Source organism: Erythrolamprus reginae, chromosome 1 (assembly GCF_031021105.1).
Source record: "Erythrolamprus reginae isolate rEryReg1 chromosome 1, rEryReg1.hap1, whole genome shotgun sequence".
Lineage (NCBI taxonomy): Eukaryota > Metazoa > Chordata > Lepidosauria > Squamata > Dipsadidae > Erythrolamprus > Erythrolamprus reginae.
The window spans coordinates 357,253,884-357,398,062 of record NC_091950.1 but is presented as its reverse complement, the minus strand read 5'-3'; the positions used below and the strand labels follow the sequence as shown (position 1 = coordinate 357,398,062).

At 40.3% G+C, this 144,179-nt stretch overlaps 2 protein-coding genes and 1 long non-coding RNA gene across 4 annotated transcripts; 1 reads left to right on the top strand and 2 right to left on the bottom strand.

Moving 5' to 3' along the window:
- The first annotated feature begins 55,916 nt into the window (after window positions 1–55,916).
- On the top strand, window positions 55,917–130,262 carry XDH (xanthine dehydrogenase). Its single transcript, XM_070734311.1, has 37 exons — window positions 55,917–56,065; window positions 61,056–61,113; window positions 64,323–64,419; window positions 65,474–65,582; window positions 65,819–65,945; window positions 66,276–66,337; window positions 67,277–67,345; window positions 71,554–71,622; window positions 73,116–73,202; window positions 76,328–76,466; window positions 77,616–77,708; window positions 79,241–79,392; window positions 81,511–81,604; window positions 84,548–84,657; window positions 88,249–88,433; window positions 90,984–91,158; window positions 97,721–97,810; window positions 98,165–98,334; window positions 99,186–99,309; window positions 100,548–100,667; window positions 101,455–101,551; window positions 102,196–102,320; window positions 104,061–104,194; window positions 106,594–106,681; window positions 108,050–108,136; window positions 108,793–108,984; window positions 110,703–110,848; window positions 112,516–112,597; window positions 114,044–114,139; window positions 114,450–114,578; window positions 115,479–115,553; window positions 120,125–120,177; window positions 121,037–121,151; window positions 121,976–122,041; window positions 124,963–125,151; window positions 127,428–127,595; window positions 128,301–130,262. The coding sequence occupies exons 1-37, from the start codon at window positions 56,018–56,020 to the stop codon at window positions 128,349–128,351; spliced, it is 4,071 nt and encodes a 1,356-aa protein (XP_070590412.1). The 5' UTR covers window positions 55,917–56,017; the 3' UTR covers window positions 128,352–130,262.
- On the bottom strand, window positions 124,313–127,698 carry LOC139157498 (uncharacterized). The gene is made up of 3 exons (XR_011557496.1): window positions 127,368–127,698; window positions 126,903–127,188; window positions 124,313–124,392 (listed from the first exon to the last, which is right to left on the bottom strand). It is a non-coding gene; the product is annotated as an uncharacterized lncRNA (long non-coding RNA).
- Window positions 130,263–133,165: 2,903 nt separating the features above from the next.
- LOC139161621 (carbohydrate sulfotransferase 14-like) lies at window positions 133,166–137,976 on the bottom strand. 2 transcript variants are annotated; one of them, XR_011558140.1, is made up of 3 exons: window positions 137,793–137,976; window positions 135,330–136,261; window positions 133,166–133,182 (listed from the first exon to the last, which is right to left on the bottom strand). XR_011558140.1 is itself a non-coding variant. In XM_070741011.1 (2 exons), the coding sequence occupies exons 1-2, from the start codon at window positions 137,884–137,886 to the stop codon at window positions 135,450–135,452; spliced, it is 906 nt and encodes a 301-aa protein (XP_070597112.1). In that variant the 5' UTR covers window positions 137,887–137,976; the 3' UTR covers window positions 133,261–135,449. The 2 variants fall into 2 exon arrangements, 1 of the variants encoding a protein (XP_070597112.1); XM_070741011.1 differs by lacking the exon at window positions 133,166–133,182 and having other exon boundaries at window positions 133,261–136,261.
- Window positions 137,977–144,179: the final 6,203 nt, after the last annotated feature.

Below are 144,179 nucleotides of genomic sequence, written 5' to 3'. Positions count from 1 at the left end.
CTTATCATAGTGTCCTTTACTATCATTTTCCTAAGAACAAAGAACAATATGGGCGTTTCAACAGTGTCCACAAATCATGATCTTTGTATTCATGAATATCCAGGTATTAAGAAAAGGAAGGTATCTTATTTGTTGAATATTGTATTTGTAAATGAGGACCCGGATTGTGGGGGCAGTAGGCTGGCTCTGTTAAAAAGTGCTATTGCTAACATGTTGTAAGCTGCCCTGAGTCTAAGGAGAAGGGCGGCATAAAAAAATCGAATAAATAAATAAATAAATTTATTTCTGTGTCTCCTTTTTTCTCTCTCTGTTTAACAAAGTAATGTAATAGTGCTGATTGAATTGAAAACTTGTATCATTATATCATCAACTAATTGTGCCTTTGAATAATAAAGGGGACGATTTTGAATAAGTCAGCAATGTTCTTGGGATTCTAACCTCTTCCTAGTTGTAGTATAAGTTCATGGGGAACAGTGACCCTGTTTAATATGTTTGTTTATCTGAGTGCAAGTAAATCTCATTAATTTTATTTTGGCTTCTTATGAATGCAGGATATTGGAGAGAAATTGCAAACGCAAAGCATGGCTAATTATACATTGGATTATGTGTTGTACATGGAAGGAATTAGGAGACTACAGCTTTGCCTGAAGTAGCCTTCTGTCCTAATTCACAAAAACCTCTAAGTACTGTGGATAATTTGTTGAAAAGATAATGTAACAAAACAGTATCCACACAAATTTCATAATTCCCCATGTCTGAATTATGAAATATAAACTATTTCAGGATAAATAATTTTTATCTGTTTGAAACTCCTTGTTAAAACATATTATAAATACTAACAACCATTTTTATTCTAAAATACATACAAAAATGAGCATACCATTGACTTGATTTAATGAATTACAGTTACCTCTACCTAAGAACACCTCTAGATAAGAACCGGGTGTTCAGGTTTTTTTTGCCTTTTCTCAAGAACCATTTTCCACTTACAACTGTAACCGGAAAAGGCAGGGAGAAGCCTCTGTGGGGCCTCTCTAGGAATCTCCTGGGCAGAAACAGGGCTGGAAAAGGCAGGGAGAAGCCTCTGTGGGGCCTCTCTAGGAATCTCCTGGGCAGAAACAGGGCTGGAAAAGGCAGGGAGAAGCCTCTGTGGGGCCTCTCTAGGAATCTCCTGGGCGGAAACAATGCCGGAAAAGGCAGGGAGAAATCTCTGTGGGGCCTCTCTAGGAATCTCCTGGGAGAAAATAGGGCTGGAAAAGGTGGGGAGAAGCCTCCGTGGGACCTCTCTAGTAATCTCCTGAGAGGAAACAGGGCCTCCACTCTCCCTAATCGCACACATTATTTGCTTTTACATTGATTCCTGTGGCAAAAATTGCTTCTTCTTACAAACTTTTCTACTTAAGAACCTGGTCCCGGAACAAATTAAGTTTGTAAGTATAGGTACCACTGTACTATGTTTGTTTGCTTTTTAGATTTTCTAATCTGCTTTTATTGCATTATAAATAATTCAAGGTGGTGAACACACCTAATATCCCTTCCTCCTATTTTCCACATAACAACAGTGCTGTGGATTGGGCTGAGAGAGAGTGACTGACTCAAAGTTACCCACCTGACTTAAGGTGAGACTAGAACTCACGGTCTCCTGGTTTCAAGCCTGGTGCCTTAAACCATTAGACTAAACTAAGTAAACAAGATAGACAACAATATTAAATACTTATAATCACATATTTAACTCTCACATTGACTTTTAAATACATGTTAACTCTGACACTTAAAAGTGTTTTTTGTGAGATCAGATTGTATTAAAATTGCTGCATATGTTATGGCTCAATAGCCATTGGGAGTGCCAGAGGGCTTGGCCCTTTTTATGTACTGTGCTCTCAAATACTAATTTGTTTTTAAAAGATCAGAGAATTTATATTTTTGGAGGGAGAGGGGAGTTACTTACAGCCCGGTCTGATAACAGAGTGTCATTTTGACATTTATTTATTTATTTCATTTATTTATTCATTGGATTTGTACGCCGCCCCTCTCTGGAGACTCGGAGCGGCTAACAGCAATAATAAGACAGCGTACAATAATAATCCAATACTAAAAACGATTAAAAACCCATTAATATAAAAACCAAACATACATACAGACATACCATGCATAAAATTGTAAAGGCCTAGGGGGAAAGAGTATCTCAATTCCCCCATGCCTGGCGGCAGAGGTGGGTTTTAAGTAGCTTATGAAAGGCAAGGAGAATGGGGGCAATTCTAATTTCTGGGGGGAGTTGGTTCCAGAGGGCTGGGGCCGCCACAGAGAAGGCTCTTCCCCTGGGTCCCGCTAAGTGGCATTGTTTAGTTGACAGGACCCGGAGAAGACCCACTCTGTGGGACCTAACTGGTTGCTGGGATTCGTGCAGCAGAAGGCGGTCCCTGAGATAATCTGGTCCGGTGCCATGAAGGGCTTTATAGGTCATAACCAACACTTTGAATTGTGACCGGAAACTGATCGGCAACCAATGCAGACTGCAGAGTATTGGTGTAACATGAGCATGTAGAATTGTGATTGTACTATGAATTGATACAGAACAGATTCTGAATCAGCATTACCGTGTTTTTCAGAGTATAAGACGCACCTTACTTTTGGGGGAGGAAAATAGGTGGTGGTGGTGGGAAATCTACCTACCAGATATTAATCTGGGTAGTGTCCTTAGGTTTGTTCAGCTTAAGCACGTTATTTTATCCCTTGGCTAGGGCTGAAAAAACCTTTTTTAGAGAGAGTAGGAATGAAAACAAGCCTGCAAAGACTTAGGGCAGAAAAACCTGCTTCCGAAGGAGTAGGAATTTTTTAAAAATCCTGCAAGCCAGGAAAATCGTTACCACTATGTTAGGGCTTAAACAGCCTTTTTTCAGAGGGAGTAGGAATGAAAGCAAGCCGGCAAAGATTTAGGGCTGAAAAAAACCTTCTTCGGAGGGAGTAGGAAGCAGGGAAGATCGTTATCACTTACTTAGGGCTGGGGAAAAAAGCTTTGAAAAAGCTACATTCGGAGTATAAGACACGACCAAATTTTCAGCCTCTTTTAGGGAGGAAAAAGGCGTGTTTTATAATATGAAAAATACAGTAATCTGCATTGCTAAAGTACTGTCATATGTTTAATTCTGGATCATATTCTTCTCTTTATTTAATGTACAATTAATTCATTCTGATCCAAAATATATTATCCTTCCTCGCTTTAATGATGTATGTTAATTGTGTTATGTTATTTCCTGTATTTATCCTCAGACCTTGTCATTATGGAAAGTGGTGTTTTGGAGCATAACAACACCTTTTTTTCTTGGCTCAACACAATAATTTTACTGCCTTCCTTACCTGTAAACATTGTTTTCACCCTCTTGGCAAATGCAGCATGTGGTATAATTATCCCCAGTGTATTCATGTTTTAGATATAGCCAGCTCTCTACCCAACATGTTCAGGTGGTTGCAGCGTTGGGTTGCTCCTGGTTCGGACCAGTTCTTAGAACTGGTAGTGCTGGGGGCGGGAGGCTCCACCCACCCACCCAGGACACAATGCCCACCCACCTGGGACGCTTCTGTGCATGTGCAGAAGCATTGCACGCTTGTGTGTGCAAGCGTGAACTGGTAGTAAAGGGTTTTAGAACCCCCTAGCTTTCTCACATAGTTTGTGTGTGTGTGTCAGAGGTAGGTTGCTATTGGATTGGACTGGTTCTTTAGATCTAGTAGCAGAAATTTGGTGCCGCTTGCTGACCTGCCAGTGATACCCGGCAGTTCATGCTCCTGAATCGGTCCTCCAGTCACTGTGGATTGAAAAAACTCTCTGCACATTTATTTACTTATTTACTTATTTACTTATTTACTTATTTACTTATTTACTTATTTACTTATTTACTTATTTACTTATTTATTTACTTACTTACTTACTTACTTACTTACTTACTTACTTATTTACTTATTTACTTATTTACTTATTTACTTATTTACTTACTTACTTACTTACTTACTTATTTACTTATTTACTTATTTACTTATTTACTTATTTACTTATTTACTTATTTACTTACTTACTTACTTACTTATTTACTTATTTACTTATTTACTTATTTACTTATTTACTTATTTACTTATTTAATTTGTATGCCGCCCCTCTCTGTAGACTCGGGGCGGCTCACAACAGTAATAGAAATACAATATATAATACAAATCTAATAAAAACTAAAAACCCATAATTTAAAAAACATGCACACAACATACCATACATAAACAGTATAGGCCTGGGGAAGTTATCTCCGAGGGTCAGGTCCAGGAAATGACATGCATGTGCAAAAACGTGCATTGCTGTTGCAATATGAACCGATGGGAAAGGTAAGTAGAACCCACCTCTGGTGTGTGTGTGTGTCCATGTGTGTGTGCATGGTTTCAAACTTACAGAACTTATGAATTCCAAACATGACCAAAACTAATAAATGTATAAAATAAATTAGAGAATCAGAACAAATAGACTGTAGCTGGGATTGGACAGAACTTATATTTGAATTATAGTACAGTGGTGCCTCTACTTAAGAACTTAATTCGTTCTGTAAGGCCGGGTGCCTTCGCTAGTCCTTGATTTTCCATGGTAGTGGAATGTGGATAAGACCTCCTCCATCGCCAGTGAAATAAATTGGGTTGAAACACTTTAAGCTTAATAGACGTTTATTGTCTTAACAAAGTATCACTGTATCAGTAGTCAAGTACTTGAGAGTACGGAATGAATGAAACGGCTCCGCGTCTCCTCTTTTATACTGTTACTTTTTTCCCGCTTGAACAAATTGACATTCAAATGAATTTCCTGCTCACCCAACAACCAATCAAACACAAGTATTTAAATTCAAACTATTTACAACAAATAATGAATATTTAACAACCAGGTTCTTAAGTAGAAAAGTTTGTAAGTAGAAGCAATTTTTCCCATAGAAATCAATGTAAAAGCAAATAATGCGTGCAAACCCATTAGGAAAGAAATAAAAGCTTAGAATTTGGGTGGGAGGAGAAGGAGGAAGAAGAGGAGGAGGCCAGTCGCTGCCGAAGGAAGAAGGTGAGGTGAGGGGAATCAAAAAATCCAAAACTTTAAGACTTTTTAAAAAAAAGTGGGACTCTGAAGCGGCGAGGAAGGGCACGCACCTCCCATACACCCGGTGCGAGGCTTCCTCCCATACACTGCGTCAGAGAGAGAAACCCAGGGGGAATGGCAGGAAACTGGCTGAGCCTTCGTGCCACTCTCAAATTTCCTGGGAAATTTTTCTGTGCTTGGGTTCTTAAATAAAAAATGGTTCTTAAGAAGAGGCAAAAAATCTTGAACACCCGCTTCTTATCTAGAAAAGTTCTTAAGTAGGGGCATTCTTAGGTAGAGGTACCACTGTAGATTATATAGTAGATTATAGTACATCTGTGATAATTTGGACGGACTTCTGACTTCTACTTTTTTTTTTTTTTAGCAAAAACAGCAACAGAATTGCTCTCGTCCCCCACATGCTAGATTTGTACTGCTGAAACAAAGAGAGCTTGAGGACTGAATTTATGCAGTGGAAGTGTTGTGGGCCCTATATAGTGGCAAGTACTAACAAGTAGCTCAGGATTGTCTAAATGTACAACTTTTGCATTGGTTGATCTCAGAGAGCTAGAAATAAACTAAGCCAGTCCTGCTAATTTGGAGTCTGGCTATCCTTGCTGTTATGAAGGAAAGTTTATGTTATAGTAAACATATTATTACAGGTTTCTGTAAAGTCCACTGTCACGCTCTCGTCAAATGGGATGAGCTCCACATCAAAGGACTACGTTTCCATCAGATAATTGGTACTACGCAATTTTAGGTAAGTAAATTTAGACTGAGTAAAAGGTGCTGTCGGCAGTTTTCTTTTCATGGAAAGATTTCTACCCTAACTAGTTTTCCAGAAACGAAATGCTATAAATTGTTAGTGGTATTTTTCAAATCTCTGAAACAGTCTGACCACAACAACTAAAGTTTACAGACCTTTATTTGAGCAATTAATGTAGATACATTTCTGAATTAAATCCTAATAACAATGTTGTCTCAGTAACAACAACATAAAAGTCTATTATTATGAGGGAAAATAAATGTATAAAGATATGTTAAAAGGTTATTGTCTTCTTTTTTTTACTTTTAAAATAGCCCAGCTATTACCCAATTCTTAATGATGTACAAATATTAATTTTCACAAAGAAGGAAAAAGTTCTTAAAGTTTATGAAAACACTTCCCTTAAGTGATGAATGATAAATTTGGAATTTTAAAATAATGTACGAAAGTATTGAATTCTTTAAAACATAAGACTACTTACGGGACCGCCTTCTCCCGCATGAGTTCCAGTGGCCAGTTAGGTTCCCACAGAATCGGCCTTCTACAAGTCCTGTCAACTAGACAATGTCACGTGGTGGGGCATAGGGGAAGAGCCTTCTTTGTGGTGGGCCCAGCCCGGCCCTCTGAAATCAGCTCCCCTCGGAGATTCGCATTGCCCCCACCCTCCTCACCGTTCCCAAGAATCTTAAAACTCACCTATGCTGCCAGGCTTGGGATGATTAGATCTCAGCCCCCTGGTCAACAAATGTTTGTAGGATTGTTGTTTGAATGGGTATGACTGATTTTTAACACAGCTGGGGTTTTTAGATTGTTTGTTTAATTTTAATTTAATTGGATTTAGCTATTGTAATTGTTGTTTTTATATGTTGTAGGCTGCCCCAAGTCCTCGGAGAGGGGCGGCATATAAATACAACAAACAAACAAATAAATAAACAAGGCTTTTTAGACAGATTAAAGATTGTATATTAAGATAGAAGCCACAGACCAATGAGAAACACCCATTTACAGTCAAGAAGAAAACAGTACACTAAAACATCTATGATAAAATAAATCAACAGTTTAAATCCAAAGTTTTCAGTTCCATAAACAAACCAATAAATTGATGGCATAACTTTACTGTAAACACTCTTCAAAATAATTCAGTTGGTATAATTTGTAGAAAATCAACAGCATAGGAATTATGATTCTTCTTTTTTATCAGGATTAACTGACTGCACTGACTCAAAAAGCAGCTGCTTTAACTTTTTCAATTTTCTGTTTGAACTGGAAGAAACCAGTAAGACAAACATTTTATTTTGGAGGTGGTGGTGTCATAAGCGTATCTAATGGTACGCCTCTAACCCACAAAAGTGTACTGTATGTCATAATTTGAACCCATTCAATTCTAATTCTAAACCTCATCAAATTCTTATCTCTGGCACAGAGCAACACTAAGATAGCTGCTTGAGAAAAAAATGTTTTGACATGTATATAAAACCCCATGCTGGGGAAGAAAGGGAGGAGAAAGTATAGGTTTAGTGAACATAGACTCTAGGTAATAATTTGTAATCACGATAAGTTTGGAAAAGACTTGATGGTCCACAGCTGCTATTGCTAATTGTAGGCCTGGATGTGATCTTCGCTAGGATATAGTGTTGGGTCCACTTCTGGCTTTTCATCACTATTGCTCTGTCTTTCATGCTTAATTTTCTCCAGATCCTTGATAAAATAAGGAGTTGCTTGGGAATGGTAACTGGGCAGAGGCCTCACAGGAACATTTTCATTCATTATTTTGGTTATCTCATTTTTTCACAGATTATCCAGGTGCAAGATGGAATTGTCTCTCAGGCTCAGCTACAAACACCAATCTGGGAACACTTAATAATATCTGACAGAGCCAGTCTACCAACCTTTCATAGTCCAGGGTGACTGTGATTTGCTATTTGATCTTGCAACTGAGAAGTGCTAATGTCCTTCATTTTCATATATGTTTTATGCACTCCAGTGAAGTGCATAAGACTATATCAAGGATATGGATGTCCATGTGCTGCCTCTATGTTGGTTGAGGCAGTCAGGATTCCCTTGAGTACCATTTGTTGGGGTCAAGGGAAATGGAGGGTCTTGCCTTCTCTTTCTGCTCAAGATCCCCATGTACAATTGGTGGGTCACTGGGTAACACAGAATGCTGGACTTGATGGGCTTTGGCCTGATTCAGCATGGCTCTTCTTATGTTCTTATATGCTCACACACAAATGTGAATGGAAGTGTGTGAAGTGAAGACTATATCAAAAACATGCTCACATACAAATGTCAAGGTTCTAATACCTGTGACAGCCATATGGTTGCTATAAAAGCTATGAACTCTTGAGCTAGACTGCAGCCATTCACCAAGGCATGGAAGTCACTAAAACCCAGAGATTTTGAGAAATCCAACACCAGTCCCAGGATAAATTCCAGGACCATTTGGAGAAAGCTAGATGGTTCATAAAGGCCTAATCACTTCTGGGGCAGAGGTCACCACAAGGGAATCATGAACAATCAGAAAAACCCTTCCTCCCCAACCTTGGCATCGTGGCAATTATAATAGTTGAAATCCAGGTGGCTAGATTTGCAACAAGGCTACAATCACTTCCAACCAAGTATTGATAATAGACGTCAGGTCTACAAATTATCAAGCAATGACTGTAACTACCTTTTGAGCAATCTAATAATTAAAAATTGGCTTTACTAAATGGGGATAGATAGCTATTAGTTCCTTGTCAACCAGCACTTCAACTAGCAGCAAGCTAATAAAAACAACCACACTTAAAACTAATCCACCCCAATTACCATAGAGACATAGAAACATAGAAGATTGACGGCAGAAAAAGACTTCATGGTCCATCTAGTCTGCCCTTATACTATTTCTTTTATTTTATCTAAGGATGGATATATGTTTATCCCAGGCATGTTTAAATTCAGTTACTGTGGATTTACCAACCACGTTGGCTGGAAGTTTGTTCCAAGCATCTACTACTCTTTCAGTAAAATAATATTTTCTCATACTGCTTCTGATCTTTCACCCAACTGACCTCAGATTGTGCCCCCTTATTCTTGTGTTCACTTTCCAATTAAAACCACTCCCTTCCTGAACCTTATTTAACCCTTTAACATATTTAATTTTATACTTTACAATGATATGTCATAGTTGTTAGCTTTTGTCTTTATAATATTGGCTCCCAATTTGCCTCATTTAAGCTATTCATATGTGATTTAAGTTCTATTGATTTCAAAGCAAGAATTCAATTGTCCTCACAGCTCCACTCCGCCCACTGTCCTCTCTAAACTCTGCCATTAGCTTTTCATCCTTGCCCTACCACTGAATTAAATAACTTAAATAACTATTGACTATAATAAAAATAAACCACTAAACCTGTTAATGTTTTGCTTCTTTTTCCTCTCAGAATTAAAATATGCCACTTGGGAAGCTTTCTGAGCTACAGCTTAACATTTTTCCATCTGGAAATTAGGGATTATTACCATGGGTAAGAACAATAAACAAGGATTCTAATTATGCCTTATTCTTAAAGATATGTAGTGAACTAATAAAAATATACTTCAAGAGCTTCTTGTGGTAGTGCTCTTTAAAACATATTATGACAAATCTCAATTGTCTCTGGGGGATTCCCTTTTTGTTGAGAGGTTTTCCTAAAGGCCAGACAACGTATAGTCATTTTTCTGATGGTAAATTTAAATGAATGCTTTGAGCAAACATTTAAATGTGTGTGGTCTTGAGTAACAAAATGCATCTTACATGTACTGTGTTATTTTGATGTGGAGAAAGAAGAGCTAAATTATGAGCCTTAATTTGCATGTCATTATTATGCCAATATTGGGATAATGTGAATTTGGGGTTCATAAACAGTCAAGATAATTCATTGCCCCCAACTGTAGGCTAAATAGGGATCTGGTGGTTTGGTTTGTCACTAATGCCTATCATCTGAGATCATAACAAGTACAACAAGCATAATACAAACTTGATTATATACCTCAAACAAAGCAGTGACTTGGACCTGAGCCCAATCTGTCAAATGAGTGACAGATTTGTTGCAGCTTTGAAAAACTTGTGCAACTCTGCGATATTGATACAGCAGGAATTAAAAGGGAAACATGGGGAATGAGATTGATTGTTGGGCCTCGAACCAAGAACGACAGGTAGCAATTCTTTCCAAGCTGATTTCTTTATTGTCTTCATACTTATAAAGAAAGTTATAATAAAAACTCTGCATGTGCAGTACACTCTGTGAACTATTAGACAGAAGCTGTCTTCACCATTTTTCTCTCCTACATAACATAAATAAAAACATAACATACATAAAAACCCTACGACACTAGACTTTCAATCCTGGGCCTAGAAAGCCTAGAACTAAGACGCCTTAAACAAGATCTAAGTATTGCCCACAAGATCATATGCTGCAATGTCCTGCCTGTCGACGATTACTTCAGCTTCAACCACAACAACACAAGAGCACACAACAGATTTAAACTTAATATTAACCGCTCCAAACTTGACGGTAAAAAATATGATTTCAGTAACCGAGTTGTCGAAGCGTGGAACCCATTACCGGACTCCATAGTGTCATCCCCAAACCCCCAACAATTTACCCTTAGATTATCTATGGTTGACCTATCCAGATTCCTAAGAGGTCAGTAAGGGGCGAGTGCAAGTTCACTAGAGTGCCTTCCGTCCCCTGTCCTATTGCTCTCCTATATCTCCTATACCTTTCTTCTATTCCTATATCTCTTCTTCTATTCTTTCATTGATATGTTCTATTCCTATAACTTCTCTTCTATTATTTCTTAGATATATTTTACTATGAGTATCTCCTCTATAACCTTCATCATGTATTTTACTATGTGTGTATATATTTATATATACAGTATATATATATATATATACCCACTAAAACCCTCATTGTGTATTGGACAAAATAAATAAATAAATAAAATAAAATAAATAAATATCTGGGCCAAGTTGCCTCTCGCGTCTCTGAAATGCACACCTACTTTCCTGGGATCCACTCCCATTCCACTTCATCCATGCTAATTATTTGGCTGGCAAGATGGAGCCTATGTGGGCTTGCTCTGGTTAGAAGCAGCAAGTGTAATGAGGACAGGAATATTCAATGAAGTAAGACATCTTACATAAGCACACTGGACAGGATTGATTGATTGATTGATTGATTGATTGATTGGAATCTCTATGCCACCCTTCTCCGAGGACCCGATGCTTTTGATTATTATAAATGTTTCAGCTTCTTCATTGTCTTAACAACAAAGAAAACTAAATACATTTAGTGTTTCCTTATTGATGGCAAGTGGGTATCAATATGGTTTATAAATTAATCTGGATTAAAGATCCTAATTTGCATAGAATAAGTTAAAACCCCAATTATTGTTTTTCATTATGTTTGTGGCATACTCACCAAAATATGTCAAAATGCACAGACATTAGCTATGCTCCTATCAAGGGATGCTACAGGTGGCTTGGCTGTGACTAAGACTGGTAAGCACCCTTTGTATCTTATCAAAGGATTATGCAAAAGCTTCAATTAACCAAAATCTTGATGGGTGGCCAGGGCCAAAATCTATGTGAATTATCACAGTGTAAAGAATATTGGAACATAAGAGGAATAACTATTAAAGAAGGAAAGGAAATGACATATACTGCTCAAAAAATAAAGGGAACACTCAAATAACACATCCTAGATCTGAATAAATGAATATTCTCATTGAATATTTCATTTGCACAACTATTCCATTTACACAACAGCTTGTGAAATTGATTGTCAATCAGTGTTGCTTCCTAAATGGACAGTTTGATTTCACAGAAGTTTGATTTACTTGGAGTTATACAGTATTCTGTTGTTTAAGTGTTCCCTTTATTTTTTTTAGCAGTGTATGTTGTGTGTTTGTAAAATTAAGATTATTTTTCTGCTAGTATCTATAGCAGTGACGGCAAACATTTTTTTGATTATGTGCAAGGGTGCGCGTGTGCAAGATAGTATGTGAACATGTGCCCACACCCATAATGCAATGCCCTCCCCCACAATCCCCCCATGCTCCCCCGCGCACATGCTCACAGGCCTCACTGAAGCCTCTGGACTTCAAGTAGGCCGCTTGGGCTGTTTTTTGCTCTTCCCAGGGAGAAATGAACTTCCTGTTGAGCCATTGGGCCGTTTTTCACCCTCTCCAGACTTCAGGAGGCTTTCCTGAACCCTGAGGATGGTGAAAAACAGACAGAAAGAAGGCCAAAAATCAGCCGGCCAACACCCACATGTATGCTGGAGCTGTCATAAGGCAATGTCTTGAGTGCCCTCAGATATGGCCCATGTATCTTCTGTGGTACACGTGACATAGGTTCACAACCATTGCTCTATGGCATACAAGTCAAATGGATAAACAAATTATTGCAACGCTCTCTACATGGGGCTACCTTTGAAAAGTGTTCGGAAACTTCAGATCATGCAGAACGCAGCCGCGAGAGCTGTCGAGGGGCTTCCAAGATTCGCCCACGTTTCCACAACACTCTGTGGCTTGCATTGGCTGCCGATCAGTTTCCGGTCACAATTCAAAGTGTTGGTCATGACCTTTAAAGCCCTACATGGCATTGGACCAGATTACCTCCGGAACTGCCTGCTTCCGCACGAATCCCAGCGACCGATAAGGTCCCACAGAGTTGGCCTTCTCCAGGTCCCGTCGACTAAACAATGTCGTTTGGCGGGCCCCAGGGAAAGAGCCTTCTCTGTGGCAGCCCCGGCCCTCTGGAGCCAACTCCCCCCGGAGATTAGAACTGCCCCCACCCTCCCTGTCTTTCGCAAACTACTCAAGACTCACTTATGCCGCCAGGCATGGGGGAGTTAAGATATTCCTTCCCCCTAGGCCATTACAAGTTATGTATGGTATGTTTGTGTGTATGTTTGGTTTTATAATAAGGGTTTTTAGTTGTTTTATTAATTGGATTGTTACATGCTGTTTTTATCATTGTTGTTAGCTGCCCTGAGTCTACGGAGAGGGGCGGCATACAAATCCAATAAATGAATAAATAATAAATAAATATCACTAACCAATCATGCATGGGATAGAAAAGGTGGATAGAGAAAAATTATTTTCTCTATCACACAATACTAGGACGAGTGGGCACTCCCTAAAGCTCATAGGTAAGAAAGCGAGGACAAATGAAGGGAAATATTTCTTCACCCAGAGGGTCGTTGGTTTATGGAATTCACTTCCAGAAGAGGCCGTGACAGCTGTCAGCCTTGATAGATTCAAGGCAGGATTAGACAGATTTGTGGATGCCAAGTGTATTGGTGGTTATTGAAACGGATGTCCATGTGCCGTCTCTATGTTGGTTGAGGTAGGCAGGATTCCTTGGAATACCATTTGTTGGGGGTCAAGGGAAAGGGAGGGTCTTGCCTTCTCTTTCTGCTCAAGATCTCCATGGACAATTGGTGGGCCACTGGGTGAAACAGAATGCTGGACTCGATGGGCTTTGACCTGATTCAGCATGGCTCTTCTTATGTTCTTAATTATATAATGCCTGTCCTCATTATTGATATTTTTGCACAACTGTGGCAAGATTACTTTAAAAATCACCATAAGCCACTAATAGGAAAATGAAGAAAAGGGAAGGATATTATTATCTGAATGAAGGTAGTTGATCTTGTGGGGTGCAGTTGAAGAATACATCTAGGGAAATAAAAGTAAAAGTATAATTATGTTATGGAATGCCACAAACATTAAGAAGTAACACAAATGGGATGAATGAAAAACTGGATAAGGGGAAAATATATGTAAGGAAATAATTGCTGCAAAAAAAGAAGATGAGATGTGTTGTACAGGAATATAAAGAAAAATATAATTGAAATAATTAAAAGCAACTGAATATGCAGAGCAATTTTGGCAAAAGTAGAGTTATCGTTCCAGAGGGTTTGAAAAAGGCTAAGCAAGGAGCCCCTACAAGTATGAATGATATGAAAAGTGATAAGATGATGTGAAATTAATTAATGTGAACAAAGTTTATTTATTTATTTATATTTATTTATTTATTTTGTCCAATACACAATGAGGGGTTTAGTGGGTATATATCTATATACACATAGTAAAATACATGCTGAAGGTTATAGAGGAGATACTCATAGTAAAATATATCTAAGAAATAATAGAAAAGAACATATAGTAATAGAACATATCAGTGAAAGAATAGAAGAAGAGATATAGGAATAGAAGAAAGGTATAGGAGATATAGGAGAGCAATAGGACAGGGGATGGAAGGCACTCTAGTGCACTTGTACTCGCAAAAAAGTAATTTACTTTTAAAAAGTAGAACTGAAATTACTGGTATAGATACTAATGGTTATTATGAAGTCTACCATCTGTGATCAAATGTTCACAGAAGTGACAGCCAAATGGGTTTTAGAAAGGCATTTTTAATAATAGTCAAGGATAAAAATATATTCTTGAAAACTGTAAGAATAAATTTCCACATGGACTTAAAACAAGCCAATTAATCTAGTCTTTTTGAAATGTTCCTTTCCCATAGCCACTTCAGATTTTGTCTCCTTTTGTCAATTCAACCAAACTCCTCTTCCATCCTACCTTCCACCTCATAGTATAAGTCAATCATTTGATAATTGCCTTTATCTTATTTTTGGGAAGAGGTGGAAGTTTATTTAGCTCTTATGAATGCCTCTATCTGACTTGGTGCAATCTATAACAATTCTAAAGACCTCCCAGGAGAAAATCACATCTCTTGCCATTGGTGCCCTCATGATATGGGGAAAGCAGGTATGTACAGATACCTACCTAGTTCTCCTCATTGTCTGCCTCTTGTCCTAATCTCCAGTACCTGATGAAGTAGTAAAAGTAGAAAGCAAATTAAAGCAAAATACTAGTTTGTGCTTGTTTGGCAATGAATTTGATGTCATCTGGCTTCAAGGGAGGAAATAATGACTGAGAAGAATTTAACGAAGAGCTCTGAGAACATATCAGCAGAACATAAGATTAGGAATTGCCATAATTGGCTGGGCTCTTGGCAAGAAAATGCCTTTCTCTTCCACAGAAATGTCTAACCACGAAAAATCTTCCAAATTCCCACGAGCACTTAGTATTCACAATATCATCCATGGAAGTCAGAGATGACTTGGCCACGTGGGCTTGAATCATAAATCTTTCATAATGACTATTAAATGATACCAGGAGCCCCTAATCCAGTGGTTCTCAACCTGGGGGTTGGGACACCTTTGGGGTTCGAATGACCGTTTCAAGGGGTCACCTAGGATCATGGGGAAAGACAAATTTCCCATGGTGTTAGGAACTAAAGTTTCTATTCTGGCGCTTTGGAACATATTTTTACCATCCGACCAATCAGGTGGGGGTATCCCTCTGACCTTCCTGCCAATCAGTTTAAAGCTCTGTCGCTAGACTTATGGTTGGGGGTCACCACAACATGAAGAACTGTATTAGCAAGGTTGACAACCACTGCCCTAGCAGAGCAGATCGATTACAACAGGCTTTTCAATTCCTTCAAAAACCTAAAGAGTCAACTGCCCTCTTCATTAATCCTTCATATCATTCATGCTGTACATTTTATTCCATAAAGCCAAGGCCCAGCCATCTATAATTCTAATTCCAATCTGGAAACTTATTGTGCAGAGCTCTGCATCAACTGAATTCAGGTCTTTATTATTAACAGATGGACAGACATTAATGCTGCCAAGTGAACTCCTGGCTGTTTAGGAAAGGCTAGTACTGACATAGATAAGTATCAATGTTGATATGGCTGCATTGGAAGCATGGAGAGCATCTCATGTATGCAACCAAGATGGTTTATATAAATAGATATAGTTAAAATACCAGATGGGTGAAACAACTGATGGAAAAATGTTTGCCAATATTTAGATTCCAGCTGAGACAAAAAACAAAAACAAAACTCTAGTAAAAATAGTACTTCTATGGAGCCACTGCAGGGACTTGTGAAACACTGCAAACCATATGGAAAGCACATCGTTGAACTTGGCTACTATGAATTTGCATACTACATTGGGCTGCAATAGGTCACAGTTGGTACATAACTTCCACGAACATTATAGATGTCCAGAAATATTTATGGCGTGTTGCACTTGATCCATTATATGCACATTCTCAAACTATTTACTAGCAAACCACCATCACCCTCCAGTTTTAGATTTTCTGACTATGATGTGTGTGTGTATTGTTGCCAAGTTAACATTAAATAACACAGCAGAAACACAACCACTTTAAAAGAGTTTTTTTTAAAAAAAAGAACATAAGATTTCAGTGACTGTACTAAAGTATGAATAAATTTAAATCCAACCTGTCATAGTCATTTATTAGTTTATTGCTGGTAATTTAAGAATATATAAACTTAAGACAAACTTTTCTAGATCATATCCAAACTCGTATTTAATTGAGGCTAAATTGTTTGATGAATTGCTAAGGGAACTAGGTATGATTAACCTCACAAAGAGAAGGTTTAGGAGAGGCATGATGGCAACCTTCCAATAACTGAAGAGCTATCACAGGGAAGGAGGGCATTGGTTTATTCTCCATATTAGCACCTAAGGGCAGGGCAAGAAGCAATAAAGAAGCCGCCCTGAGTCTACGGAGAGGGGCAGCATACAAATCTAATAAATAATAATAATAATAATAATAATAATAATAATAATAATAATAATAATAATAATAATTAGCAAAAACTTCAGAAGAGAAGGATTTAGGAGTAGGTGATTTCTGACAGTCTCAAAATGGGTGAGCGGTAGGAAAAGCAAGTAGGATGCTTGGCTGCATAGCTAGAGGTATAACAAGCAGGAAGAGGGAGATTATGATCTCGCTGTAAAGAGCGCTGGTGAGACCACATTTGGAATACTGTGTTCAGTTCTGGAGACCTCACCTACAAAAAGATATTGACAAAATTGAACGGGTCCAAAGATGGGCTACAAGAATGGTGGAAGGTCTTAAGCATAAAACGTATCAGGAAAGACTTAATGAACTCAATCTGTATAGTCTGGAGGACAGAAGGAAAAGGGGGGACATGATCGAAACATTTAAATATGTCAAAGGGTTAAATAAGGTCCAGGAGGAAAGTGTTTTTAATAGGAAAGTGAACACAAGAACAAGGGGACACAATCTGAAGTTAGTTGGGGGAAAGATGAAAAGCAACGTGAGAAAATATTATTTTACTGAAAGAGTAGTAGATCCTTGGAACAAACTTCCAGCAGACATGGTTGGTACATCCACAGTAACTGAATTTAAACATGCCTGGGATAAACATATATACATTGTAAGATAAAATACAGGAAATAGTATAAGGGCAGACTAGATGGACCATGAGGTCTTTTTATGCCGTCAGTCTTCTATGTTTCTATGTTTCAATAATAATAATAATAATAATAATAATAATAATAATAATAATAATAATAATAATAAATGGAAGCTCATCAGGAGAGCCAACCTGAAAATAACAGTGAGAACGATTAATCAATGGAACAGCTTGCCCTCCAGAGATGTGGGCGTTCCATTGCTAGAGATTTTCAAGAAACAATTGGATAACCATTTATCTGGGATGGTATAAGGCAGTGATGGCGAACCTATGGCATGGGTGCCACAGGTTGCATGTAAAGCCATATCTGCTCCAAAATGTATATATGTATGGCCAGCTGATTTTTGGCATGCACAGAGGCTTTGGGAGGGCGGTTTTGGCTTTCAGAGATCAATCAGAAGGATACGGGAGGGCATTGTTACCTTCCTCCAGCTCCAGCGATGCCTTTGGAGCCTGGGGAGGGCGAAACACAAGCCTACTGGGACCGCCAGAAATTGGGAAACAGGCCATTTCCAGCCTGAAGAGGGCCTCCGGGAGGCAGGGGAAGCTATTTTCACCCTCCATAGGCATTGAATTATGGGTGTAGGTACTCGCACAAGCGCGATAGCGCACGCCCATGCTCTTTTGGCAGCTGAGGAAGAATCACGAATCCCAGTGGCAGATTAGGTCCCACAGAGTTGGCCTTCTCTGGGTCCCGTAGACTAAACAATGTCGTCTGGCGGAACTCAGGGGAAAAGCCTTCTCTGTGGCAGCCCCTGCCCTCTGGAACCAACTCCTCCCAGAGATTAGGATTGCCCCCACCCTCCTCGCCTTTTGTAAGTTATTAAAAACTCATCTTTGCCGCCAGGCATGGGGAAATTAACACACACGCCCAATTGTCAAGGTTGGTGTATGGTTTGATTGGATTGTGTGATTATTTTATTATAAGGGTTTTAAATTGTATTTTTTAAAATTGGATTTGTACACTGTTTATGTTGTTGTGAGCCGCCCCGAGTCTTTGGAGAGGGGTGGCATACAAATCTAATTATTATTATTATCACTGGTATAAGGACTCCTGCCTTGGGCAGAGGGTTGAACTGGAAGACCTCCAAGGTTCCTTCAAGCCCGATGATTCTGTGATAACCCATGTGATTCATTTTATTATTTATTTATTTGTTTCCCATTTTTATTATTTTTACAAATAACTCAAGGCAGTGAACATATCCAACACACCTCCCTTCTCTTATTTTCCCCACAACAACAGCCCTGTGAGATACGTAATTGAAAGTAACAGTTAAGACAGAGTGAGAGTAATTACTTTCTCTCTTATTGAGAGAGAGTACGATCATCCAGTTGAGTTCATTGGCTATAAGGGGGACTTGAATTCACAGTATCCTGCTTTCTAGTCTGGTGCCTTAATCACTAGACCAGTGATGGTGCGTGCGTATAGGCGATGCCCATACCCATAGTGCAATGCTATCCCGCTCCCATGCATGTGCATACAACTGCACCCTCTCCCGCGCATGCACGCAGACCTCACTGAAGACTCCGGATTTCCGCTAAGACGGTTGGGCTGGTTTTTTTGCCCTACCCAGACTTTAGGAAAGCCTCCTGAGGATGGCAAAAAATGGGCCCAATGGGCCTACCAGACTTCATGAAGCCTGACGAGGATGAAAAATGGCCCAATGTGTCTAACTTCAGTAGGCCCATTGGGCCCATTTTTCCGCCCTCCACAGGCTCCAGATGCTTTCCTGAAGCCCGGGGAGAGCAAAAATGGCCTCCCCCTTCTCTCCGGAAGGCAGAGAATCAAATGGCCAGTGCGTTAGAGCTGACATAGGGCAACTACTCATGTGCTCTCAGATATGGCTCCATGTGCCAACTGTGGCACAGGTGCCATAGGTTCATCATCACGGCACTAGACTAATCTGTTTTGTCAAACTGTCTTGTGTAGACCAAAATATATGTTGATGCTGATGGTGTTGTCCAGTAGTATCAATATCATCTATGACATGGTTACTCAAAACGATGCTATTGAATGTGTTAGAGCCACAAAGAAACATTATTCATATGATGAAGATTCTCAGCCATCCAGTATTCATATGATGTTTATGTAAAGACAATGACGAAGACTCCTGTTTGTGGGAGATTTGTGGAATGTAGTGTTACACTTGAACATCTGAAAGAGCTAAAACACTACTTCAAATGAATTTAAAAAAGGGAATGAGAAAATACGTGTCTATCTCCCATGCAACAGAAGACCTAGTTTTAGAAATGACTGGGGCAAATTTAGAGGGTCTAAGAAGTAGCTGAGCTAAATCATGCAACAATAGTCATACCAACCAGCGGTTATAAAATGGTCCTGGTGTTCAGTAATTACAAGCTGCATAGTTAAAGAACCCAGAATATATGTAGAATAAATGGATGCATTCCAAACATAGTCACGTTTTAATTCTTTTGAAAGCATTTGAGAGGAAAGGAAAGATCCTCATGGCAAATGGTCATGCTGTAAGCAGTGGGGAGAAGCAAAGTCTGGTATGCTTACTGCTGCTTATGCATTCGGTTTTACAGGTGAGCAAGCTATTATTAAAAGATTTTATGCCAAATGCAGGAATATTTCTTTTTACAAATTACGAGTGAACTTTGCTGAAGGCAGTGGAGCTATTCATCCAGGGCTGAGAGCAAAGCAAAGCTCAGTTCCATAAAATATACCGACTTTATATTGGTACCACTTTTTTATTTTTATTTTTATTTTTATTTTTATTTTTATTTTTATTTTTATTTTTATTTTTATTTTTATTTTTTTTTATTTTTATTTTTTTTTTATTTTTTTTATTTTTATTTTTATTTTTATTTTTATTTTTATTTTTATTTTTTATTTTTTTTAGACTTGTATGCTGCCCCTCGCCGGAGGTATTGTAAGGCCTGAGGTATGTCGTTTGGCGGGACCCAGGAGAAGAGCCTTCTCTGTGGCGGCCCCGACCCTCTGGAACCAGCTCCCCCCCGGAGATTAGAACTGCCCCCACCCTCCTTGCCTTTCGTAAAGTTCTTAAGACCCATCTCTGTCGTCAGGCATGGGGGAACTGAGACATCTCCCCCGGACCTATACAGTTTATACATGGTATGTTTGTGTGTATGTTTGCTTTTAATAATGGGTTTTTAAGCGTTTTTTAAATTATTAGATTTGTTCTTACATTGTTCTTGTTATTGTTGTGAACCGCCCCGAGTATAAATAAATAAATAAATAAATAAATTGTAAGGCCACACATGGAATATCGCATCCAATTTTGGTTGCCACGACGTAAAAAAGATGTTGATACTCTAGAAAGAGTGACAAAAATGATTAGGAGACAGGAGACTAAACCATATTAAAAAACGGTTGGTGGAATTGGGTATGTCTAGTTTGATGAAAAGAAGGACTAGGAGTGACATGATAGCAATGTCCCAATATCTAAGGGCTGCCATATAAAAGAGGCGGGGGGGGGGCGCGCACCTATTCTCCAAAACATTTGAAGGCAGGGAAAGAATCAACGGATGGAAACCAATCCAGGAAAGAAGCAAGTAGAACTAAGGAGAAATTTCCTGGCAGTTAGAACAATTGGAACAACTTGCCTTCAGAAGTTGTGGATGCTCTAACAACGGAAGTTTTAAAGAAAAGATTGGATCAGACAGTTATCTGATATAGCATAGGGCCATGATGGCGAACCTATGGCGTGTGTGCCACAAGTGGCACGTGGATCCATATCAGTGGGCACATGAGCTCACGTTTGGCACGCATGTGTACACTGGCCAGCTAATTTTTAGGCCTTCTCAGCCTGTTTTCAGCTTCCAAGGGGATGGGGAAGGCGGTTTTCGTCCTTCCCGGGTCCCTAGAAAGGCTCTGAAGTTTTGGGAGAGTGAAAAATGGTGCAACATTGCATGCAGGGAGTGGGAGGGGGGTTATGCATGCATGCGTGGGGTCTCATGAAATTATGTATGTGACCCCCCAATCACTCCCCTCCTTTGGCACGCAAACGAATAAAAGTTCACCATCTCTGTCATAGGTTTTCCTGCTTGAGCAGGGGGTTGGACTAGAAGACCTCCAGGGTCCCTTCCAATTCTGTTACTGTGTAGCTGGCTGCCATAAGGCCAGCAAGTTAATGCAGTTCAGAAAACACTGCACACCTGCTCAAAATGAGAGACTAGATGAGAAAGAGGCAAAGAAAATGCTAAAATTAAGGATTTTGCTTGATCACCAGCTTTCCTCCATCGATAAGAATCTGCAAATGTCCTGTGGACACTCTGATTTGAAAGCAGGCGTGTTGATCACAAAACTCTCCCTGCCACTCCTCACCTTGGCATTTTACCCAAACAATGAATTTTGTTTTTCCTTTGTGTTGGCTGCCCTTATTCTTCATAGCTTAGTTCACACACCCATCTATACCATGCTGGCAAAACAATAATAATAATAAAAAATCTATTCCAAATCACTCCACTTCACAATCTGGGTTTATTTTATTTTATTTTATTTTATTTTATTTTATTTTATTTTGTTTTATTTTACTTTACTTTACTTTACTTTATTTTATTTTATTTTATTTATTTTATTTTATTATTTATTATTTATTTATTATTTATTTGTTTGTTTGTTTGTTTGTTTGTTTATTTATTTATTTATTTATTTATTTATTTATTTATTTATTGGATTTATATGCTGCCCTTCTCTGAGGACTTAGGTTGGCTTACAACCTATATAAGAAACAGTAGGATACAATAAGCTAAATCCAATTAATTAAAACTACATAAACTATCTAAAATCCCCAGTTATACTAAAATCAATCATAGTAGTGATTAATAGTACGATATTGTGATGGTTTAAGTAATAAATATACTGATTTATATTTAAATGAATGTTAACCTATCTCTAACCTACCCCGTTGATTTTGTTTTTTGTAAACTCAATAAAGTATTTTTTAAAAAAAATCAATCATACCCATTCAAACAACAACCATACAATCATTTGTTGGCCAGGGGCTAAGATCTAATTGCCCCAAGCCTGGTGGCATAGATGAGTCTTAAGACTCTTGTGGAAGGCAAGGAGGGTGGGGCAGTGGGAATCTCTGGGGGGAGATATATGTTACCTCCAATTACAATGGTTACAATATTCTTTTATGAGATGTGAGGGAGCAGCAGTAGAATGTTTTTGCCATCCTACTGTGCTTATAGGCCTCAGACCTCTGGGTAGATCTGTGGGAAACAGCATACAATGGTACCTCTACCTACAAATGCCTCTATTTACGAACTTTTCTAGATAAGAACCGGGTGTTCAAGATTTTTTTGCCTTTTCTCAAGAATCATTTTCCACTTACAAACCCAAGCCTCCGGAAAAGGCAGGGAGAAGCCTCCGTGGGGCCTCTCTAGGAATTTCCTGGGAGGAAACAGGGCTGGAAAAGCCGGGAGAAGCCTCTGTGGGATCTCTCTAAGAATCTCCTGGAAAGGAAACAGAGCCTCCACCCTCACTGTGGTTTCCCCAATCGCATGCATTATTTGCTTTTACATTGATTCCTATGGGAAAAATTGCTTCTTCTTACAAACTTTTCTACTTTTAGAACCTGGTCACGGAACGAATTACGTTCGTAAGTAGAGGTACCACTGTACCTGTATAGAGATAAAGTCCCACTTCCTGAGGTCCAGCGGAGTTCTGCTCAAGCAGCCTTTTGCAGCCTGGATGACTTCTACAGATGTGTGAATTGTGATTGTCAGAATTAACAAGCAATTGAAATGTGACCTGTAGATTTCTGGGAATTGAAGTCCAGATACCTAGAAGAGAAAACGGATGGAAATATGTTTCGTTACATATTTCGCATATGAAATTTCATCCTATTACACTGGACAGGAGATAACAAAGAAGTGGGAGGGCTGACTAACTGAATAAAAGAACAGTAAAAAGAACCAGATTAGTTCCCACATAATAACCTGTCTTCCATTTTGCTTGTCAGGGCATTAACATTCAGTTAAAGAATGGGAAAATCAAGGGGCATTGAAAAAAATGAGGGGGATGGAAAGTTAGAGAAACTTGGTTTTACAAGTAAAAACAATTAATTATGCTGCAACGTCCTGCCTGTCAACGACTACTTCAGCTTCAACCACAACAACACAAGAGCACACACTCAGATACAAGCTTAATGTTAACCACTCCAAATTGGAGTGTAAAAAATACAACTTTAGTAACAGAGTTATCAAAGCGTGGAACTCATTACGGACTCTGTAGGATCTTCCCCCAACCCACAACATTTTACCCTTAGACTATCCATGGTTGACCCCTCCAGATTCCCAAGAGGTCAGTAGGGGGTGTGCATAAGTGCCCTAGCGTGCCTCCCGACCCCTGTCCTATTGTCTCTCCTATATCTCATATATCGTATCTACTAACCCTATATCTTTCCCCCTATTATCTTACTGATATACAGTATTTTATTCCTATATTTTCACTTCTATTCTTTATCTAATATATTTACTCAAGTATATCCTCTATAACCTTCATTGTGTATTATTGTGCATTGGACAAAATTAAAAAAACACCCCCCCCCCGCAATAATTTAAGGCCATTTAACCAATCGATTACTTCCCTACCACTAGGTGGCAGACCAAAACTAGACAATCCATGGCCAGTTTGATCATAAACCCCACCAAATGATAGAAACTTCAAATCAAATTGTTGTTAATAGAGAGCAAAAACTCTGGAGAAAGCCTTTGGTAATGGCAGTTCTGTGATATGCATACGATTGCTATCCCCAAGCAGATTTCTGAGTGGGGAGGCGAGGAGGGAGAGAAACGGATAGTGGCAGTTGTGGTCAAAGAACGAATAACTCCACCCAACCCAGGCACGCAGCCCCTGACAGACTATATCCAAAGGAATGCAACCATTGATGGGGGAAAAAATCCCTGCTATAAATATAGCATCTCTCTCTCTTTCTCTCTCTCTCCTCTGTATATGATTGCAGATTTAAATTTTTCCTTCTGTTCTGGCAGCCCAGTCATGTATTTGAACTGTGTGAGAACAAACTTTGGGGGATCAATTTTGTGTGTGTGTGTGTGTGTTTGTGTGTGCGACATGTCCTGTTTTCTTCTCAATGGCATCTGAATAAAGCAAGCTGCAGAAGGAGCTTCATTCTTCCTTGCCCTGAACCACCCTCTCTCTCTCCTTTATTACTCATACACTTATGTGGTTAGCAATGTGAAGAATGTGCCAACGGCTGTGGTAGCCTTCAATATTTACATAAGCTAAGAACAGCTTCCCTTGGCCTCTTTTGGTCATCTCCCTCCTCCATAACCAAATTCTGGACATTGTTCCCATATGAAATAGTCCTCCGGGAGTCTGACACTACTGCTGATGCTGATATATCATCCCTCTGCTCGCCAGAAGATGGTGAATAATTACTGCTATGCATTGGCTGAGGCAGTTTTATTTTAATACAAAACATGCTTTTAATTAAGTTAGGAGACTGGGTTATAGATGTTATTTGCCCGAGTCAGCTACAGTAATGCAAATGTCTCAAGTAAAGGGCGCCACCAAGTGGTTTTTAAATGGACTGCAACCAAGATTCCAAATAAATCAAGCATCTATGTACAGTGGTACCTCTACCTAAGAACGCTTCTACTTAAGAACAAGATTTTTTGCCTCTTCTTAAGAACCATTTTCTACTTAAGAACCCTAGCCCAGAAAAAATTTCCAGGAAATTTGAGAGCGGCACAAAGGTCCTGCAAGTTTCCTGCCATTCCCGCTGGCGCAGTGTATGGGAAGCAGCCTCGCGTGGGTGTATGGGAGGTGCGTGCTCCTCCTCGCTGCCTCAGAGTCCCTCTTTTTTTTAAGCCTTAAAGTTTTGGATTTTTTGATTCCCCTCACCTCACCTTCTTCCTTCGGCAGCGACTGTCCTCCTCTTCTTCCTTCTCCTCCTCCCAACCAAATTCCGAGCTTTTATTTCTTTCCTAATGGGTTTGCATGCATTATTTGCTTTTAAATCGATTCCTATGGGAAAAATTGCTTCTACTTACAAACTTTTCTACTTAAGAACCTGGTCACGGAACGAATTAAGTTCTTAAGTAGAGGTACCACTGTACTCCCCTATATCCTTTTCTTGGTGATTTAAAAATTGCGCATAACAATGGATTTGAACTAACTAAGGGATCACCACGTGAGCTGTGCATTTCTGACTCAACTGCCAATGCCAACCAGTTTTCTGAAATCAGAATTTTTGATGTGCTCAACAGAAATTTTGGGACTACAAAGTTCAGAGTTCTCATCAATAATTCCCTTTGATATTATTCTTTTGGCTTTTCCTGACATTGTAATCATGTATATCTAAAAGACATCTAGCTGTTGAAGGTTGACATATGCACATTTTTTTACTTTAAGCTGTCATTTTTAAAATAAATTTTGATGTGTTTATTGTTTTATATATTGTTGATCTATACCAGTGACAACGAATCTTTTTCCTTCGGGTGCTGAAAGCGCAGGCACGCATACGAGTGCCCATACCCATAATTCAATGCCTGGTGATGGTGAAATGCCCTGCCCCACAGAGGCCCTCTGGAGGCTGGAAATGGCTTCTGGTGGGCTTGTTTTTCACCCTCCCCAAGCTGCAGATGCTTCCCCCCCCCCGAGGCCCTCTGGAAACATAAAATGCCCTCCAAGAGCCTCCTCATGAGCTGAAAATCAGCTGGCCAGCACGCACATGCATGCTGGAGATGAGCTAGAGCAATGGCTTGTGTGCCCCACAGATATGGCTCCGCTTGCCACCTATGGCATGTGTGCCATAGTTTCACTATCACTGATCCATACCATCCAGAATCACTTCTTGTCTGATGGGTGGCCCCATAGACAACAAATAATTGGAATCACTATTCCCAATGTGTTCATTGGCTCAATAGAATAGAATAGAATAGAATAGAATAGAATAGAATAGAATAGAATAGAATAGAATAGAATTTTATTGGCCATGTGTGACTGGACACACAAGGAATTTGTCTTGGTGCAGATGCTCTCAGTGTACATAAAAGAGAAAAGATACATTTATCAAGAACCATGTGGTACAACACTTAATGATTGTCATAGGGGTCAAATAAGCAATGAAAAAACAATCAATATTAATAAAAATCTTAAGGATACAAGCAACAAGTTACAGTCATACAGTCCTAAGTGGGAGGAAATGGGTGATAGGAATGATGAGAAAAATCTAGTAGAAACAAAAGTGCCGATTTAGTAAAAAATCTGACAGTGTTGAGGGTATTATTAGTTTAGTAGAGTGATGGCATTTGGGAAAAAACTGTTCTTGTGTCTAGTCTTGGTGTGCAGTGCTTGGTAGCGACATTTTGAGGGTAGGAGTTGAAACAGTTTGTATTGTTTGAAGTTATTCTTATATGTATGGAATATTCCTGTAAATCTTGTGGGTGTTTTTTTTTTTGGATGGGAACTTATTCTTAACCATTCAAATGTTTCCAGGATGCTCAAGGGAGGAGTGATATTGTCCCTTTGAGTCCTTCCGCTAGCTGAAGACTGGCTGCAGGCTCGATTAAAGAGAATTACAAAAGAAGTTGGCTGAGAGGTCTTGTGGAAACTAGCTTTTCAAACTCTCTGGCAAGTTTCTGTTTTAAATAACTATTATATTTGCTTTTGGTAGACAGGTATAACAAGGTGAGCTGTGTTTAAAATTAAGGCAGCTACAATACTTTGAGACAGGGATGTAAACCAGTTCAGCTTGTTTTCTGTCAACGTCTTCCCTCATTTACTCGTTTACGCTTTATTATATTTCCCCTAACTGAAAAAACAAGGGAGTTAAATGTTTATCTTGCTTGAGCGTTGTTGTGAAACAATGCACCTTCTTAAGTTTTGTTATTGAAAGAATGTAATGCATTGATTCTGCAGACCAAATCGATGACCTCACAAATATATGAGTTAGTTGACTATCGTTCAATACATCAAGTAGAACCATTAAGGCATCAAATGAAATGATATTATTGCGTACCATATTTTTGCTGAATTAAAAATCTCTTTGAGAACTCTTGGGAAGAATATACAGTGATACCTCGTCTTACAAACGCCTCGTCACACAAACTTTTCGAGATACAAACCCGGGCTTTAAGATTTTTTTTGCCTCTTCTTACAAACTATTTTCACCTTACAAACCCACCGCCGCCACCAGGATGCCCCGCCTCCGGACTTCCATTGCCAGTGAAGCACCTGTTTTTGCGCTGCTGGGATTCCTGTGAGACTCCCCTCCATGGGAAACCCCACCTCCGGACTTCTGTGTTCCGTGTTTTTGTGATGTTGCAACAGAAGTCCCGAGGTTGGGTTTCCCAGCGAGGGGAGCCTCCGGGGAATCCCAGCATCGCAAAAACACAGGTCCAGAGGTGGGGTTTCGAGGACTTCAATATTTTTGCGATGCTGCGATTTCACTGATGCTCCCATCGCTGGGAAACCCCACCTCCGGATTTCTGTTGCCAGCGAGCTTGTTTTTGTGATGCTGGGATTCCCCTGCAGCATCGCAAAAACACAGAAGCCCAGAGGTGGGGTTTCCCATGGAGGGGAGCCTCAGGGGATTTCCCAGCAGTGCAAAAACGGGCGCTTCGGCTGGCAAAAGGGGTGAATTTTGGATTTGCACGCATTAATCGCTTTTCCATTGATTCCTATGGGAAACATTGTTTCGTCTTACAAACTTTTCACCTTAAGAACCTCGTCCCAGAACCAATTAAGTTTGTAAGACAAGGTATCACTGTATGTGTCTTTTTACATTTTGATGTGATATGGAGTTTCAGAAACTCAGAACCTTTGTGGTAAGGATCAGGGAAGTCTAGAAGTTCTGGAGTGCCAAAGTAATGAAGCTGAAACCACTGCAACTCCTCTGTTTAGGAAATTTGTGGCTTTAGGTAATGAACACAGTGAAATTCAATTTTTTCCCTTACTGGCTCTGTGGGTGTGGCTTGGTGGGCGGGTCATGTGACTGAATGGGTGTGGCCAACTCAATGTCAGTAATGGGAAGGTGGGGTGGCACCTTGCTGTGGGTGATATTGAGTTGGCCACGCCCACTCAGCCACATGACGCCCATCAAGCCGTGCCCACCAAGCCACACTCCCTTTCTCTCTCTCTTTCTCTTTCCCCCCTCCTCCTTCTTTCTCTTTCCCTCCTACTCTCCCCTCTTTCTCTATCACTTTTTTTCCCTTGGCTCTTTCTCTCTTCCCTCCCTCTCCCCCTCCCTCCTCCTCTCTCTTTCCCTCCCTCCCTCCCCACCTCTCTTTTGCTTTTTCTTTCTCTTTCCCCTTCCTCCCTCTTTCTCTTTCCCTCCCTCTCCTCCCCTCTTTCTCTCTCTTTCTCTTCCCCACTCTTTTCCTCTCTTCTCGCCTTTCCCCTCTTTTCCCTCTTTCTTCCCCCTCCCTCCCTCTTTCTCTCTTTCCCTTCCCCTTCCCCCTCTCCCTCTTCCCCCTCTCCTTCTCTCTTTTCCCCTCCTCCCTTTTGTCCCATCTTTCCCTTCCTCCCCTCTCTCTTTCTCTCCCCCCACTTTCCATCTCTTTCCTTCCCACCCCCCTCTATTTCTCCCCTGGGGGAGTCACCCAGCCTAGCTCCGTTGTGTTGCCATCATTTGTGGGACTAAAAAAGTGGCACAAAACAGCCTTCCTCCTTTGTCACGGTATATTTACTGTTGCTGCCTTGAGCAGCAGCACAATGAAATTTAGCCTCCCGATGGGGAAGATGAAGTTCTCTCCTTCTCCTGGAGCCCATGACGATGTGGAACCAAAATGCAACCTTGTGGGATCTTGACTCCTTCTCGCCTTCTAGATGACTTTTCCGGCAGAGCTGCCTGTGTTGGGACATCCTGCCTCACCTGGCGGGCTGCAGCACATTGAAATGGGGCAAAGCAATTGGGAAAGGATAGGTGGCGGCGGAAAATAAGGTAAGGAGGAGGAATGGAGGCTTCTCAGCTCCATCTCCCCTCCCGGATGGCTTTTCTAGCAGTGGTCCCTCTTTAAGGTAGCCCCGTCCTCTATCTCTCCCCCCCCTCTCTCTCCCATGGGGGCTGGGGGAAGGTACCCCTGAACTGCATTGGCTACCAATCCATTTCTGGGCACAATTCAAAGTGTTCATTATGACCTACATGGCATAGGACCAGATTATCTCCGAGACCGCCCTTCTGTATGAATCCCAGTGACTGGTGAGGTCCCACAGAGTTGGCCTCCTTAGGATCCTGTCGACCAAACAATGTTGGGTGGTGGGACCTAGGGGAAGAGCCTTCTCTGTGGGAGCCCCGACTCTCTGGAATCAGCTCCCCCCAGAGATTCGCACTGCCCCCACCCTCCTCGCCTTTCGAAAGAGCTTAAAAACTCATCTTTGCCGCCAGGCTTGGGACTTTTAGATCTTCCCCCTGATCAATGAATGTTTTAAGTATGAGTGTTGAATGATTGGTTTGATAGGCTTTACTTTCTGTTAACTGAATTTAATGGTTGTTTTTAATGTAGTATTAATTGGATTTATATTATTGTTCTGTTTTTTTATATGCTGTGAGCCGCCCCAAGTTCTCAGAGAGGGGCGGCATACAAATAAATTTAAATAAATAAGCAAGCAAGCAAGCAAGCAAGCAAGCAAGCAAGCAAGCAAGCAAGCAAGCAAGCAAGCAAGCAAGCAAGCAAGCAAGCAAGCAAGCAAACAAACAAACAAACAAACAAACAAACTGGTGCTGGAAGGTGGGAATCTGACATCTGTCCGGAGGCTGATGAGCCCAGGGGCAACATGCCCGTGAAGCCCAGTTGAGCGGAGGGACCTGAACATGCAGCAGGCAACAGGAAGAGGTAAGGGTGACTGGGTGATGGGTGACTGAGTGGGCATGGGAGTGGCCAACCAGGGATGACTTGTAGTGGCTTGGCAAACTGATTCAAATTGTCTCTACTGCCTCACCCGAGCCGGGCCGAGGTGGTTGAATTTTACCATTATTATTACTTGCGGGACTGCCTTCTGCCGTATGAGTGTCAATAACCAATTAGGTCCCACAGAGTTGGCCTTCTCCAGGTCCCATCAACTAAATAATGTCGCTTGGCAAGGCCTGGGGAAGAGCCTTCTCTGTGGGGGCCCCAGCCCTCTGGAATCAGCTCCCACTGCAGATTTGCACTGCCCCCACCCTCCTTTCCCTCCGTAAGAGTCTTAAGACTCACCTTTGCCACCAGGCTTGGGGTACTTAGGTCTCAGCCCCCTGGCCAACGAATTGAGATATATGTTGTATGATTGAACTGGTCTGATTGTTTTTAAATATTGGATTTTTAGATTGCAGTTTTAAATTTAATTAAATTTGCCGTTGAACTGTATTGTTATATTATATGCTATTAGTCGGCCCGAGTCCTCAGAGAAGGGCAGCATACAAATCTAATAAATAAAGAAATAAATTATTGCAGAGATGACCACATATTTTCCATATGTGCAAGACACAGGTAGGTAGGTTGGATTGAAAGAGAATGACTGATACATTCAGTAGTCATTAAGGTGCTCAATGCTTAAGTGGAAATTTAAATTTATATTTCTCTGATTAAAAACTCAACACTTAACCCAATATTGGGTCCTAATTATGGTCATAGAGCACAGTTTCCCTCCAGAGAATTTTAAATTCACGGATAAGGTGGAAAAAGTAGAGATGTGAGCAATTATGCAATGTTTTTGAAGATACAATTCACATCATGCGGAACTGTTGGCTCAATCTATCTCTCCATTAGAGCAGCACAAAGAATTTCATGTGATGCTAAAAAAGAAGCTAGAAATCTCAATAACTTTTAATAAATGGTCCCTTAAAACAATGGTATTTACTTTCAATAACTTAATCCACCAATTTGATTTTAATCTTTGGCCATCGCTAAGTTTAGAACAATGCAAAAGCAAGAATTTTAGCATGAAATCTTCCTATAAGCTAAAAGCGTCCTGCAACAATAAGTATTAATAATGTAAGACTGCAAAATTTACTGCAAAATTATTTGAGCATAAACTGTATAAACTGATTACAAGAGTGAATGTAAAATGTATTCCCCAGGCTAGCTCTAGCCCTAAAATAATAGTAACTGGGTTAAAATTATATTTTGCTTAGGAATGCTTTAAATAATAAATCCAACTTCCTAAAAAGTAAGTACAAAATAAAAATACTGAGCATTTCTAGCATAATTAATGTGTACTGGTTGTTAGATTTTATATTCTGCCGCACAGAACTTGGCTAAACTGTAGGTGTGGGTCCGTGATGGTAAATCTATGGCACACAAGCCGTCACCTGGCTCACTTCCATCATACATGCGTGCATGTGCCCTCCCGCAGGCCAGCTGATTTTCAGGATGTGCACATGTAGAAGCACATGTGGGAGATGATGATGATGATGATGATTTATTAGACTTGTATGCCGCCCCTCTCTGAGGATGCATGGGATGGGAGGAGGCAATGTGTGTGTGTGTATCCAGGGCAGCCCCCATGGCACATTTTGGATCCCAAGAGGGTGCAGGAAGGCTTACTAGGCCCAAAACAGAGCATGTGGGGTGGTAGAATAGAAGTGCAGATTTAGTAAAAAGTCTGACAGTGTTGAGGGAATTATTTGTTTAGTAGAGTGATGGTGTTCGGGAAAAAACTATATCTATCACCCATCTCCTCCCACTTATGACTGTAACCTGTTGCTTGCATCCTTACAATTTATATTGATATTGGTTGTTTCCTGATTGCTTATTTGTACCCTATGACCAGTGAAGGGCTACCAAAATTTTTACTACCCCACTGTGGGCGTGACTTATGCAGGATGCCCTGCATATTCTTTCATCTTTCAATGCAAATTTGGGTGCTCTGGGGTGCAGTTCCATTTTTGCTACCCCACTGCATTCCCTCCCTATCCGGGCAGCAGCCCATCCCTGCCTACGACAATCATTAAGGGTTATAGTTGTACCTCGTGATTCTTAACAAATGTATCTTTTTCTTTTATGTACACTGAGAGCATATGCACCAAAGACAAATTTCTTGTGTGTCCAATCACTCATGGCCACTAAAGAATTCCATTCCATGTAGGGATGACCTTGGGAGACAGGAAGAAGAGCCACAGACTAGACAACTGCCATGTAAAAGCCAGTTCACAAAAAGAAGGGGAGGGGGCTATGGGAAACTTTTCACAATGAACCGTCCCTCCTTTTCCAAAGAGTAAAAGGAAAGGAGGGAAAATACTTTCAGTCTTGCAAGATTCTGTTAATATAACCTTAAAGATAGCTCTGGTATTTTTTTTTTTTGCACCTTGTTTGGACTTTCCCAAAATGCTAACATTTTTTTGCTCTAATTTGTGTTCTGCTGTAGTTTTAGAGAGCAAAAAAATCTACACCATTTCCTCATTTAACTTTGTCTTTACAAAGTAAACAGGTTGTGCTTCATTGACTTCAGAATGTCATTGATGAGACCTGTTTTGACCCTTGGAGGCCATTGATTTTTTAAGAAAATGTGCCCATAGGAACAAGTTGCAAAATCTTTCCCACTCTGATATAGACTGTACTGAGCTATATTGATCAATGGTTTGAGATGAAGTAAGGTAAGTTCACATGCGTTTTTCAATGGGGAACCCGATAAATGAAGGGTCAAAGTACTACATGAAATACACTGCAAAGGACATGTGAGCAACCTGTGGCCTGCAGAACACATAAAACCCTCATTTTGTAGACTCTAGAGCAGTGTTTCCCAACCTTGGCAACTTGAAGAGATCTGGACTTCAACTCCCAGAATTCCCCAGCCAGCGAATGCTGGCTGGGGAATTCTGGGAATTGAAGTCCAGATCTCTTCAAGTTGCCAAGGTTGGGAAACACTGCTCTAGAGAATAGAATTCTTTATTGGCCAAGTGTGATTGGAGACACAAGGAATTTGTCATTGGTGCAAATGCTCTCAGTGTACATTAAAAAATGATACATTTGTCAAGAATCATGAGGTACAATATTTAATGATTGTCATAGGGTTCAAATAAGCAATCGGGAAACAATCAATATTAACAATCAATAATCTTTAAAGCCCTAAATGGCTCAGGGCCAGACTATTTATGGGACCACCTCCAACCTCATGCCTCATTACAGCCAGTAAGGGCCCACAGAGTCGGCCCTCTCCAGGTCCCGTCCACCAAGCAATGTCAGTTGGTGGGACCTTGGGGAAGAGCTTTCTCTGTGGTGGCTCCGACCCTATGGTATCAACTGTCTCCAGAGATTCTCCCTACCAATCTTCCAGAAAGCCATTAAGACCTGGCTTTTCCGGCAGGCCTGGAATTAGATTGACTGCTGTGTGTGTATGGTTCTTTTAAAGATATTATTTATTGTTATTATATTACTGATTATATGATGTATTTGTGATTGTATTTTAATACTATTGTATTTATCCCATTTGTTAGCCGCTCTGAGTCTGCTTTGGAATGAGTGGCTTATAAATATAATAAATAAATAAATATAATAAATAAATAAATAAATAAATAAATAACATTAATATAAATTGTAAGGATACAAGCAACAAGTTACAGTCATGCAGTCATAAGTGGGAGGAGATGGGTGATAGGAATGATGAGAAGACTAATAGTAATAGTAATAGTAATAGTAATAGTAATGCAGCCTTAGTGAATAGTTTGAGAGTGGTGAGGGAATTATTTGTGTGGCAAAGTGATAGCATTCTGGAAAACACTGTTCTTGTGTCTAGAGTGATATTTCTCAACCTTAGCAGTTTGACGATGTATGGGCTTCAACTCGCGGAATTCTCCATTCAGCATGGAGGATTTTTGGGAGTTGAAGTCCACGCATCTTCAAGCTTCCAAGGTTGAGAAACACTGCTCTAAAGGCCCAGGGGTGGGCTACTTCCTGGACAGGGAGAAACGCAGTGGAGTAGCAAAAATGGAGCTCCACCACAGAGCACCCAATTTGCACTGAAAGATATTGAAAGAAAATGCAGGGCGTCGTGCATAAGCCACGCCCACAGTGGGGTAGTAAAACCTTTGGTAGCCCTTCACTGTAAAGGCCCAACAACCTTTCTTATTTTTATTCTCAGCTGATAAACAACTCTTTCGCTGCAGAGAGGAAGGAATAAGCTGGAGCAGGATTCTGTGTAGATTCTTTGCTTTCCCTTGCAAACCTGTGCGGAATTTATGTACAAAGAGGCAGTTCCTGACCCATCATTGGTACTGCATGTGACACTGAGAAATGTAAAAAAGAAATCTCTTCTAGGATTATGCCTAATGGGCTTGTTAATGGACCCAGTATTCTGGAATTAAGAGGATCTCATTCTTGACGTATGCAGGTGTAATGATAGTGAATCCCTGCAGGGCTGAACCTCATGGTTATGCCAAGCAGACAAGCACAAACATGTTATCCCAAAAGGCAGTGTTTCCTTGAGATCAGAAACAATATGACACATAGGGAGCCCAACAGGGGTGAGCAGCAGGCAGGATGGGATGGAACATAGTTCCACCAGTGGAAATGAAGCTGTGAGCCCAGCTCCAGCTGACTATACCCCCTCCCATCCTCTTCCTCCTCCTCGGAAAGCAGCAGGGAGACCAGCACTGGAGGAGTTGCAGGGGGCCCATTTCCTCCCCCCTCTTTTCTCAACAGCTGATTGGCACCCATTCACTTAGCTACCGAGCCTGAGGCAGGGGGCGACCCAGGAAGGGCGGGAAACACAAAGCAAATTGTCACCCCAGAAAGCAACACTGGTGAGGTTGTAAGTCGAGGACTTAACAGTTCACTTGAACGATGGTGATCGTTCAAGCCACTCCCACCTGGTCACATGGCCGGCAAGCCACTCCTACCCAGTCACATGACCACCAAGCCACACCCACAAAATAAGCCACACCCACAGTGTAGCAGTAAAAAATTTGGCTGCCCATTACTGGAGCCCAAGTATAATTTACAAACTCAAGGATTGACATTGGCCATTTGCTTTAATTTTGGATCCCCCACCTCAAAATAACTTTAAATAACTGATAACTTTAATTAGCTACAGTCTATAGCTAGAGGAAGGATAGTCGATGTGTCCCAATGTAACTTTTTGATCTGTCGTAAACAACGCAAACAGTTTCAATTACATAATAATGTGGCTTTCATGGTTAATCATTTTTAACTTGGAAGGACATTAAATGGCACTACTGACACAGTATCAAAGTACCAGCCTTTCTACAGAGTTAACAGTTGAATAATGAAACTATGCCAGAACCTGAGTATTTTCTTTCTCTTAAGACCAGGAAGCGTAGCTATCCTTTCCAAAGCACATTTTCTACACCAGTCAAGGTCCAAATTCTTCAGAGTTATACCGTCTGTTGTGGCTTTACTTATGAGAGTTACATGTTGGCAGGCACAGAGTTTTATAACATAGTTATTGATATTTGCCCATCTCTGCTGGATGAATTTCCAGGAGTGGCCACTAGATGGCCCAGTGACTGTCAATTAAATCAAGATGCTGGGAAAAATAATATTATGAATAATCTTACTCATTTTGCCTTGGTAAGTTAAAATCAAGCTCGACAGGATACTGTTCATGCATATAGTCTGTGACTAATAGCCCCTATCCAATGAAAAGTCAAAATGTGCATTTCCACACTCCCCACACACCTCTTATTTCCAGTAGGGGGGAAGCTTCCTTTTGTACAACTAAGAGCTTTACCCCACCTACAAAGAGAGCATCGCAGACTCTCCTTCCCCCAAATCCAGAGGGTTGTGATAATGGGTGCAAAGGGTACAGATATCTTCTTCCAAGCCATGTTTATAATCTGATTATTATTATTTTATTCACAAAAAACATTAATATACGTTGAATTTCGTATCACAAATATCACAAGTCGAACACTTCCCAAGCATCTAGGACTGTGTGATGTATTTTTGTATGATGCGCGCAGATCCAAGTATGGTGGCCTTTTGCAACTGACAGATCATGAATTTGTCAATGTTTATTATTTTCAAATACCGGCTGAGGTCTTTTGGCACAGCACCCAGTGTGCCAATTACCACTGGGACCACCTGTACTGGTTTATGCAGAGTCATTGTGGTTCAATTTTAAGATCCTGATATTGGCTAAATTTTTCTTGTTGTTTTTCATCAATTCGGATGTCACCTAGTATGGCGACCAAAGGGTACACAGTTCTTCTTCCAGACCATTGTTATCTTCTTCTTCTTCTTCTTCTTCTTCTTCTTCTTCTTCTTCTTCTTCTTCTTCTTCTTCTTCTTCTTCTTCTTCTTCTTCTTCTTCTTCCTCCTCTTCCTTTTCTTCTTCCTCCTCCTCCTCCTCCTCTTCTTCTTCTTCCTCCTCCTCTTCTCCTTCTTCTCCTTCTTCTCCTTCTTCTCCTTCTTCTCCTTCTTCTTCCTCCTCCTCTTCCTCTTCTTCCTCCTCCTCCTCCTCCTCCTCCTCCTCCTCTTCTTCTTCTTCTTCTGCTTCTTCTTCTTCTTCCTCCTCTTCCTTTTCTTCTTCTTCCTCCTCCTCCTCTTCTTCTTCTTCCTCCTCCTCTTCTCCTTCTTCTCCTTCTTCTCCTTCTTCTTCCTCCTCCTCTTCCTCTTCTTCCTCCTCCTCCTCTTCCTCCTCCTCCTCCTCCTCCTCCTCCTCCTCTTCTTCTTCTTCTTCTTCTTCTTCTTCTTCTTCTTCTTTTTCTCCACCCCCTCCTCCTCAATCACCCACAAACAGGCTAAAGACATAGAGACATTAAAGAGTCATGGTGGTGCAGTGGTTAGGATGCAGCACTGCAGACTCATTCAACGCTCACTCCAAGAGTTTGATCCTGAACGGTTCTGGATTGAGTCAGCCTTCCATCCTTCTGAGGTCGGTAAAATAAGGACCCAGATTGGTGGGGGCAATAGGCTGACTCTGTAAGCCTCTTAGAGAGAACTATGAAGCACTATTAAGAGATATATAATCGTAAGTGGTATTGCTATAATGTCTACATTTTATTTATCTATCTTATATTTTGGAGTAGGTATCACCTGACTCTGGAGGTCTCACAAGTTAATATACAATAAAAGCACAATGCAGAACAAACTAAGATTGGATCTGGTTGCTCTAAACACAAACAAAGACAAAAACCCCAATCCAACAAGAGATTTCATCCTCCTCACAGCACAATCTGAATGAACAATCAAATTTTGGGGGCTTTACAAAATGCCAACGGTGGGAGCCACATGGATTTCAGAAGGTAAATCTTGCAACAAAGAAGACATGTTTCTTGGGCCCTGAGAGATGCTGCTGTTCGAATGAGCGAACCCAGAGATCATCAACTCTGCCAGCCAAACCAGAAATTACTGGTGATAGGAAGTCCCTCAAATAACCTGACCTGGTGCCATATAGGCTTTAGTGACGATGACCAACCACCTCGAATGACAAGGTTTTCTCATGTCTATATTAGATTTAAAGGAACAGATTTAAAGGCTGAACTGCAAGAGATTTCAGGTTTGCACATTCCTTGAAATAATTGTGGATTTAGCAAAGACATTCTTCGTATATGCACATTCTACTGAGGTGGGATGTGACCTATGCGAATGCACAAATGTACTCTTGTTATCCTCTTTATCTTAATAAGCAAAGGTACTGCCTGAGCAGGGATTAGGGGCAAAGATCCAAAAATTCCGTGTGTGTGTGTGTACACCCGCATATGTGTAGAGCAGAATAAACTTATCTAACTGCATCATTGCTAAGGGGTGGGCAGAGAGTTCATAAGATAATTGTGCAACTTTTATGCAACTTGTTTGCCACCGGCACAGTCGAACGCCTGTTGAATATCAGCCAAGACAGAGCTAGTGATTGTGGCATACTCTCATTTTGCGCAGAACCAATTGTCAAGGTCAGGCACAACTGTTTTAGCAATGAAATGGATTTGTGTCATTCTTACACTCAGTTATCAGTGGCAAAGTATCCAGGGGAAATAAGCAAAAGAGAGATAAAAGTCCAGTAAGGAAAAACATAATCAAATAAATTCTCACCAGTGGAGACCTGCCTACCCTGTAGCTTCAGAGGAAATGCTTTCACTGTGCCTTCTTTACAACAGCAAATGAATTGGTTAAATTCAGTTCAATTTCAGTATATGAAATCATTTTTCTGATTGAGTGGAGAACCTCAGGGGCTGTACACAGGCTAAGACGGGTGCCTACTCATATATGAAAAACCTTTTACTTTCTGATTTTAAGGAATGAGCAGGTCGGTTCAAGAGGAAGCAATCCTTAGGGATCAAGGCAAGCCATTTATATCTTTCAGCATATTTCGTTGCTACACAAGCAAAATAGAGCAACGAAGGTACATTTCCAAAATAAACAAACATATACATAAACTGATTCAAATAAACAGTGCCCTCACTGTACCTAGGCCACCCAAAGGGAATGAGACTATACGTATATAATACAGTAATACCTCATGATACGAACTTAATTGGTGCAAGGAGGAGGTTCGTAAGACGAAAGGTTTGTAAGACGAAACATTGTTTCCCATAGGAAACAATGTAAAGTCAATTAATCCGTGCAACCAAAAAACCCCCCGCAAAAAAAACGGCTTTCGGCGACTGCTGGGAAGCCGCGCGGCTGTTTTAAAAGGTGACAGCCGGCCTGGGGGGGCTTCCCAGCACCCCCCCAAACCCGGGTTCGGGGTTTGGGGGGGTGCTGGCAAGCCCACCAGGCCGGCTGCGACCTTTTAAAACACCCGCGCCACTTCGCAGCTGTCTCCTGAAGCCGAACGCTAAAGCCGAACTTCCACGTTCGGCTTTGGGAGACAGCTGCGAAGCGGCGCGGGTGTTTTAAAAGGTCGCAGCTGGCCTGGGGGGCTTGCCAGCACCCCCCCGAACCCGGGCTTTGGGGTTCAGGGGGGTGCTGGCAAGCCCCCCAGGCCGGCTGTGACCTTTTAAAACACCCGCGCCGCTTCGCAGCTGTCTCCTAAAGCCGAACGCTAAAGCCGAACTTCCGTGTTCGGCTTCGGAAGACAGCTGTGAAGCGGCGCGGGTGTTTTAAAAGGTCGCAGCCGGCCTGGGGGGCTTGCCAGCACCCCCCCGAACCCAGGTTCGGGGTTCGGGGGGGTGCTTGCAAGCCCCCCAGGCCGGCTGCGACCTTTTAAAACACCCGCGCCGCTTCGCAGCTGTCTCCTGAAGCTGAATGCTAAAGCTGAACTTCCGCGTTCGGCTTCGGGAGACAGCTGCGAAGCGGCGCGGGTGTTTTAAAAGGTCGCAGCCGGCCTGGGGGGCTTGCCAGCACCCCCCCGAACCCGGGTTCGGGGTTTGGGGGGTGCTGGCAAGCCCCCCAGGCCGGCTGCGACCTTTTAAAACACCTGCGCCGCTTCGCAGCTGTCTCCTGAAGCCGAACGCTAAAGCCGAACTTCCGCGTTCGGCTTCGGGAGACAGCTGCGAAGCGGCGTGGGTGTTTTAAAAGGTCGCAGCCGGCCTGGGGAGCTTCCCAGCAACCTCCCGAACCGAACCCCGGGGTTCAGCAAAATTTTGCCTGTTCTTACGCACTTTGTTCGAGTTATGAACCGGTGTTCGGGAGGCTTCTGGGAAGCCCCGCCGCCCAGCTGTCACCTTTTAAAACAGCCGCGCGGCTTCCCAGCAGTCTCCGAACGCCGGCTCGTAACTCGAAAAAAGTTCGTAAGAAGAGGCAAAATTTTTCTGAACCCCGGGTTCGTATCACAAGTTGTTCGTAAGACGAGGGGTTCGTATCTTGAGGTACCACTGTATATATACTTTAATTTTTCAAGTACTTATCCATTATTTCACTTTAACTGCATGTAAAAGATGCAAGAGTGGAATTCATGCTTATTTGACCTTATTTATTGGTTAAATCTGCATCCTAGTCCTGGGGAGTTTGAAACGGCAAATAAAATGACAAATTCCCATGTTATCCTTATAAGAGCAATATTGAGGGGTAGATTGGGTTGAGAAAGAGAAATAAACCAACCCAAGGCATCCACCTAAATTAGGATTATGATATCTCAATTCCATCCCCTTAACTCCCCACCACCAAAGAATCTTTATTTTTCTTTCATTAAGCTGCCTTTTACATCCCTCTACCTTTGATTTGACTTAGAGGTGCAAGACTTGTCTATTAATTGGCCCCTTTTCAATGCATTATGACAATTAGTGTTATCCTCTTTCATAATACTACAAAGCAACACAATAAAAATATATTGAGCATGTAAAAGTAATTATGAAGGATTAAAAAACAATCTGTTCTTCACACATCCATAGGGAAGCAAACGTGGAGCCATATGTTCAACTAAGAGTAAATGCAGGTTTCGATTTGATTCTAAGAAATATTTTCAATGCTGTGGGAATTTGTTCAGAGATTAAATTCTACTAACTTCCTATTAAGCATTTATGCATTAATCTCTCATCTTGCTCAGTTCTGATAGTATATAGCTATGGCCCAATATTAAGAAAGTAGGCAGAATTTTGCACTTTCCCAATCCAATTTTATTTCATTTTGTTCATTGCTCATTTATGAACAAATTAAGATGGGAAATTCTTTATTGCAAAAGAAAAAAAAATGCTGGCTCTTTTGAAAAGATCCATGAAATGTCAAATTGGTTTCATAACAATTCTAGGAATAATGATCAGACATTCTAATGACAAGATAATGGTTTGATTCAAAAAGACACTCTGTGGCTAACAAGGCATTGGATATGGTATCAGATGCTTCCATTCTTGGAAACATACCATTAGGTCTGAAAACACTGCTAAACGATAATACTTAGGGCTGTGTATATTTCGAAAATGATTCAAAGATAGTCCTTTGGAAATCTGATCTGACAGATTTCAATCATCTGTAACTAAATTCTACATATGAAGGTGGATCCTAAAATATATATAATGGGAGACGAGGCTTGTCCTCAAACAGCTTCAGTGCATTTATTTATTTATTTTATTTATTTATTTGGCAAACAATTATAGGGTGATAATTTGTACATATTAAACATTACATAAGTAATTATAAAAAGTAACAAAAGAAGACAATAGGACAGGAATGGTAGGCACAATGGTGCGCTTATGCATGCCCCTTACAGACCTCTTAGAAAGGAGGAGAGGTCAATTGTAGATAGTCTAAGGTTAAAGGTTTTGGGGTTAGGAGTAGAAACCACAGAATCAGGTAGTGCATTCCAGGCGTTGATTACTCTGTTGCTGAAGTCGTATTTTTTGCAGCAAAGTTTGGAGCGGTTGACATTTAGTTTAAATCGGTTTCGTGCTCGTGTGTTGTTGCAGTTGAAGGTGAAGTAGTCGTTAACAGGTAGCACATTTTGGTATATGATTTTATGAACTATAATTAAGTCCGAACGGAGACGACGGAGTTGTAAGTTGTCTATCACACAGATAATTGTAATTATCAGTGTGACATGAAGGGGTGGGTGGGTTCTACATCACTTTGTACCATGATGGAAGTGCATGTTTTCCGCACGTGTGCACTCACTTTACTCACGTGTGCCCTCACTTTGCTCGTACATGTTGTTAGCCTGCTAAGAAATTATTTGTAATATTCCTAAAACAAACTTATACAGAGTAGATGTGATAGTGGCAGATATCTAGTCAATAACCCAGAACATTGCAATTTATTTATTTATTCGTTCAAATAGATTTAAGGAATTAGATCTGATTGAAAAAGCATTTCTCTAAGATGGTATGAATATTCCTCTCTTGGGTTGCACCTGTAGTACCTCCAATGTTCCTTCCAACCCTATGATTCTAATGATGTCAGAGAGTAATGCACAATGAAGAAGTACAGCAATGTTATGTATATTCAGTTTATTTATTATTTATTTATTTTATTTATTCAATTTTTATGCCGCCCTTCTCCTTAGACTCAGGGTGGCTTACAACATGTTAGCAATAACACTTCTTAACAGAGCCAGCCTATTGCCCCCACAGTCCGGGTCCTCATTTTACCCACCTTGGAAGGATGGAAGGCTGAGTCAACCTTGAGCCGGTGATGAGATTTGAACCACTGACTTACAGATCTACAGTCAGCTTCAGTGGCCTGCAGTACAGCACTCTACCTGCTGCGCCACCCTGGCTCATTTTTATCCTGCTTTTGATGCTAGAGAGTGAACATTTATTTGACTGCCGAATTACTAACCTGGTAGTAGTTTGACAAACTTGCCCCAGTTTTTTAGTTGCATGTTTTCTGTCTTTGAAAGAAAAGTAGGTTTTATAAATGCAACTCTAGGAGTCCTGGCTTTGCTTAAAAGCAGATGAACTACCTATTTTGAACCAGTATAATAATGGCAATCTACTTGTTTTGAGCGATGATGATGATGATGTTGTCTATCCAGTAGTGCCCAACTCTTGGAAATTCTATTGGGCAGGTCATATCTTCTGATCTTGCACTACTTATTTGAGTTCTGCTATGTTCTGGTTTGTATCATCTTTGATGGTGATCTTAAGCAATATTAATGTTTACTGCTGTCTGCACCCTTTGCCTTGCATTATTTCCACAAAAGTGCAAAAAACACTTGGGCAGAACAGAGATACTAACTTTGCTCCCAGATTTTGTTCCTCCCTTTCCTTCCCCAACCTTTTGCGGCTTGTCGTTTTCATAAGATGTGTACATTTTAAAGTAGGCACTTTGATGTATTTTACTTTATGTGTTGATCTGAAAGTTCTTTCCGCCCTAGTGCCCAACCCAAATACAACCAATCTAATTATTAAATAGATAGATAGAGAGACTTAAAGTAAACAGGTTTAGTCATGTTTTCTTTCTTTTCTTCACACCAATACATTGAGCCATTTGTAGACTGTGAGCAGCAGTTACACTCTAGCTCAAAAATACTTTAAAGTGACAAAGTTTTGTTTCTGCACTACATTGGCCTTTTCAAGTACAGTGGTACCTCATCTTACGAACGCCTCTTCTAACGAACTTTTCAAGATACGAACCCGGTGTTTCGAACTATTTTCACCTTATGAACCCAAGCCGCTGCTGCTGGGATGAAGGGGTTTCTTTCCCCCCCTTTTTTTGAAGAAAGAAAAGGGAGGGGCAGCTTGGAGGGGGAAAGACTTTGCATTAACAAAAGTAGGAGAACAGCGTGGTTGCAGGCACTGAAAGGTGTCTTTTGAAGAAAGAAAAGGGAGGGACAGCTTGAAGGGGGAAAGACTTTGCAGAGAACAGCGTGGTTGCAGAGGCACTGAGGGGGTGTCTTTTGAAGAAAGAAAAGGGAGGGGCGCCCCGCTTGCCTTTTTTCCTTCCCACTCACCCTTTAGCCTAGCCTTGCTTCTTCCACCCGCCCCCTTTAGCTGCTCCTCCCTGCCCTCTGTTCGCCTCCCTTCTAAAGTTTGGGATTTTCCTGAAGAATTTGCACGCATTATTTGCTTTTACATTGATTCCTATGGGAAACATTGTTTCATCTTACAAACTTTTCACCTTATGAACCTCCTCCTGGAACCAATTAAGTTCGTATCATGAAGTACCACTGTATTAGAATTAGCGATGGGCGAACTGAACTCGCACAATTCGGGTCCGTACTGAATTTTGTGGTGTTCAGTATGTCGAACCTGAACCCGAAATTTTTTGAAACTTCGGGCAAAATTCGGGGTCGTGTTCGGCATTCGGAGCTTTGACGTCACCGGCAGGTTGCTAAGGACGCCAAGGTGATCACTTCCTGGATTCCATGGAATCCAGGAAGTGATCACCTTGGCGTCCTTAGCAACCTGCTGGTATGCATGATGTCAAAGCTCCGCCCCCGGAATCTCTTGGTGGGATTCCCCGTTCGAGTTTGGGTTTGGCCGAATTTTGCCTAAAGTCCGGACGAACTTGCCGAACTCGAACACCGTTGGATTCGCCCATCACTAATTAGAATATATGTTCATATTTATGCCATAATTCCTTAACTTGATATACGATGATCAGGCATGCAGTAAAAACACCTGTTTATTTAGATGTGTCATCACCCTCTACTCTGAGCTTAGGATAAGGAATCAGGCTCCCACATTTTCCTGAATATTTTTTTTTATGTACAAGTAAACAAAAGGAACAAAAATGGCTTTGTTTGAAGAAATGAAGCTTTGGCATTTGAAAGACTGTTCCTGGTGGTTGGAGAACAATTAACAGAAAGAAACAATTGTCTAACCTTTGTTTGAAAATCTCCAGGATACCCATGGCTTCAGAAGGCAGTCTTGACCATGAGTCCATATGAGAGCTGTTCTATTACTTAATAGCTCTCATGGCTAAGAATTTCAAATCTGGAACTTTCTGTGGAGAGCTTTTATCCATTGGTACTTGTCATTAGTCAAAGAAAACAAATCTACATCCTTTTTCTTGTGATAATCTTCAAGTACTGGAAGATTGCATTCATGTTTCTTTTGATCTCTTTTTAGGCTAAACAGACCCTGTTCATTATCTGTTTTTCATAGGATTTAGTCTGTAAACCACTTATGTTTTCTGCTCTCTTTCTAATCCCTCATCATCTTATTGTGATGATTAAAACTGGTAAAATATTCCAGATGCAGTCTGACCAGTCCAGTAGACAGCGAAGGTACAACTTCCTGTAATTTGACATTACTGCTTGGTGGATTGCACAGGCTTTTTGGCAGTGCAGCATTCTGCTGGCTCCTGTTTAATTTGTGATTTCATTTCCTTCTAGTAAATACAACTGTTGAGTCAGATTTTACCAGTAATGGGCAGCGAAAATTTATACTGCCACACTGTGGGTGTGGCTTATTTTGTGGGTGTGGCTTAATGTTCATGTGACTGGGTAGGAGTGGCTTGCTGGCCATATGATCAGGTGGGAGTGGCTTGAACGATCATCATCATTCAAGTGAACGGTTAAGTCCTTGACTTACAACCTCACCAGTGTTGCTCGCTGGGGTAACAATTTGCTTCATGTTTCCCGTGCTCTCCTTCCTGGGTCACCCCCTGCCTCAGGCTGGGTAGCTAGGCAAACGGGTGCTGCCAGAAGCATAAATGCTGCCAATGCCGCTTCCACTCACACTTTCTGCTTGCACGTCAGGTGGTCGTGTGAGGCTGGAGCGGAGGCGGGCAGGAGAGAGGGAAGCTCGTCTGAGGCCAGGAAGGAGGAAAGAGGAAAAAAGCAAGAAGCGCAGCCGCAGCAGCAGCAGCAGGGGAAAAAAGGAGCGGAGACCAGTAATCCAGGAAGTGACAGCAGCCGATCAGCTGGAGCTGTACACGCATCTTCATTTCTGCCGGTGGAACTGCGTTCCACCCTGTCCTGTCTGCTGCCCACCCCTGGATGTTACCATCTCTTTTGTATCACTGCATCTGGTTTAGGGGTGGGTTTTAACTTACTTTGCTGCCGGTTTGCTTCCTCCAGCACCGTGTGCGCATGTGCACTGCACAGCTGCACTGTACAGTCATGTGCACATGCACAGTGCTGAAAATTCAGCTCCTGAGCATTCACATAAGCAAAAAACAGCTTCTGTGCATGTGCAGAAGCAAAAAACAAGATGGCGCCACTGTAGGCGCCACCGAGAGAGCTGGTTCATGGGTGTGGCCAGGCAGCCATTACTCCCAGTTCAGTGAGCAGGGAGAAATTCCCACTACCAATTCTAAAGAACCGGGAGGAACCCACCTCTGATCTGGTTCTTGCCATCAAATGACAGAACTTGCATTTCTTGCCATTGACCAGAATTTTGTTGGATGTTTGCTCAATGTTCAAATCTATTAACATTCTTTGGTTAAATAGTCCAATTTTATGCTCCATTTTTTCTCTGCACAATTTTTTCTGCATTCCTGTGGAATTGCAGGATTTGATCTTTGGCATTTAAGTAGCCTAACTTTGTAACTTCCATAAAAATGCATCTTCCAGAATTTATTGTTGCAACTGTTCTATGTCCAGTTGTCATCTTGACTTATCTTTTGTATTCCCATTTCAGAAGTCTCCATTTTGTTGTCTGCTATACCTTCAAATTCTAGAATGTGTATGTCAGGTAAAGATTGTTTTAAAAGATTTTCTCATCATCATCTAAAGGTTTATCCACTGTAATCAGAATCCTTCCTGAGATATTAGTTATTAATATCTCAACCAATATTTCAAAATAATAAGACTTGAGATAAAAAAATATAGCTGACATAGCCATTTAAAGTCCTGATACATCATGTGACGCCGCCTTGATGACGCGTGTTTGACACCCTTACATTAAGTGATTATATAAACATTTCTGAAGGTGTTTCTGACTGTGTCTTTATAAAAGGCCCCACTGCTGATGAGACTGAAGGTATGGCTTATAGTTCTTAAACTTGGAGGAGACTGCTGTTTTATGGTCTTCTTGTGAGAAGCTGTCATTCAGAGCATTTATTTTTTATCTTATTTTATTTATTTATTTGGTCCAATACACAATAGTATACAATTAAGTTTATAGAGGATATACTCAAGTGAAATGTATTAGAGAAAGAAGAGAAGAGAAAATATAGGAATAAAATGTATGTATGAGAGAATAGCAGAAAGGATATAGCGATAGAAGAGAAGGTATAGGAGATATAGGAGAGACTATAGGACAGGGGATGGAAGGCACTCTAGTGTGCTTATGTACGCCCCTTACTGACCTCTTAGGAATCTGGAGAGGTCAATCGTGGATAGTCTAAGTGTAAAGTGTTGGGGAGTCCAATGAAATTTAGTTGCTTTGCCAATGTACCGTGACAAAAGATTAACACTAAGTGAAATGTTGGGTCTTGTCCAACTGCTAATGTATAACAGTGACCCAATGACTGAACGATAAAGTGTTTGATCCTCAAAATCAGGACTAGTCTGTTGTGTCAAATTGTAAAAATCTGTTTGCATTGGAGAGCGACATGGGTGTGCATCAATCATGTTGCATTTACTATTAATAGCAAACCCATTAACACAATCTGGCATCTTGGATAAAACTCCATAGGAGGCGTGGCCCAAACGACGGTGCCAACGGTGGACACACCTAGAATGAAAAAGTTTGTTTGTTAGTACAGGTTTAACATTTGCGACATTATGCGGAACCTCAGATTTGTTTTGATTAACCTTTTGAATTTCATTGGCTTTAGGAGCCTTTGTTTTTGGAGTAGCAGCAGGTAATGAATTCCATGCTTCGACAACTCTATTACTAAAGTCGTATTTTTTACAGTCAAGTTTGGAGCAGTTAATATTAATATAATATAATGAAAAATATGAAATAATTGAGGGATGTCCTTTCCCCTTCTCCAGAGAGGGAAGGTTGTCATCTCTACTTGTTTGAAAGATGTCTTTAATCAGCCATAACTCAGAGTGGTAGCCCTGAATCCTATCATTTCCAACATTCATTGCTTTTGTTTGCTGCACTTATTTGGATAAATCTGGACAATAGCAATAGCATTTAGATTTATATACCGCTTTGCAGTACTTTACAGCGCTCTCTAAGCAATTTACAGAGAATAAGCACATTGCTCCCAACAATCTGACTCCTCATTTTACTGATCTTGGAAGGATGGAAGCCTGAGTCAACCTAGAGCCTACTGAGATTCGATCTGCCTAACTACTGGCAGCTGGTGATCAGCAGAAGTAGCTTGCAGTACTGCACTCTAACCATTGTGCCACTGAGGCTCCTTCCCTCTGAGCAGAGGACTACTACAACCCTAAAAGAACTTTCCCTTTCCATATATAATCATATTCAAAATCAAACTGGGTTTACATCAGTGTAATATAATGTGTTGTGGTGAACAAAGTACATCAGTATAAAGATTTAAATTAAGATAGTGTTAATAATCTATTGGCAACTGTGCTGCTATTTTCAACGATCTTTTATTCTATTTTGCTTTTTTAAACAGATATTTACTAAGCATATTGTTTGGTTATTATGATTGTCCAAATAGGATATTTTTGCTCTCTGAATTAAATCCAATATATTTATTTGAAAACCTACAAATGAAAATCCAGAAATACAGCTAACATCTTTTTCAAGGTTCCTCATTGTAGAGATAGAGCACTATCTATATATCGATATATTTCTGTAAATTCTATACAGGCATTCAAATATACATTGCGTATGTTTTCTTTTATGTAACCTGAGAGCATATGCACCAAGAGAAGTTCCTTGTGTATCCAATCATACTTGGCTAATAAAAAATTCTATTCTATTCTATTCTACTCTACTCTACTCTACTCTACTCTACTCTATTCTATTCTGGGTGAACGTGCCACACATGTACACGTAAATAAATGTGTATTTAATTGATTCTCCTATAATTTCCACAGGAAGCCATTGAGAAAGAATCTTTCTTTAAGACTGATAGGAAGATTGAAAAAGGAAATATCTAGAAAGGATTTTAAGAGACTGATCATATTGTGGAAGGTAACCTTCCTCATTTCGGTTTTGTTTCTTTTTGATTTGTATTTCAAAGGTTTCTTTTAAGGCATTGACTGGATGAATAACATATTTGCATTGATCCAGTCTCACTCACCTCACATCTATTTTTCACATTTATCTTATCTTGATTGTATGTACAAGTTCAAAGTTTAAACCAGGTTTGATGAATGCCACATCTTTCTATTCATTACAACTACCTCACTTTCTATATTTCTGTAATCTCCGTTTGAACTCTCAGTTTACATCTAAGTTAAAGAGACTTTAAGATTGGGAAAGAGGGACACCATTGAGGGGGGTGGGCTAAAAAAAGGTTTTGCCAAAAAAAGTTCTTTCTTTCTTTCTTTCTTTCTTTCTTTCTTTTCTTCCCTCCTTTCTTTCTTTCTTTTCTTCCCTCCTTTCTTTCTTTCTTTCTTTCTTTTCTTCCCTCCTTTCTTTCTTTCTTCCTTTCTTTCTTTCATTCTTTCTCTCTCTCTTTCTCTCCCTCTTTCTTTTTTCTCTCTCCCCTTCCTTCCCCCCCTCTCTTTCTCTCCCTTCTTTCCTCTTCTCCCCCCCCCATGGGGCTTCCCTTCCCTGGGGCTCAGTAGGCACCCCGGCCCAGGAGCAGCTTCACCTGGAGAGAGAGGGCGAGGCTTCCACTCCTCCTTTGGGATCAGAGGCCAACGGGTGGATGTCTGTAGCACAGGAGCTGCCCGGCTTGCCTGCCCCGATGGTGCCCGAGTGGAGGCGAAGGCAGGAGAGGAGGCGGAGTGGGGGAAATGGGCGAGCAAAGACCCTGCACAGCTGGCCAGAAGTAAGCACAGAAACTCCGGCCAAGCTGGGTTGGGGAGGGGAGAGTGAGGCAGCAGTGGAGAGCTTGGAATCCCCTCCCTCCAGCCTCTTTCCAAGGGGGCTGGTTGGGAGAAAAAAAAAGTGCAGGTCATTTTTCAAAGGGACGTGGGACAAATAATGAAAAAGCGTGACTGCCCTGCTGAAAGCGGGATGTCTGGTCACACAAATCTAAGTGACAATTAGGCCCAACTCTGCTTAGCTTCCAAATTCAAACATTTGTTGGTCAGGGGCTGAGATCTAATTGCCTGAAGCCTGGCAGCATAAATGAGTCTTAAGACTCTTGCAAAAGGCAACGAGGGTGGTGGTGGTGTGACTCTCTGGGGGGAGCTGATTCCAGAGGGCTGCATCCCCCACAGAGAAGACCCTTCCCCTAGGTCCCGCCAAATGACATTGTCTAGTTGACGGGACCTGGAGAAGGCTGACTGTGGGAGCTAACCGGTTGCTGGGACTCATGCGGCAAAAGGTTGTCCCACAAGTAATCTGGCCCGATGCCATATAGGGCTTTATAGTTCATTACTGTTGTGGTTAGCTCTGGCCCAGCTCCTGCCCCAAGGACTGTGGATGTGGGGGAGACATCCACATGCTGCAGGCCTGTTTTGCCCCTGGTGGAATCTGCTGATGAAGGCTCCTCTGACCAAGAAGACATGAGTGACAGGGAGGAGGAGAGTGTGGCAGACAGCTCAGAAGGAGATCAATTATCTAGCTCCTCCTTGGATTCAGAAGAAGAGTTAATGATACAGCCACGCATGCGGAGAGCGATGCATAGGCAACAACAACTGAGAGATTATTATCAAAGAAAATGAGGCCACCTGTGGTTGGGTGGGGCTGTGGTAATTAGTGAGGCTGCTATAAATAGCAGCCTGTGGGTTTGGCCATTGTGGAGGATTATCTGATCTTTGTGTTTCGTGACTGCTTTACTGACTTTGACTTTTTGTGTGCTGATTTCCCCCCGCTTTGAAACTAAACCAGAGCAAAGTGTGTGTCACTTTGTGAAAGAAGAAGGACTGTGAATTGCCTCACAGCTGCAAGCTAAGTATCACAGAACTGATAAGGGACTTGTACAAATTACCAGTTTGTTTGGAGATGAGTGCTCTTTGCTATACCAAAAGAGGGCTTGGTTTAAGTGAATTTTCATTATAAAGAACATTGTTTTGAATTTTCAAACGTGTGTGTGTCTGAAATGTGAATTTTTGGGAGGATTCTACCAGAGAGCCCGACAGAACAATTACCAACACTTTGAATTGTGTCTGGAAACCAATCGGCAGTCAATGTAGTCTGCGGAGTGTTGGAGAAACATGGACATACCTAGGGAGGCCTATGACTCTTGGCGTGCCTGCATTTTGCACGATTTGTACTTTCTGAATGGTCTTCAAAGGTAGCCCCATGTAGAAATTTGCCAGGGGGTGGGGGGAAACCTGGTCATGCCCACCATTTATCTGGCACTACAGGATAAACCTCTATGCATCATTTGGCTGGAGGATACTCCAACATGTGGTATTGGGCTCGGACCCATCCATCCATTTTGGTATGTCCCATCCTGGAGGCTAGCTCCACCTACTAGGGAGAAGGGGCTTTGGTCCCACTTGATGCACCCATTCTCGGAGGGTGGAGCTAGCCTCCAAGTCCCTCCCTTGTATTGCTTTACCATAGCTGGCATTTTGTCTTCACAGGGTTTTAGGTGTTTACTGTTCATAGAGCTGCACGCAGAGTCTCACTTTGTCCTTCCCCTAAAGGGGGGAGTTGAGACACGGGGACCAAATGTATAGATTTCAGACTCAGTCCTGATTGGCTGTGGGGTGGTGTCTTCCCATCCTTGGAGGCTAGTTCCACCCTATGAGAAAGGGCATATCAGGTAGGTCCAATGCCCTTTCTACTTTCCCTTTCATCATTAAATGTATGAGCGAGTAAATGTTTACATATTTTTTAATCTTGTTGCCTTTCTCCCACCAATTTCAGTGTTGCCAACTGGGTGTCAGGCAATTCATCATTCAGGTAGTAAATTTACCCAAGTCTGATAAATATGAGATTGCTGCACTGTGTGCCTTTAAAGGCATGGCCTAAAATATGGTTGAAATATAATTAAACTTTGTGTGACAATACAAATAAATCAGGGTTTATATCTTACTGAGCTACACTGTATTGTATCAAAAATACTAAGAAGTGTGGTATTGGAAACCCAACCATCTTGCTATGAACATGGATAATATCCACTTCCAACTTGCTTAATCAGTTGTTTCAGAATTATTGCTGCAATTGCATGCGGAGTTTGGATATATTTGAGTTTTGGAACACAGCTTCATCAAATATGCCTTTGAAATGCATCTGTGATAATGAAAGTCTAATTCATCATCTGCACAAACATTAATTTAAATATGTGTTAAATGCATGTACACTCATGTTTCAAATCACTCTACAAAAATCTGAGGAATGTTAGCTATGTATTGCATAATATTCCTTTTAAAAATGAGGGACTATTAATATTATTAGTAACAATAAGAATTGCAGGGAGTTTATCATAAGGTCTTCAGAAATCATCAATTTAAACAGGATTTTTCTTACAGGTATACTTATATTTTACTTAGAAAGAGGAAGAGAATACATATAAATTATTATTAAGTCATGCTTGTTTTGATGCTGACCACTTCAAATGCTAACCTACAAAGCCCTACATGGCATCGGGCCAGATTACTTGCGGGACCACCTTCTGCCCTATGAGTCTCAGTGACTGGTTAGGTCCCACAGAGTTGGCCTTCTCCAGGTCCTGTCAACCAGACAATGTCGCTTGGCAGGGCTTAGGGGAAGAGCCTTCTCTATGGGCCCCCCGGCTCTCTGGGATGAGCTCCCCCTAGAGATTCACATTGCCCCCACCCTCCTCACCTTCCGCAAGAGTCTTAAGACTCATTTATGTCACCAGGCTTGGTGCGATTAGATCTTGACCCCAGGACGATGCATGTTATGTATGGTTGATGTCTGGATTGGTACAATTGATTTTTAACATACTTGGGGATTTTAGATCAATTTATCTAGTTTTAATTAAATGGATTTAGCCATTGTATTTCCTTGTTTCCTTTTATATGTTGTAAGCTGCCCAAGTCCTCGGAGAGGGGCGGCATATACTGTAAATTCAATAAATAAATAAGTAAGTAAGTAAGTAAGTAAGTAAGTAAGTAAGTAAGTAAGTAAGTAAGTAAGTACGTAAGTACGTAAGTACGTAAGTAAGTAAATAAATAAATAAATAAACAAAATTACAAAATTAAGTAGTAGATACTAAAGTTGTTTTTTGGTAGCTTTGAAAGAAAAGCATTTAATATGTTGGGCATTTGGTTGCTATTAATATAATTAGTATTAGCAGAGCTCAGCTGACTTAACTTGCAACGGATTCAGCATGGCAAGAAATCAATTGTGTGGCTTAGAATCCCATTTGTTAGCAATGAATGATCACTCCTTCATAAAGATGAAATAAACAGCAATCTTTACTTACAATTCTGTTGATTCATGCATTTACAGAATGCAGGTATAAATGCTTATATTCGAGTACATATTAATAACTTCTGGATGCTTCCATGTGTTCGGATGTGTTCGGATTGATCTCACACATGTGTCCTCAGGACAATGGAGCACACAGGAAGATAGAAGGAGGTGGAAAGAAGCTCAGCAGGGCCAAAAAGGGGGAAAAGGGAGGAGTCATCTACTCTGCACTGTTTATATAGTCTGCAGAGTACACGCCCCCTTTTGTCATCAAAAAGTGACACACTAGTCAGTTAATTTGCGACCTGACCATAGTGATGTGTCTACAAGACATTGTAAGCATGTTACAGTTACATGTTCATGTGCATACAAAAAAAGGGAAATAAAAAATTAAAATCAACAGAAAATATGATTACATGGTAGAATAATGACAAAGTAAGGATAAATGCAACCTACATGCAGACAAATAAGAAAAAAGAGGAAGTACAGAAAAATATAAAGCTTTAGTAAAGTTTAAAGATTTAACATTATAAGGGCACTTGAGATATATGGAATTCTTATTAAAACACTCATAAGGTATATGGGAAAAATGCATATCTTGGGGCGTCTTCCTCAAAACAGCCCATTTTTCAAACTCTGGTGGGCCTGGTAGGCCAGTTTTTCGCCCTCTCCAGGTTCCAGAGGCAAAAATGCCCCTGAAGACTCTCTGGAAGCCAAAAATGCCCTTCCAGAGCCTCTGGGGGAACTGAAAATCAGCTGGCCAGCACACACATGCACACTGGAGCTAAACTAGGCTAACAGCTTGCGTACCAGCAAATATATCTTCGCATACCACCTGTGGCACCCGTGCCATAGGTTCGCCATCCCTGATATAGTTTATCCAAAGGAATTATTGAGTCTGTCATCTGCACCTCTATAACTGTCTGGTACAGTTCTGCACCCCGACAAGACAGACACAACTTCAGAGGATAATCAGAACTGTAGAAAATACAATTACTGCCAATCTGTCTTCCATTGAGGACCTGTATACTGCACGAGTCAAAAGTAGGGCATGAAAATATTTATTAACTTCTCACATCCTGGACTTAAATTGTTTCAACTCCTACCCTCAAAACAATGCTATAGAGCATTGTGTACCAAAACAACTAAACACAAGAACATTTTTTTCCTAAACAGTTCCCCCCCCCTCCGAATGTCATCACCCTGCTAAACAAATAATTCCCTCAACACTGCGGCATTACTATTACTGTTGTGGTTGGCTTCAAGGCAGCTCCTGTGGCTGCTGATTTTGACACAGAGGAGTGGGAGCCATCTGCTTACAGAAGACCAGTCTGGCTGAAGGACGAATCAGAAGTGAACCAGAAGCAGAGACAGGGAGAGAAATGGAGCAGGAAGGGACTGGAGAGACAGAAAGGGGAATGGAGTCAGTCAGATCTTCAGCCAGAGCTTCATCTGAATCAGAAGGGGAAGAGTTAATGAATAACCCTATTCTGAATGCTCGGGTCCGGAGAATGCTGGGAAGACAAGAGCAGCTGCGCAAACACAAAAACAAATTATAGGTCACAGGTGATAAGAATTAATAACGCTGCTGCAACCTTGAAAAAGGGGAGGGTTGGAGAGGTCTGTGTGGGAGTCTATCGTTCAGCATTGAAGAAAGTTTGATGAACTGTGGTTTGGTATTTGCTGTGGATTTCTGGACATTCTGACATTCAAATTGTGAGTTATTTCTGGCTGGCATAAGCCCAAAAGGCTCCTGCACTGACTGGAGTAATTAACTCTGACCTATTGACTTTTTAAACTAACATGGCTCTGAAACTCCGGGGTTTGCAGTTTTCTGAATATAGGGAACAACTCTTGTTTGATTAATTTCTTTGTTCCTGGGTGACTTGAGGCCAGGCAGAACAATTACTATTAGTCTTCTCATCGTTTCTATCACCCATCTCGTGCCACTTATGACTGTACAACTGATTATTGCTTGTATCCTTAGGATTTATATTAATATTGATTGTTTCCTGATTGCTTATTTGTATCATTAAGTGTTGTACCTTATGATTCTTGACAAATGTATCTTTTCTTTTATGTACACTTAGAACATTTTATTATCTATCTATCTATCTATCTATCTATCTATCTATCTATCTATCTATCTATCTATCTATCTATCTATCTATCTACCTACCTACCTACCTACCTACCTACCTACCTACCTACCTACCTATTTATTTATTTATTTGATTTTTATGCCCCTCTTCTCCTTAGACTCAGGGCGGCTTACAACATATTAGCAATAGCACTTTTTAACAGAGCCAGCATATTGCCCTCACAATCTGGGTCCTCATTTTACCCACCTTGGAAGGATGAAAAACTGAGTCAACCTTGAGCTGGTGATGAGATTTGTACTGCTGACCTACAGATCTCCAGTCAGCTTCAGTGGCCTGCAGTACAGCACTCTACCTGCTGTGCCACCCCGGCTCTTGCACCAATGACAAATTCCTTGTATACCCAATTACACTTGGGTATAAAGAATTCTATTCTACTCTACTCTACTCTACTCTACTCTACTCTATTCTATTCTCACAGATTCCTCAGTTTTGAGCAACTTTTAAAAAGTGAAAATTGAGAGAAACTAAAAAACTTATTGTTAGGACACATTGGTTCTAAAGTGGCATTAATTACCCCCAATGGATAATATGAGCATATCAAATGGAGCAATTTGCAATTGCTTGCTTGTTTGTCAAGAATCCAGTCTAGGCTGCAGTTATGGTAGTGAAATAATAGAGTCGGGGCTGTACTTAATGGAGGTAAGGACATTATTCGGGATTGAGAAAGGAGCTAATTCTAGAATGATTCTGCTACTCTGGAATCAGTTATGACAAAGATATGTCACGACTGGAAGAACAAAAGAACAGGCATTAATTTTGAGCAAACTTGTTCTCCTGCCAAAGTTTGGCTGCCTGATTTATAGAAGATTGCATCAATTTTCATGGCACAGAAAGGGGTGGAGACTACTTTTTTCCCCTCTGCTTTTCCTTTACTGACTTTAGAGCACGAAGTCCCAGCCAAGTGTAGCTGACACGCCTCTGGGTGGTTCTTTTATAACTTGGACTCTTATAGTGTTGCAATATAAGATCAAAGATTCCTAAGAGGTTCCTAAGAACTTCTCATATTGTCTGTTTTGATATCTCTGGCATTGAGGTTGCAGCCGTGTTGGGACACTTTAGAGAGTGCGATCCCGGAACCTATCCCTATTTTCCATTCAGAAGAAGGGCAAAATGGTCCCAGAAAAGAATGAACTGGTCTTCTTTGTAAATGGCAAGAAGGTAGGAGAGAAACTGTGTTTCCTATAAAATTTCTTGCATCTTAGTTCATAGATTATTCTCATGGCTTTTTTCCCTTTTTAGGAAAAGCACTTTTCAGGCTGTTTCTGTTCCATTTTTGCATTGATAAAGATTTTACTTTAAGTCAGGAAACATCACTTTTATAAAAATGTCATTCATAAGTTAGTGCTGAGCAAATTCTCAATAAACCCTAATAAAGCCAAATTAAGAAAACTACAGAAAAATCACAAAAATAAAATAATTAATGGAATCTAAATTGCTGCATAGTAAAGTATGTAATGAAATAAATGACATATATATTTCTTGGTTCCCTTCAGCTTTTCCTGATCCTGTTCTTTTTTTCCCCCTTTCACTATACATTAATTTTTTCCCCTTTCACTATACATTCAAACAATGCAATATACCATCTAATTTTCCATAAATAAAATGCAGTATTTTGTTTCTTAAGAATTTTTCTAGATAAAAACCGGGTGTTCAAGATTTTTTTGCCTCTACTTAAGAACCATTTTCTACTTAAGAACCCAAGCCCGTAAAAATTTCCCAGGAAATTTGAGAGTGGCACAAAGGCCCGGCCAGTTTCCAGCCATTCCTCCTTTAATCCCGGCCATCTCGGGCTTTTCTGGGCTGCCAGCGGAGCCTTTCGGTGGTGCTTAAGGAGGCTTTGGCAGTCCAGGGTGAACGGGGCGTTTTCCTTTCTCTGGGCGCTTCGAGACGGAATAAACCACTTCACTGTGGTGGCTCCCTCGCGCTGCCTCCCATACACCCGACGCGAGGTTCCCCTCTTTTTTTTTTAAGTTTAAAGTTTTGGATTTTTTTGATTCTCCTCACCTTACTTTCTTCCTTCATCAGCGACAGTCCTCCTCTTCTTCTTCATCCTCCACCCACCCAAATTCTGAGCTTTTATTTCTTTCCTAATGGGTTTGCATGCATTATTTGCTTTTACATTGATTCCTATGGGAAAAATTGCTTCTTACAAACTTTTCTACTTAAGAACCTGGTCACGGAACGAATTAAGTTCGTAAGTAGAGGTACCACTGTATCTTGTTTTCCACATCCTTCTAGTTGTTCTGCAGGATCGTCTGCTCTTCTTATCTCCTTTGAATCATTCACTTCTTTTGTTTCTTTAGGGATTCCTGTAAAGTCTCTAATTGATTCCCCGAATTCCTTCATAATTCCTCGAATATCATTAAGAATTTATCCAATCTTCTGGATCTCCGATTTCTCCACATCTGCAGAAAGAACTTTTATATTCCAGCTGTTTAGAAAAGGAAAAGTTCTCTTGAACAGCCTAATATGTTATTTCCACCAATTTCATAAGATCTATTACAGCTTCAGGGATTTTTCTTCAGAAAGTTCATTCAAAGTTCAAGTCCAGCTCAGCATTAGCATAATCAAGGTTTCTTCTCTTATCAGCATTTTAAAGAATATTCTTTTTGCTTATGCTTACTGTAATTAAACAATAGAATGACACAATCACCATAGCTTCTTTAAATCTCTGTAGCATTTTTCCCTCGTCTTTTTTCCAACTATGAGCTTCCTTAAAATAAAGAGAAAAGTGAACTTCTATTGCTACATCTTTTTGTCATATCCCAATAGATCCTTGCTCAGAAGACTGTGTGTAAAAAAAAAATCAGCTCAGCCCATAGATCTTTAACTAAAAAAACTTACTACTAGGGATCTGGAAAAGACCCCCCTCCCGGCTTTTGAATTCTCCAAGAGCTGCTACCAGTTCAAGCAGAATGGGCAATACACTATATGGATATTTACAAACATGCAGCTTATCTAGATGTTTCTGGAACCTTCCTCTTCATGTAAACAATTCTGTCAGCATTCACCATGAACATCTTCTTTGGAATGTGGCCCATTAAAAATCGCACTGAGGCTGGCGTGAAGGTGGATGGGTTCCAAATCCCTGTTAAGAATATATTTGATGACAGGTTAACAACCCATGATACAAAATGTGCAAAAGTGTATCAGTATTTATTTCAGATCTAAACATTAACCGAAGTCTTCTCCCCTGACCCCATAAAGTAAGTTTTACCTCATCCGTGTCTTTTCCACGAGTCGAAAATCCTCTGAAATGCTGCCAGTATTGATTTAGTAGCTCAATCTCAGGAAATATACACAAGTTTAACTTGTATTATACTGAGTCTTGCTGGATTTATGCAATCCAGCGTTCTGCTTCCACAGGCTGTCCTTACCTCCCCAGCAATTATTATTGAGTAGCAATAATAATTGCTACAAAATATTATAGAAACATAGAAGACTGACGGCAGAAAAAGACCTCATGGTCCATCTAGTCTGCCCTTATACTATTTCCTGTATTTTATCTTACAATGGATATATGTTTATCCCAGGCATGTTTAAATTCAGTTACTGTGGATTTACCAACCACGTCTGCTGGAAGTTTGTTCCAAGCATCTACTACTCTTTCAGTAAAATAATATTTTATGGTTTTGTAAAGTCAGTACCCTCAATCAATTTCCTCAATCTCCTTTAAAGAAGCTTCCTTAACTAATCGCCACCTTTTATAGCAATAAACCAAATTATGCCAAGAAATGTACATTTACCTATCCTAAAATCCTTGCAAGTCCAGGCAAAATGAATGTTAACAAATGCTTAATTTGTGTTATAGCATCATCACCACCACAACCACAACCTAAAGCACACAGTGACCTCCTTCTACACAAACATAAGAAATGTACTGAGATCATCTGTTAATAACAAAAGTAATTCAGTACCTTGTCAGGAAGAGAAGCAAGCATACGTTTTTGTTTTTTTGACCCGGGATCAAAGTTTTCAACTGAAAAGCAGTTTACAATTTATTCTAATCTGAAAAGATAGATATAAACTTTATTGTTAATAATTAAAACTAAGTTGGTTAGAATTCACCAGGAAAAAATATTCTCCTGCTCAAGATCTCATCTCCCACACATTACTTAAAGAAACTAAGGTGCAAAAACTGCATGATTAGTGATTAGCAATAGGGACCCAGAACCTTGAAACTGCTTAAATGGCCCAAATTATAGATCACATTTTAGCCTACTATACCCAACATAGAAACATAGAAACATAGAAGTCTGACGGCAGAAAAAGACCTCATGGTCCATCTAGTCTGCCCTTATACTATTTTCTGTATTTTATCTTAGGATGGATATATGTTTATCCCAGGCATGTTTAAATTCAGTTACTGTGGATTTATCTACCACGTCTGCTGGAAGTTTATTCCAAGGATCTACTACTCTTTCAGTAAAATAATATTTTCTTATGTTGCTTTTGATCCTTCCCCCAACTAACTTCCTTTGGGGTTCATTTATATTTACTTTTCTGCTGTGCCACCCTAGAAAGGGACTTCATTTAACCATGAGTGTGCAGTGGTTACCCATCTGTCTGGGTTCATACAATCTACAAGCTGATTAACTACAGTAATTTTTTTTATATTATGCAAAATTAGGCACTGTAGATATTTAATAGCTTACAGGAAAGAGTTTCCAGAGAAAATAATCAGGAATCAACAAAAAGTACTATTATAGATAAATGCTAATAAAAAACTCAATGAAAAATCTGGCTTGAAGGTAGAGCAAGAATGGACTGGCAAGACAAGTGACTAGAGGTTCAGTATAAATGTGCCATAAAATCTACCTTGAAAATTAAATGAACAACCTGACCTGAGTGTCTATCAGTCTTGCAATGCAATTAGGTAGGAAAGTACTGGTATATTATTGTTAGGAGAACAAATAGTGCCATCTAGATCTTGGCACCTTCTGCATGCTCGTGACTGAAAACCTATGCTTTGGTGCATAGAGTACCTAGTACGCTATGTTGGACCAGGGAGACAAAGTACACTTAATTTATGATTTCTAGAGATGTTTCTAGCCCTCAGTACATGACAGGAGGTATTTAGTACAAGGGTTTTTTTTGGTCAAACTTAGTTGATTTTTATTCTACAATTTCAGTAAGAACATTTCCCATTTATTTGAGCTGAAATTATTCTTTCTACTAAATAGTAAGGCGATCAACACTTCAATCAAAACAAAGAAACATAAAAGCAACCTTTTAAAAATGAATAATTAAAGGCAGTAAAACTTGTTTGAAAAGTAAATATACCTGGAACTGAGCTTAACACCTTGTGTTGTGACTGCATAAACATATCCAAAATGTTTAGCATTTAGACTTATATACTGCTTCACAGTGCTTTTACAACCCTCTCTAAGGAATTTACAGAATCAGCATATTTCCTCCAACAATCTGGATTCTCATTTTACCCACCTTGGAAGGATGGAAGGCTGAGTAAACCTTGAGCCGGTGGCGAGATTTGAACTGCTGAACTACAGCTAGTAGTCAACTGAAGTAGCCTGCAGAGCTGCACTCTAACAACTGCGCCACCCCAGCTCTGTTTGTTTGCCAACAATGCAAAAGTGATTTATTGTTGCTATTTTCCACAATTTGTTTTGACTTTCTATCGTCTTGCAGCATGTTGGTGTCTCCTATACAGTATTGATCAGGCCTAAACCTGATTACCTCCAAAAGTCATTGTCATCTACAGGTTTATATTGTAAACGCTATATAATTCTACCTCAAGGACAGGAGCATTTCCTTTAAGAAGTGGTACTTAGTCAAAGAGACTGGGTGATTTGTGAAATTCATTTGCAAATGGTAGATTGTTCTGACTTCTACAACGTAATCAGATGCTGATGGATGATATCAGTTCATTTGTTTCTGAAATTAGCAGCAGCATATACAAGGGTGGGCTATTGCCCGGATGGGGGAGAACCCAGTGGGGTAGCGAAAGTGGAGCTCCACCCCAGAGCACCCAATTTGCACTGAAAGATGTTGAAAGAAAATGCAAGGCATCCTGCATAAGCCAAGCCCACAGTGTGGTAGTAAAAATTTTGGTAGCTCTTCACTGAGCATATATATGCATTTATAGTTAAATGTGCTTTTAATAAACCATTTTTCTTTTTTCTTTTAGGTAGTGGAGAAGGATGTGGATCCAGAAACTACTTTGCTAACCTACCTTAGAAGGAAACGTATCTGTGCTCAAGAAATACTACATGGAATTTAAAATAGTCTATATATTTCCAGGTGGTCTAAGGATTCATGAGTAGACTAGAGTACAGTAGAATAAGTTTTAACATTTCTGAGGATTCTGTGCCTGCTATTTCTGTTATTCCCAATATATATAATGTTGCCAGAATTAAACTAAATGAAAGCATATTGACAACTGATATCTCTGTATGAGCAGATGGATAACTTTCATCTTCTGCCTTGCACTAGAGTAGTACAAAAGAAGCTGAGCTACTTCTACATTAATTGATTCCTATGTTGGAAAATTAATTAACCTGGAAAACATTTCTAATCAAATCTGATTTCAAGATTAACAAGCAACGCCCCATCAACTTCTCTTACCTCCCACTTATCTGCCTATCCTTATTATCAAGTTCTAAGTTCTTCTATATAGCCTCAGCTATCATAATCCCAATAACTGTTATGTTAAAGTTACAAATGGCCATTACTGGAGCATATGAAGGACGATTGCTCTCTCTCTAATATATGTTGCCTGACAACAATAATTTTCCTAAGGACTGGCATATTCTTTGCTAAAATACATTTCCCGGACAAGGTAATAAAGCTTCAATAAACTGCCAAGCAAAATGTCAGGTGTCACAAAGATATCCTTCCCTTCCCTTTTCCCATTAATTAAATCTAGTTGTGGTCACAGGGTGCTTCACCACAAACTAACAACTACTTTTAAATTGCACAAGTCTAGCTTAGGCAATAAATGTGGTTTTGGAGCTCAGAAATCTGGATTGAGTGAATTTACATGAACCATTGGCACACATGTTTAAAGAATGTGGCCATTGCTGGGATCTATCTTTTGTTTTAGATAATAATTCAATGCTTCTTTCCTGCAGTAACTGAATTAGGGAATTCAGTTTGGTATCAGAAGTTCAGGAGATGGAAAGGGATAGACTAGCTAATTTAGAAACATAGAAACATAGAAATTGACAACAGAAAAAGACCTCATGGTCCGTCTCTCTCTCTCTCTCTCTCTCTCTCTCTATTTATCTATCTATCTATCTATCTATCTATCTATCTATCTATCTATCTATCTATCTATCTATCTATCTATCTATCTATCTATCTATCTAGTCCAATACAGTAAAATATATTAGAGAAAGAATAGAAGTGGAAATTTAGGAATAGAATATATCAATTAGACAATAGAAGGATATTATGAGAGTAGTATAAGAAGATTAGAATAGAAGAATAGTAGATATGATATATGAGATATAGGAGAGACAATAGGACAGGGGACGGGAGGCATGCTAGCGCCCCTTACTGACCTCTTAGGAATCTGGAGAGGTCAACTGTGGATAGTCTGAGGGTAAAAAGTTATGGGTTAGGGGAAGATACTACGGAGTCAGATAATGAGTTCCATGCTTCGACAACTCGATTACTAAAGTCGTATTTTTTACAGTCCAATTTGGAGCGGTTAATGTTAAGCTTGTATCTGTTGTTGTATCTCTTCTGTTGTTGTGGTTGAAGCTGAAGTAGTCATTGACAGGCAGGACATTGTAGCATATGATCTTGTGGGCAATACTTAGATCATGTTTAAGGCATCATAGTTGTAAGCTTTCTAGACCCAGGATAGTGAGTCTAGTCTCATAGGGTATTCTGTTTCGGGTGGAGGAGTGAAGGGCTCTTCTGGTGAAGTATCTTTGGACATTTTCGAGGGTGTTAATGTCTGAGATGCGGTATGGGTTCCAAACAGAAGAGCTGTATTCTACGATGGGTTCTGGCGAAAGTTTTGTAAGCTCTAGTCTGCCCTTATACTATTTCCCTTATACTCTTTAAGGGAATAAATCACTGTTTGGTTAAGTCTAAGCTTTTTCTCTGGTTTAAAATAAGTATCATATTAATGCTTGCATCATAGTTAATCTTAGATGCTGAAAGAGAGACCAGAAAAGAAGAGCAGATTAATGGGGAAAGTTCATTTGTTTTTCATAAAAAGTTGAGTAGTACTGCCATGGAAAAATGATTGCATAGTACTAATTATATTAAGAATGTTCCCAAATAGAACATCATATATTTTTCAAGAAATACACATTCCTTGACTTCTGATCTGATTTTGTTTCTTAGTCATATGTGTAGAACAAATAAATATATCTAGTGCGTGTAAATCAATCATTCTTTTTTCATCAGCTGATCCAGCAATTAAAAAGGGATAAAAATGTATTTATTTAAGGATATACGCATAATTTGAATTCACCAAATTGTAAAAGAGGCATATTATGTGACTTTCAGCTTTGTGTGCAGTTTTATGCACAACACATTAAATTAGCATTAACTCTCCAAGAACCAACCAGATAAAACACGGATTAGCAAAAAACAATTCAGAGCTGACTGATTTAAAGATTTTCTTTAAGAACTTAGATGAGAAGGCCATGTGCCATTATTGGCTGTGCTTCTTGATATACAAATAAGATAATAATTGGAGGCTATACTCACATCACTTGCAAAAAACACTAGACAAGGTCCCCCTGTGGCAGAAATGAGTGGTTTCTAAATATGATAATAAATACTGTACATTAAAATGCATGATTTGTTTTAATCTTTATTAGCTTTTATGTCTTGATTTTGGTTAGTTTATGATTTGATTTATTCTGTGAATCCGGTAATCAAGTTAAGCTTGTGAACATAGTTCAGGAGTCTATAGCCAATTTAATCCAGTCCTGTTCAATAATTGTGTGATTGAAAAAAATCAATAGAATAGAATAGAATAGAATAGAATTTTATTGGCCAAGTGTGATTGGACACACAAGGAATTTGTTGCATATGCCCTCAGTGTACATAAAAGAAAAGATAAGTTCATCAAGAATCATAAGGTACAACATTTAATAATAGTCGGGGTACAAATAGCAATCCAATCATATTAGGAACAGTTCAATATAAATTGTAAGGATACAATCAACAAACTCATACAGTCATTTGTGGGAGGAATGGGTGATGGGAACAATGAGAAATTTAATAGTTAAATTAAATCCTATACTTAAAAATCAGTTTTCCCATCAGTGAATACATGCGAAAAAACCCAGATTCATTAAAAAAGCAATATTTTTTAGCCTGCTCTTATGAGTCACAATATAAGCTTGTTACCAGGACCAGAGACTTTCAGTGATAAAGGACTATGCAATTAGATATATTGGTACATTTTCCTTAAGTTCTATCCTCTTAGTGGGCTTGTGTGGAACCAAGCTGGGCTGTGGAGAAGGAGGCTGTGGTGCTTGCACAGTCATGATTTCCAAGTTTGACAACTCCCAAAAGAAAATCATGTATCCTTTGTACTCCATTCACTAAAATGGAAGAGGTCTTGAGTGTGGGTGTGCAGAATTTGTGATAGACAGGACAAGTACTGCATTTCTGGGAATGTGATTTTGTCAGAATCAATTTGTCCCTCTTGAAACTCCTTTGCAAGTCGATAAAAGATTGCACACAAGAAATAATAATAGAAATAGTAAATATTTCACAAAATCTTTGGTTACTGCTATACAGCTATACTGCTGTCCTGTGCCATAATTGTATGGATTATTATTAGGAGTTTATGGAGATTTTCAGTCATCCAGGTCATAAATCTCCAAGTGGCCTCAACGGCTCTCAAAGGATGCAGATGACAAGCTGTCTGCAAGGAATATAAACCCTTCCATTCCCCACCATCCAGTCAGAGCGGAAGAAGCTTCTTGGATAATTAGTGAAACATCTTCAAAGAAAAACTGGAAAGTCCAGTTGCCTCCTGAAAAAAGCACCTTTGGGATGATTATTAGTAGGACTAACTTTCCCCAACATTTCTAGTCAGCTTTGATTAGAAGACTTCCAAAGTCCCTTCCATCTTTATGGTTTCGTGATTCCATAAATTCTGAAGTTCAATAAGATTTAAAGTTTAAACATTCAAATTTTGTCTAACAATTTTTCTAATATTTTAGTACTACTGAAGCATTGGATAGCATTTATTAAAATCATTGTGCTTTTTCAACTCTGGTCTCTTAGATTAATATTTGCCAGATTTCAGTGAATGGTAGCGAACTATGATCATCAGAAGGAATGATAGTTACTTCATTCTCTTTCCCATTTACCTCCTATATTTGTGCCAGTAATCAGAAGCTACACCTTTTGTCCAATGTTTGCCTAGGATTTCAGCTTTCATAGGCTCAATCAGCCCAACCAATGGGCAGGCATCATCTTCCAAAACATTGGGATGATGCCCATGTATCTACCTCTGTTCCAGTATGAGATAACCTAATCCCAAACATTGGCTTATTGATTTATTGTACTTGTTTAGGAAAACAAAGTTTTTGTAAAACAAGCAATTTCCTTAATTCATTTCTCCAGACATTATTCTGCAAATGCATGTTTATTCCCTATCTGCGCTCTCCACCATGTAGCTGTAACCACTGTTGAAGGCATCGGAAGCACAAAGACAAGGTTGCACCCCGTACAGGTAAACTGGGGAGGTGTAACTATGTGTTAACAAATGTTCTGGTTCACAGATTAAATTAAGCTATAGTTCATTGTATGAACAATACACAAAATCCAAAGACCTACTCTTTCCTATTCTTACTATGTAATGTCACGTGTGAACCAAACCAGACACTCACTATGTTCACACCTGTCACTAAAAGCAAGTTGATTAGTTGATTTGTCATGGCATATTGTACAAACCATTTCTTCTTCTAGGAAAGAATAGCCAAAAGCCATGGATCACAGTGCGGTTTCTGCACTCCTGGAATTGTCATGTCCATGTATACATTGCTTCGTAATCATCCTCAGCCTAGAATGGAAGAGATTGAAGATGCTTTTCAAGGTAAGTTTGCCAGACACAATAGAACTCCCATCCTTATTGGCACAATTGCATTTCTTCATGGAATAAAGCAAGAAATACATTTGAAAATGATTAGGTTGATCTCTCATGACCTGGTGAATTTCTTGCCATGTCTTTTGACAATGGGATCCTGCCTTCCAAAGTTATCAAAACTGCAGAGACAATTATTCTTTTCTCTGTTGGCAGTTGCCTTTCTTAGAATGGGGAAAAAAGAATTTCTTCATGGTAGATGAAAAGTAAAAACTAAAATAACCTTCTTTCTACTATGGTCTACATGCCTGTTAACTTTTTCAACTTGATTTGGCAACATAGGAAATCTCTGCCGCTGTACAGGATACAGACCCATCTTGGAGGGATACAGAACATTCGCAAAGGTGAGGGGCTAAAGGTAAAATGTCTTAGTGATGGAATTAGACTGACTTTTCTAAGTAAATGTAAAGATGCAATCTGCTTTGACTTCAAGCTGAAGTTCTGATTACCTTATAGCCAATGTCTATGTAATTTACTTGACAATAGTGCTGAAATAATTTGCCACTATCTCCCCCTGGGTTGGTTTTCAATTTCAATGTTGTCTCCATAGAATCACTGGGATAATTATCTTGAGTTTTAAAGGTCAATGATACACAATTTTGTTTCTAATTATCAACCAATTCCAAGAAAATATTCTGGAACATTATTGAGGTTTGGAAAAATGAGCTCAATGACAGAACATGCTAAAATCAAGGATTGGCTGTTGTAGAGCCACAGCTATGGTAACTTTGTAGGCTGTCTAAATTCAAGCTGACACACCCAGCAAATTGACACTTGTTGGGTGATGCAATGTCTACCAGTGTGGTAGGCAACTGCGCACTGGTAGTGGCCACTAGATTGTGCAATTTGCGCGTGACCACTCCAGTGCCAGTCCTTCGGGCACCTCCATCTTTTTTCTTTATTTTTTTTGTATTTTTTGCTTCCTGCGCATGTGCAGAAGCAAAATCTCACAAGGGGACACTTGCGCACACAAGATTTTGGTGATTTTTGGGTGAATATTTGCCTTTATAGCCTACCTTTTCTCTGAGAATTCAGGATAACCTATAGTGGTATCTGTCCTGATTCAGTTTCTTACCTCCAAAGTGGATTAGGGCGAAAGACAATAATTGGTTCAAAGTCATTCTATAGTTAAATGAGGATTTAGAGCTCAGTGTCTTCAGCTCATCTTTTATCCATGACACTTGAATCTGATCCACCACAAGTCTTCAAATGTTTGCATGCCCTTTCATATGTGCTCCATAGTTTACTTGGAAGTATTTCTATATCTTCCGATTTCTCTCTAGGAAGGAGGATGCTGCGGAAAACTAGGAAAAGGAAAAGGTTGCTGTATGGCTGGAAAAGAACAAAATGCGGTAAGTGACCTAAAGCAGTTAGATGCCTTTCAACTTTTTAAAGTATTTATGAAGGAAATAAAATAATATTTGTTTTAATGTTATGTAATTTAATGTTATGTAATTTCTTGTAACTGGATTATTTATCAGGTTAGGTTAGGTTTAGGTTTATTGGATTTATATGCTGCCCCTCTCCGCAAACTCGGGGCGGCTCACAACAATAATAAAAAACAGTACACAATACCAAATCCAATGCCCACCCATCCAGTTCCAATTTAAATTAATAATCTCATAAAAAACAGTATATATAAAAAACAGGCACACAGTCAATCAATCAACAAAACAACATGGGCAAGGGGGAGGTGTTTTAGTTCCCCCATGCCTGACGGCAAAGGTGGGTCTTAAGGAGTTTACGAAAGGCAGGGAGGGTGGGGGCAATCCTAATCTCAGGGGGGAGCTGGTTCCAGAGGGTCGGGGCCCCCACAGAGAAGGCTCTTCCCCTGGGTCCCGCCAGACGACATTGTTTAGTCGACGGGACCCGGAGAAGGCCAACTCTGTGGGACCTAACCGGTCGCTGGGATTCGTGCGGCAGGAGGCGGTCCCGAAGATATTCTGGTCTGGTGCCATGAAGGGCTTTATAGGTCATAACCAACACTTTGAATTGTGACCGGAAACTGATCGGCAGCCAATGCAGACTGCGGAGTGTTGGAGTGATATGGGCATACTTGGAGAAGCCCATAATTGCTCTCGCAGCTGCATTCTGCACGATCTGAAGTTTCCGAACACTTTTCAAAGGTAGCCCCATGTAGAGAGCGTTACAGTAGTCGAGCCTCGAGGTGATGAGGGCATGAGTGACTGTGAGCAATGACTCCCGGTCCAAATAGGGCCGCAACTGGCGCACCAGGCAAACCTGGGCAAACGCCCCCCTCGCCACAGCTGAAAGGTGTTTTTCTAATGTGAGCTGTGGATCGAGGAGGACGCCCAAGTTGCGGACCCTCTCTGAGGGGGTCAATAATTCCCCCCCCCAGGGTAATGAACGGACAGATAGAATTGTCCTTGGGAGGCAAAACCCACAGCCACTCCGTCTTGTCTGGGTTGAGTTTCAGTTTGTTGACACCCATCCAGGCCCCAACAGCCTCCAGGCACCGGCACATCACTTCCACTGCTTCGTTGACTGGACATGGGGTGGAGATGTACAACTGGGTATCATCGGCATATTGATGATACCTCACCCCATGCCCTTGGATGATCTCACCCAGCGGTTTCATGTAGATATTAAATAGCAGGGGGGAGAGGACCGACCCCTGAGGCACCCCACAAGGGAGAAACCTCGGGGTCGACCTCTGACCCCCCACTAACACCGACTGCGACTGACCGGAGAGGTAGGAGGAGAACCACTGAAGAACAGTGCCTCCCACTCCCAACCCCTCCAGCCGGTGCAGAAGGATACCATGGTCGATGGTATCGAAAGCCGCTGAGAGGTCAAGGAGCACCAGGACAGAGGACAAGCCCTTGTCCCGGGCCCGCCAGAGATCATCCATCAACGCGACCAAAGCAGTTTCCGTGCTGTAGCCGGGCCTGAATCCAGACTGCTGAGGACCTAGATAATCGGCTTCATCCAAGGACCGCTGGAGTTGAAGTGCCACCACCTTCTCGACAACCTTCCCCATGAAGGGAAGGTTGGAGACTGGACGGCAGTTATTAAGCAATAACTTAAGTTATTAAGTTATTAAGGCTTGACATAGTGAATTTATTTTTAAAAAACCCCATGAAATTAAGAGAAATATAACTGTTGAGAATATTGGAGGTTCTTTTAAGAATTTCAGTGACCTCATAATTATAATTCCAGGATTATTTGGAAACAAGCAGGCAGCGGTTCCTTGTCGCCATTGCTTCCAGTGCAGTTGCGCATGAGGTTCTGGGTGACTGGCGGGTGGGCGTCCGCATGAGATTTGGCTTCTGTGCATGCACAGGAAGTCAAATCTCATGCAAGGACACGCATGTACGCATCTGAGATTTTGCTGATTTTCGGGGGATTTTTGCTGTGTGGAAGCAAAAAAAAGGTGAAAGTTGGCAAAATTTATTTATTTATTATTAGATTTGTATGCCGCCCCTCTCCGTAGACTCTGGGCGGCTCACAACAACAATAAAACAATTCAAGACAAATCTAATAATTTAAAAACATTAAAAAAACCCGTTATTAAAGCAGACATACACACAAACATACCATACATGAATTGTATAGGGCCGGGGGAGATGTCTCAATTCCCCCATGCCTGACGGCAGAGGTGGGTTTTAAGGAGTTTATGAAAGGCAAGGAGGGTGGGGGCAGTTCTAATCTCAGGGGGGAGCTGGTTCCAGAGGGTCGGGGCCACCACAGAGAAGGCTCTTCCCCTGGGACCCGCCAAACGACATTGTTTAGTCAATGGGACCCAGAGAAGGCCAGCTCTGTGGAACCTAATCGGTAGCTGGGATTCGTGCGGCAGAAGGCGGTCTCAGAGATATTCTGGTCTGATGCCATGAAGGGCTTTGTAGGTCATAACCAACACTGCATCCTCACATGAGATTTAGCTTCCTGCACATGCACAGAAGCCAAATCTCACACGGGTATACCCACCCACCCTCCGGTCACCCGGAACTGCGCGCACCGCTCCATTTTCACTACCGGTGTGATGGTGTCAAGGGCACTGATAGGAGCCCAAACCTGGAAACAAGAAATGACTACCAAACCTTTTCACGTCTTCTGATTTGCCATATCACATGTTAAAAGCACTGACAATTAGGTGTTAACTAATTTAATGTCAGGGGGTGCAGTAATTCAGAGGTTAAATCACTGAGCTTGTCAGCAAGAAAGTTGACAGCTCAAGATTGAATCTCAAGCACCTCATGATAGGATGAGCTCTGGTTCCTGCCCCAGCATCTGCTCACCTAACAGTTTGAAAGGGAGCAAATGAGAGTAGATAAATAGGTACCACTTCAATGGGAAGATAACATCCTTCCATGGCCTTGGTGTATCATTATGTTGGCCACATGACTACGGAAATGTGTTCGAACAGCCCTGGCTCCCTCAGCCAAAAAATGGAGATAAATATTTTCCCCTAGAGTTGGACATGACTAGGCAGGAGAAATCTTTATCTTTTAATTTTAGTCTAAGTCCTATACCAGGGGTTAGCAACCTGGGTTCATGCAAGAAAATTTTACCCATGGGGGTACTCCCTAAAGCTCAGAGGTAAGAAAGCAAGGACGAATAAAGGGAAATATTTCTTCACCTATAGGGTCATTGGTTTATGGAATTCACTTCCAGAAGAGGTTGTGACAGCTGTCAGCCTTGATAGCTTCAAGGCAGGATTAGACAGATTCATGGATGCCAAGTGTATCGGTGGTTATTGAAATGGATACCTTTATGTTGGTTGAGGCAGGAAGGATTCCCTTGAGTACCATTTGTTGGGGGTCAAGGGAAAGGGAGGGTTTTGCCTTCTCCTTCTGCTCAAGATCCCCATGTACAATTGGTGGGCCACTGTGTGACACAGAATGTTGGACTCGATGAGCTTTGCCCTGATTCAGCATGGCTCTTCTTATGTTCTTATGTACCCATGAAATTCTCTTACATTCTGAAAAATATTTTAAAAATTCTTTCAACAAAAATTCTCTTTCATCAAAGTGAATGAGGTGTGTGTGTGTGTGTGTGTGTGTGTGTGCGCGTGCGTAGGACATACCGTAATTGCAAATTATATAATTGCAATTTCCAGACATTCTGTTCTTTGTATTAGTTAGAAAATTGGAAATAAAGAAAAAAGATATCCTACCAATGTTAGCAATAATTAAGGATATTAGTGTGCCAAGGATTACCTTATTTGGCCTTTTCATTCCAACAGTACTAAGAGTACTAAGTAGTAGAAAGGAAAAAAGAAAAAAGTGTCCTCCAACTTGCACCAACTTGTTTATACTGGTAGCAGATTTCACTCCTAAGATTAATTATTTAATATTAAAATTTCTATTGGTATTGTACTTGCTCTATATACTGTATGTGTGTATGAGAGAGAAACTGAGAGAAAGAGCAAGAATGCAAGGAAAAAAATAAACAAAGAAAATTTAACATAGATTAAAATACCAAAAAAAGAGAGAAAAAGATGAAGATTTTAAAAAAGAATTAATAATTTTCTGATTTCCCTCTTTTTAATATGTCTTCTAATTTGCTCTTTATATCATGTCTTATATATTTTTTAAAGGTGGAGGAGTGCAATGATAAACAAGTCAATGGCGTGGACTGTTGCATGAATGGAAAAGAAGGCAATTCGGTAAGTTTATGAATCATTCTACACAATTTCTTATGTAGAAATAAACCTTTGGAGAAATTATCTCCAGCAGGATGTTCTACAGGTGGATTAGGGTTACAACTCCCAGATTTCTTAAGTACCACAGTATAACTACTAGCTTCTTTGCTTCAGAATTTTGAAAGTTGTAGCTTTAACAAAGTAGGAACTATTGGGGAGTAGGAAACTGACTTAAAAATTACTTGGCCATGAAGCATCTGAACAAATATTGTTATTTTTTGAAGGCTCTTACTGTTCCTATTTTTTTTTATGAATTCAGAAATAAAAAACATGAAACAGTCTTTAATAGTTCAATAGCACAAAACCAAAAAAGAAAAAAAGATGCATATACTATATTGTTTAATTTTATACTACTAAAATACTTTAGAATAACAATGTTGAAAGGGAGCTTGCAGGTCTTCTAATCCAACCGCTTGCTGAAGACTTTATACCATTTCAGACAAGTGATGAAGGCAAGGCATTCAACAGGCTAATTGTACTCACCATTAATACATTTCTCTTTAGTTCTAGTTTGTTTCTCTATTTATCTCCTCTGTCTTGTCTTGTGTCTATAAACTTTAATTAGGTGAAACAATGCATCATTGAACGGGTCCAAAGACGGGCTACAAGAATGGTGGAAGGTCTTAAGCATAAAATGTATCAGGAAAGACTTAATGAACTCAATCTGTATAGTCTGGAGGACAGAAGGAAAAGGGTGGACATGATCGAAACATTTAAATATGTTCAAGGGTTAAATAAGGTCCAGGAGGGAGGGGTTTTCAATAGGAAAGTGAACACAAGAGCAAGGGGACACAATCTGAAGTTAGTTGGGGGAAAGATAAAAAGCAACATGAGAAAATATTATTTTACTGAAAGAGTAGTAGATCCTTGGAACAAACTTCCAGCAGACGTGGTTGGTAAATCCACAGTAACTGAATTTAAACATGCCTGGGATAAACATATATCCATCCTAAGATAAAATACAGAAAATAGTATAAGGGCAGACTAGATGGATCATGAGGTCTTTTTCTGCTGTCAGTCTTCTATGTTTCTATGTTTCTATCATAGGGTAACAAATTTTGAACTAAGGTACCTCAAATGACCTAATTTAGTAAATGTGTCCAAAATCTGGAACCCATGATGCCAGTGGGATTGAAATTCAGCATATTTGTCATCACAAATTTGTACTGCATTACTGCACCACCCCCTGGAAATTTAGTAGACCGGTCCCAGCCAAGATTTCTGGAGACTAAGTATTGTAGATCGACTCTTCTTTTCAGCCATTTTTAGATCAGATATAGCAATCTCATCCTAGCTCTTTGAAAACCAGTACAATGTGCCATCTACTCCCAATGTGCCCTTCTACTCCCACTGCTTTTTTGCCCCTGTTAATACTGTTTCTCGGTTTAGGTAAGGAAATATCTCTGAAAAAACGATCCATTGGACTGTCTAATATATACATTGGTTTTCTTCTGCAGGGACTGATTACCACAACTCTATTCAATACATCTGAGTTCCAGCCTTTAGACTCTACCCAGGAGCCTATATTTCCACCCGAGTTATTGGTGAGTTTTCTTTTTCTCACCAAGCTAACTGAATTTCCTTATGGAAGTATTTGGTATTCTTCTTGATTTGCACCCATAAACCAGGACACCATATTTGGAGAGCACCCCTTTAAGGAAGAGTAAACTATCTGGAGCTAACTTTGAAGGTTATGTCATCAGCTTTTTTTTTCTTGACACATTTCACTGGTGAATTATGAACTATATAGAGAAGGAGAAAGAAAAATGGTTGTTTGGTTGTGTAAAAGAGAAGAAAATGAGACAACAACTATATGCAAATTGGGAGTCCTTGATTCATTACTCTTTAATCTTAAAATAAATATTCTCAGATATGATGGGAAACTTTATCATTAACAGTTTGCAGTTCTATATCGAAGCAGTGCAAATGACCCAAGACATTAAGCAACAGTTGGCTGACGAAAAAGACCTGTAATTCCTCAGTTTATGTAGCTTGTTGTATCACAGAACATTAGTCCAGGATAATGGCCCTGCACAGGGGTTGAATTGTGCCTGGGTCCTGACCAAGAAACATCTGAAGATAGATATTTGTCTCCTTTTAGCATCAAAGCTAGTCAAGCAATTTGTTCCATAATTCAGGAATTTTGTATTCAGGCATTTAGCATCCTGATCTTGCTTAGACAAGGAAGCTGTATTCAGGAGATCTTTCGGGGGAACTGTACATTATATTGGGAGGTAAAAATAATAATATAATAACAAAAAATCCTAGAAAAAGGCAGCAGCAAGAAAATATGTATCTATGCCAGGCATGGGTTCCAGTTTACCTCACGTTTCCTCCCATGATAAAAATCTGCCGAAAACAAAATGGCAATGCATGCACCGTGCAGGAATTTTTTTAAAAGAGAGAGAAAAGATGGCGGTGCCCACAGACTGGCACTGACCAATTTGGTTTGGTGATGTCATCATGACATCACCAGTGGCTCGCTACTGATTCGGGTGAACCTGTCCAAACCAGGAAGACACCACCCCTGACCTATGCCCATATATGCCCATAAATGCTTCTTCTTTGCTAGTCTTTGAAGGCTCTTAAAGAATGAGCTAGTTCAGAAATAAAGTTCAGGAATAAAGTTCCCCTGTCTTTATTTCATTTTGCCAAGTTTTTATTTTCTTTGCTTTCTTTCAGTGTTATTTTATTTTTTTATTTTTTTATGGAACTTGTTTTATGCTGTATTTTTTTCCTATATGATTCATCAAAAATCATTTTAATTATGGCAACACAGAAATAACTAAATGAGTAAGTGTACAAACAAAAGATAGGAATCTGCTGCCTTCAATTAAAAATATGTCTATATATGAAGATGAGAGAATCATATCTAGATAAGAAATGGACAATTTATTCCAAACCCCATTCTATGACAGCTTCAAATTAAATCTTCTATTAGACAGTAGGTGGATTTAAAACTAATATAACAATTGTATTATTTTATGAGATTCCATGAAATGGAAATCATATAACAAGAAGTGGCAGGTTTCTCTGGTTACAAAAATAGGTTGGGCAAATTGTGTTACAGTGGTTTTAGAGCTTTATTTCATGGCAGAATTGCGAAAACTGTGGGCTGTTACTCCTAGATAATGCAAAGCAAATCTGAGGATGGCCACATATATTTTTGAGCATGTCCAGGCGCAACAAAATCACTATCAGAGTTCTTCTTGCTTTGTCTACATAGGCTTAATGGTTTGCACACTGAATGTTAGATTGCTGCCAGAATTTACTGCTGTCCTGTCTAGATAAGTTAGTTCCAAAATCAGAATTTTCTACAGGTGCTATTACAAAGAGCGAATGTCTGCACAAATATGGAATGAAAAATATGAATGGGTTTCTAAAAAATAAAATTCAGATTTTGGGAACCACACAAAACTAAGCCAATCTTTCCCATCAAAATAAAACAAAATGTGGTTTTAACTTTGTTTTACTAATAAAAGGGTGTCATTTTATTAAGCTGCAATGCTCTATCTTTATTTTACTTATAAATACTTTGAAATTATTTATTAAATGTAGATGGTATATTTATTTCTTTTTCTCACTTTAACCCAAACCCCTATGAAACTATTTGCTTTAGTAATAGTATAAGCATTTGGACTTATACACCACCAGTGATATACAAATGTAATATTGTAATGTTATATATATATATATATATATATATAAGATCTATCCTGGTCTCCCTTAATTTTAAAATTCCAGCTATAAACATTTAACACATACAAAATATAGTTTGTCGGCTATAAATATATTACTGCCTTGCAGTGGCCCTAGGCTGGGCCTATAGGCAAAAAAAGAGGAGCTGTGACGTTCCTTAAAAATATACCAGGGTCATCCGACATAAGAAAAAACATATACCCCTCCCTGGTACAAAGCTGGATGGATTCAGATCGGATGGGTCTAATTGCTAGCTCTCTGCTTTACAATGCAGAAGCTTCCCAGATCGAATCCCAGTAAAAGAATGGGTGTGGCCAGCTGATGAGGCCTAATAAGGCCGAAATAGATCTATCCTGGTCTCCCTTAATTTTAAAATTCCAGCTATAAACATTTAACATATATATATATATATATATATATATATATATATATATATATATATATATATATATCTCACATGTTTTTTTGCTGAATTTGAAAATTAAGGGAGACTAGGATAGATCTATTTCGGCCTTATTTTGGCCTCATCAGCTAGCCATACCCACTGGGACTTGAACCTGCAACCTTTGCCTTGTACGGCAGAGAATTATCCTCTAGGCTACAGTATCCAATCCCTTCAGCTTTGCACCAGGGAAGGGGTACATATATGTATGTATGTATGTATGTATGTATGTATGTATGTATGTATGTAGGTAGGTAGGTAGGTAGGTAGGTAGGTAGTAGGCAGGCACGAAGGCAGGCAGGCAGGCAGGCAGGATTTATTAGAGAGGATTTATTAACTTCATAGAAGGACTCCTGTGCTGCTTCTTGTTGCAAAGGATCCTGAAGCTTGTCACCCACTGGAAATAGTAGCTGCAGCTATAATGCAACCCTTCTTTTCTCCTTCATACCAAATTGAAATGGCTTGCTTTCTGATGCAATGTACATGTTTGTGATACATGTAAGCTAAATCTAAGCCTTTTCTCTACAGACACAGAAAAAGCCTGCTGAACAATTGTGCTTCAAAGGCGAGCGAGTGACGTGGTTGCAACCATCAACTCTCAAGGAACTTGTTTCTCTGAAAGCTCAGCACCCCAATGCCAAACTTGTAGTAGGGAACACAGAAGTGGGTAAGAGGGCAACTTTGTTTCTTGTTGAACAAATGCACACAAACATAAACATAGCAGTATATAATTGACTGACTGGTCAAGATTTTACTTCATCCTTCATAATATCAAATAAAGTCCGTTGCATCGCCATTAATGTTGCAATTTTATACACAGTTAAAACAGGAATTCTGTTTAAAGGTAATTAATAACATTTATAATGAATTAATACTAGTGTCCCTGTTCCCCATAACCTGGGTTAACATGTTTATTAAGCCATAATGTTGATAGGAACCCAATTGTAATAGTTTAACAAGTTGCATGAACCCAGCTAACATGCAGTTTGTGTAGTGAATATGATTGTAGTATGACGGCTATAGAAACATAGAAGATTGACGGCAGAAAAAGACCTCATGGTCCATCTACCAACCACGTCTGCTGGAAGTTTGTTCCAAGAATCTATTACTCTTTCAGTAAAATAATATTTTCTTACGTTGCTTCTAATCTTTCCCCCAACTAACCTCAGATTGTGCCCCCTTGTTCTTGTGTTCACTTTCCTATTAAAAATACTTAGGATGGATATATGTTTATGGCTATGTTTTATGTCTAATTTAGGGGAAATTTGATACTGAATACTGGGTCATTAAATGCCCTCTCATAATCCAGCAGGTCTTTTATGTTCATGGGATCCTTGTCTGATCCCATGGCTGGAACCATTTTTCCACTGTAAAAATGCCTCAAAACAATATATACATTCAAATGTTTTCAAGCATTTTTGACATCCATTAACAATTTTCTCTCTACTCCCTTGGAGATACAATAATTGGGAATGTGTGAAGCAGAAGGGAAAATTCTTGGCTTAATACATTCATTACAAGTCAGTGCAAGTGACTTGTAATGAGTCCTTCGGGAGTCGGCGGCATAAAAATCTAATTAATTAATTAATTAATTAATTAATAACAACAAATCAATAAAGTGTTTCCCCTTTTAGTTGTGCAGGAATGGCCCTGGAGATTGCTTTAGGAAGGGAGTACTATCACCCCTGAGATGAGATCCACTGTTCTGAGAATCCTTTATATAAGTCTTTTGTTTGTTGCTTCATTGGCAGATGTATTACTTCTGGTTGGCTGCCTGCAACCAGAACTGATCTAATTGGATTTTAATTTTCTTCAGGTATTGAGATGAGATTAAAGAACATGCTGTATCCTGTGATTATAGCCCCAACTTGGATCCCAGAAATGAACTCTGTTCAGCGCACAGAAGAGGGTGAGTAGTTTCCTGATGCCTCGAGGGATTGGCAAAGGTGCTTGAAATGCACAAGGAAATGTTTACAACAGTGGTGGGTTGTACATAATTTTGGTGTCAGTTCTTCTGCTGCCAGTGCTACTAGTTCTAAAAACCAGACTGAACTGGGAGCAACCCACTGTTCCTGGTACACCGATTGCTCTCCTGGGGAAGGTTCTAACAATTTGGACCGGTTCTCCCAAACCTGTAGTGGCCTGCTGGTGATGTCATGATGACATCTCTGAACTGGATCGGTTGGTGCCAGTCCATAGGCACCACCATCTTTTAAAAAATTTATTTTTGATTTCCCCCCTGAATTTATAAAATTTATTTTCTTCTATGCATGCAGAAAAATTTTCTTCTGCATGCACTTAAGAAAATAAATTTTAAAAATGTAAAAAATTTAAGAATTTTCTTCTGCATGCACAGAAGCCGAGTTTTTGGCACTGTGTATGCAGTGGCCATTTTGATTTTGGTGGTGGGGGTTTTGGAAAGTTTTGGAGGTGGTTGCTTCATGTGTGGCCATGTGGCATGGGAGGAAGTGAACCATCAGCAAGGTAATTTGGAATCCAACCTGGGTTCTAACCATATATAGGCAATTCCTTTCTCCGAGAGTCAAGGCTACTCTGTCCTGCACCTACAGGGGTGTGACTGGGAAGCATCTCCAGTTGGGACAGTGCAGTGATGGATATGTGGGTGCTGGGGCAGGGACTTGGCCTTTCTTTTAGGTGGAGAAAACCTGGAAGCTTCCAGATTTGGGTTTTCCCAGATGTGCCAATATGACATCTCTAATAAAATGGAACGTTGAGGAATGCCTAGCCCAGTGATGGTGAATCTTTTGTCCCTCAGGTGCTGAAAGAATGTGTGTGCATGCTATTGTGCATGCGCAAGTGCCCACACCCATAATTCAATGCCTGGGGAGGGCGAAAACAGCTTCCCTTGCCCCCTGCAAGTCCTTTGGAGGCTGGAAATGGCCTGTTTCCCAACTTCTGGTGGGCCCAGTAGGCTCATGTTTCACCCTCCCCAGGCTCCAAAGGCTTCCTGGGAGCCGGGGGAGGGATAAAAACATCCTCCCCCATTCCCGCAGAGGCTCTCTGGAAGCCAAAAATACTCTCCCAGAGCCTCTGTAAGAGCCAAAAATCAGCTGGCCGGCACACACATGCATGTTGCAGCTGAGCTAGGGCAACAGTTTGTTTGCCATCAGATATGGCTCTGAGTGCCACCTGTGGCACCCGTGCCATAGGTTCAGCATCACTGGCCTAGCCTCTGAGTCTTCTTTAACTGGGGGAATCTTACTTGAAATTATGGTTCCATCCATCAGGACCCTCAGATTCCTTCGAGTATATATCCTTATAAGATATGCAGGAAATAAACAATTTCTTGATTTTTAAAAATAAAGCACAGTGAAGGGAGGAGATTAAAGATTTAAACATTCTTCAGTTCAACTCCTGAGAGCAATACCTTTATCTTGGTGAAGGTCCATTTGGTCAAATCATTTGTTTTTGGTTTTACAGGAATCAGATTTGGTGCCTCCTGCAGCCTGAGCTTTGTGGAAGAGGAACTCAAGAAGGCAGTGGCCCATTTTCCTCCTTACCAAGTAGAGGTCTTCCAAGCTGTCCTAGAACAACTGAGATGGTTCGCAGGGCCTCAGATCCGCAATGTGGCAGTAAGTGCTTCCAGATGGTTTCTGATAAAGGAAGGACTCAAGCAGCTTGGATGAGAAGCAAAACATCTTCAAAGAAAAAAACAAGAAAGTCTCCTGAAAAAACACCTTTGGGACAACTATGACCTGGATGTCTCAGAATCTTACAGTTCCTTTAAAATTTATCTCTCTTTGCACTTTCATCTCCCAATTTATTTTATTACCCTTCACATAATTCTTCCCCATAATATTGGTCGCCAGGCTAGTCTACTGACTTTAATTTTAAGGTTACACAACTTCATCTGCTTCTGAATGTACTATATTTTTCGAAGTGTAAGATGCACTTCCCCCCAAAAGAGGGTGGAAATTAGGGTGCGCTGAATACACTGAATTTTGCTGAAGCCCCACCCATACCCTGACGCCCACCATTTGGCCCACCATTTGGCCACGCATCACATTTTTGGTCTTCACATGCTTTGTTTTAGTCCTCTTCTATGTTGTGGGGTTCGTCACAGCACATCGCTGTGTGTCAAGTTTTTGGCTCCCATATATCACATTTTTGGCCTTCGTGCATTGTGTTTGTGCCCTCCGAATGCTCTATTTTAGACCCATTCCAAGCTATTGGGATCATCATAGCACATTATCGCGAATTTTTACTTCTGCGCATCACATTTTTGGCTCCCACATGCCTTGTTTTTGGCCTATGATCGTTGTGTTTTTGGGCAGTTTCAGGTGTTGGGTTTTAGCGGTGGCGGTGATGGTGATCCCCGCTACCTGGAACTGGCCAAAAACAAGTTATACTGGGGCCCAAAATAGGGCCTGTGGAAGCTGAAAACATACGGAGGTGGCGATTGGCAGCGATGTGCTGTGGCGATCCCCGCAACCTAGAGTGAGTCAAAAATGAAGCATTTGGAGGCTGAAAATTGCAATGCATGGAGGCCAAAAACGTGAAACACAGAGGCCAAAAACATGAGGCAGGAAGGTTGCGATGATCTGTGGCCATCCCTGCAGCCTAGAACAACTGATTGGCCTTCTGGGACGCCACCCACCAATCAGCTGCTCATGCTGAATCAGGCTGCGATAATGTGCTGAAGCTGACCAGGCTGTTTACTACTAGCTGCAAGAATGCTAGCCAGATGAATACCAATGGATGCTGGTAGGCAGAGACATATTTTCTTTTCTTGTTTTCCTCTCCAAAAACCTATACTCCAAAAAATACAGGTAAGTGTTTCTTAACCTTGACAACTTTAAGTTGTGGAGTTGAGGTTGTCGAGATCAAGAAATACTGGCCCAGAGGTTTCTTCTGATTCCCCCCCCCATATTGTTGGGGGGCAACAATGCATGATCTCAGGGGGTTAAGTAGCAAATGATCCTGTAAGCACCATTTGTTGCAAAAGTATTTATTCAACTTCCTCTTCCAATTTGATGCCAAGAAGTATGATAATTAATAACTGGATCCAAGCCATCCTGTGAACTTATGTGGCTAAATTTAGACTAGAAATCAGATATTTTTGTTCCTAATAATATAATTCCTGCATCATGCATAAAGAGAACAAGCCTACAAGACAATAAGACTTCTCATTATTTGGTAAATTCAAACTGATCGGTGAATCTTCTTATGCATGGCTTAGTTTGAACAAATCTTCAGAGGAAATGTCAGCTTAGGGGAAGCATATCTTTTAATTTATACCAACCTGCAGGCCAGAGAGATATATTTCAGAGTGAAAATGAGTAAACTGACAAATCAGATTTGACTATATATTTTCTTTGCTAAGACATGTTAAATACCGAGACGTATTTCAGAAATGGTGAAATTAAATAATTTATTTAAACGTCTTTATATTCACCCACTCAAGTACAATTTAGAATAATGAATCAAAATGTAAATCGTTTAAATCCACCAGTCATTAATTTCAGGAAAAAAACATTTAGCACATCGTGAAAGCATGCACAGTAAATGATGAATTAACTTGAGACGTATTGCTCCCTTAACCTATTCTTGTTCTATTTAAGGACAAGAAAATCCCATCTTAATTTTAAAGTTAAAATATTCAAAATTTCCCTCACTTACTTTGATGAGTGATTTTAATGATGCCAGTTGACCTAATTTCTAAGATATGTCTGTGCTACATTTTCTTTCAGGCTATTGGTGGAAATATAATGACTGCAAGTCCAATATCTGACCTAAATCCAGTGTTGATGGCAAGTGGGAGCAATCTGACTTTGGTGTCAAATGGTAAGTAGTTTCTCAATTTCCCTCATTGCTGATTCTATTCAGGGTGTGAATGGATCAATTTCCATGCCACATTTAGGGGCTAATCAGGGAATATAGTTGTGAGCTGTTATTTTTAAGAGCCACACTAAAGAATGTTAAGCGTACTTTCTTCGGCTATTCTTTCTTTTGCTTTCTAAAAGCGAATGCTGAATATTCCCAATAACCCCACTCTCTTAAATAGTTTCTGTTGTGTTGTGAAGAATTCAAAGATAGACGAAGATCATTGCAGGAGTGAAAAAAGCCAAAGACCTTACTTTATTAGCACAGAGAGCCAAGAAGCCAAAAGAACCCTAAGAAGCAATTTATCCTAACTAATCCTAATTAATCTTAAACGTATCCTAACTTATTTCAAACAGCACCTTTTTATAATAATCTGTTTTCTGTGACCTAATCCAGCTGGTCAGACCACACCTGGAGTATTGCATCCAGTTCTGGTCACCGCACTTCAAAAAAGATATAGAGAGGGTGCAGAAAAGAGCAACTAAAATGATAAAGGGACTATAGACCAGGTCATACGATGAAAGGTTGCTGGAACTGGGCATGGATAGTCTAGTAAAAAGAAGGGCTAGGGGGGACATGATAGCTGTATACAGGTACTTGAGGGGCTGCCACAGAGAGGGGGGGACACACTGTTTTCCAGGGCACCAGAGGGCCGGACGAGGAACAACGGTTGGAAACTGACCAAGGAAAGATTCAACCTGGAGATAAGAAAGAATTTCCTGACAGTGAGAGAGATCAACCAGTGGAACGGCCTGCCAGCGGAGGTTGTGGACTCCCCTACCTTGGACACTTTCAAGAGGAGATTGGACTGCCATTTGGCTGGGGTGATGTAGGATTTCCTGCTCAGGCAGGGGGTTGAACTTGATGACCTGTAAGGTCCCTTTCAACTCTAATAATAAAAAAATAAAATAAAAAAATAAATCATACACATGCACAGTTCTACATGATGCTCTAATTAATAAGCATGCCAATATGATAGATAACATTGCAGGTATATGATAGGAGTTCACAGGAAACCTGTGAGAAAGCTAGGCAAAGGAATTTGTCTAATGGTACCAGCTAGTACTCTTATCCCTTCTCATGATCTCATACAACACTCTCTATTCCTGAGAACATGAACTTCCCCTGAACTTTCCAGGTCTACCTAGAAATCTGTAATTGCAAAGCCTGAGCAAAACACATGCTAATTTATGCTAACAGCATAATGTGAACCAAGCACTCATGTGCGGCTTCAGGTGGTATCTGGGCATGCCCATCCATATGACCTTTGACTTACACAAGGAATACTACATGTCCACTCTTTTTATTTATTAAAATGTTGAAGTTGCTTTGCAATCACAGCTACCCATGAGCATGGAAGAAGTGAAGGAGTTGATTTTGAAGTGCGTAGCAGGCTGCATAAGTTTCAACATGGATTATTTAACTTTTGGTTTGGTTTTAATAGTGTATTAGAGATTCTCAGTCATCCAGGTCATAGTGGTTCCAAAGGTGCTTTTTAAAGGAGGCAACTGAACTTCCTTGTTTTTTCTTTGAAGACATTTTGTTTCTCATAGAGGAAGCTTCTTCAGCTCTGACTGGATGGCGGGGAATGGGAGGATTTATATTCCTTGCAGACAGCTAGTCATTTGCATCCTTTTAGAGAGTTGTTGAGGCACTTGGAGGTTTCTCTATTTATTATTATTTTATTTTGCAATTTTGGAGGACTCCATTCCAAATGGATTTCCAAAACATTTCAGTCTACAGGAAGCATTTGCACTACCCAGGTGATCCTGAGGACACAGATAAACTTCCAAGTGCCTCAATGACTCTCTAAAAAGGATACAAATGACCAGCTATCTGCATGGAATATAAACCCTTCCATTCTCTACCATTCAGTCAGAGGTGTAGAAGCTTCTTGGATAAAAAGTGAAATGATTCAAGGAAAAAAAGAAAAAAGTCCCATTGCCTCCTGAAAAAGCACCTTCGGGACAGTTTGGTTTTAATATTTCATAACTGAGCATTGATAAGCAATAGTATTTGATAGCTGTATGATAGTGTACTACACTTTTGTGACATCTTTGGTTTTCAAATCTGTTAGAATGTTGAGCATTAAAGAGAATTTTTGGAAATGTTTTAGATGCTTCATTTCTATTGATAGAAGTGGGGGGATACACTTTTGTACTCAAGGTATGTGTGAAACATATACCTACGTATAGAGAATGGCCACCAAAAACTGATAAACTGTTTTTCATCTGTTAGTTGCAGCTAAAAATTTCAGTGTTCCCAGAAGAGTGGTCTAAACACCACGGATAGAGCTTTGGCAACATTTGAATGGTTGATTCCAGCCTGTCTGCTACATAGGACTTCAAAGACATGTTGATTTCATGCTGCCCGTGATTCCACTGTGGCATATGGGAGGTGACACAAAATCAGCGGTGGGCTAAATTGCGCTCGCTGCTGCGGCTCGTAAGTTTTTTAGAGTAGTAACACTGAGCTATATTTTCCAGCCTGGTACTCTCTAGACATATGTATTTTGTGCAGCGGAGGGCTATGAGCTGGAATGCTAAATCTGCTCGCTGTTGTGGCTCGTAAGTTCTTGCAGGGCCAGCACAATTTTGCTGCTGCACCTGCGGAGATAGCAAAATCATGCACGGAGCTCGTAGCCCACTGCTGCACAAAATACATATATGTCTAGGGAGTACCAGGCTGGAAAATATAGCTCAGTATTACTGCGCTAATAAAATAATATACTAGTGTAGTAATACTAATGTATGTCACAATCTTTCCTGGTGGAATTAAAACAATAATAGCTGCCAAACTGAATGGAGAACCCACCTGCTTATGCACTTCACCCTCTGTGTGTTTTATCTTGTTTTATCTTGTGTTTTATCTTGTTTTATCTTGCTTTATCTTGTTTTCTTGCAGAGGGCAGCCGGACAATAAAGATGGATGAAAAATTCTTTACTGGGTATAGAAAAACTATACTGAAGCCTCAAGAAATATTGCTTTCAGTTGAGATTCCCTTCAGCAGAGAGGTGAGGTGATCTGAATATTTACAATCATGGGGGGGGGGGGAGGCTGTGTAGTTTCATAAGACCCATATAACACTTTAGAAAATAGACTCAAGATGCAGAAGGATTCAGACAGACTGGAACACTGGACCCTATCCAACAAAATGAAATTCAGTGGTGAGAAAAATAAAGTTTTGACTTAGGCAAGAAAAACCAAATACATATACCAAATACAAAACCAAATACATAGGTTTATAATAGGTGGTACCTTGCTCAATAGCAGTAATATGAAAGGGATCTTCATATTAGCAGTAATATGAAAGGGATCTACTGGTAGGAGTAGACAACCACTTAAATATTAGCCATCAGTCTGCTGCAGCTGTCAAAAAAACCAGCGATGTGCTGTGGCGATCCCTGCAGCTGGAATGGGTCTAAAACTGGGTATGCAGAAGTCAAAAATACAACATGCCCTTATCAGGATTTGAACCTGGGGCCTAGAGGTTAAAGCTAGTGTCTTATAGGCAAACTGCCCAGGTTCAAATCCCAGTAAGGGTATGGCTAGCTGATAAGAGCAAAATAGCTTGAAATAGATCTATACTAGTCCCCCTTCCTTTTCATTATCAGCAAAACTATGTTACACATATAGAATATAGTTTGTCAGCTATAAAAATTAACTGCCTTGAATGACCCCTGGTGGGCCGAGTGGCAAAAAAGAAGCAGTATACCTTCCCATACTTGAGTATACCAGAGTGATTCAACAGAAATCAATATATATATATTGTTTAACCTTGAAAAGAAGTGTTATTCTCCTAAAAGCCTAAACAATGTTGGAAGGGATTGCTCAACCTATATGTTTTAAAATATTTTCTTGGATTTTGTTTTAAGTTGCTAAGGAAAAAAAAATAACATACAAAAAAAATAATAACATACAAAAAACAGCAAGAGAAGGAAACAGATTTTTGACAAGTCATACATTCCATGATCAGATTGGTCCACGTTTTAATGCAATTACTGATGGATCTATTCTGAAAGTCAAAGTCAGCAATGAGGCAAAGTAAGAATCAAAGAAGTTCATTACCCCATTACCATATCTAAGAAGAGCTCAAGAAGAGCCTTGCGGGATCAGCCCAGCAGTTCATCTAGTTCCATTGAAAATGTGTCTGCTCTTGACATTGTACTTTTGTTGAAATACCTGGCGTCAGTAAGCTTACTATCCAACTAATAACAGGCTTACTATCCAACTCACATATTCATGGTGAAAGAGCATGACATATTTGTTGCAGAATTCTCAGAATACCTGGCTTGGTTTAAATTATTTCTGGGTAATGTGAAGGAATTGACTCATCTACATTCATGGATTCTATACTTATGGCCTTAAATATGACGATTAATGGTTAATTACTTAATGGACCGAGGGCGTGCTTATTATTTTTCAGAATTGTGTTTATTTTTCTTCTTTCCTTTCTTCTCAGCTTATTTCTGGATATGGTGGTTATAGTAACAGTGTATTTTCAGTCTTAATAAAGGGGAAACTATGTTCTTCTATTGGTTATTTATTTATTTATTTATTAGATTTGTATTCCGCCCCTCTCCGTAGACTCGGGGCGGCTCACAACAGCAATAGAACAATTCATAACAAATCTAATAATTTAAAAACATTTGAAAAACCCCATTATTAATCAGACATACATACAAACATACCATACATAAATTGTATAGGCCTGGGGGAGCTTACGGAAGGCAAAGAGGGTGGGGGCAGTTCTAATCTCCAGGGGGAGCTGGTTCCAGAGAGTCAGGACCGCCACAGAGAAGGCTCTTCCCCTAGGACCCACCAAACAACATTGTTTAGTCAACGGGACCTGGAAAAGGCCAACTCTGTGGGACCTAATCGGTCGCTGAAATTCGTGCGGTAGAAGGCGGTCCCGGAGATATTCTGGTCCGATGCCATGAAGGGCTTTATAGGTCATAACCAACACCAACACCAATGTTAAGATTACACTAGAAAGAAAGATGAGATTTTCCTGACTTTGGAGTTCTAAGAATCTCATGATTTGCAGTGTGGGAGATCCATGAAAAAAGCCCCCATCTGAATTGTGACATCAATTATGTTTGCCTCATCTGAGTTACAGGGAAAGCATTTATTTGACTGGTATCCATGAAATGAAGAATGGAAATCTTGTTCCGATCTGGATCAATTCTGCACACATTCTGTTCTGTTTCTATATCAGTCAAGCATTTTTCCCTTTCAAAATGTGCCTACTATTAATTTAGTTTTCTTAAACATCTCCTTCCAAATTTAGAGCAATATTAACAGCGATGACCTCCCTGCCCCAAACACAATAGAACCAGGTCTTCTCTTCGGAGAGGGGCGGCATACAAATCTAATTAATAATAATAATAATAATAATAATAATAATAATAATAATAATAATAAATAAATAAAATTGTTAAAAAAGAGATTCTGCATTAATCGATTCCATAACTTAACTTACAGAATTGAAGCTAAGAAATTTCAAGATTCTGCACTTAACATATATATTAAAGTCGGCCTGCTAAAATTTGTGTAGCTCTTGCTACCTTCCTCTTGTCCAGCTGCATGGGGCTTGATTTCAGTGATGCACCATGCAGCCACAGCACCCTCTGCTGTGCATTAAGACACCCAAGTTCTGATTTCAGGATCTTTTTCAATTACGGTATCTCTTTTGAAGCTGCCCTGTGAAAATCCACAGCTTTTTCTGCATCCTTGCAAGTAGTGCTGTCACTTATAGAAGGGCATCTAAGTACTAAGAACTCTGCATTGTTTTCTCTAACTTGTAAGAATTACACTAAAGCCATACAAATTGTAAGCCAAGAAGATGTTTCCATCCCTTCCAGTTTCAGAAGTTGGCATTCATGAGGGTTATAGCTTTTATTTCTTTAACGGGGCAAAATTTGAAAAGAGGAATGAATTGAGGTGCAGATGGTTAGATTCAAATTGGTTGGAGAAATGGAGTATGAAGAATATGGCGATAAGTGGACCAATGATCTGGCTTGGCATGGCATGTCTATATTTCTAAAGCAACATGTTTTGAATGCTCAATGTTGACATTTTCTAGAAAGATTAATGAACCATGTTTGTATGCAAAATAGACTCAAGCATCCTGAATGGAAAGAAATGGAGAAATAACCTGCTACTTCATGGTTATTAGCATGTTAACTGAGACTCTTAGAAATTCAAAACAAGAAAGCACCCACCAAAACAATCTTTGCTGCCCCTATGTAAACAAACACACCAACAAACCAAGATTGTGGACATAGTCATGGTGCAGAAACACTTTGCAACTAATAGATGTCAGTTCCAGCATAATAATTGACACTTATTTATCAGTATAATCCTGCCTTGCTATTTTCAGAATGAAAGTCAATCTCTCAATGTTAAATTTTATTCAGAACATAGCAACAGGAATTCTTTCATAGTGGAATTCAACATGGAATTCTTTTATATGTTCCAAGGACACACTCTTCCATCCTCTAGAAATTATTTCATAAAAGCTATCAATAGACTGACTTTAGTCCACACTTCCCTCACTGAGATCAATGTGAAAAAATCCACATAATGTTCTTTTCTTCTCTTAGGGTGAATATTTCTCTGCCTTCAAGCAAGCTTCAAGACGGGAGGATGACATTGCCATTGTGACCTGCGGAATGAGAGCTCGGTTTCAAGAGGGAACCAATCGATTAGAAGAGATTAAACTGAGTTATGGGGGAATGGCTCCCACAACCGTCATGGCTGTAAAAACTTGTGAGGAACTGATTGGGAGGTAAATTAGTGAGACTCACATGTCAGGAGGTATAACATGCAGGAAGAGGGAGATTATGATCCCACTATATAGAATGCTGGTGAGACCACATTTGGAATACTGTGTTCAGTTCTGGAGACCTCACCTACAAAAAGATATTGACAAAATTGAACGGGTCCAAAGACGGGCTACAAGAATGGTGGAAGGCCTTAAGCATAAAACGTATCAGGAAAGACTTAATGAACTCAATCTGTATAGTCTGGAGGACAGAAGGAAAAGGGGGGACATGATCGAAACATTTAAATATATTAAAGGGTTAAATAAGGTCCAGGAGGGAAGTGTTTTTAATAGGAAAGTGAACACAAGAACAAGGGGACACAATCTGAAGTTAGTTGGGGGAAAGATCAAAAGCAACATGAGAAAATATTATTTTACTGAAAGAGTAGTAGATCCTTGGAACAAACTTCCAGCAGATGTGGTAGATAAATCCACAGTAACTGAATTTAAACATGCCTGGGATAAACATATATCCATCCTAAGATAAAATACAGAAAATAGTATAAGGGCAGACTAGATAGACCATGAGGTCTTTTTCTGCCGTCAGACTTCTATGTTTCTATGTTTCTAGGAACAGAATTTTGAACACTCTTAATTGGGAGATCAAAGTTGTTATCATTTCAGCTTTAAGGAACTTGGAGGACAGTGGTGGGTTCTGAATAATTTCAAATTTCCATAGACTCTCCGAGTCTACGGAGAGGGGTAGCATACAAATCTAATAAATAATAATAATAATTTGCTACAGTTCTGCACATGCGCAGAAGCTTTTGCATATGTGCAGAAGTGCTACGTCCTGGGTGGGTGGGCAGAGCCTCCTTCCACAGCTACTGGTTCTAAGAACTGGTTCAAAACAGGAGCAACCCACTGCTGCAGAGGGGCACATATGATTATTTGCTGAATTGTGGGGTCAAATGTTTTCATTCTGGTTTTTATTTGACTTTGGGGAAAGGTTAGGAACATTTGGCTGTGTTGTCATTCTTTAATATAAATGCATTCATATTTAAAAATTGGCAGCATAATGCGGAGATACTTGGAAGGCTGCAAAATGGGAGAGCCTTATATATTTATGATTTTCGAGAAGCCCTTCTTGATCTTCAGGGCATCTTAAAGGAGACTCTCTTATTGGGATGCTGCAATTACATCTCTGATGTTTTCTGGCCTGCTCCCCAAAGAAAATAAGCAGAGTTTCCATGGTGACCATTTTTTGTGACTATATCCTATGGACACCCATGCTGCGGAGGCCAGAAAAGGGCCATTCTGGAAGATGAACTGAATTCCCAATATAACTACAAGGCAGCCGAATGGGAATCCCTGGCATTAATAATTGTACTGAATAGACAAATAAAACAATGTTGGGTTAATTTAATACCTGCTATTTAATATCTACATGAAACCGCTGGGTGAGATCATCCAGGGGCATGGGGTGAGGTATCATCAGTATGCGGATGATACCCAGTTGTACATCTCCACCCCATGTCCAGTCAACGAAGCAGTGGAAGTGATGTGCCGGTGCCTGGAGGCTGTTGGGGTCAACAGACTCAAACTCAACCCGGATAAGACGGAGTGGCTGTGGGTCCTGCCTCCCAGGGACAATTCCATCTGTCTGTCCATAACCCTGGGGGGGGAAAATTATTGACCCCCTCAGAGAGGGTCCGCAACTTGGGCATCCTCCTCGATCCACAGCTCACATTAGAGAAACATCTTTTAGCTGTGGCGAGGGGGCGTTTGCCCAGGTTTGCCTGGTGCACCAGTTGCAGCCCTATCTGGACCGGGACTCACTGCTCACAGTCACTCATGCCCTCATCACCTCAAGGTTCAACTACTGTAATGCTCTCTACATGGGGCTACCTTTGAAAAGTGTTTGGAAACTTCAGATCGTGCAGAATGCAGCTGCGAGAGCAATCATGGGCTTTCCAAGATATGCCCATGTCACACCAACACTCCGCAGTCTGCATTGGTTGCCGATCAATTTCCGGGCACAATTCAAAGTGTTGGTTATGACCTATAAAGCCCTTCATGGCATCGGACCAGAATACCTCAGGGACCGCATTCTGCTGCACGAATCCCAGCGACCGGTTAGGTCCCACAGAGTTGGCCTTCTTCGGGTCCCGTCGACTAAACAATGTCGTTTGGCGGGACCCAGGAGAAGAGCCTTCTCTGTGGCGGCCCCGACCCTCTGGAACCAGCTCCCCCCGGAAATTAGAACTGCCCCCACCCTCCTTGCCTTTCGTAAAGTTCTTAAGACCCATCTCTGCCATCAGGCATGGGGGAACTGACACATCTCCCCCGGGCCTATACAGTTTATACATGGAATGTTTGTGTGTGTGTTTGCTTTTAATAATGGGGTTTTTAGTGTTTTTTAAATTATTAGATTTGTTTTTACATTGTTCTTGTTATTGTTGTGAGCCGCCCCGAGTCTACGGAGAGGGGCGGCATACAAATCTAATAAACAAACAAACAAACAAACAAACAAACAAACAAACAAATAAATAATTTATCGTTAATTTTTAATAGAGAGTGGAAAGAAGACCTCTTGGAGGAAGCTTGCCGTTTGCTGGCTAAAGAGATGAATCTGTCCCCTTCGGCGCCTGGTGGCATGGTGGATTTCCGCCGAACTCTCGTGCTCAGCTTTTTCTTTAAGTTTTACCTCACTGTGCTTCAGAAACGAAGTATAAAATTAAATGACAATGTGAGTTCTTCAGTCTTCTTGATGGGATAAGGGTTCAGCAGTTTCATATGACTGTCTTTTATGCAAGTTCCACATTGCTATTGGTAACTTTTTACATTTTGATTGTAATGTTCTTGTGCACATTAAGATATTATCGCCGGCTGACTTACCGGCCTCACGGCGCTTTTGCGGAAGGGCCGGGCAGACTCGGACCCTTCCTATGGCGGCCGCCATCTTGGTTTCGGCCGAAATCTCGCGAGGCGAGATTTCGGCCGGGATTGCTTAGCCCACGTGGCTGGGCATGACGTTGGGTCCGGGCGGGGCCTGCTGGCCCTATTTAAGGGCAGCAGGCCTGGAAGCAGGCCTTTTCGCCCCGGACCCAACCTGAGAGCAGACACTCGGCTGTCTGCTCTTGGAGCCTTTCGGCGGCCGCGTGGAGGCGGCCGTCATTTCGGCCTCGTTCGAGGCTTGGGGGCACTGCTCGTCCTGGCGGTCTGCCCAGCTTCAAGGAGTCTTGGGCAGCAACGGGTTGCGGCAGGAGCCTGCGTGAGGCCCCCACCCCCACCCCACTCGGTAAAAGGCGGCCGCGTGTTGCGGTCGCCATTTTGGGAGCCTCATCGGAGGCTCGGGGAACGGTTTGGGGGCTTCGGGTCCGGCGGGGAGGCCGTTGGCTGTTGCCCCCCCCCCCTATATTGGGGGGGGGGATCCTTCTGGTAGCCCCATTGGGGAAGTGGGGGGCCTGGGTGGGGGGCTCGCGTGCGCGGCCCCTCCCGGTTCGTGGCCCCCGAAAGAAATAATACACCACATAACACTGCACACGGGGGACGGGCGGGCCCTTGGCGGTAGCTTCATGCTGCTGCGCTGCCTGTTTGGGCAGAGGCCTTAGCTGCCCTCTTGGGGCCTGGGTGGCCCCAGTTCCCTCAGGTAACTTAAGAACCATGGTGTACACAAGCACATATTAATCATACTCCTTATGAGACTGATGGTGGTTGGACTGATGTCATATATTTATAGGGAAGCAGGGACATATAACGGCAGGAAAAGACCTCTTGGTCCCTCTGGTCTGCCCTTGTTCTGTTTCTGTGTTTTGTCTTGGGATGGGTGTGTGCTTGTCCCGGGCATGGGAAGTTTGTTCCAGGCCTTTACTATTTCAGTGGATAATGGCCAAACTTCATTACAGCTATTATCTAACTTGATTAGGCAGAAAGATATTAACAGGGGTGATCAGAGCAGCACAAAAGGAACTACTCTGACTATATCCTAAGATTTTTATTAATATTGCTTCTTCATTGCTTATTTGACCCCTATGACAATCATTAAGTGTTGTGCCACTTGTTTCTTGACAAATGTATATTTTATTTTATGTACGTGCAGAGCATATGCACCAAGACAAATGCCTTGTGTGTCCATTCACGCTTGGCCAAGGAAATTCTATTCTATTCTATTCTAATTGTTTAAATATGGTGGCCACTCGGTCCCAGTTTCTTAGGGTTTTCACGGGGGTGGGGGGACTCCTAACAGGTTTGCCCCCTCCCCCCCCCCGGCTCCTAGTGCGGGAGCACAGGCCCTTGGGGCGGCTTTTGCCAAGGCCTGGTGTGTTGGGGGCGGGGGGTTTGCCCCCGCCAACCCAGGCCAGAGGGCCTCCGCCCCTTTTGCCGGCTTCCCCGTCGGGGCCGGGGAGTTTGGACAAGGGGGCCACCACAGGGTGGGACCCGTTTGCTGCATTGCAGGGGCTTGAGGCAGAGGGACTTGTTTCCCCCCTTTTTGTATGTATAGCTTTGCGTGCAGGAAGGCAGGGCTCCCATGCCGCTGCAATGTACCCCTGCCCCTGAAAGGGGACGGTTGGGATGGGACGGGGTCCAGGATACAGGCCCCACCTGCGGGGGGGGGGGGAACTGGGCCCAGCCCATTTAATTATAACAACAACTACAACAACGCTGGGGTTGGTTGAGGGACGACCACCCCCGCTCGAGAGCGGTCGCTCTCTTGCTAGGTTTCTCTAAGGGATTCGGGATCCCTTACATGGGGGGTTCGAGCAGGCCTTTGGGTTCCACAACCTCCGGTTGGTTGTGGGACATAACGGCATTGTTCGGTCCGGGATAGCATAAGAGGTGGCCATGGGGAGGGGCCCTCGGCCCTTCCCGGAGCCGCCTTTCCCGAATCTTGGGGTCTCCCCATTCGGGGGGGTCCCTTGACAGGTGGGTGCTGAATCTAGGTTGATTCACCACTTGTTTTTTCTTAACAGGGAGTCAGTGAGGGATTTCTTTCCTGACGCCCTTTGTTCGGCCGGCTTCGCATCCTTGCGGCGGTCGCGGCCATGGTAATGCAGCGGGGGGATGGAGCCCTTATGGATAAATGCGACATTGAGTCAGCATCCCGGCTCTTCCCTATGCACCCGGGCGGCTTCGCGCTGTTGGGCTTCCATTTCAGGGGTGTTTTAAGTGATTGGGGGTTTTACCCACGGGTGGCTCCCTCTCATGCTCTCTTTTGGGAGCTCGAGCACCTTCTTGGAGTGGGCGCTCAGGAGGCGCAGCGGCGCGGGCTCGGCGTTCACTACCTTGTGGGTTTCTTGGTGGCGGGGACTGCGCGTGCAGAGCATTGCTTTGCTCCAATGTGGTCTCAAAGCCCTTTGTGCTCTGTTGGGGGTGCCTTTAGCCTCTACGGGGACCGAGGGCCCCGCCACCGGGATTACCTTCCTCGGTATTGAATTGGACTCAGAGGTGCAATCTTTTGTTTGCCCCTGGTCAAGTCGGCTCAAATCAGGGATCACCTTGGTACGGTTCTGGGGCTGTGGGAAGGTCACTCTTCGGCAGCTCCGGGACCTAGCTGGGATACTTCATTTTGCCCGCCGGGTCGTGGTGCCGGGCAGGGTTTTTCTAAGGGTTATGTACTGCGATGAAGGGGCTCTGTTTGCCCCATTATCGTACCCGCTTAGGTGCAGGGGTCAGGGCTGACCTCTGCGTGTGGCGGAGTTCTTACAACGTTTCAATGGGTTGTCTTTGGAAGCAAGAGCTTCTTTTGGAAGCTGATTTGCAGTTGTGTTCTAGTACGGCATGTACTCGCGCTTTGGGTTGTGTTGGGTGACCAGTGGGCTGGTCTGCGTGGCCTCCTGAATGGGGGCCTCTTCTTTGGTTCAGGGATTTCCCCTTTTGGTAGCTCTCCCCCTTGATAGTGGCTCTAGAGCTTTGGGGTGAGCGGTTTGGGGGGCAGGACTGTGCATTTTGGTGTGACAGCTTAGTGGTTGTTCGTGTTGTGAACGCCCTGTCCTCCAAAAGGGACAGGGTCATGCGGCTTGTCCGCCGATTTTTTTTTTGGGGCACAGGTCCTTGTCCCTGACCACACTGTTTTTAGCTAGGCATGTCCCCGGGTTAGATAACGGGGTTGTGAACTGTTGGGATGGCAGGCAGTATATGGGTTACCCCTATAGCTGGCCTGCCCCAGTTGTGTACCTGGCAATATTGGTGTCCAGCTTAGGCAGCGTGGCCTTTCGGTTGGGACTATTAGGTCCAGGTTGGCCTGCTTCGCCTTGTTCAGGCGGGGGCGGGGTTATGGGTTTTATGGCGTCTTCCGCAGTGTGACGGTGCGGGAAAGTTGGGCCGGGGCCGCATTGCGGGCCGCCGGGTCAATTTGGTGCCTTCCATCTCCTTACTTCAGTAGGTGGGTGCTAGTATGTAGGGTTTGGCCAGGCCAAGTATGGATCCCGCCATTCGGGAACGCTCGTTCTCGGGGGCGCTGCCACCAGTGCGGTAACGGCCTCTCGATACGGAGGATTCGGGAAGTCGCCCGCCGGCGGTCAACGGCCTGTTTTAGGGTACGAATGGCCGTTGAGGGTCTGGGTAAGATCTTAGGCCAGGTTCCTCCTTTGGCCCCTTCTATTCAACCCCGCCAGGACGCGACCGACGGTGTTGCTTGGGGTTAGAGCGCTCCGGACCACTCAGCAACAAGTTGCCATCGGGTGGGGACCCTGCCGTCGTGGCGGCTGGGTCCTGGCTGTCTGGCTGGGGAGACGGGGTGTGCGGTGGGACGGGCGTTTCCACCGCTATTGCTGGGAGGGCGGCATCCCATTGCTGCGCCCAGGTGGTCCTGGGAGGACGGCATCCCATTGCTACGCCCAGGAGGTGCTGGGAGGGTGACATCACGTTGCTGCGCCCAGTTGGTCCTGGGAGGGCGGCATCCCATTGCTGCGCCCAGGTGGTGTCGGGGGGGCGGCATCCCATTGCTGCGCCCAGTGGGGCTGGGAGGGCGGCATCCCATTGCTGCGCCCAGTCGGTGGCCAGGGGCGGCATCCTATCGTTGCGCTCAGAGTGGTGCTGGGAGGGCGGCATCCCATTGCTGCGCCCAGTTGGTGCTGGGAGGGCGGCATCCCATTGCTGCGCCCAGTTGGGACTGGGAGGGCGGCTTCCCATTGCTGCGCCCAGTCGGTGCCGGGGGTCGGCATCCCATTGCTGCGCCTGGATGTGTGCTGGGAGGGCGGCATTCCATTGCTGCGCCCAGTTGGTGCTGGGAGGGCGGCATCTCATTGCTGCGCCCAGTTAGGGCCGGGGGCGGCATCCCATTGCTGTGCCTGGATGTGTGCTGGGAGGGCGGCATCCCATTGCTGCGCCCAGTCGGTGCTGGGAGGGCGGCATCCCATTGCTGCGCCCAGATGGTACTGGGAGGGCTGCATCCCATTGCGGCGCCCAGGTGGTGGGCCTTGCACTGTGGTGGCAAGGACCGGTGTGGGCCTGGGGGTCGTTTTCGATCTGCCAGGTTCGCGAAGCCTGCGGTGGCTTCGCACGTGCGGCCCTCCACGCAGGTGGTGCGGTCGAGATCCTCTTGGGGATCGCTTGGTGGGACGCCATTTTCCCTTAGGGCCCTTCACCGGGTTAGACGGGGAGTTAAGGCCCGGGTACGGTAGTCAGAAAGTTAGGCGGGGTGGTTGTGGCCCATCCCCGCATCACCATAGATCAGCTGTGGCTTTACCTGGCTGCCGGTCTTCCTCTGGCAGAACGGAGGAACACCATTTTCCCTATTGGACCTGCAGTGTCTCTGCGTGAGCTGGCGCAGATGGAGGGGGGAGTCGGGGGGCCAAGATAGAGATCTGACCCCCGCTCCGTGGCAGGTTAGGGGCGGAAATCTGGGTGGTTTCAGCAACTGCGCGTTCTCCCTTGGGCATCTTTGGGGATGATTGACAGGTTCTCTCCAAGCCCATGGTGGGTGCTACCTGCGTGCTTGGGGGGAACCTGTCTTTGGGTCCCGCTATTGAAGTCCCAGGGTAGGGGTGAGCCGGCGGGACCCCCCTCATGCGAGTGTATGGCAGGGTCTCAGGTGAGGGAGAGGTCCCTCACCTGGACCAGCATCGATTACGCCCATAGTTGCCCAGGAATGTTGACCTTTTACGTCATTTCCGCCCCGGAAGTGTTTCTTTGACCCTGCAGGTCCACTGTTTCCGGGTCATAGTTGAATATGTTGATTTATGCAAATTTATGCTAATTCATGCTAATTTAATTAATAAATTATGCAAATTTATTATAATAAAATGACCCAAGTTTTAAATCCAGCTCTGGTGTCCGAGTCGTTACTCCGTCTCTTCTGCAATATCGCCGGCTGACTTACCGGCCTCACGGCGCTTTTGCGGAAGGGCCGGGCAGACTCGGACCCTTCCTATGGCGGCCGCCATCTTGGTTTCGGCCGAAATCTCGCGAGGCGAGATTTCGGCCGGGATTGCTTAGCCCACGTGGCTGGGCATGACGTTGGGTCCGGGCGGGGCCTGCTGGCCCTATTTAAGGGCAGCAGGCCTGGAAGCAGGCCTTTTCGCCCCGGACCCAACCTGAGAGCAGACACCCACCCGCCCTTCCCTATTTTGCAGTGTGCATAGTGGGTCGCCTTCGGGGGCCGAATGGGAATTTTTTGCAGCCTCGCCCATTAGGCCGGGCTGTTTTTTCGCCCATTCCACACTGGGGAGATGGATGTGCGGTTAGGGGGTGCTTGCATTTAATTAGGTTAATTGGCTTACCTCTGGTCATTTGGGTAGGCAGGTTAGGGGCGGAAATCTGGGTGGTTTCAGCAACTGCGCGTTCTCCCTTGGGCATCTTTGGGGATGATTGACAGGTTCTCTCCAAGCCCATGGTGGGTGCTACCTGCGTGCTTGGGGGGAACCTGTCTTTGGGTCCCGCTATTGAAGTCCCAGGGTAGGGGTGAGCCGGCGGGACCCCCCTCATGCGAGTGTATGGCAGGGTCTCAGGTGAGGGAGAGGTCCCTCACCTGGACCAGCATCGATTACGCCCATAGTTGCCCAGGAATGTTGACCTTTTACGTCATTTCCGCCCCGGAAGTGTTTCTTTGACCCTGCAGGTCCACTGTTTCCGGGTCATAGTTGAATATGTTGATTTATGCAAATTTATGCTAATTCATGCTAATTTAATTAATAAATTATGCAAATTTATTATAATAAAATGACCCAAGTTTTAAATCCAGCTCTGGTGTCCGAGTCGTTACTCCGTCTCTTCTGCAATATTAAAAATACATTTACCTTCGCATATTCTCTGAATTTGATTTGATTTTAATTAAAGATTAAAACCAGATTTTTCCTATATTTTCGCAGAGTAATTTAAGTGATTTGGTTTCTTCCAAGGATGCTAGTGCCACTGAGTTATTTAACAAGGATCCTGTTAACAACGTTCAGTTTTTCCAAGTAAGCAAGAGCAAAAACCAGTTGTGTTTCTCATTTGTTGTATTGCCTCTCTTCTCAGTTTTAGCAAATGTACTTGCCTGGACATTAGACGACCTTGAACTAGCCCTTATTCTGATATTTTGCTCTTTGTTTTTTTCTTTAAATTAATTAATTACAGGAGATGTCTGTCTTAATAGGACCTCTTCCTTCCAGGTAGAAGGAATTGTCCTGTATTTGAAATTCTAAATGCTGTTTCTCCAATTGCTTCATTGCTGCTAGTAAAATTTTAACTTTATGAATGAGGCAATATTTGCAGAGTATTGATGCAGAGTTTAATCAGCAGTGAAAGTCTACCTATATTGGCTTTTCTTATAGGAAGTGCCTAAAGACCAATCTATTGACAATACAGTGGGACGACCCCTGATGCATTTGTCAGCTGCCAAGCAGGCGAGCGGAGAGGCAGTCTACTGTGATGACATTCCTCCCTACACAAATGAACTCTACCTAACACTGGTTACCAGCAGCAAAGCCCATGCTAAAATTGTGTAAGTCCTGTTTCCATGACATACACCATACACCATTACCAGGCTACAATTATTATGATGTGGTCTTTTGTGGCTCTTATGTTATAAAGACCCTTATGTACTGTAATTTGTTTGTGCCTCTGGAATTTTGGGCAATTCTTACAGTGGACAGCATGTTTGCAAGGTTCAAATGATCAAGGTACATAGATTTCCACAAAATCTGTAGTAAACTGTAGTTGTGTGTATACACAGTTGAGCTTTAGAATGTTGATTACCTTTTCTTGGAGAGCTTTTGAGAACTGAGTATATTATATGCTATTTTTATTAAATCTGCACTTCTACTCTATTAGTTTTTCTCATCATTCCTATCATCCTTTTCCTCCCACTTAGGACTGTATAACTGTAACTTGTTGCTTGTATCCTAAGATTTTTATTAATATTGATTGTTTCTTCATTGCTTATTTGACCCCTATGACAATCATTAAGTGTTGTAAAACATGATTCTTGACAAATGTATCTTTTCCTTTTATGTACGCTGAGAGCATATGCACCAGGACAAATTCCTTGTATGTCCAATCACACTTGGCCAATAAAATTCTATTCTATTCTATTCTATTCTATTCTATTCTTCTATTCTATTCTATTCTATTTAATTTCTAGATTCCCAATCTAGGCAAATCTCTTGGTTCCTCTTCTTTGAATCTCTTCTTCTTTCAACAAAGGATATTGCCCAGAAGCAAACACAATGCTCAAAAGAAGAGCTGTTCAATGCAGATGTTCATTTTAGAAATCAATGCAGTCAAAAATTGTATTTACAAACATATACCTAAATCGCATGGGAATAATCCTACTGTGCTACTCTTTCCTTTCAGTTCCATTGATACCACAGAGGCTCAGAATGTACCTGGCTTTAAGCGTTTTGTCTCTGCTCAGGATGTTCCAGGAAGTAACATTTCTGGGATTTGTAATGATGAAACCATCTTTGCAAAAGACATTGTACGTAACTATTGCTTTTCATCTACAAATTGTTCTCTTACTCTCAAAGATACTGAAATGGAGCAATCAAGTAACTTGCATTACAACTCAATTATCACTCCTCCTTGGTTCAATCCCAGATGTGTTCTATACATTTTATACTCTTCAGTTTAGCTTGACTTGGTGAATTATGGGTTAGGGTGACAACTGGCAGATGTACCACCATCTCCTAACAACACTCTATCTGTATGTGGTCTGATACACACTCAAATGTGTATGCCAGGTGGAGTGACATACTAAATTATGAGATGTCCCCCCCTGGCCCCTCATACATATTAACCCTTTAAAATGCCCTTTTAAGAAGTTGGTATATATGAGGGGGCATCTCATAGATTTGGCAACAAATGCAGCTTAATGTGTAAAGAGAGGAATACCTTATATAAATACTAATTGAACATTGTTCTTCCTGATTTCACTGGGATCAAATATAATCACATGCAATTGTCCCTTCTCTATAATTTCTCATTCGGTTTTATGGGAAAGAATTTGCTTTTTAAAAAATATTTCAGAACAGAAGAATGTGATATTCTTGCTCTGATTAAGTTGCAAAGTGGCAAGGTATGTGTGGGTATATCCAGTGTTTCACTGTATAGTTTCCCCTTTCCCAGTATTCTAATGTCCTTGACTTCCCACAGTTCAGTGAAATTCCAAGGAAAAATATTGTATGGGAACTTTAAGTCCTAGAGAAATCACCACTTCTAAAGGGAAGGTTTTCCCTGAAAAAGTGGATGAAGGTGTCTATGGAGATTCTCAGTCATTCAGATCATGGTTGTCTAGGACCCTCAATGACTCTCTAAAAGAATGCAAATGACCAGCTGTCTGCAAGGAGTATAAATCCTTCCATTCCCCACCATCCAATCAGAGCTGAAGAAGCTGCTTAGATGAGGAGCAAAACTTCTTCAAAGAAAAAACAGACACTCCAGTTGCCTTCTGAAAAACCACCTTTTGGAAGTTTTCTTTCTCTAGGGAAAATTGGAGAAATTGCCCATTCAATTATTCTTCTCCCGAATTTAATTGACACTTTTGAAAATCCATTTGTGTCCAGACAACAGTGTGTCTACATTCAGAATATTTCTCCTCTTTATGTAAAATTGGGTTTAAAAAAATCAATATATCCAAATTAAAGTATTGCTGACAGCAAGTCAGCTCAAATTTCCAAAGTTGCTGAACAAGCTAAAGTCTTTTCTCCCATCTTATAGGTGACATGTGTTGGACACATTATTGGTGCAATATTGGCAGATACACAAGAACATTCCCGAAGAGCTGCTAAAGCAGTGAAGATCACATATGAAGAGCTTACACCAATTGTCACTATCCAGGTAAGACAGTGCAACAAAGTGAAATAAACCTTGATTTCAGAGTCTGACTGAGTAAATGTAGTTCTTTATTTTTTAAGAGAGATGGATTTGAGAGTAATTTCTCTGGTTTCTGTTACTGTGGTTCTTAGATGGATATATGAAGATAGTCTGTAGTTGTTTCTACACCTATTTATTATGATCATTGTTTTTATGAATCAGGGCAATGGGCAACAAACTTGCATGTAAAATCCCTTTTTCTTTTGCAAATTAATCCCAACTAAGAAATGGTCATGCAGACACTTACTTGTTGTGAGCCACCCCGAGTCTTCGGAGAGGGGCGGCATACAAATCTAATTAATTATTATTTATTATTATTTATTATTTAGTGTTATAGTGTAAATGTTTGAAGTTTGTAATTAGGGCTGAGCAAATATTTTTCCATTTAGAGTTGTATTCATTTAGGGGTAATTATAAAGAGTCATGGTGATGCAGTGGTTAGAGTGCTGTATTGTTGGCTTACTCTGATGACTGCCAGGGGTTCAGTCCTCCAAAAGTTGTAAATGCTCCAACACTATAAGTTTTAAGAAGATATTAGATAACCATTTGTCTGGAGTGGTGTAGGATTTCCTGCCTAACCAGGGGTTGTTAGTAGAAGATGTCCAAGGTCCCTTCCAACTCTGCTATTCTATTCTATACATACTTGGCCAATAAAGTATTCTATTCTATTCTATTCTATTCTGGGTGAATGTGCCACACCTGTACATGTAAATATGTTTGTATTTAATTGATTCTCCTATAATTTCCACAGGAAGCCATTGAGAAAGAATCTTTCTTTAAGACTGATAGGAAGATTGAAAAAGGAAATATCCAGAAAGGATTTGAAGAGGCTGATCATATTGTGGAAGGTAAGCTTCCTCATTTCAATTTTGTTCTTTTTGATTTGTATAATAAAGATTTCTTTTAAAGCATTGACTGGATGAATAACATATTTGCATTGATCTTGAGGTTCGAAATAGACAAAACTTTGAAGCTCCTCTTGTTTTGTCATTGGTTTTTTCCAGCTTCTCCACACCGTTTGTCCATTTTGGAGTAAAATGGAAAGTTTATTTGGTACAGATCAAGTGCTCAGAGGCTAAGAACGCACAAGAATCCTTTTTTAAAACTAACAACATGATTGAGTGTGGTGGAATCTGGGTAGGGTGAAATCTTGGGTGAAATCAACTATATATCTGTATCTAAAGTTACTAATGGGATACAGGGAGTAAGACAAGAGAGAAAAATGTTCTTGTCCTTTGTTAAGAGGAGCAAACAGGAGGCAAAACTGCCATTTGATAAGGTGCATAAAGATTGTTAAATCTTGACTGACATAGGAGAGGCCCAGGCTTTCTTTCCGAGTGATTGGAGTCCAAGAACTCAAGCAGTGAAGATCACTAGTTGGATTCCATGATTTTAAATCAGAGTCATTGTTGTATACATTCTCACATCAACCTGGAAATCACTATTTTTGAATGTATTTGATTTGGAAATCCTTTCTTTCCATCCTGCCTAGGGGAGATGTATGTTGGTGGTCAGGAACATTTTTATCTGGAGACTCACTGCACAATTGCTGTGCCAAAAGGAGAAGATGGAGAAATGGAACTCTTTGTATCCACCCAAAACTTAGCGAAGACACAGGTCAGCCAGTCTCTTAATAGCTTTGATCTTGATAGCTTTTGGAGAAGGCAATCAAGTTTTGCCGCTAAGAATAACATGATGTATTATTGTTATTATGATTTGAATAGGGATGTTCATTAAGGGCTGAGGAGAAATTTTGCTCTATATAAGGAAGGAAATAGTTACATTCTCCCTTCATGTCCATGGTAGTCTGGTTTATGATAAGCTTTTCTTCCCCTGCCTACTTAGTCCTGTTTTATTCTTCAATTTTAACAATCTGTTATTTCTGTCCAGTTTGTGTACAAATAGTTTATGTCATAATGCTATGTATGATTTTTTTTATTTTTTTTATTTATTCATTTGTCCAATACACAATACACATGGAAGAGAATAGACATGAAGTAATATATATAAAGATAATATGTAAAAATAGAGGAGAGGATATAAGAAAGGAAGAAAATATATATAATACATGTGATAAAGGAAAGACAATTGGACAGGGGACGAAAGGCACACTAGTGCACTTATGTACGCCCCTTACTGGCCTCTTAGGAACCTGGAGAGGTCAATCGTGGAGAGTCTAAGGGAGAAATGTTGGGGGTTAGGGATTGACACTATTGAGTCCGGTAATGAGTTCCACACTTCGACAACTCGATTGTTTACAGTCAAGTTTGGAGCGGTTAATATTAAGTTTGAATCTCTTGTGTTGTTGTGGTTGAAGCTGAAGTAGTCATTGACCGGTAGGACATTGCAGCATATGATCTTGTGGGCAATACTTAAATCGGGTTTTAGGCGCCATAGTTCTAAGCTTTCATGATGTTGAAGAGGTGCTTTGCTTTACTGAAACTTTAAGAGAAGGCATACTTCCATCATTGGAATGAAGTAAGAATGATGATTTCCACATCAAAAAACCCAATGTGGTTTTTGTACATTTGTAGAAATCACATTCTTCAAAATATGACAAAGCATATTAGCTCAGCTGTACAGAAGGCAAAGCACATTGTCAAGGACATGCAGGTCATCTTTGGCATCTGAGAACCAAGAAACTCAGTGTGAGCTTCTGGTATTCTCTGATGTTCTTCATTTACTCAGCTATAGAACTTTCATAAATTGCTAAACCTATATATGACATTATATGGTAAATTAGTAAATTACTGTAACAAGAAGTCAAATTTGTCTTTGCTTGAAAGGGAAATGATTCTGACATATTTCCAAAATAGATTATGCAGAAAAAAGATTTTAAACACAAACAAAAATCTTGAATAGTCCTTCACATTTCTGTTTTATCAATGAAGATTGACTGCTGCCACTGGATACTTTATAGTCGGAATTGTATTTGTATATGTATTTGCATATATCTGCATCTATGCATATAAAATACGGTACTTTCTCATGCGCAAACTATCTTCTAAGATCTGCATGCAGGAATTCGCACTCTCCCATAAAGAAACTGAAAATCTGACCTCAGAAAACATAAATTTATGCATGCTTGTTGATAATAAATCTCATTGAGTTCAATGATTTTCTCTGCTTCTGAATATATATAGGCTACTTCTATGCTGGCAATGGAGTTATTTAGCTTATTCTCTCTCTCTTTCTCCTTACAGAAAGAACTATTTCTTTCTGTAAAGAGTCCCATTGAGATTGGGAGGCATAGAAGTCAAACAAACAAACAAACAAACAAACAAACAAACAAACAAACAAAATTTCAACATGCTTGAATTATTTTAAATTTTAAATTATTTTAAATCATTATTTTAGGAATTTGTTGCTAACGCTTTAGGAGTTCCCTCTAATCGAATTCTGGTTCGCGTGAAGAGAATGGGAGGAGGATTTGGAGGGAAAGAATCCAGAAGCATTATCTTGTCGACAGTTGTTGCAGTAGCTGCTGCTACGTAAGTTCTAATGAATGGTCCTTCCATATGATTACTTCAGGTAGTAATGTGAAGTTAAAGCTTCTGTTTCACATGGAAAATCAATAAAATAGATATGTTTGTGGCCCAGAACCACTACATGTCCATTTCCATTGCTCTCCTCTGTTTGTCATATAGAAATGCAAAATTCTACTAAAATTCAGATTTTATTGTCATTGCAGGAAAATCACAAATTGTGAAATGGCTGCCAGTTTTATCATCATGCTGGAGAGACTTACTTTCATTGCCAATTTATAGATTTATATTATATTATACTGTTCGGTGCCTTTTTAGAATTAGATTTATAAATCTAAAAGAAAATCCTTTTCCATACCAAAAGGTATGGAAAAGGTATGCCCAGGTTTGCCCAAGTTGGCCTGGTGCACCAGTTGCGGCCCTATTTGGACAAGGAGTCATTGCTCACAGTCGCTCATGCCCTCATCACCTCGAGGTTCGATTACTGCAATGCTCTCTACATGGGGCTACCTTTGAAAAGTGTTCGGAAACTTCAGACCGTGCAGAACGCGGCCGCGAGAGGCATCGTGGGGCTTCCCAGATTCGCCCACATTTCTACAACACTCCGTGGCCTGCATTGGCTGCTGATCAGTTTCCGGTCACAATTCAAAGTGTTGGTTATGACCTTTAAAGCCCTACATGGCATTGGACCAGAATACCTCTGGAACCGCCTGCTACCGCATGAATCCCAGCGACCGATAAGGTCCCACAGAGTTGGTCTTCTCCGGGTCCTATCGACTAAACAATGTCGTTTGGTGGGCTCCAGGGGAAGAGCCTTCTCTGTGGCGGCCCCGGCCCTCTGGAATCAACTCCCCCCAGAGATTAGAACTTCCCCCACCCTCCTTGTCTTTCGTAAATTGCTCAAGACCCACCTATACCGCCAGGCATGGGGGAGTTGAGACACCTTTCCCCCAGGCTCTTTATATTTTATGTTTGGTATGTATGTGTTGTTTGGTTTTAAAATATGATAGGGTTTTATATGCTTCTTTTTTAATATTAGATTTGTTTTGCTATAATATTGTTTTTTATTATTGTTGTGAGCCGCCCCGAGTCTTCAGAGAGGGACGGCATACAAATCTAATAAATTATTATTATTATTATTATTATTATTATTATTATTATTATTATTATTATTATTACGTCCTTTTCAATACCAGCTCTGGCAAAAACTTTATTCCCCGCCCCACATCTGGTCTTTTCAATTATACTATATGATGATTTCACATGTCTTTAGAACTCTCCCTCTTTCTCTGGGTTTTTTTTTTTTAAAAAAACCTTAACTTGCTTTTAGAAAATATGGGTGGGACATGTAATAGCTTTGGGGAGATTTATGTGTGTTCTATGGCTGAGGCAGAGGTGGGTTCCTGTTGGTTTGGACCAGTTCTAAAGAACTGGTAGAAGGAATTCCCACCCACTCGCTGAACTGGCAGTGATGGCTGGCTGGCCACATCCTCAAACTGGCTCTTTGGGTGGCACCTGTTGTGAATTTTCCCTGTCAGCCTTTGGAAATGTCAGATTCAGAAGATGAAGATGATGTAGGAGCTGACTAAGGAGACGTGGAGGAGGCTAGTGATGTTGAAAATGAAATAGAACAGCCATCCGATGAAAGTATGCATAGTAATACTTCTTCAGATAATGGGGTGTAGAAGAGAGTCCTTGGTTAAGTGCAAAATTCAAGAGGTCAGAAAAAAGAAAAGATGAACTTGGGGGGGGGGGAGGAGGTTTTAATATGCTATTCAGAATGTGTAAATTAATTAATTACATCACATCTGGAATTGACCGGAAGAGATGAATGCTTTTTTACAAAGTGCTATAAACAAGATGGATGCTTTGCGGTTTTCTCTGGAGAAATGAGTCTGTATATTGCATGATAAAACTATGTTTAAGTAGTGTGAACCAGGCCCAGAGATAAGAAGATGTTTGAAGTTGACAGCCTGTTCATTTAGAAAGAATTGTGACTTTGTAGTTTTTGTCTGTGAAATTGGAATGCATTTTGCATGCTGGAGCCGGATATGATGAATTCCAATGTGGAAGAAAAAATAAATAAGGAAATGTTATTTTGAAAATTACAAGCCTGTAAAGCTCGTAATCTTGGAGCAGCCAGCCAGATCACAGTCAGACAAGAACGGTACCCATCTTGTTTTTTGCTTCTGCACACATGGGTTTCTGACCCTTGTGGCATGGATGGGAGCAAACCAGCAGTGAAGTAAGTTAGAACCCATCCCTTGGCTGAAGGAATGTCAAACGAGAAAAATTTTATTCACAAATGAAACCACTTAGAAAAAAGATCCTCCCGTGTTATTTTCTTATATAAATTGTTACTGTGACACCTTTGCAGTAGGTTTACTCTCAGCCTAATTCTACAGGACTGGTGTCCCAGTACGATGCATGCTTGATCGAGATGAAGATATGTTGATTTCTGGTGGAAGGCACCCATTTTGGGCAAAGTATAAGGTAAATAAAAATTAATATGACTTTAAAAATGATTGTACTTATGATGAATGAAACTGTTCAGTCCACATTCTGGAGCAAGTAATATAAGAAGAACAAATATACAGGGTGTCCCAAAAAATGTATGCACATTTTAAATAATGATAAGCTTGGTGTTTATTATAATTTTATTATTTCAGAAATGTAAAAATATTTACAAGTATCATTTTATGGTTTTTTATTGTTTTATTGTTTTTATTTATTTTTGAAGGTTGTTCAGGATGTCATTATTGTGTTCAGGGATTGAATATGCAAAATAAACACAAACAGTTTAATTATTGGCTATTTACAATTATTTAAAATTAGTTAAAATCCAGTGAAAAAAACCAATAAAATGATGCTTGTAAATAGTTTTACATTTTTGAAATAATAAAATTATAATAAATACAAAATTTACAATTATTAAAATGTGTATATATTTTTTGGGACACCCTGTATATCTCATTCTAAATATATTTATTTATTTTATTGATTGATTCCCACCTTTTCATTTTTATAGAAAAATTCATACCTAGAATGCTCCTCCCACTTTTCCTACACAATAACTCCTTGAAGTGGATTGGGCTGAGATAGAGTGATTGGCCCAAAGTCATATAGCTGGCTCTCACACCTAAGGCAAGATTAGAACTCGTGGAATTCTACGTTTGCCCTACATGGCATCGGACCAGAATATCTTTGGGACAGCCTTCTGCTGCATGAATCCCAGCGACTGATTAGATCCCACAGAGTTGGCCTTCTCTGGGTCCTGTCAACTAAACAATGCTGTCTGGCAGGACCCAGGGGAAGAGCCTTTTCTGTGGCGGCCCTGGCCCTTTGGAATCAACTCCCCCCAGAGATTAGGACTGCCCCCACCCTCTTTTTCTTTCGAAAGCTCCTGAAAACCCACCTATGTCGCTAGGCATGGGGAAACTGATACACCCCTTACCTACTATGTTTTTTTTTATGTATGGTTTGTTAGGTTGTGTGATTGTATTTATAATAAGGGTTTAAAATTGTTTTTTAGCATTAGATTTGTACATTGTGTATTGTTGTTGTGAGCCGCTCCGAGTCCTCGGAGAGGGGCAACATACAAATCTAATAAATTATAATAATAATAATAATAATAATAATAATAATAATAATAATTATTATTATTATTATCTCTAACCTTGTGCCTTAATTATTAGACGGCTAGCTAAAAAAGGGTTCTTTTTTGTGTAAAAATAGTCCTCTAATAGTAGCTTCCATGAAAACCTCTCTTTCAAAACCAAATGGCTAAGTTAAATGAATATCAGAATATCTGTAACTGGAATAATTGAATTCTACAAAATGGTTATTTTCTACTTTTCCCAGGTTGGCTTTAAGAAAAATGGAAAGATTACCAGCCTAGATGTGTCATACTACAGCAATGGAGGGAATTCTATAGATCTTTCTCATGGGGTAAGTGGAAATCCCTGTCTACTCTGATTCATTTGAATCAACCAAGGGTTGTAGGAATAAAAAAGGTTTTTGAATTTGATAGAATTTTAATTTTTTTTAGAATAGGGAAATAGCAAGGATAACTTAGATTAGAACAGCAACAATGATAACTATATAATGCAAACAAGGGTAAAATGATACTAATGGGAAAGTCAGATGTTGAGAAGACTTAATCCCTAAATTGGGTCTGATGCAACATATCAAGAAAAACTGAATATTATTCAGGTGTATTAGGCTTCCAATAATCAGTGATATCAGGAATCCAAATAGATTTTGAGAATCTATGGGCTAGACTGCTTGTGATGCAAACCTCAAAAAAAGCTTGAGATTCAAAAGAGTGCTTGAGATTAATAAAGGCTCACCAATAATGTTATGATGCAGTAAGAAGTTTGACTTAACTTTGAGGCTCTTCTTTGCATGCATAATATCATACATTTTCCACCATTTTATGTATAGTATTATTTATTTATTGGATTTATATGCCTCCCCTCTCTGAGAACTAGTATGCAGAAAATATTCAGTTTGTAACTATTGGTGCAGGACTAACTGCAAGCAAAACGAACAAACAAACCCATCCCTCCCGTAATTTATTTCGTTGTTTAAATTGATTCCCCAAGGTTATGGATAGGGCTGTGCTTCACTTGGACAATTCCTACAACATCCCAAATATCAGAGGTATCGGTGTAGTCTGTAAAACAAATCTGTCCTCCAACACAGCCTTCCGTGGATTTGGTGGTCCCCAGGGAATGATGGTTGCTGAATGCTGGATAAGTGACATAGCCTTGAAGTGTGGGCTGCCAGCAGAAGAGGTATGTGCTCACTGAGATATAATTTTGCAGGAAGCAAGTTATAATACTCTCTCCTAATCACTTGTACTTATCAGAACTTTCACAGATTATTATTATTATTATTATTATTATTATTATTATTATTATTTATTAGATTTGTATGCCAACCTCTCCAAAGACTCACAACAAGAAACCGTACAAATCCAATACATTAAAACAATTTAAAACCCTTAATATAAAAAACAATCATACATCTCATACAGACCATACATAAAGCGGAAATGGCCCAGGGGAATCAATTTCCCCATGCCTGGGTTTTGAGGAGTTTGCAAAAGGCAAGGAGGGTGGGGGCAATCCTAATCTCGGGGGGAGTTGATTCCAGAGGGTCGGGGCCGCCACAGAGAAGGCTCTTCCCCTGGGTCCTGCCAGACAACATTGTTTTGTTGCCGGGACCCGGAGAAGGCCAACTCTGTGGGATCTAACCGGTTGCTGGGATTCGTGTGGCAGAAGGCGGTCCCGGAGATCTTCTGGTCCGATGCCATGAAGGGCTTTATAGGTCATAACCTATATGAAAGCATATAGATGAAAGCATAATTTCTTTCTTGGAGTTGGTACATCCTTTTGGCCTAAAGAAAAAGGAGCAAATTGGATATTATTATTATTATTATTATTATTATTATTATTATTATTATTATTATTATTTATTGGATTTGTATGCCGCCCCTCTCCGGAGACTCTGGATATCCTTTCCTCCTTGTCTGTATCACCAGCATTCCTTTTTGGAAACTGCCAGTGTGGTGAACACTCCTATCCTTGATGCTCCTCTTTTTGAATTCCAAACTCCCCCGCTCCCAAACTGAGACTAGATCTCAGGCATTCTGTAGACACCATCTCCTTCTCTTGTGCCTGTTATAACTTGATTAGCATTATTTTCACCTGCCTTTTAATGCATACATTCTTCATGTAGTTCCACTGAACCCAACTTCATCAATGGTGCTGATAATTGGATTGTTTCATTAGCTGGATGTAAAAATCTTAGGGCAATTGTGTCCCATTCCTGTATTATGAATATTGATGGGGTGATGAGCGTGGTTTGCTCAGGCCATGGATTAATTTCGGATTAGAGTTCAATATGTTGCTAAAGCTCTGCTTGTTTGTTTAAAACAGTGATTTTCAACCTTTTTTGAGCTGCAGCACATTATTTTACATTTACGAAACTCTGGGGCACATTGAGCGGGGGGGGGGGGGGGGGGGCTAAAAAAAGTTTGGGAAAAAAAATCTCTCTCTCTCTTCCTCCCTTTCACTCTATTTCACTCTTTCTCTCCCTTCCTTCCTCTTTCTTTCTCTCTCTCCATCCCTCTTTCTTTCTCTTCCTTCCTCTTTTTTGCTCTTTCTCTCTCCCTCCCTCCCTCTATGTCTTTCTCTCTCTCTCCTTCCCTCCCTCTTTCTCTCTCTCTTGCTTTCTTTCTCTCTCTTTCTCTCTCTCTTAATTTCTTTCTCTTTTTCTCTTTCTCTCTCGCTCGCTCTATCTCTCTTCTGCTTTCTCTCTCTCTTTCTTTCTTTCTCTTTCTTTTTCTCTCTCTCTCTTTCTTTCTTTCTCTCTCTGAGCTTCGCGGCACACCTGACCATGTCTCACGGCACACTAGTGTGCCACGGCACACTGGTTGAAAAACACTGGTTTAAAAGATCCCAGTTATTTCAGAACTGAAGTCTGCCCGTTTCTCTTTTGTTCTGAAAAGGTACGAAAAATCAATCTGTATAATGAAGGGGATATAACTCATTTCGATCAAAAGCTTGTGGGCTTCACCTTGAAAAGATGTTGGGAAGAGTGCCTTGCAAAATCGAAGTATCATTCCAGAAGAACAAACATTGAGATGTTCAACCAGTGAGTATCTTATTGTTTTACAGACAGTTTCTGATTTTATTGAAAGTTGGAATTATCTCATTGGAATTATGGATTATTTTCATTCTGAAGGTTGCCATTTGGCAACATTATACCCAGTTGTCTGAAATAAGTTCTCTGCTAATTGAAATGAATGGATTTGGCAGCAAAATGTATGAACTTCTGTGAAAGTTGAAATTCCAATCCTGTATGTTTTATATTACTGCATTGTTCCTGAAACAATGCTATAATGCACTGTAAGGCTAATTAACAAGGCAATTTGGGATATTTCCATATATTATGCATATATGCATATAACTAGATAAGCACAAATATCCATTTCAGGGTATGCTAAGGTATTTTCCCCAGTTTTTATTTGCACACACAAACACACACACACACACACATGAGACAGAAAAATCTGACATTCAAAAATGATAAAAATACATGTGGAATTAAATGTATACTCTGGAGGACAGAAGGAAAAGGAGGGACATGATCGAAACATTTAAATATGTTAAAGGGTTAAATAAAGTTTAGGAGGGAAGTGTTTTTAATAGGAAAGTGAACACAAGAACAAGGGGGCACAATCTGAGGTTAGTTGGGGGAAAGATCAGAAGCGACGTGAGAAAATATTATTTTACCAAAAGAGTAGTAGATGCTTGGAACAAACTTTCAGCAGACGTGGTTGGTAAATCCACAGTAACTGAATTTAAACATGCCTGAGATAAATATATATTTATCCTAAGATAAAATACAGGAAATAATATAAAGGTAGAATAGATGGACCAAGAGGTCTTTTTCTGCCGTCAATATTCTATGTTTCTATGTGTCTATATTTCTATGTGGAGGAGTACAATATACTGCATTATCGTATTGCATTGGATTGAGCCATTCATAAAAAAAAATCTTGGTATATCATACAACAAGGACCGCTTTAATTAACTGCTATAAAGAGACTGGAGTTGCTGTTAATTCGTAGAGAAAACAGCTTCTTCAATCATTTTTATTGTTTGAAGGATAAAGCTGGATTCATATGGATTCTTATGACCAGTAGCTGGAGACTGAAGAAGAAGGATGCAGAAGTCTAGCAAACTGGCACTAAAAAAGCAATGTACAACTACCGTAGAAAATTTCTTGTGTAACTACTACTAGATCTCCTTGAATTTTGTCTTGTATTTGGGACTAAATACAGTACTAATTATTCTCTCCCTCCAGCAGCTGGCTTTTATGAGTTTGATCATTAGTAAATCACACCTACTATGGGCTTAAAGTAAAATATCATAGATCAAATGAGATATGCTGCATTGGTTTACTAGTCCAGTTCCTGATGAAACACTGACAAAACTTTCAAAATTTCAAAGATAAAAATAAAAATAAAACAAGATCAAATACAAAGGGAAAAAAAGGGAGAAAAACACCCTGTGGTATAAATGCGGTATACATGTATACATTTAGATTTGTATACTATCAGGTTAAACTTTAGATGAATCCCTTTGAACATTATATTCAGTACTACAAGGCTCCCATTAGTAATCATGTTTTTTATTTATAAAATGTACTGACTGGATGTTAGATTTGTTTTGCACACAACCTTGGAAAATAATGCCTTGCTTAGGAAGAATGCATTTGGGATGGCATGCCAATTTGATAAGCTTCTGTTTTCCTAGGCAGAATCGCTGGAAGAAGAGGGGCATAGCTATTATTCCTACCAAGTTTGGAATCAGCTTCACAGTGCCTTTTCTGAATCAGGTTGGTAAGCATCCTATTTTTTTTTTAATCAGACAGCCTATGGACCACTGGTGGCCTTCTTTACAGAAAAATAGAATTTCCATGCTTCATGTGTTTGCAAACTTTGGAAATAGGTTTTTTAAAAAATAGAGATTGTACCAAACTTATACATCTATACAGTATTAGGATTTGTACTATCTGAACTTCAAAATGACTGGATGTCAGCTGAGGGCAGCAACTATCTTTATGATCTCGTTTTCCAAAGTGCTGGACCAAAACGTTTAGTTTTTTGGTTGAAGCAAAAGATACTGCTACCTGTCCCAGATGGCACTACGTCAGCACTAATATAAGGATAGCATCCTCCATCATACCTGACAGCAGCAGACTAGAGGCATGATATTCCCACTTCTGCCTGCCAATATCTTGCTGCTGTTCCCTGCCCAAACTTCTGCTGCTATATCTACTAGCTAAGGGGACTGGCTCCTTTTGATTTCTCGTAATTCATAAACTAACAGCATGTTGATTTGTGTAAAAAATATTTTCTTTAGCTTCAGTTGAATATGGTACATCTACTTACAAACACCTCTACTTAAGAACTTTTCTAGATAAGAAATGGGTGTTCAAGATTTTTCTGCCTCTTCTCAAGAACCGTTTTCCACTTACAAACCCAAGCCTTCAAAACTCTAACTGAAAAAAGCAGGAAGAAGTCTTCGTGGGGCCTCTCTAGGAATCTCCTAGGAGGAAACAGGGCTGGAAAATTAGGGGAAAAGCTTCTGTGGGGCCTCTGTAGGAATCTCCTGGGAGGAAACAGGGCCGGAAAAGGAGGGGAGAAGCCTCTGTGGGGTCTCTCTAGGAATCTCCTGGGAGGTAACAGGGCCAGAAAAGGCAGGGAGAAGCCTCTGTGGGGCTCTCTAGGAATCTCCTGGGAGGAAACAGGGCCTCCACCCTCCCTGTGGTTTCCCCAATCGCACACATTATTTGCTTTTACATTGATTCCTATGGGAAAATTCGCTTCTTCTTACAAACCTTTCTACTTAAGAACCTGGTCACGGAACGAATTAAGTTCGTAAGTAGAAGTACCATTGTATATTTATATAGTCCCCTCTTGCTATACATTGTGATCCGAGTTCAACAATGAGGTGCCTGGTTATTCACGAGTACAACGAGGAAGCCTTCACCTATAGATTAAATTTCAGATAGGTTTCAGTTCTGATGCGCTAAGTAAAATATACCTTTTGTATCTATGCTTCCTCTATGTATGTTTATAGTCTGGATGAAGCTAGAGTTGAATATTGGGTGTGCTACATAAAATTAAATTTCATGGAGCTTCTAATATTAGTAATTTGGTATCAGATTGATTCCATGAAAAGCATATGAAAGACAGAAGGCTGTAGTTAAAAATGTGTCCTAGAGACAATGGCATTTCAAATAGATCTTAACAGTCCATTTCTCTAATTCTGGTGATAGGCTGGTGCCTTGGTACATGTTTACACGGATGGTTCAGTGTTGCTCACACACGGTGGGACTGAGATGGGTCAAGGTCTGCACACCAAGATGATTCAGGTAAATTAGGAATATGTATATAAAAGCCCTGTGCTTTTTAAAATACATACCTCATTTGTTCAGCCACATCTATTTATAATAACAACTTCTGAAATCCTGCAAACATCTTGACATGTGAATATTAAAATCTTGACATCCGCCCCCACTTTTATTTCCTTTGCGGTGTTATAGCTTATATTTGATATCTGATGGGAGCCAAAATGGCTTGGTTGGTTTTTTTAAGAAAAGGAAGAAACTTGTTATACAGTTTTGTTTCTTTGAGTTGTGGCCAGTCTAACATTTAACCATGAATCCAACGTTCTCTTTGTAGGTTGCCAGCAAGACTCTGGGAATCCCTACCTCTACAATCCATATAAGTGAGACAAGCACTAACACGGTGCCAAATACATCACCAACAGCTGCTTCTGTCAGTGCTGATCTCAACGGGATGGCTGTTTTTGTAAGGAATATTATTTATACACAATTTTGTAACTATCACTTTGTAGCAAGCCATAATTCCAAATGAACAGAATAGAACAGAATTCTGTATTGGCCAAGTGTGATTGGACACACAAGGAATTTGTCTTGGTGTATATGCTCTCAGTGAATATTAAAGAAAATATAGATTTGTCAAGAATCATTACATATAACACTTAATGATTGTCATAGGAGTCAAATAAGCAATGAAGAAACAATCAATGAAAGGTTTACAAAAGGTATTATTAATACAAGTTTAATGTAAATGAAAATTGCTAAATAGGTGATGGAATGTCATTAACTATATGTTGGTGAGAAAATCCTTTGTTGTAGACCCTGGAATTGTACTGCTGATCAAAATAGCAATATTTGGAATGATAATATCTGGGTCGTTAAGCTTCAACTGGTGTTTAATTTGAGATAAACAAAAATACAATAATAGATGACTCTTACATAACTCTGTGGTATCTTTCCACAACTTGTTATCCTCCAGATGTATTGGATCAAATTCTACTTTTTAGCTTCCATGGGCAAAGTCTGCAATTCTGAGGTCGTATCTGTGATGTACAGTCCCACAAAAGTTAGAAAAGTTGACCTATATAATAATTGCTGTTAGGACATATCAGTCTGGCTTTGGAGTTCAAAACACAATTTATTTAGTTTTCACTGTAAAAGTGGGCATCCTGATTTTGTTTTAAGTATATGTGCAATTGCTGCTTTAAAATTGCCTGATATGGCTATTTTAAATATAAAATGGATCATTACATTATTATTCTTTTCAGGTCAGTTTCAAACAAATAAAACATAGACATAATTGCAATCTGCAGGCACAATAGGGATTATGTTTGTAACAATTTTTTCTTTGATTCGGATAATTTTTTAGAATGCTTGCCAGACCATCTTAGAACGATTGGAGCCATTCAGATGTGCTAAACCCAAAGGATCATGGAAAGACTGGGTATGTTTTTATTTAGTACAAGTTGAAGTTTAAATAATATACCATATTTTTTGGAGTATAAGAAACACTGAAGTATAAGACACACCTTTGATTTGGGGGAGGAAAACAAGGAAAAAAATTCTGCCTTCCAGCAATTTGCCTCCCAGCAAACAGTACAGATGATATACACTGTTTGTTGTTTATCCCTGTGCACAGGGCCACCATCAGGAATTTGGGGGCCCCATACAGCCTAAGTGTCTGGGGCCCCACGCCATTTTAAAACTATTTTAAGTCGCCAAGCCACTCCATCCCCCGGGGATCATTTCCCGCTTCACACCAAGCGAGGCGGTCCCATAGGCCAGTGTTTCCCAACCTTGGCAACTTGAAGATATCTGGACTTCAACTCCCAGAATTCCCCAGCCAGCAAACGCTGGCTGGGGAATTCTGTGAGTTGAAGTCCAGATATCTTCAAGTTGTCAAAGTTGGGAAGCACTGCCATAGGCTATTTCAGGAACTTGGTTAAGCCGATTGTGTGGACTCGTCCAGGAGAAAGAAAGAAGCGGGAGCGACGAGGGAAAGAAAGATCCTCCTGGCATCGGTCAGGCGGAGCGAGGCTTATTTATGGCTCCTTGGCACTTCTCCCTTCTTGGAAGAGGCCTTGTTGACAAAACCATGTGCTTTCTAGCGAGGGGAGAGGGGAGGGGGATCCCACACCTGGCAGCCACCGGCGAGGAGCTGGAAAGGACGAGGGGAGAGAAAAAGCAGGGTACCAGCAGTCAGGCGGGTGTCTTGAGGGGGCACTCCCATCTGGAAGGAAGGGAAGAAAGGCGAGGGCGAGCTATGAAGGGAGGAAGGAGGAAGGAAGGAAGGAAGGAATGGTAAAAGGGGCAATCAAGAGAGGAATGGCTGAATGGATGGACAGAGGGTGGGAAGGAAGGAAGGAAAGAGGGAAGGGACAGGAACAGAGGAAGGGTGCAAAGAAAGCAAGGAAAGGTGTGAAAGGGGAGAGTAAGAAGTGAAAGAAGGGAGTGAGGGAGGAAAGAAGGGAGGAAGGAGAAGGAAAGCAAGAAATGGAGGGAGGGAAAGAAAGAAAGAAAGAAAGAGTGAAGGGACAGGAACAGAGGAAGGAAGGAAGGAAACTTATGAAATGGGAGAGTAAGAGAGGAAGGACTGAAGGAAGGGAGGGAGGGAAGAAGGTAGGAAGGAGAAAGAAAAGAAGAAATAGAGGAAGGGAAGGTAAAAGAGAGAAAGAAAAAGAGCAAGAAAGAAAGAGAATGAAAGAGAAATAAAAAGAGAGAGGGGGAATGAAAGAAATGGAAGGAAGGAGAGAAAGAAAGAGGAAGAAACAAAGCAAGAGAAAGAAAAAAAGAATGAAAGAGCAAGAGAGAAAGAAAGAAAAAGAAATGAAAGAAAGAAAGCAAGAAATAAAGAAGGAGAGAAAGAGAAAAGAAAGAAAGAGAATGAAAGAGAAATAAAAAGAGAGGGGGAATGAAAGAAATGGAAAGAGGGAAGGAAGGAGAGAAAGCAAGAGAAAGAAAGAAAGCAAGAGAAAGAAAAAAGAATGAAAGAGCAAGAGAGAAAGAGAGAAAGAAAGAAAAAGAAACGAAAGAAAAAAAGAAGGAAAGAAAGAACGAAAGAAAGAAAGAAAGAGAAAAGAAAGAAAGAGAATGAAAGAGAAATAAAAATAGAGAGGGGGAATGAAGGAAATGGAAGAAGGGAAGGAAGGAGAGAAAGCAAGAGAAAGAAAAAAGAATGAAAGAGCAAGAGAGAAAGAGAGAAAGAAAGAAAAAGAAATAAAGAAATAAAGAAAGAGAATGAAAGAGAAATAAAAAGAGAGAGGGGGAATGAAAGAAATGGAAGGAGGGAAGGAAGGAGAGAAAGATAGAGAAAGAAAGAAAGCAAGAGAAAGTAAAAAAGAATGAAAGAGCAAGAAAGAGAGAAAGAGAGAGAGAAAGAAAAAGAAACGAAAGAAAGAAGGAAAGAAAGAAAGAAGGAAAGAAAGAAAGAAGGAAAGAAAGAAGGAAAGAGAAAAGAAAGAAAGAGAATGAAAGAGAAATAAAAATAGAGAAGGGGAATGAAAGAAATGGAAGGAGGGAAGGAAGGAGAGAAAAAAAGAGAAAGAAAGAAAGCAAGAGAAAGAAAAAAAAATGAAAGAGCAAGAGAGAAAGAGAGAAAGAAAGGAAGAAAGAAAGAAAGAAAGAAAGAAAGAAAGAAAGAAAGAAAGAAAGAAAGAAAGGCAACTCCAAAGAAAGGCTCACTGAGCATGAAAAGAGAGCCCGGGATCTCCACTTGCCTCCCCCTCGCACCTCGCCCTTCCCACCCGGCTGCCCACACGCGCTTACCTGCTCCCAGCGCCAGCAGCAGGAATTCGAGCGAGTAAGCCCAAAAGAAGCCATTGGCTCTGGGCGGCAGGCGGTGTTCACGCCCCCCCCAAGCCCCCGGCCCAGCACCTCAAGAGAGCGAAAGGTGCGGCTCTCTTGCCCTCGAGTCGCAATCCTCGGGGGGGACACAAGGCCGGCGTAGAAGCCGGCCAGGCTCAGCCCTCTCCCGGCTTCCCCAATTCTGCTTCCCCAGCAGCGCGGCTTGGCTTCCGGAGGGCCAAGCTCCTTCCGCGGCTGCCATCGGGGCTCCCTGCCTGTCTGCCGGCCACCCTGCCTTCTTTCCTTGTGGGGGTGGGAAGAAGGTGCGGGCCGCGGTCAGAGAAGCTCCGCAGAGGCAGAGTTCGTCGCAATTGGGGTTGGAGAGTTTTTGGCGGGCGCCGCCCCCCCATTATTCAATTTGGCCGGGCCCCTGACGCCACTCCCAGTAGTACCGGTCTATCGGTGGCCCTGCCTGTGCATATGTACCTGACCCATAGAAATAGCAAAGAATTGGAGAAACGTACATTATGGCAGGATATTAATCCCAGAAGGTTTTCTTAAATGTAATCACGCTAACTTTTCCCAATTATTAAAAATAGATCTACTCCAAAGATCACTAAGTCAAGGTTTAACTCAGCTGCCTTATCTTAATACTAAACAGCACACTGTTACATTTCAGATTATACTTGTACAGATCCTGTTAAAGTTGATGTGGCTTTCTGGAAGTATAGCTATTCTCTGTTATTTAAAAGAAGATGCAATTTATTTATTTATTTATTTATTAGATTTGTTTGCCGCCCCTCTCCGTAGACTCTTCAGGCCCACTGGGCCTCTTCAGATCAAGCATTTATTGTAAAAAGCTTCTTCATTTTGTTGTCTAGAAAAATAGTAAAGCAGTCTTTAAAAAATATGTCTAATAATTTGGACATTCTACAGATATTTATAGTTATTGACTTACCTCCTTGCACCCAGTTCAGCAGACAATAAAATATGCCTCTCTCCCAGCAATTTGCCTCCTTTCAGCTATTCTTCCTTGGCTTAACAGGCTCTGTTCTGTTTGCTGCAAGGAGGTAAATTGTTGGAAGGCAGAGGCCAAAGGGTGGGGGTAACTGGGTGGGGCTACATTAGGTGTATAAGATGCACCCAAGTTTACACACTCTTTTTGGAGGTAAAAAGGTGCGTCATATACTCAAAAAAATATGGTAAATGTTCTATCTGCTACTATATACTATTCATTCTGAGCAGCTTTCTCTTAATTGCTACATATAGCATTGTATTGTTGTCACATCTTGTCTTGATTTTGTATTAATGTTGGCAGCCTTCCCCATTCTGGGGCTTCTTCTAGGTAAGTGGAGTTTTATGGGAGGCAATTACTACAATTTTCTAGTTCTAATGCTGACAACTCATGTCATTGTGGTCTATACATGATGTGTCCTATTCAAAGAGTGGTGGTGATAAAAATATCTTGTTCTGTATTTTTATCTTTTACAAGATGATAAAGTTGCCTTCTAACCAAGCTTGATTCCTGGGGAAACATCTATGCAGATTCCTTAATGTGACATGGAAACAGTTTCCCCACCACCTTTCAATTACAGTGATATGGGTGGCAAACAAAATTTAAGAATAAATAAATAAATCCCCTCAGCCTAGCCTATAGCTCTGGACTTTGCAAATGGTCCCCATCCATGTGTTGATAAAAGCCGATGCAACTTAGGTTTCTATGTCACCCATGGTTAGTTTGATGTTGCCAACTATTTGATCTAAAAGCATGTAAAAATATCAATGCAGCATAGGGCTTCCCACGGTTTTGAGTTGGCAACTATAAAAGCACAATTAGAAGCCATCTTAATATTTAGCAATATACTTCGGTATATATTCAGAAGGACAGTTCCCAGAATTTTTCCATATTCACTGCTGCTATTTGGAATTGGAGATGAGCATTAACTGGAGGGTAATTATGTACAACCCTCAGAATACCAGATTTACTCTCACATAGAGCACTCTTTGCTCTATGTTGATCTTGGGCAAAAGTTTATTACATTTTTAAAGTTGAACTTACTAGTTCTAGTACTAGAAGAAGTTTGGGGTTTTTTTTCTTTTAAGGTATTGTTCATAACGTTTTCTTTATGAATACTTGTGTTATTCAATGAAACACTTCCATTCTCCCCAGGCTATTACATTTATTCCAGTTTGAGAAAATCTTAACATGATTTTATATGCTTTTTTCACTAGGTATTAGCAGCCTATCTAGATTGTGTGAGTTTATCAGCTACAGGATTTTATAGGTGAGTGAAACTATCAGAGAGAAGATCTGCAGAATATCATAAAGTTTGGCATTTGGGTATTATTTCTGCTGTTGGGGATTTAGGTATAAGCTAATAGCATAAAATGGGCTTATAATAAAGATCAGACAGAGTTGTCTCTTATCCACATTCTACTAATATAATAACTCCACTTATATTTGAAATCCCAGACTGCAGTCTTGACTTGAGTCACGATATTTGCATGCACTAAATAATACATAAGAATTAGAGAACAAGTAAATGTTTTTGTGGCTGGGTGCCAAAGGGAGAGAGGAGGAATACTGTAATAAATGGAATGAATGCAGCTTATTTCATGAATAATGGAAATAATTCTTCTATGCTGGTCCTCAATGTGACCTCCAAATTTTGGGGACCAGGTTGGAAGTGCAAATGTCTTTCTTTCAGTCCCCTTGATAATATTGATTAATAAGAATCATGGTTGGATCTTTAGAGTGCCCTATATTGCTTTACTCTAGTAACTTTCAGATATTCTGCCCTAACAACATTGGACTAAATCACAATTTGTGATTTTCCTGCAATGACAATAAAACCTGTAAATGCATACAAACATATCTTTCATACTCTTTCCTTTTGTGACAAGCAACAATGTGCAAAAAGAAAGAAAGAAAATAAATTGTAGTCCAAAGGGATCAAAGCTATAATGAAATGAAATATAGCCAATCTAGTTTATATTGTATGCTATATTTCTCCATCTCTTTTTATTCTTGCAAACCAACCTTGCTTTGATCACTTCCATGCATTGATTTATGCATTGCCTTTTGTACGTTATAATCTCTCTGATGATTTTATATTTTCCTCCGTTTGTTCCCTTTCTGTTAAGAATTCCTAATGTTGGGTATGACTTCTCGAAAAACGCAGGCAAGCCTTTCCATTACTACTCCTATGGTGTTTCTTGTTCTGAGGTTGAGATAGATTGCCTGACTGGTGACCATAAGGTGAGCAGACTTACTAAACAAGCACTTCTTCATTTTGATGCATGGAGGGACATTCTACAATAATTAGGAATGGATTTGATGGGTTTTTGTCTTTACATTGTGTTGACTTTAGTAAATCTTTTGCTCTGTGTTTTTTTTTTAACTAGAGTTATATAGTTGTTGTTTCTTTAAAACACTTGCTCTTGGTGGTTTCATCTGGGTATAAAATGTGTAAAAACATTTGTAGTGGAAATTTTATAATCTATTTCTTTAATTTTGTTTTAATCATTAATTTTGTAGTGATGGTGGATTTCCATGAAGGTTATCTTTTATTTATTTTATTTATTTACTCGAATTTATAAGCCGCCTTTCTACAGTGAACATTTGACATTTAACTCCAAAGGGCTGCATCTTTAAGCAATGAATTTTATAATCAGGATAACTTCTTAAATCAAGTTCTGAGTTGCATTGCATTGAGTTGCATTGCATTGCATTGAGATTATGATCTTAAAGTCATACTGAGAGTTATCTTGGCAATATCTAGCCCAGTGTTTCCCAACCTTGGCAACTTGGAGATATCTGGACTTCAACTCCCAGAATTCCCCAGCCAGCAAATGCTGGCTGGGGAATTCTGGGAGTTGAAGTCCAAATATCTTCAAGTTGCCAAGGTTGAGAAACACTGATCTAGCTGGAATTTTGACCTGATTAGTTCCAGCTCAGATTAAAACTTTGCTCTTCCATGAAACAAATGAATAAAAAACATCTAGTCAAAAGATAAGCATAATTAGCTAATAGTATGTAGTTATCCCTGTGTTTACTCAGCCTTTCCTTGTTTCAATATTTAGAATCTTCGTACTGATATTGTGATGGATGTTGGCACCAGCTTGAATCCAGCTATAGATATAGGGCAGGTAAGCAGTGCAAGTTGTCTGTAGTCTGTGAAGCTGAAATAAATGTGTATACAAACAGACAGATTAAATTGGTTAATAATCAGCAAAAGGCAGCAGTACTATGAACTCTTTTAACACAGGAAACTGGTAATTGCTAATTTATTATCAATTTGTGTTAGCCTTGAAGTGTTTTACACATGATGCATATCTTTATGCCATCTGGAAAAAAGGAAACGGTTTGTTCACTGCAGTGTAGATTCATTTCAGAAAATGTTCACATGTTTTGGAGAAACTGCACCTCCTGTTTTAACCTGTGCTGCAATTCACCTAATTACAAAATTCAGATATGAAGCCAATTGTGAGGCTTCCTGTACTATCAACAGGGGTGGGCTACTGCCCGGATGGAGGGGAACGCAGTGGGGTAGCAAAAATGGGGCTCCACCCCAGAGCACCCAATTTGCACTGAAAGATGTTGAAAGAAAATGCAGGGCGTCCTACATAGGTCACGTCCACAATGTAGTAGTAAAAATGTTGGTAGCCCCTCACTGACCACCAAACATATATCATGCTGGATACCCATTATTTAGACCAAGGATCCTCAACCCATTGGCTGTGGCCCACTATCAGGCTGCAACCCATTTGGAATGGGGCCATGGAAGTGGGAGGTACAAGTGCATGTGTGCGCTTGCATGCACATTGTATGCACGCACACAAACAGAGCTCCACTTTCCTGACTGGTAAGTCTTCTCACACACACATAAAACTCCATTTGTTTAAAAGTGGTGGATATGCGCACCTGCTGCTCACATGGAACCATCCCATCTCACCCCCCCTCACTGGCTTGCCAAGGCAGAAAGTTTGGGGACCACTGATTTAGACATAATCTAATTGAATATATACATACAAGCTGGTGAACCTTTAATATTTGGTAATATTAAAACTTGTACTGGTTAACAATTAATTTTGTTACATTTATAGTACAGTGGTACCTCTACTTAAGAACTGAATTCGTTCTGTGACCAGGTTCTTAAGTAGAAAAGTTTGTAAGTAGAATGAATTTTTCCCATAGGAATCAATGTAAAAGCAAATATTATTATTATTATTATTATTATTATTATTATTATTATTATTATTTATTAGATTTGTATGCCGCCCCTCTCCGTAGACTCGGGGCGGCTTACAACAGTGATAAAAACAATATATAATGACAAATCTAATAGTTAGAATCTAAAATAACAATAATACATTTAAAAAGTCTAAAAAACAAGGAACCCCAATATATAAAAACATACATACAGTCATATCATGCACAAAAACTAGATAGGCAGAGGGAGATGTTTCAGTTCCCCCACGCTTGACTACAGAGGTGGGTTTTAAGGAGTTTACAAAAGGCAACTCCATGCAAACCCATTAGGAAAGAAATAAAAGCTCGGAATTTGGGTGGGAGGAGGAGGAGGAAGAGGAGGAGGACAGTCACTGCCGAAGGAAGAAGGTGAGGTGAGGGGAATAAAAGAAATCCAAAACTTTAAGGCTTAAAAAAAAAAAGAGGGACTCTGAGGCGGCAAGGAGGAGCACGCGCCTCCCATACACTGCGCCAGAGAGAGAAACTCAGGGGGAAGGGCAGGAAACTGGCCAGGCCGTTGTGCCTCTCTCAGATTTCCTGGGAAATTTTTCTGGACTTGGGTTCTTAAGTAGAAAATGGTTCTTAAGAAGAGGCAAAAAAATCTTGAACACCCGGTTCTTATCTAGAAAAGTTCTTAAGTAGAGGCGTTCTTAGGTAGAGGTACCACTCCAAACCTCATCTGCAAATGTTTTTCTTGTAGATAAGCATTGTTCACAAGGACCTTTACATTTATGTTTCATGTTCTTAACTACACATTATTAACATTGCTTTTTTCATCTACAATATGATATGAATCATTTTTGGGTCTAATATTAGCAAGGTCTTAGTGTAGCCCTCTGGATCCTCATGAATTTCACATGTCTCTGCAAGAGATCACAGGTTTCAGTGCATATTATCTATGGTTTAGGGAAACAAGCCAAATTTTTGAAGCTGACTTAGTTTTCTAAATAACTACAATTACTCAAAATAGCCACATTTTGAAGTTTGGAAACAAGCCCCATTCAGATGTCATTTGAATTGAATAATTCACGATGCATGTCATCTGATAAATAATCTTTTCTGCTAACATTACTCAAATAACAAGTTTATTTGTAATACTCACAAGTTTGCTGCAGGAGAAATGTATATGCATATAAGACAAAATGTGTTTGAGTCAAGTTCCTGCAAACCTTTATTCTGCATGTGCAAAAGCTTGCAGCAAAACAGACTTCCTTGGAGCATGTAGATATCAGGACGAAGGCCAATCTTACTATAATAAAGGACAAGGAGAGGAATTGCTTATATGAATTGCTTACTGAAAAAGCACTTCAGCATCTGAACAAGACCAATTGGGTCTGCCTTTTTTGGTCATACCTGAGGGGAGAACCATTGGAGTTTGGCATTTATTGCTAATGCAATTCAATATAATGTCCAAATGCGTTAACAAGCACACACTTTAAATCATTGCTTACAACAGATGGTAGAGCAATATATTTGTTGTAATTTTATTAGTTGCTTTGCCACCCATTTAAGCCAAAAACATGTAATGCAATTTATATAAATGTCTGTACACAAATGTTTTTCTTAATTGCTAAATAATTACAGTTTGGCTCTGAAGTCTTTGGACTGAGAAGTTTTCTTAGTCTGATGATAAGGTTTACACTCAGGAATAGGATTGCAGTCATAATTAAGCATTTAGGAAGCTGACCTAAGCATGTCTACAGAAACCTGTGCAATATTTGGGTTTTAAATCTTCCCATTTTATCTTTCAATTGTTACCAAAGAGATGGGGAAGAGAAAGTAGAACAAACAATTTGGACTTGATTTTTTTGCCCCCCAGATTGAAGGAGCTTTTGTGCAAGGAATTGGACTGTTTACTATGGAGGAGCTACGCTATTCCCCCGAAGGCAACTTGTACACACGAGGGCCTGGAATGTACAAGATCCCTGCATTTGGTGACATTCCATCAGAGTTCCATGTTTCTCTTCTCCGGGACTGTCCAAACGACAAAGCCATTTATTCATCTAAGGTAAATATATTTCTTCATTTGTTTATTAACATATTAACTTATTAAGCATACATGCAAGGCAGAACACTGTTCTGATATATAGTGATCCCTCGAGTTTTGCGATCTCGATCTTCGCGAAACGCTATATCGCGGTTTTAAAAAAAATTAATTAAAAAAAAAAACTTCCGGGTTTGGCTTCGGGAGTCAGCTGGGAAGCGGCGCGGCTGTTTTAAAAGGTCGCAGCCGGCCTGGGGGGCTTCCCAGCACCCCCCGAACCCCCAACCCGGGTTCGGGGGGGTGCTGGGAAGCCCCCCAGGCCGGCTGCGACCTTTTAAAACAGCCGCGCCGCTTCCCAGCTGAGTCCTGAAGCCAAACGCCAAAGGCGAACTTCCGCATTTGGCTTCAGGACTCAGCTGGGAAGCGGCGCGGCTGTTTTAAAAGGTCGCAGCCGGCCTGGAGGGCTTCCCAGCACCCCCCCAAACCCCCAACCTGGGTCTTCCCGGCCGCCCACGCAAAGGGGAAACCCTGGCTCCTCGCTGATGCCCGCCGCTCGCCCGCCCGCCAGCAAGAGGGGGAAGACCCAGGGAAGGTTCCTTCGGCCGCCCAGCAGCTGATCTGCTCGGTAGCGCAGCAGCAGCGAGGAGCCGAATTGGGGTTTCCCCTTTGCGTGGGCGGCGGGGAACGCAAACTCCACCATCTACGCATGCGCGGCCATAGAAAAAAGGGCGCGCATGTGCAGATGGTGTTTTTACTTCCGCAACCCTACATCGCGAAAAATCGATTATCGCGAGGGGTCTTGGAACGGAACCCTCGCGATAATAGAGGGATCACTGTATCCTGTACTCCAAATATTTCATAACGATTAGCAACAGGGGTCTTGCTTTGATTGATTGATTCAGTAAGTAACCAGAATACAGTCAAATAAACTTTACAGTGATGAATACCACTGGATTAATTCTATGTTCTATTGAAGAATATCTTTCTTTCTTCCTTTTCTTTTATGACCCCCCCCAACTTATTTTTTCTTCATATCCACCATTCTAAAACAGTGTAATATTTATAGGACAGGCCAAAGCTAAGTCATAACTTATTAGTTGGAGCATCAGAGCATAATGATTTTCATACTACTACACCGAGGAATATAAATATTATGTTTTAACAACTCTGTTTATCTCTTCCATGTTATCCTGCCTTACTTTAAAACATTTTAATAACCTTACTGTAGGATGATCTGGAATTGCTCATTTTGTTTACTTGGATTACTAGCTGTAGAAAGTTTATTATATTGTAAATGTTTCTTTACTAATTAAGTACTCTTTGGCTGAATGCACAGACCACTTTAAATCCTAAATGCAGCTTAACACAATACTATAAATAGCAGCTAAACAATACCATGGCTCAATATGATGACCAGGTTCACACAACATGCTGAATCACATAGAATTCCACTTGAGCTTAGCCTAATGTGTTTGACAAGTCTAATTTGTCTAATTAAACATAATACAAGATAAATAATGTCACTGCTTATTAGTCCTGGGGGTACTCAGAGTTATTCCCTAACAGCAAATATATTTGTCTTCGTCCTACACAATTGGGAAGCCTATAAAAGTGAAAGTGGACTCATTGTTGCTTCTCTCATATTGGAGTTATTCGATTATGATGATTCATTACATGTTGGGGAAAAACCTTGAAAGCAGAGAATTTGCTGTAGTAGTATACATTCCCGGGAATGATTGGAATATGCAGTCTTTCTTCTACAGACAGACACGTACCTCCCAACAGTATAACATATGGATGGAAGACATTAGATTGAGACCATAGAATTGTCTTGGGAGGGGAATGAATTCATGAGCATGACCCCATACTGATTCTCATGTGATTCTTCTTATGATGAGAGCAAAAACTTGAACAGGATTAATGTCTAGCACTGAGTGACAAGAAAAGAAACAAAAGAAGGAAGTGTTGTCTTGAATCCTATCAAGAAATTCCTCCGATATGGACAGGGACCATTTATCTTCTCCAAATCCATTCTCTTATTAGATTGTCCTCATTAGTTGTCTATAAAACAAATGATATATCCACAAGTTAGCTGATGATGTCATATAAATGAGCATAATACAACATACAAATTATGGACAAAAAACACAATTTCTATCACAGTATCTAATAATTCCACAGTATGTGGTCCAATGAAATTGTGAATCAGAATATTATATGTGAAATGTATATTTTATTACATGCTGAGAATAAGTTTTTGATGGAAGATTGCATGGCCTTTTGCCCTTTCATCTCCATAGGCTGTGGGTGAGCCTCCATTGTTCTTAGCAGCCTCCGTATTTTATGCTATCAAAGATGCAATTGTCTCTGCGAGGGAAGAATCTAAATTGAAAGGAATATTCAGATTAGATAGTCCAGCTACTCCAGAAAGAATACGCAATGCTTGTGTTGATTCGTTCACCAAATTGGTAAGTTCATTTATCTCCTATTCTTTTTTGCAAGTATAATTCATTAAGCATTAGATCAACCAGATTTAATTGGTAAAGGCTTTCCTGAACACTTGGTAATCACAATATTTAACAATTTTATGGTGCTTTTCAAGGATTCAAAATGTATAGTCTTGAGATCTTCACAGCAAAGTAGATCTTTGTACGTCCATGGGAGAAGCAAGACTTGAACAAAGATTTCTGACTTGAACCGTAGTCTTTTAGCTGGTACACTAAAGTACACTTTTTCTAAAATAAGAGTCTTTCAGAAGTTTGTCAATGCAGTCCAGTACATTAAATAAAAGTCCATCAAAATTAAAATATTAATGAACATAATGAACCATAATGTTTTATTGCCAAAATTATTTGCAAAACTTTAAACATAGGGTACAATTGCAAACAAAGCTGCATGTATTTGGAGAAATGTATTCCTAAATTCATGCAATTGCTAGTCCAACTTTTTTTAAAAAAAGTTTCACAATTGGTGAATTGAATTCAATATAGATGCAGAAATTAGTAAGAAAAAACAAAATTAAAATATTTTATCATCCTTAAAAATGACTCTTTACCCATGAAGTCCAGTATTATTGATTCAGGACTTCAAGCAGAACCTATTTTCAGCCCTGTCTGGAAATGCAAAAAATTGAATCATCTATAATTTGTTCACATTCCCATTTTTCTTTTTAGTGTCCACCTGCCGAACCAGGAACTTTCAAGCCATGGTCTGTGAACGTGTGAATGAAGACATCTATAGAAATTTGTTCCACTTATTAAAATGGTTTTATCTCCAGGGACCAACCAAAGCAGTACCTCTAAGCTGAAATCAGAACTTTATTTCTGTGTCTACCTTATTAATTGAGAAAGCTTTATAATGCAATTGTGGAAGCATCACTTGATCAAGGAAAATGTTATTGTTGATAAATTATTGCAGATGTTATGTATAACAAAAGGAGAGAGATAAAATTATTTTTCTTTTGTGAATAGAAAGTTTGCCATGGTTCCTTTAAGCTTGCAGTAAAGATCAGGGAAACACTATGTACAGCATATATTCACTTTTCAAGTGCAGTCATGACATCCAGCTTAAAAAATGCAGCTTTAGCTAATTTCACGCAACCAATTAATCATCATAATCACATCTGATTTCTTCTTAATCATTTGGATGGATCTCTGAAGATGGAAAGACAGCCAGGAGAGTCCACTGTTTCATTTTCCTTTTGTGTATTAATTATGAGAGAGGTAGTTTAATGACTAACAGAGGCACTTTTGGCCTCTGTTTTCAGCTTCCTGGTCTTCGCTAGAATAAAATCAGTGTTATCCCCTTAGTCAGAGCGAGACATCATCTCAGGGAGGAGATGCAAAGCATATAATGATCTGATACCCAAATCCAATGGATTATGATCCATTGAACCCAGGGGACTTACTTTTGAGTTGACATGTACAGGGTATCAATAACCTATATTTGGACATATCATAAAACATTTTTTTCTTACAACTTATGGAAGTTTAATTTAGTCAAAAAATGGATACATTAAATAGAGGATTGTCGGATTGCACAAAAGCACAATTTGTGGAGGCTTATTAGGGTCTTCCTATATTTTACCCTATCATGTTTCTTGAGTGCAGTGTTTATTTAACCAAACACTCCACTACATGGATATTGATTTTGTTCCCTTTTATCTATTCTATGCTATGATATTTTTGTGTGTAGTCTATGGTTATTATTATTGCAATCTGTACTCATGAAGAATATGTCCTAAAGCCATAAATTTAAAAACAAATTACAAAAAAAATGAAATACATTGTAGAATAAACATATTTTCTATAGATAAGAAGTTATGGAACCCTAAAATATTGGAGAAATGGGAAGAATCCTGGACAAATTGACCATATTAGTTTTATTTCAGGAAATATATAGGTGAACTGACTGGACAGTCTTTCTGAAGATGAGTTAGGTCATACTATATCCGAAGTGTTTAACAGCCATTTAGTTCATCATATTTATTAATTGGACTTATATTGGGCATTTTTCCATTTCTCCCACATCAAATCCCATTGTATATAAGTTCTTACATTCTTTTATGATCTTAGATTCCTAAATTTTAGAATCAATGTCAGATACAAACCCATTTCCAAATGCCAGAAACCAAGTAATGGTGTTATTCAAAGATCCTGACTTTGCCTTGGGCTCCTGGGATGCTGTTTCTGGTTGATACCAAGAAAATTGTATGAAAACAATGGGTACATTCCTAGAATAGAATAACAACAACGTACAACATTTTAGTGCTTTCTAACAAAAGAAATGAATATCTCAAAAGTGAATAGGTACATAAGCACTGGCATTCAAAATCTTGAATGGATCAAATATATATTTAAATTGTTTTTCTGTAACTTAATTCCCAATTATTTCAATAGGTGTATTCTAAGTGTGACTAAATGGTAATTAAACTTATTGTTTTTACAAGTGGTTGCTGAACAGAGCAGAGTCCTTGGAAAGGGGCAGCATACAGATCTAATAAACAAACAAACAAATAAATAAAAAATACAATACAACTACGCTGTATATTAATTGTCCTCATGAGCTACAACATCATAAAAAGGGAGTTACGGTACTGTTTTATAATAAGGTAAAATAAATTGGTTACAACTTTATTCGTCATTTATTAAAACAAAACAGTATTTGGTGTTGTTAACTACTATTTTGTGTTTTGACAGAAGAAATAGAAGATATTGTTTCATAGGGCTGTCAATGTTGATACATGAGATGGGCAAATCAAAGTGCATTACTAGGCTAGTGACCAGTTCTGTGCAGTGTTCCCTCTAATTTTTTTTTTTTGGGGGGGGGAAGTATAGTGTCTGAGCGGCAGTCCCTTTGGGACTGGGCAGCACAGAAATATTAATTAATTAAACAAACAAACAAACAAACAAACAAACAAATAAATAAAAAACCCACCCTGTTTTGCCTCAGAGAATTTCAAAATAAAATACTGTACTGTGTGTGTATAACAGTGAGCTCATAATAGGGCAACTCTATCAATATCAAAAGGCCATTTAAATAGTTGAGCTAGTTTCAAACTAGATTTTGATTTTCTTTCTCTCTTCCTTACTCCCATTCTTTTTCTTTCTCTTTTCCTTCCTCTCTTTTTCCTATCTGTTTCTCTCTCTTCCTCTCTCTCTCCTTCCCTCTCACTCTTTCCCTCTCGGCTTCTGGGCAGGTTTGGAAAACTCTGAGTTGATGATGATTTTTAAGTGAGCGATTGCTCACTGCTCAGCTTAGAGGGAACTATGGTTCTGCGTCCATTTTTTTGTGCCAACCAGGATTCATCACTGTTCCGGGTTGAACCATGGTTGATTCTGCATTACCATTTAGGATAAGGTTTTCCTTTTTACCTGCAGCTGTTCTATTCTAAATGAAACATTTGAAAAATAAACACGTATGCTTTTGTTGTTTCTACAAAATGTTATGATGAGTGTAGCTACAATTCACTTCAAGCCAGCATTTTGCATCATAGAAATGACACAATTCTTGAGGTTTTTGATGTTGTTGTGATAAGCGCCTCTAAAGCATCCAGGGCCTATGATCATGATAAAATATCTTCTCATTGTTGAAAATATTTGGATGAAGTTATTGGAGTGACGTGAAGGAAAATAATGGTATCATTTCAATCTTAATAAGCCGGGGTGGAGCAGCAGGTAAAGTGCTGTACTGCAGGCCACTGAAGCTGACTTGTAGATCTGAAGGTCAGCGGTTCAAATCTCATCACCGGCTCAAGGTTGACTCAGCCTTCCATCCTTCCGAGGTAGGTAAAATGAGGACCCCGATTGTGGGGGCAATAGGCTGGCTCTGTTAAAAAGTGCTATTGCTAACATATTATAAGCCGCCCTGAGTCTAAGGAGAAGGGCGGCATAAAAATTGAACGAATAAACGAATAAACAAATAAATGAATAAACAAATAAACAAATAAACGAATAAATAAGTGGTTTGTCTAATATCCTGTTCAAAATTCTGTTCTGACCATTCTGAAAATGTACTTTTTGGTTTCTTATTCACTTAACTTATTGAAAAAAATGATCACTAGCTTCTTTTAAAAGCTAACAAAGTATATGATATAAAATGTGCCCATAAATAATAATAATAATAATAATAATAATAATAATAATAATAATAATAATTTATTAGATTTATATGCCGCCCCTCTCCGAAGACTCAGGGCGGCTCACAACAATAAATAAAATGTTACAATGGAAACAAATCTAATATTAATAAAATGTTATGTTAAGCAAGAATTCATTGTATCTGCTCTGTGGTATCTGCAAAATAAGGGATACCTATCAATAACATCTTGTTACTAATAATTCTTCATAAGAAGGCTCCTTTTCCACAAAGCATGCAGATTAATTTTACCTGCATAAATTACAGACATTTCTAAATGAGCTTACTCTTTTATGATCAATCTGGATGTGTGTCCTAAACATTTTGAAAAATAAACATGTATTTAAATGCTTTTGTTGTTTCTACATAATGTTATGATGACTCAGAGGACAAATAGCTTCTCTCCCTCCTGGATGTTTGCCAGGAACAACTATGCCTTGAATGGGACAACTTTTTCTTGTTGTCGGTGGCTGCCAAATGCAACACATTAGTCTCTCCTCTTCTCCATCATCAAAGATGAACATCATTCTCATTTATGGCAGAAAATTTTCCACAAAATGTATGTGAGGGAAGTTAGATCTGCCTAGAGCAGTGATGGCGAACCTAAGGCATGGGTGCCACAGGTGGCACATGGGGCCATATCTGCTGGCACGTGAGCTGTTGTCCTAGCTCAGCTCCAATGTGCATGTGTGTGCTGGCTAGTTGAGCTAGGACACAAAGGCTATGGGAGGGCATTTTTGGCTTCCAGAGAGCTTCCAGGGGCGTGGGGGAGGGTGTTTTTGCCCTCACCTGGCTCCAGGGAAGCCTTTAGAGTCTAGGGAGGGCAAAACATGAGCCTACTGGGCCCACCAGAAATTGGGAAACAGGTCGTTTCCGGCCTCTAGAGGGCCTCCGGGGAACGGGGGAAACTGTTTTCACCCTCCCCAGGCATTGAATTATGAGTGTGGGCACCCGCGCATGCACGATAGTCCAGAATGGACTATCATTCCCAGGGATTACAGTCACTGGGAATGAAATGTTGTATTCTTTACACAATTCCAATCTGGACTATATTTTTTAGATGTGGCAAAAATGTACAGATCAAATACGGACCATTAATTTATACAGAACAGAATACAGATTTAGAGAGTTGGAAGTGACCTTGGAGGTTTTCCAATCACCTGCTCAAGTGTCCAATCCCTTCTTTAAAACCAATACATCACCACTGAATCATCCAGCCATATGTGGATAATTTCCATCAACTATAAAAAGTCACAAAGGTTATCAGAAACAGTGATACATTGGTGCTATATTGAAATCTGTCCTGCCACAACAGTTATATGGTAGCTTTAAAAGTAAAATTTAAAGTGCTTTTGATTTTTATATCACCTGTAGGTAGTTCAGGCAGGAATGTGTGAGTATCACTCCATTTTGCAGTAACTAAAAGAAGAAAGTGGAAAATACATAATTCAAAGGATAGTCATTCAAAAGATTAAATGGGAAACAGTGCAACACACAGAAGTGCATCATTACTTTTATTCAAAAGCTCCATCAAGCAATTAAAACCTAGAGCCTCTGGTGGATGCTTCTTACTCAACCTGAAAAAAAAAGTTGTGAAATAATTATGTTAATATGAAAACACGGTGGCATTTCAAATTGGCATTCCTGAGACATTGAGTCACAAACTTGCTCTTTGCATCAGCAAATTGGTTTTCCTTGAATGAAATGCCATTAATAACAGTAGTACAAATGTGCTGTAGACTCTCATACAGCGCTATTGTTGACCAGACTAGTGTAAAATACCCAGCTTCCTCAGGACTAGTGTAAAGCCTAGCACTGATTTGAAGATCATTCTGCTAGGGGTGTGCTTTGGAGTTGATTATATCCTGTAGAATAGACAGTTGGGAAGACCTCCATATTTATTTATTTATTTATTTATTTATTTATTTATTTATTCATTCATTCATTCATTCATTCATTCATTCATTCATACATTTATTTATTTATTAGATTTGTATGCCGCCCCTCTCCCTTTTGTCAAGTACGGTATTGGTAGTATACCAAAATATAATAATGTTTCTATACATGATACTGTAAGAGAGAAACATTAGTAGAGGGGACGGTAGTCAAAATCCTTATGTACTCACAAGGCCAAAAATGGAGAACTTCACAGGAATAGACATGATCAATATGATGGTTATTATATTCCTAGACCAGTGATGGTGAACTTGTGGCATGGGTGCCAGAGGTAGTACCTGTTATGCCGGGCTTCACGTTACGAGCCCCAATTAAGTCAGAAATGTAAATTCAAACACACACGCTGTTATAAAGTAAACAGAAACACAGTTTAGCCAAAATAAAGCTGTGCACACGCACTTTAAACTGAGCAAATTAGCTCACACACAGATAGCAGTCCTTGAAAGCTGTGAGAGACAAAAAACAAACAGAGCAGATAAGAGCAGCTGTGAGCAGCCAAACCTCTTCGAGTGAGTCCACAAGATTTACTTAGCTGTGAAATCCCAAAAAGTCTGTGAAAGTCCAGGAACAAAGCCACCACAATGTATCCTCCTCCAAACAGATAAATTTCCACATGTGCTCTCTGCAACACTGGTAATTTATCAGCAACCCCATTAACCTAATTGCCTCAGCCACAGGTGTTTCCCTTATCTCCGACAATACCTGCGCAGTTGGTCCCTTCTAGCCATGACCCTACGCATTCTGGCATCTATCCACCGATGCTCCTCCTCCGAGTCTGATGACCCTCTAACGGGGTCATTAACTAATGGGCTGGCTGCATCCATCTCTCTATCTGATTCTTCTTCTTCCCCAGCATCTGATTTTGGCAAGGAATCCTCACTGTCAGAAGCTGATGGCAATAAGACAAGTCTCTGGGAACCTGAGGACTCTCCTAAGCCAACATCCAAATTCCTTGTTGCAGGAGCTGGACCAGAGCCAATCACAACAGTATCTGTTGGCAGGCGAGCTGTTGCCCTTACTCAGCTCCAACGTGCATATGTGTGATGGCCAGATGATTTTTGGCTCATACAGAGGCTATGGGAGAGTGTTTTTGGCTTCCAGAGACCCTCCAGGAGATTGGGGGAGGTTGCTTTTACTCTCCCCTGGCTCCAGGGAAGCCGTTGGAGCCTGGTGAGGGCAAAACATGAGCCTACTGGGCTGACAAGAAGTTGGGAAACAGGCTGTTTCCAACCTCCAGAAGGCCTGTGGGGAAGCTGTTTTTGCACTCCCCAAGCATTGAATTATGGGTGTGGGCACTCGTGCATGTGCGATAGCACACATGCATGCTCTTTTGGCACCCAAGGAAAAAAAGGTTAGCCATTACTTAAAATGCTTTCAAAAAATTCCTTTCCCAAAGGTTCATGAACCAGTCAGCAGACATGTAAGCAGGACATAGATCCCATTGTTATGGGAGAATGTGAACAGTAAATTTTCCCAGAAGCTCTGTATCCAGATAATACTTTTGATTATTTGATTATTGAGGAACATAAAATTAAAATATGGACCACAAACAATTCCAGAGTATTTGGGTCCAATAAAAGAAAGTATTTCTCTGCAAAGCACATAATTACATTATGGAATTTGCTTCCATTAGATCAAGGCTACCAATGTAGGTCTTCTGTAACATTCTGAGATTTCACTTCATCAGTTCAGTTCTGAGCCTTCTTCTTTGATGTCTAAAGTAATCCTTCCTAACTGTTTCCAGAAATGCATATGAGGTCCCAGAGCAAACTTCTGGGAAAGGCAAACGCAGCAAAGTCAAATTGAAAGAAATGGCAAAGCCTTTTCTTCTGCACAAGGGATAATTCATTGAACATCTTTTCTTCTAGCCAGCTATATGTCCACTGGATCTTGGAGTCCATGAACTTGGGCATCTGGATGTTATCTGGAAATCCAGTTCGGAGTATCAAATGGTGTAGTTCATTGTCAAGAAACCCAAACATCATTATATAGTTATATTGAACAAGACATGGATGACACAGCTTGACTAAGGGTGTCCATTCAGCACTGGCATTCTTCAACCCACTGTACAAGATGTAGTCAATGAACTCTTTGAAGGTCAGATTGTCTGCCATCCGATGCATGTAAGCAGAAATGAGTCTGTGGAAAGGATCCCTAATGAAAACCACTTTTGTGTAGGCTTTAAGCAGAGCTTCCATTGATGTCAAGTTATATTTACTCAAGGCCATTTTGTTACCAAAGTCCTGGTGATAGGGGACAGGCACCTGCACTGTGACATTTTCGTTCTTCAATATAACTTCCAGCAGCTGGTCCCACTCTTCCACCCCAGTGCCTGGTATTTTGCAATACAGGAAATTCAGTTTGTGATTCACTGCAATAGAAGAGAGTAGTTGGGAAGCTTCCTTTTGGGTAGCTGGAAGTTTAGTGAGTTTGCTCTTTTTCCTGCAAAAGGACCGCAGTGTCTTTCTTCTGACCTGCTGAATATGTAGCAGAGCATCAAATGTGAGGGGTACATCAATCTCCTCTTTGAAGGTCAAATGGTCTGTAAAAATAGGGTGGGAAAATCTATTCAAGGATGTGTATCATCAACTGCTTAATAACATTTGTTCCTTTAGTTCTAATAAGGGCCTTGTGGTCACAGAGATACTTATGACTGCAAGCTCCCCACCCCCTGTTTTTAGTCTCCTCCAGCAACTTTGTTCCCTAACTTTTGGGGACAAGAAGCTTACAGAAATAGTTTTATAGGATCTGATATGGGCTTAACATAACTTTTTCCAAAACATAGAAACATAGAAGACTGACGGCAGAAAAAGACCTCATGTCTTTTTCTATCCATCTAGTCTGCCCTTATACTATTTCCTGTATTTTATCTTACAATGGATATATGTTTATCCCAGGCATGTTTAAATTCAGTTACTGTGGATTTACCAACCACGTCTGCTGGAAGTTTGTTCCAAGGATCTACTACTCTTTCAGTGAAATAATATTTTCTCCTTCGCCCGCCTCCTTTCCGGCAGGCAGGGCTGCCCAACTGCGCAGAGCGGCTCCTCCCCTCCAGACGCATGTCGGGGAAGCGTGTCGGTTGCGGGGACGAGCGAGCGGACCAGCGCCGTCAAAGCGGAGGGAACCGCCGCCAGGGCTGCTGCCACGCTGCCGAGCAGATCAGCTGCTGGGCGGCCGAAGAAACCTTGCCTGGGTCTTCCTGACTTCACCCTGTCAATTTGGTGAGTGGAGGCGGGAAACGGCGGGGGGGGGGTATGTAAGACATACCCCGAAAGTAAGACCTAGTGGGGCTTTTGGGGGTAAAAAGAAAGTAAGACACTGTCTTACTATCGGGGAAACACGGTATATCAATAAAGTTACATTTTTTATATTATTCAGATACATTTTGAAAAGGAAGAGAGGAAACAACAGAGTATAAGGTTACTCTAGTACTACCTATAAATGAGCCGGGGTGGCGCAGCAGGTAGAGTGCTGTACTGCAAGCCACTGAAGCTGACTTGTAGATCTGAAGGTCAGCGGTTCAAATCTCATCACCGGCTCAAGGTTGACTCAGCCTTCCATCCTTCCGAGGTGGGTAACATGAGGACCCGGATTGTGGGGGCAATAGCCTAGCTTTTTTAAAAAATGCTGTTGCTAATATGTTGTAAGCCGCCCTGAGTCTAAGGAGAAGGGCGGCATAAAAATTGAATAAATAAATAAATAAATAAATAAATAATTTGTCTCTTATGTGTTACCAGGTAACTAAAATTAATCCTCTGCTATGGAGCCAAGATTCATTGGCAATGTTAGTAAACGGTAACAAATATATGTCGGTATACAAAAAAAGAAAGAGATGATGGCAGATTTGAAGGAGTGTTTCTCCAATTAAGAAGTACTTGTTAGAGACGATATACTTCTGCTTTAATAAATTTATCAAAATTTCCTTGGCCTCTATTGCAAGAGACCTATTAAATATCTTGATTCTAAGAACATAGGAAAGTGCCTCCCACTGCCTATATTTTGTCATCAGATGGCTAGTTGGGGCAGCTTGCTGTTGCTTTCGGATCAGGGATGGGGAGGGGATATCTTACCTTGCTGCTGAGGGGTAGAGAGATGATGGTGCCACCATAACAGGGAAATACAGCCTATGAAAGTTAAGATGATGGCTCGATGGAGAAAACGCATTGTCTTGTCTTTCTTACCAACGGGAGAGCAGCTAAGGAAAACAGAAAGCAATCATCAGAAGTCCTGTCCACAGAAACACTCTTGGATGTTTATTTTGGGCAGCAGTAATATGAGAATAAGGTTAAAGTACTGTTTGAACATGCCTGGACTTTCCTTGCTGATATAACAGTGACAAACAAAAGGGGAAAACACACACCCCTATTTCATGTTACACTGCTGTCTTTCTGAACACGATTATGAAAAACCCATAACCACATTCAGCTTTAACCCTAGCTCTTCCCAAAACCTTGGTTTAAATCGTTAAAAATCCTAAGATTTTTATTAATAGTGATTGTTTCTTCATTGCTTATTTGACCCCTATGACAATCGTTAAGTTTTGTATCACATGATTCTTGACAAATGTATCTTTTTCTTTTATGTACACTGAGAGCATATGCACCAAGACAAATTCCTTGTGTGTCCAATCACACTTGGCCAATAAAGAATTCTATTCTATTCCATTCCATTCCATTCCATTCTATTAATAAGATTTGCTGTTTTTAGTCATGAAGGCGTGTCCAAACCCATTGCGACCCCATGGACGACCTTCCTCCAGTTCTTCCTGTTTTCTACCATTTCCTGGGGTCTATTTAAGCTCACACCGGCTGCTTCAATGACTCCATCCTGTCATCTCATTCTCTATTGTTCCTTTTTTATTTTGCTCTAATCATTCCCAGAATTATGCACTTCTCCAGTGACTTCTTTCTTTTCAGTAGGTGGTCAAAATATTTGAGTTTCATCTTCAGGATCTGGTCTTATAAAGACCAGTCAGGGTTGATTTCCTCTAGGACTGATCAGTTTGATCACTTTGCAGTCCAAGGAATTCGCAGGAGTCTTCTCCAGCACCATAGTTCAAAAGTCTCAATTTTGGGGTGCTCAGTCTTCCTTCCTTCCTTCCTTCCTTCCTTCCTTCCTTCCTTCCTTCCTTCCTCCCTCCCTCCCTCCCTCCCTTCCTACCTTCCTCCCTCCCTCCCTTCCTCCCTTCCTCTCTCCCTTCCTCCCTTCCTCCTTCCCTCCTCCCTTCCTTCCCTCATATATCTGGACCGGGACTCACTGCTCGCAGTCACTCATGCCCTCATCACTTCGAGGTTCAACTACTGTAATGCTCTCTACATGGGGCTACCTCTGAAGAATGTTCAGAAACTTCAGATCCTGCAGAATGCAGCTGCGAGAGCAATCATGGGCTTCCCCAGGTATGCCCATGTTACACCAAGACTCCACAGTCTGCATTGGTTGCCGATCAGTTTACGGTCACAATTCAAAGTGTTGGTTATGACCTATAAAGCCCATCATGGCATCGGACCAGAATATCTCCAGGACCTCCTCCTGCCACACGGATCCCAGCGACCGGTTAGGTCCCACAGAGTTGGCCTTCTCTGGGTCCCGTCGACTAAACAATGTTGTTTGGCGGGACCCAGGGGAAGAGCCTTTTCTGTGGTGGCCCCGACCCTCTGGAACCAGCTCCCCCCGGAGATTAGAATGGCCCTCACCCTCCTTGCCTTTTGTAAACTTCTTAAAACCCACCTCTGCTGTTAGGCTTGGGGGAATTCAGACACCTCCCCCGGGCCTATACAGTTTATGCATGGTATGTTTGTGTGTATGTTTTTTGCTTTTTAATAAGGGTTTTTTAGTTATTTTAAATTATTAGATTTATTATACATTGTTTTATTGTTGTTGTGAGCCGCCCTGAGTCTACAGAGCGGGGTGGCATACAAATCTAATAAATAATAATAATAATAATAATAATAATAATAATAATAATAATAATAAAACTAGTAAAAAGGGTCATATATTTATCAAATAAATCCAGGTAATAGAGATTTCTCTGTAAATCAGAACCAAGGGACTGACGCAAGGAGTGGTGTCTTTCTTTCTTCTAGGGACATCACTGTCTCCTGAATATGCTCTTTATGGGTCTTTGCTACAAAGTGATGCTATGTGTTCAAAGAGCTAATGGCTTTCTTAACGCAACAATAAAAGGTTCACAGAGATTTTTCCCAGCTGACACTTTTCAAATATGATAGATTGCAATTCCCATTGTCATCAATTGGAATGGCTAGAGAAATTGGGAGACATTGTATAGTGCATCTTGGGAGCCCCCTCCCCCCCAAAGAAAATATTCATATTTTTTATAACAAGTCCTTTAAAGAAATACCGTATTTTTCAGAGTATAAGACACACCATTTCCCCATTAAAAGAGGTTGAAAAGGGAAAAAAAACAACTAGAAGGAATAGAGGGAATAGAGGACATGTAAAGTGTATATAGTGACAGAAATACATAGAGATATGGATAGTTATACAGTATATATAGAAAAGAATAAACATGATAGGATAAGTAAGGAGAGTATAGTGAAGACATAGCAAGACTAGAGTTATTACATATACTTAAATGTGATATTAATGGTAGATTAGATTGAAAATCGAAAACTGTAGAAGAAATACAGTTTAACTTACTAGAAGGGATATAGAAATATAACATCAACAGTGTCTTACTGTAAAAGAAAGGGTTAGAATGTTTTTGTTTTTGTTTATATATTTATATGGGATGTTTGTATAGGTTTGTTTTGAAGTTTGTGGTTCAATGTTTTAAATGTATTTTTAGCATTTGTATTCAAAAAAAGCTATTTTTTAAAAAACAAAAAGAGGCTGAAAATTTGGGTGCGTCTTATACTATGAATGTAGCTTTTATTAAGCTTTTTTCTTTAGCCCTAATGAGGTGCTAACAGTGAAGCAATCTTCTGTGCTTTGCTAGTGAAGCAATGGTTTCTTTGCCTGATTTTTTCATTGTTTCTCCCTGAAGAGAGAGAAGTGAAGTGTTTTAGAAACTGTTTTTAATTCCCAACCAGGGGGAAAAATGTAAGCATGTGCACTCAAAACCAGCAAACTAATGTGCTGAACCTGACCAGACTAAAGACTAACCAGATGAATGAATACCTGGTAGGCAGATTAGTTTTTCCCTATTTTTCTTCCCCCAAAACTAAAGTTCGTCTTATACTCCATTGCATCTTAAACACTGAAAAATACGGTAATTATCTTTTATTAAGCAACTAGATTCGGAAACTTTGTTAAGGGAAGTGTGTTGATCCCTTTATGAACATACAAACTTTTTATATAAACTCACCTAATGCTAAGGACTGGAAAAAAAACACAAAAGAAGAAACAAAAATATCTTAATTACTTGTTTTTAGAGTAGATGTATCAAAGTAAAAAAGTTCAATTAATCATTACTTTCTTAAATTTCCTTCATTTTACTGAGATTATGATTGAGAACTCAATTAATATTTTATACGTACAGTACTTAGCATTAAAACTAGTACCCCATAAACTATTAAGACTCAGTCGACATTTTTATATCTCCCCTCCCACTATTAATGCATTTAATTATCTGTATAATGAACATAACTAGTGACAAGTCTGATCCAACAGAACCTCTCTGGATGCTGAGAGGATGAGAAATCATCTCCTTGCACTCAAGAAAGCTGCTCCTCATGAGAAGGCCAAAGGACATTGTGTCTTCCCTTCAGGAGATGAGGAGATCCATCAAGTTCTCAAGCCCAGGAGAGCTTACATGAATAATGGGTTCATTAAAAACATTTTCTAAACACTTAGCTATTTTAAAATTAAAAGATATATTCTGAACAACTTTGAAAAACTGCTGGATCGGTGAGCCATTCCAGAATAAATGAAAAAAGGGCTGTCATCCAGATCATGGTTGTCCCAAAGGTGCTTTTTCGGGAGGCAACTGGGCTTTTTTCTTTTTGAAGACATTTTGCTTCTCATCCAAGAAGCTTCTTCAACTCTGACAGGATACTGGGGAATGGAAGGATTTATATTCCTTGCAGACAGCTGGTAAATTGAAGCACTTGGAGGTTTATCTGTGTTCTCAGGGTCAACTGAGTAGTGTTCCTGGTTCCTGACACAAATAACTTACGGGACCGCCTTCTGCCACATGAGCTCCAGCAAGCAGTCAGGTCCCACAGAGTTGGCCTTCTCCAGGTCTCGTCGACTAGACAGTGTCGCTTGGCAGGGTCTAGGGGAGGAGCCTTCTCTGCGGGGGCCCCAGCCCTCTGGAATCAAGTCCCCTCAGAGATTTGTACTGCCCCACCCTCCTTGCCTATCGCAAGAATTTGAAAATGTGCTTGTGCCGACAGGGTTGGGGACACTAATATTTAGAGCCCCTTCCTAGAAATGAATGTGTGCTGCATGGGAAGTATGTCGGTGGACTGAATATGCCTTTTTTAAGATTAAATTTGGGGTTTTAGACTATTTGTTTTAGTTTTATTGGATTTCAGAACTGTATTTTTTCATATGTTGAGTCCACGGAGAAGGGCGGGATAAAAATCCAATCAATCAATCAATCAATCAATCGATCGATTGATTGATCGATCGATCGATAGATAAATAAATAAGTAAGTAAATAAGTAAATAAGTAAACAAACAAACAAACAAACAAACAAAAGAAATAAACCCCCAAGTGTTTCAGCAACCCTCTAAAGCAGTGTTTCTCAACCTTGGCTGCTGGAAGATGTGTGGACTTCAACTCCCAGAATTCCCCAGCCAGCAGAGTTGAATTCTGGGAGTTGAAGTCCACACATCTTCCAGCGGCCAAGGTTGAGAAACACTGCTCTAAAAGGATGAAAATGACCAGCTGTCTGCAAGGAATATAAATCCTTTCATTCTACACTATCCTTTCAGAGCTGAAGAAGCTTCTTGAATGAGAAGAAAAATGTTTTCAAAACACAAAAAACATGGAAGCCAGTTGTCTCCTGAAAAAAGACCTTTGGGATAAAGGGGAGGGGGTTGGAGTAACAATTTAAAGAATACAGTACAAATAAATAACAAAAGGCTAAATAAGAATTTTAAATATTTTGAAACAGAGGCCAGACAAATTTGAAATATTTGATTTCATATTTGGAATATTATGATTATTATGACTTTTTAAATTTTTTTTGAAATAATTAAAAACAGAATAATATCCTTGTGGAAACATAAATTGTTTAATCTTTCAGGGACAAAATGATTGGTTGATTAAAAAGAAAGAAAAAGAAATTTTGGGCAAGCTATGTGATTACACAAAGGAAACACTAGATGTGGCTAAAGATTCCAGGTAGAGGAAAAAGAACAAGAACAGTTTGTTTTCTATCTTTTTGAATTTGATAACCAAGAGTGAAACTTGTAAAGTTGACAGATAAAAGTATTACATTGGAGACATTTCAAAGACTTTTTTGAAGAAGTGTGAAAGAAGCTTGCAGCTATAATAACAGCAACAATATATGCTCATGAAAAGGCAATATTTTAAAAAAAAGATTAAAGAAGAAATGAAAGATGTGAGAAAGAATATCTTGGAAGAATTTACAGATTGCCAGAATGAAGAAATAAATCAAAACCAAGCATATATAAAAATACCAGAAAATAAAATAGACGTTTTGGACTGTAAGAAATGAAAACTAAAGTGGAAATACAAATGATAAGCCCAGGGATGAAAAACAACCTGGATAATGGCTCATTACTGGATTTACAAAAGAATATTGTTAAAAAAAATCCCTGAAACTGAAGAAAGATAATCGAGATTGTCCCAATTTAAGGATAACTGAAATATATGTCAGCTGTAAAACAGCTTTCCTCTTTCCTCTACTGATTGGACACATATTGATATTTCTTTCCTTAAAAGCTCTAAAAATTTAAGACCCTCTTAAGTTGCTAGGTATTTTTAATAGTGTGGCTTTAAGAGGAAATATAATATTTGCATTAATGCTATAATGGACCATTACAAAGATAAATATGCAATGTCATTGCTCCAAGGAAGAAAAGGAAATTTTAGTTATGATTCATCTGATCCTGTTGTTTTGCACAGTGGATTAAAACACATATAAAAATTATGTAATAAAGAACACTAGGCTATTTTCAAGGAGCTTAACATTGCTGCCACATGGGGCATTCCTTGTCTTATTCTGAAAGCATATAAAAATATGAATGGCTATGGCCCTTTAAAACAAAATTTACAAAGAAAAGAAAATCCCTTGGACTACACTGTTTGTTGTAATTATTTTTCTTCCTTTCTTTTTATTTATTTACAGAATGTAGAGGCTGCATCAGCCGGAAGATGTTTGTAAATTGAAATAAAAACATAGTAAGATTGAAGAATTGATTCTCAGAATCAATTCTTCAATCAGAAGCAATCCATATTCGAGGAGATGAGAAATAACTTTATTCTACATTGATGTAGAAGACAGGAAATGGCCAACAGGCTCAAA

What these genes read in the sequence shown, in the direction of transcription:
- LOC139161621 (XM_070741011.1), bottom strand. Translation starts at nt 137,886, where the DNA reads ATGCGTTTTCTCCATCGAGCCATCATCTTAACTTTCATAGGCTGTATT. An exon ending in CTCTACCCCTCAGCAGCAAG is followed by an intron (nt 136,262 to 137,792) that starts GTAAGATATCCC and finishes CTATTTTTACAG; the next exon opens with ACCATTTGACCTTCAAAGAG.
- XDH (XM_070734311.1), top strand. Translation starts at nt 56,018, where the DNA reads ATGGTCCCAGAAAAGAATGAACTGGTCTTCTTTGTAAATGGCAAGAAG. An exon ending in CAGCTATAGATATAGGGCAG is followed by an intron (nt 122,042 to 124,962) that starts GTAAGCAGTGCA and finishes TTTGCCCCCCAG; the next exon opens with ATTGAAGGAGCTTTTGTGCA. An exon ending in TTGATTCGTTCACCAAATTG is followed by an intron (nt 127,596 to 128,300) that starts GTAAGTTCATTT and finishes TTTTCTTTTTAG; the next exon opens with TGTCCACCTGCCGAACCAGG.